The sequence below is a fragment of the Brassica napus genome, chromosome C6, assembly GCF_020379485.1.
Source record: "Brassica napus cultivar Da-Ae chromosome C6, Da-Ae, whole genome shotgun sequence".
Classification (NCBI taxonomy): domain Eukaryota; kingdom Viridiplantae; phylum Streptophyta; class Magnoliopsida; order Brassicales; family Brassicaceae; genus Brassica; species Brassica napus.
The window spans coordinates 45,512,058-45,639,189 of NC_063449.1; the positions used below are offsets into that span (position 1 = coordinate 45,512,058).

Below are 127,132 nucleotides of genomic sequence, written 5' to 3' on the forward strand. Positions count from 1 at the left end.
TATTGGCTATATACGTATGTTGACCTTTGAGAATCTACCATTTATGATCATAGCCATAGTATCCTCTTTTCCAATAAAATTGCCAAATGGAAAGTCAAAAGCTTCTACGATTACTGACATCATTAATTGGTTAAAATAAACAGTAGATAATCAAGCAACATATCTGAAGGTGGTTTGACGGTTCATCGTGTAGAGATCTGTGAACTGAACGTAATTGAGGGCTGCTTGTGTTCGTTGGAGTGGATCCTCATTGCTCCACCGCCTTCTTTCCCATGCATGCAGAACCGATCCTAGGAAATTTTTGACTAGAAGCAAATTTTAAAAAATGGTCGCTCTCTGAGAAGTTGAACCCAGGTTGCGAGGAAGGAAGTTTGCATCCTATTGACCTGACACCACTAGACCAAAGGAAACATCTGAGAATTTGTGGCCGAAAGTATTCTTATAATAAATCGGCTGGAAGCCACTGCTTTCTCGACTTGGCCCAAGGACCGGCTCTGCATACATGCTACACCCTCCTCTTAGATCTACTATTTTTTTTGTTCTTGCTTATTCATCGGAATCTTAGATGTTGCTTTTTCTGGTTACCGGATCCATAGTAACTATTCTGATTTGTCTATTTTTGGAGTTATTAAATGTAATTATTATTTAAATAAATTTTTTTCACACAATCGCACTGTCTTGGGTTACTTAGTTGAGTTCGGTTTAACCAACATGGTTTGATCCAGCTTATACGGAGTTAAAAACAAAATTATGGTAAAAAGAAATAAAAAAATAGACCTTAATTAAAATAATCCAAAATATATAGGAAACAGACAACTTTGTGAAAAAAAACTAAATAAACCTATGTGGTTAAAATAAATAAACATGTTTTAAACGTTAAAGTAAATATGGGCGAAAATAAACAAACAGGTTTAAAATAATGTTAAAGTAAATATGTGGCTAAAAATAAAGTTGTGTAAATTAGTTACTGCTCCTTCCATTTTATAATAAATTTTGTTTAATGTTTTCACACACGATTAAGAGAACTATCAAATTTTCTATTTTATTTCTATTTAATACATTATTTTGTTAATTAATATGCTAAAAACAATGATAATAATGGAAAATGTATTTAGTTTATGTGTTGAAAAAATAAAATACATTTACAATGAAATAAATTTTAAAGATTAGAATGATATTTAATATGATACGTAAATATCGGACAAAAGAGTTAAATATATCACATTTTAATTATTTTGTCAAACTTAAATAAATATCATAAAGAAAAGAAATTTGAAAATGAAAGGATTTAAAACTGGTGACTGTGCCGCTTCAACCCACTTCGGTGTCGTTGTAATAATTAGTTTTTTTTTTTCAAAAAAAAAGCATGATCGGGATATTCAAGCGTTACATTATATAGCAATTTGACTATTTTCTAATTTAAGGACTTAAAAGATGATGTCATCATATTGGCTTCTAATCGGTGCGTGTGACTAAACATCGTCATATACAAAAAAAAACACAATAACTAGCATTCCATTTTGATATTTATTGGCTATGATGTTGACCTTTGAGAATCTACCATCGTTTATCTTTTCCATAACTTTTCCATACGCATGAATGCATGATCATAGCCATAGGATCCTCTTTTCCGAAAAAAACCCAAATGGAAACCAACGGTCTAACCAGAAGTGAAAAGCTTCTACGATTGCCAACATCATTAATTGGTTTAAAAAACAGTAGATAATTTCAAGCAACATATCTTAGTTTCACAAACTAAACACACTCGAAAACAATAACACACAACGTCAACACCGTAAAAACACTGAATGTTCAAAAAAAAAAAAAAAAAACACTAAACACACAAGAAAAAAGCCAAATACAATAATAGCAACGCACTCGCCAATGTTCCACGAACTGCCCCCGAACGCGTTTGCCCTGGTCCGCCGAAATAAAAGTGCTTCCCACAACCTTTAGTTTGCGACCTTTTAACTGAATAATATTTTGGGAATTGAGCTTGTACCCCAAAATCTTGGACTGGAACCAAAGTCTGGTTGTTCTCGGCAACTAGGATATTACATACGTAAGCAACTTTCCCGAAGCCTTTTTCAGCGAATTCTCCCGATCCCATTTGAAGAATGGTGTTTGTGCCAGTACTATTCTGTGACAGAACCTCGCCTCCCCATTCTACCTTATCTGCGTGATCAGCTAGGCCTGTAAAGATTGCAGCTGGCCAGTACCCAACTAGCTCCATGTTGCGGCCCAGTCCCAGCCACCAGTTCCCAGAAGATTGATCCTACATTTTTGTTCATTTATATGTTAGTAAACATATAACATATATAACAGAAAAGGAACCAAACAAAATAATATTCTACCTTCCAGATCTGAATCGTGATGTCGAACTGAGGGCCTCCAAATGCAGAGGTACGTGTGATAGCAGCTTCAAGGGCGATTGTGCTGCTGGTCTGCACAAATCCCCCGCAGTGGGTGCTGTAGCATCCTGTGTTGTTATACGCATCTCTCTGCATAAATTTTAGATGTGTTATGTTATGTTTCGGTACACTATGCATGACAATAACAACATATTTTAAAATATTAAATTGATCGAGAGATAGTTTCATACCGTCCAAAATGTAAAGAATCTCGGTTGGTGGTCGTGATACCTCTCTGGACTGATCTAAATAAGTAAAAACGCATTTGTGTCAGTGTCAAGTTTAGTAATTAAATTATAAAGTACTGATAATTATTATTTTTTAAAACAACTGTTCAAATTTGGAACTCACTTGCCAACCCGCTTCGACGGTGTTGACATCTCCATTGGCGAATGATCCCGATGCCAGCCAGACCTGAGATAAGCTGAAGTCATCTGCTGCTTCTACTAGCGGCTCCCAAACGTTGAGAGATGCTCTTGTTCCATATATCGGCCCTCGGTTTCGAATAAATCCGATCGCGTACTGGTTTTGGCCATTCACAATGAAAATAACGTTGTTAGTAGTGTCGCTTTTAATATTATGACAGGTAACATACCAACATTTCGGAAATGAATCTTGTCTCATTGGCAACAGTGCACAAGGCCTTACCCCTGACATTTAGATTGTGTTTTATAAATTATTTAGATGTTGAAGCCCGACACAAATGCTATATGCGACAAAGCTTTTCAAACTATTTAGATGTTGAAACCCCCAGTTCGAGACGGGTGTAATATGCTATAGACCCTAGGCCCATTATTTAGCTTTATCTTTTATAGATTATATAGGTGTTGAGGCCCAGTGCTGATTACAGACTACAGACTACAATACCTATCAAATTTTGCAGCTCAAACTTTATTTTATTTCGTCTTTTCTATGGATAATATATGTAGCAGCAGCATCATTGACCATCTTTATTTCTTCTAAAATCTAAATTTTGTGTCGTTATTTCTTAAAAATATTTTCATCAAAAATGTTCAAAATAAAAGTAAAATATTAAAACCATAAAAACGATAATCAACATATTATAAATGGATGATGCTATCGTCAAACTTGAAGATCATGTGGTTTGTGTTGCAACCTGCCCTCTAGTGATAAATGGATCATGTTATACCTTTACTTTTTCTACTGATAAATTTGATTTTATAATTTTAAAATTCATCAAAAAAATACCCTATGCCCTCTAGTGGCGTCGGCTAAGGATTTGTAGAAGGGTTTGGGATATTTTGAGTGAGAAATGTCCGTAGTTCGACGAATGGGGATTGTTCGCGGGGGACATTTTTCCCCGGTCGTGTGCCACACCTGCCAGTTTGGTGTCTCAGCTGCTATTTCCAAATTAGGCATCTCCGTAGGAAACTCCTGAAATATTTGTTTCAAAAAAGATTATTAAACTTTTTTTCGTTACAAAACCTACCATTGATATTTTTGTATAACTGTAGATGAACATGATTATGAATTGTTAGGGAAACGAATAAATTAACGGGTAACAATAACAAAAACTACCTGAAGTTCATGGCTTTTCAAAAGTGGATTACTAAACGCCGGTTGATCGTAGATATCTATGCAGTCAATCACGTCGCCATCCGGACTCTGTTAAATTTCAAACACACACAAACAAAAAAATTAGCGGAATATTAACAAAAACTCGATATGTAATTAAACAACAAATTTATTGTTTTATGTACCTTAATGCTCAAGGCTGGGGTAGAGGCTGAAGCTCCGACCGTGATGAGCAGATGTAGTAGTGTCATCATGAGCAGTATCATTTTTTCAGGCTGTGTTTGACTGAAATGATCGTTCAACCTGCCATATATATTCAAAGCTTAGACCAAAAAAAAAATATATGTATATATTTCAAAGTTTTTTTCTTTTTGAGAAAATATATATTTCACAATTGACTGAAACGATACCTAGGGTTGTTTGTGCAGAAGCAGCCAATGCTAATCCTCTTTACTTGCCTTACAAGTCTGTTTGGAAGGACTCCAAGCCACTCCAAGCCCATGACTTCAAGTACCACTTTTGCGTTTGCGATTCAGATTGGTGACCCTGTGTCGATTGATAGAGCTGTGTATGGGATTGTGGAGGAGGCGACGGAGGAAGAGCTGATGGATGCTATGGCTCAAGCGGATTCTACTGGGATGTTTCTTTGTCCACAGACAGGTGTGGCGCTAACTGCTTTGTTTAAGGTGAGATTGCACCGACTGACAGGACTGTGGTTGTGAGTACTGCTCAGTCGAAGGTAGATTGCCACTCGAAAGCGATTCGTGACATGGCTTGCAAGATTAATTCTCTAACCCTCCTGTTGAAGTGAAAGCTGATTTGGAGATGTCATGGATGCTCTCAAGAGTTGCTTAGGAAGTCAGAAGCTTAGGTACTAAGGATCAGACCATTTTGTGTACTCTTTATGTGATATTTATGTGTTTCTAAGTTTTGTAAGAAGTTCTAACGTCAAGTTTGAACCAATAAATAGCTGTTGCAGATTACTTTGTTACAATAATGGACCTTCGGTTTCTTTGCTCAGAAGTACTACTATATGTAAATAGATAAAGATAAATTTTAAATTCGTTTGGAACGTCCCAAAATAGAAGCCTGCGATCCGTATTCATGCCCTTCTTTCTCTTTCACTCTCTAGTGTTTAGAAGCGGAACACCTTTTTTACAAAGAAATATAAGAACAAATCTACAACGATAATTGGTTGTTAGCTTTCTTTATTCAGAAATTTAATCGATGTTTTTTATGGACTAAGTTAAAGTATATGGAAACTGACGGTATCTTTATGAAGGGAAAGAAAGAAACATTTTATAAAAATTAAATAGTTTAAAAGGTTAAAATCGAAATACAGCCATATAGAACGACAATTATTCATCCGTGTGATCTTGACGTTGAATTTTATGGAAATAAAGATAAAATTATATAGGTGATACAGTACTTGATAGTTAAAAAGTGCAGTTAAAAAAAATAAAAATAATGAACATCGTTATATATATTTAACCTGTTCCTTTCAACTCAGTATCCACGAAGGAGCGTTAATTAACTGCAAACAAATTATTTAATTAAATTGAAAAGTACTTGCTTCTGATAATAAACTTGAGCTTTCTGACACAACATTTTCTTTAAAAGGGTCATTAGTTGCTTTTGAAGGAGCACAATGCTTTTCCTGTATGTTGTCTTAGTTCACTTGTTCCATTAGATTAATGACTTCTACAATAAAACTACATGACAAAGCATAAAGGACTGAATAACCAGTTTGTCGAATTTTAAACATACTGGCACACTTTTTAGATGTTTTGATCCCAAACATCATCATCTCGGGGGATCTACCAATATATGAAATTCAAGAATTTAAATTTTTTTTTAGAAATTAACTTAGGACAATCTGCTTATGTTTTCATTTAATCAAATTTTCACCGAATCTTGAAATCCTTACTTCTTAAACCGAGAAGTTCACATCTTACTAGAGATCGATCGGATCACATGCACGTTCATGCTACAAAAACTGTTAAATAATTTCAATGTATTTTTTACAAATACCTATACGGTTGTCAGAGTTTGGTGCTAGTTTATCCCTCTTTCTAGTTACAATTAAAGTGTTAGTTATCTAATTGTTCTTTTCAAACCTTGTTGGATTAATTAGCGCAACAACGAAAAGTGCTAATCGAAATAGGAAGAAATAATTGAGTTAATGACATGCATGACTTGAAAGGTCATGGTGGCCATAACTTTTTTAATTTACTTTGTATTGATGAAACTTGGTTAAGAAACATTTCTATATATAAGTAATTTAAACGTATTTTAATGATATTTTAGTAAATCCGCACTAAGAAAATATTAATGATTTAGTGTTCAATTTTATCTTAAGGTATACTACTTTTGAAGAAGCAATATTGTTTTGGGTTATTTTACTATATTCCTAGCAAATAAAAGATGAATTCGATCTGACAATGTCTACATCCTTGATGTCTATTTTGCAATAGATATATCATGGATGTATGTATGCATATAAAACACATGTTGCAGACTGTAAATCAAGGACTGGTTACAGGTTTGTGATCTGGGCCCTTATACGCTGATTTAGAGGTTCATAATATGGGCCCTTATTGGGTCAATATATGATGGGTTTTCTTTTTGTGCACTAAGAGATGATGGTCTTATATTCATATAATCATGTCTTGTTGAAAACACAGCGAAGTAAGCATGTGGTTGGGTGTGAATATGCAATGCATATGGCTGAGAGATTCTCTCAGAGACTACTTTTACTAAGAAAGCAACTGAAAACACTTTAAAGATTATAAAACTTTGAAAAGCCATGGCAGATTATTAGGTTTCATGATGCCAGTGGCCTATCAAAAAGCTTGAAATACATTTTTCTTAATTATAAAAGCACGAAAATAATGACGCTATATTATTCTCGGTAGGCTCCATTCTGTTTTTGCTTTGACTGACATAATTAGATTCTGGATCTTTAATTGCTGACGTGGACACCCTAGCTATTGATCTTATTCCCCATTTACTTATTGTATTTTCTTCCAAAAAGCTTAAAAAGAATTAACCCTATATTTATTGTGCATCTTAGATCTCAATTGCCCAAAAGCTTACCATCATTTAATGTTTGCTCTTCTTTAACATTAATTTATTCATATTTTAACTTATGAGAATTATTAAGTTATAGATGATAATATTACTTGTTTAAATAATTTAATTATATTACAATGAATCATTTTATAAAATTTACGTCGAACCATTTTATTTTATCTATACTAAAAACTAGGTAAGTTTATTCTTCACTAATTTATATAAATAATAATAAATTGACTTTTTATAATTAGAATTCAAACCTATAAATGTAAAAACATGTGTACACTCTTAGTTCCTCATTTGTATGTTATAACATTACATAACTTACATGTTAAATGTGTGGTTAAATCTGTTTTATAAAAAAAATTATTTTGACACTTTTCAAAAAAAAAAAATTAAAAGATTATCATTTATGTTTTCAATAATTATATTTATTCTAATATTTTTTTAAATAAATAATTTTTTATAAGATCAATGCATTTTATCATTAATATTTAGATAAAAATATGTATAGATTACATTATAATTCTAAAGTGGAATCCTTTCAAATGACATGTTTAATTTTTTTATTAAACAAAAAGAGTAACTGATAAGTGTCAATACTAATGAAAACCTAAGATTTACATGAGATTATACAGGTCTGTGAATGTTAATGAGTTTCTATAAATAAACAAGTTGGTAATTAGTAAATATACATGTATCTATATTCTAATCTTGCGCTCGATCTACAAATGGTTATACATACTTAAGAGTTAGGACATCTCCATCCTCACTCCATTTTTTCCTCTAAAATAGAATAAAAGTGAATATTGAATAAAGAATGCTTCAACCCAACTCCATATCTCATTCCATAATGAAATTTACTCCATAAATGGAGTAATCTATTTTTTTTTATCACTCTATTATGAAATAAGAAATAAAGTAGAGTTAGAGCAATTTTATTTTATTTTCATTTTTACTCCGTTTTAGAGGAAAAAATTGAGTTTTACGTTAGAGATGCTCTTAGGAAGGTCAACATGGCATATACACACACTTGCACATGAATGTTGCTACTTTTTTTCTTTTTCTTTTCCTGAGATGTCATTTTCGTCTGGATTCGTATTAGTCCTAATCATAATATAAATCACTAGATAGTATGGAAAAGGCATTATCAACAATTATATATGTCGTTCGTTGGCGCATTATAATAGTAACATTATGTGATCAGTGATCACTAAACAAATGATTTAATGTCACTTGGGGACCACTACCCGATACAAGATGTCTCTTTGATGTTTCTTCAAATAAACAGTATCAACTTTATGTTTGTGCTCTATATTCTCTGAAGGAAACAAGAAACATAAACCTATGTTTATTTTCAGTAGGATTTTCCAATATTTAACTGTTTAAAACACTCAACGCGGTGATAGCTGGAACGATCTTGGAAATGGCAAAGTTTTTTTGGATTTTATTCAGTCTGTGAATAATGTTCATACTATTTTGGATAACATATGAATTTGTCGAGAAATGCATGACTTTCTTGCTCTTGGTGATTGCCAGCAACTATGAAGCTGTGAATCATTACATTTCTACAAAACGTGTGCATACATACGGTCATTCAATTCATATAATATAATACTAAGCTATAGTTGTTATAAATGTATATTTTTGTCGTACTTAACCTGGACCAGTCTGTGTAATCTAAACGTTTTGGACCACATCCCAAAAACCCACCAACCAAGAGGAAGCTTCAAATTCAAATCATGAATTTGAGTTATACTGTATGATAAATATTTGAACCATTGGTTTCACTTCAATTTTAAAATTTGTTGGAGTATATATAAAAATGTGGTGAATTGTTTTTCTTGTTATGAGAATATGTGGGAAATTGGTGTGACAAGAATCCATGTCTTGTATCAAAACCATGTGATCATTCGAGATAAAGACATACACAACGGCTTAATACATACTTTTGTAATGCCACTTGTTTTCTACCCCTTCTTGTTCTTGTTTTTTTGCACGATCAACATTTAATTTTTTTTTATCAGTATGTAAATTAACCAAACTTTATTACAGGATCGTAGTTACCTCATTACATCATCATAATAAAATTAAAAAAAAATAAGATATCATTGTATAAAACTCAAATCCGCCCTGTTATTGTAACATATCAAGTTGTAACACGGAGCATTGCGTTTTAGTAGAGTCGAATTCAGATGAAAATATTGTAGAAATGAATATTTAAGATCATAATTAATGCAAGTCTTCCAAGATGGTCTCTTAGTGAATTTAAGAAACGTCTCTTAGTTTTTAACTAAAAAAAATTAAGAGACGTCTCTTAAATAACGTTTTTTATCTTCGCTAAGAGATCTTCTACATATGTCCTAACTACTTTGTTGAGTTTAACATAAACCATATTATTGTTTAATTATCCCAAGAAAAGACTGAAATATGACAAACGGGCAAGAGCCTAGCAATGCCTAACGGTCGCCACAGTACAGAGAATCATAGCTTTCACTATGCTATGCTACATAATATTCCGAAAATAATCCTTACATCATTTCATTCTTTTTTTTTCAACGTTACATCATTTCATTGTTAATAGAAGTTTTAACGTAGGTTTGACTAGGCCTGAGACGGATCGGATATCCAGACAATTTTAAGGTATCCGGATCCGAATCCTTATCTGGCAGATCCATAATTTTATTATCCTTATCCGGATCCGGAGTTCTCGGATATCCGGGTGTCGGATATCCTTCTAAAAATTGTAATATCCGGCGGATATCCGGATCCGGATTTGGATCCTTAAAATAAATAAAAAATAATATTAATATATTAAAAATATTAAAAATAATTTTAAAATAAAAAAATATATTATATTTTTAATTATTTCTATGTATAATATTACAAAATTTACATAAAATTTATATATACTATTATAAAAATAAAAATATATTAAATAAATTAATTTATATATATAGATTTTACTATTTTTGAAATAATTATTAATAAAACTTACGAATCCGGATATCCGAACTAAAAAATTAAGGTATCCGGATCCGGATCCGGCTTTGACGGATCCAACATTTTACTATCCGGATCCGGATTCGGTCCCTCTGGATATCCGAATTTTCGGATCGGATCTGGATCTCGGATAAAAGTCTCAGGCCTAGGTTTGACTCTACTTTTCTTTAGGTTTGCTAATGTAAAAAGCCATATTGTCTAGCATGTTAAACGCCATATTGTCCAGCATGTTAAACACCACACTGTCATATCTGCTATTTATTTGTATTATTGCAAAGCTAAATTAGATTGGCGTGTGGAATAGTTTTGATTTCACACAATGAATAATACCCAACCCACTAAATAATATGGCATGAAGACAAAAAACAACAACTACAAAATGGCTACCAATCTGCAGTTATTTAAAACGCTAAAGCATCTTAGAGTATTAAATAATATGCTACCAATAACATAATGAAAGTGATTGACCGACACATGTTAACGTTAATTTGCTTTTATAGTACCCAAGTAGCAATTAGAGAAATTTTGGAAAAATATTTTTTTCTTTCCAAAGTTGATGTCTTGATGATACACTTCTTCCTTTATAAATTAAACTTTCTTAATATTAATTGACTAAATAACCCTCTATAAAACTGAAGGGTAATTTTATATAATCTATATTATTAAAAGAGAAGTACCCATTTGAAAATGTTCTCACTTCATTAATTAAACTCCCTTTTTTTTGCTTGTCTTTTTCAGTTGCATTTATGAAATATCCTAAAACGAATAAAACTGCATAATTTATTACTTGTATTTTCAGTTACATTAATGAAATATGCTTAAATGAATTTAAACTTCGTATTTTATTGTTTGTCTTTTTCAGTTACCTTAATGAAATATACCCTCAAATAAATTTGGACATAATATCATTTAATCAACAAAAAAAACTCATGAGTTATCCTTACGTGCATAATTTTAATAATGGAGATTTTTAAAAACGTGCATCATTAAAATGTTACCTAAAACATGCAGCACTAATATATAACATGCATCAATAAAAATAGAATTTGACTAACACAATTGTACGGATATTATTTTCAGTTGATTAAATTTAAAAATAATTATTCAAAAAATATTTAAGAATGACTATGTTTTTAAAAATTATATGGTATTATTTGCTCATAACTCATTTGTCATTTGATAAATTGTTAGAAAGAAAATTTTAGCATAATATAACTCAGTTGTCATTTGCTAAATTTATGGTTTTTAATATTTAATTATAATATTTTCATTTTATATTTGAAAGATAAATGAATTTTCTTTCAAAGAATATTTTTGTAAATGTATTTTTTTAAAAATAATCAATTAAAATTGTTATTATCATTGAATATCATTATTTTTGACATAATTTGAGTTTTCGTTTACATCAAAACTTATCATATTTTAGGATAATTTTAATTTAAAATGTAATTTTCATATTTTTCAAACAAATTCTAAAAATATTTTTTAAATATTTTTTTATAATTGTTAAAAAAAATATTGAGTTGCATTTCAAATAAAAAGGTAAAGATATTAAAAATATTATAATTAAAATATGTAAAATTTAATATAGTTTTAAGGAAGTGGTCAAAATAAAAAAAATTACACATAAATTAATCATGATTTTTGTTAACTGGACGGATCATTATTTATATGATATCGCACACGAAAGAAAAATTTCTGTTTTTAAAATTATCTAATTAACTCTATACTCATTTTTTTATATTTTTTATATGATATCACACATTCGTAAAAAAATAGATAGTTTAAGATGCAAAAAAAAAATATTTACTTAATGAATATAATATGAACGAATATTACAAATACATCATTTAATAAAATAAATAATTAAAAACTAAAAATTCATATTGGTCAGGATCTAGTATATGTTAAAACTAAAATCAAAAGTTTGGATCATTAATATATTTTCTCATATTCTAGAAAATAACCAACGGTCCAGGACCAATATTCTTTTGTCAAGACAATCAAAATCGTTGTTTACTAGTACAAGACAATCAATATTTTGGTGACACTAAACCAACTAATTTATAATTATGTTTAAACCTATAGATTTAGAAATATACAGTGAATTGTAGGCTTTATGATCCTATAATTTTTTATTTAAATCTGGAAAAAATGTCTTATTACATACAGAGATATTTATATATATAAAGAATTAATTTTCAAAACGCAAAAAAATCTAGTTTCAAAATATGAAAACACAAACATAGTATTTTTCAAATAATCCCAAAAAAATAATACGGAACAGATCATACGTCGCGATTATACTTGTCAAGTATTTACGGACAGTCATTATTTCTTCACGCGCTTTGTCCAATTATTAAATAATTTATTTATATTACATTAAAAAATATCTACGCAGAAAAAAAAAAAACACAGCTCATATCTCTCTCTTCTCTACTCTCTCTACCTCTGCAGATTTTTCTACTGCAAGGAGGAGACAAACAAACCCCAAAGAGAGAAGGAAGAAGAAGAAGAAGAAACCCTTAAAACCCTAACGAAGTCCTTTCTATGGAGTACGAGAAGCCTCCCTCTGCTACTACTTTCTCCAGGAAGATGACTAGCCGTAGCCACAGCCTCAGCCTCAGCTTCAGCGCAAACACCGTATACGACGGCGTTTTCTCTTCTCCGGCGAACGCGAAGTCTCCTCTCGTCGATTACGGCGAGATATTCCGCGGCTCGGGTCCTTCTCCGTCCTCGATTCCGTTTCTCGATGTCCCGGAGCTGAACGTTGGTAAGGTTAAAGTCGATGTAAGAAGCTCCAAGCTCGATTACTCTTCTGTGTTCGGAGGGTTCGGAGGTTGCGGTGATTTCGCTGTTACTCCCAACGAAGTGATCGTTAGGCCTGAGAAGAAGGAAAGAAGGTAACTTTTTTTTTTCTCTGCTTAAAGGCGCTGCCTTTATCACAAGTTGATTAGCTTTGGCTCTTTGTAGTTGAATCTGAGTGAAAAGTTAAACACTTTGTTTGTTGTTTCAATGTGTAGGAGTCGTAGGAAAGGTGGAAGCTCTTCTGAGGAGGTCAAGAATCTAACTTCTTCACCTGAGATGGTTAGGATGAAGCATTCTGATATATTACCACACCAGACAAAAGAGAATGTGACAGCTCATCTTACTCAAGTTCAAGCTGTGCCTAGTCCTAGTCCTACTCTGGTGGTTGGTGAGGTTAGTCCGTTGCAGAAGATTGTCCAGGGCAGTGAAAATGGGACTACTTGCTCTAGTCACGTTCCCATTGTAGCTACTCCTACTCAAGTGGTTGATAACATTAGTAGTCCGTTGCCGAAGAAGGGGACTATTCGTTCTGGTCAGGTTCCTGTTGTGGCTGTTCCTACTCAAGTGGTTGATAACACGAGTTTTTTGCAGAAGGTTGAAAGTAAAGCACCTATTCCATCAGTTGAGGAAGTCCAGGCTTCTAGAAAGCAGAGATCTAAAACTGAGGTGGATTACGAGAAGATCTTTGTTCGAGATGAAAGCAGCACGCGTGATAACTACTCCACGTGCAAGGCTGATTCTATTGCTGAGCGTCGGGATGTGAAACCACCTTCCAGCTTGCTGCAGCGTACACTCAATGGAGCTTCTGAGAGATCAATGGGTTTTAGTTCAGGGCTTCCGGAGAGGTTTCATCAAGCTGAAGATGATGATGATGATTCTCCGAGTTCACCTCCGTTCTTTGATGCTGAAACAGATGTTGATTCTTCTGCTGCTGAGTCTTCCGCGGCGTTGAAAAAGGCTTTAGAAGAGGCTCAAGTGAGGATGAATATCGCAAAACAAATGATGGAAAGGAAAAAATCAGGTTTTCGCAGTTCCGCTAAACTTAAGTCTTTTGATGAGTCCCCTAAAGTTGAAGTAAGAACCGAAGCTGTGGTAAGTTCTCAAGTTGAAGACAAAAGGGACGAGAAAGTTGAAGAAAAAACAGAAGAAAGCAGTCCTCAAGTTCTTGGTGAAGTGGTGAACTCTTCTGAACAATCATTCTCAAACGAGGGAGATCAACATGCAAAGAGAGCTCGGAAGCAGTGGGATGTTCCCGAAGGACTTTTAAATTCAACCTCAGACGATAAGCATCAAGAGGTCGAAGAGGTGAAGCTAGAAGAGGAACAAGCCAGAAGAGCTCGTAAACACTGGGACTTACCAGGAGGGGTATTCAAATCAGTTATGAAGAGTAAGCAGCAGGAGCCAGAAAGCCTTGCCCCAGCCAAACCTGAAACTGATACGAAACAAGAGGCGCAACCATTGACTGAAAACCCCTTCTATACATTTGGACAGCTGGGTAGTAAAATAAAAGGTGTTGTAGAGGCCTTCACGGGAAGCAGGGTTTCACAAAAGAATGAGACACATGCAACAGAGGAGGGAAAATCTATCCTCCCTCAAATGGTTCACTGTGAAGAAGGCGACTCACAAGGGATGTTAGCTGGTGTTCCAGTCACGGAAGCGGAGGAGATCCAGCAACAAACTGAGAGTAAAGGCGAAACCAAACAAGAAGAGAAGTCTGAATCCAAAATGTCTACTCTTGCTGAAGAGTGTTCAGAGAAGATGGAGAAAGAAACAGGATGGCAAGTTAAAACTTCTTGCGAGTCCGAAGATGGACCTGAGTGTGGTGTAATAGTTTTCCAAGAAAACCCAACTTACAGTTTTCTAGATCAGGAGGGTGAGAAGGAGATAGTTTCTAGGCCGCAGGAGATGTTAGTTAGTCCTGATGATACCAAACCAGACGTAAGGGAAGTGGAAGAGATTCCAACACCTAATGAGAGTTTGAGTACAACTCAATTAGATGAAAGTGTTGGAGCTATGGTGTCTTTTGCGACAGAAAATACTCCTGAGCCAGGAAACATACACGAGGAGACAGAGCACAAGGCTCCCAGGCGAAGAAGAGTTTGGAAGACCTCGGAAGACGTCTACAATATGATAAGGGCCCCGAAGGGAAACAAAAGGCATTGGCAGCTACCAAGTGTGGAAACAGAAGCTACACAGAGGTCCTTTCAAATCCATGATACTAGTGAGGAAACAGAAAGCACATCTGAGCAAGCCAGTGATTCAGGATTGCAAGAAAATTGGACCGTTCTTAAACAAATGTTTAGGCAGATGTTCCAGACAACAGATACTACTAAGGGAGAGGATGAAACTTATTGCTTGGTGGAATCTGAAAAGGAGCATATTGATATCCATCAAGAAGCTGGAGACGATATTGGAAAAGAAACTTCTTACTGCCAAATTACTGGTATAGATAGATATGAACAGAATGAAGTGGAGACGGAGGATAAAGCCTATGCACATACCGTAGAAGATGAAGAATTAGAGTCGGCACAAGAAACAAACTGTAGAGAAGAGGAAGAAGGTAAAGGAGAAGAGCCGGATGCTACTGGAATGGCTAGTGACCAAGAAGGTGAATATGTACCGGAAGTGTTTGAAGAAGCTGGCTGGGCTCAAGGACTTTCTGAACTCGATGAGAGCAGAGAGCGTCAAGATTCTCGTGCTGAAATGCTTGAATATGATCGTAGTGAGACGGATTCAAACAAATCTTGCGAGAAATTTGACCAAACGCGGGAACTAGCAGAGGAAGCCAAGAACGATTGTAGCGTAGATACTGACACCAGCAGGTCATCTTTTGAAACTAGACAAGGTGATTCACATACTGAGGAGGTTGGCTTCGAGCAAGATCTCAGGGATCAGTTCCATGAGAAAAACAGCGCTGCGAGTAGCACGGAAGAGCACGTTGAAGAAATGGATTCTGATTCAATTCAAAGTGGTTGGAGCGTTGTAGATGATGAAGATAAAATCAAGTCTTATGTGGAGGAAAGTTTGGCTGGTGGAGGGGCAAGTAAGGTTGAAGAAATAGAGGAAACCAAAGAAGAATCTGATGGCATGGAAACAAGTGCAAGTGAAGAGAACAGTGAAGATAAGACGGAACAAGAGCACCGGTTTGAGTGTCAAAAGGAGGAAGTAGATCGAAACAATGTAGAGCCAGCCGAGTCTTCCTGTTGTTTGCCCAAAGGAGACGAAGAAATTGGCGCAGCAGCTGATATAAACATGAAAGAAAATGAGGGAGAGGAGAGTTGTCGATCATCTACTTCTGATGCTTCACAAAAAGAAGCAGAGCGAGTTGAGAAACATCTGAAAAAGAAAGATGAAGCAAAAGAAAAAGAAAGAGCGAAAGAGAAAGAGAGATCAATGGTAGAAAGAGCTATCCGTGAAGCTCGGGAAAGAGCGTTTGCTGATGCTAAGGAAAGAGCAGGAAAAGCAGCAATGGAGAAAGCAAAGGCGAGAGTTCCCCGAAGAGTGGCTTCCGATGGTCCAAGGAGATCAGAGAAGGCATCTGTTGAGGTAAATGATAAGTTGTCATCAGCTGAGAAGGCTTCAATGCAAGCCAAACTCAGAGCCGAGCGTGCTGCTGTAGAGAGAGCACTCTCTGAGGCCAGAGAACGTGCCCTGGAAAAAGCATTGTCCGGTAAGTTTGATGCTTCTCAAACGAGAAGTTATGGTGGCAGCAAGTCGTTTGGCTCTTCTGGTGATAGACGAGGCTCCTCATCTTCTGTGAGTTTCAACCCCTCTTTTCTTATGAATATCCATCATTCAACTTATCTGACAAATCTCTCATGTAATATTGTGAAGCAGGGTACAGAGAACAAAAGTTCGGGTCCTTCTAGTTCTTCAAACCAGACTGGTAGGTCTCCCTAGATGTGTTTAATATATTGTCGTTTCCAATATGTTTAATCTATGCACTGACCTGTTCATTCTATTTGCTTGATAAAGCCAAAGTTGAGCCAATCCAGAGATGCAAAGCTAGATCTGAGAGACACCAGAGAACATCTGAGCGTGCGGTATGTACACCACCTGTTCATCTGTTTACTATAATCCCGTATTCTCTGCTAAAACATGTTTGTGTGTTGCTACCATTCCAGGCAGAAGCTCTTGCAGAGAAGAAACTTCGTGATCTCAAAGTCCAGAAAGAGGAGGCAGAGAGAAATGTAATCCAAATAGACAGTACATATCATCTTTGTAATTTGGTTGCGCTAATCCTTTCTTCTTATCTAATTGGAATTGCAGAGGCTCTCGGAAGCTCTTGATGCTGATGTCAAGCGGTGGTCGAACGGAAAGGAAAACAACCTGCGGGCATTGCTCTCAACACTCCAATATGTAACTGTTTCTGCTCCTTACCTCTGAACTCTTTCATGAAACACAGAGATCAGTCTTTAACGATTATTGTTGTCCTGTGGTGTTTGATGATTTGCAGATACTTGGAGCAGAGAGTGGATGGAAACCAATCCCTCTCACTGATCTTGTTTCAAGTGCTTCTGTGAGAAAAGCTTACCGAAAGGCAACTCTTTACGTTCATCCCGACAAGCTTCAACAACGTGGCGCATCCACACAACAGAAGTACATTTGCGAAAAGGTTTTTGACCTTCTCAAGGTTCGTCTCTCTATCTCCAACTCTTGGGTATATCAATTCCATGTGCAAATAAGTATCTAACCTGCTTCGTTCTGATTCTCTAGGAAGCGTGGAACAAATTTGGTGCAGATGAAAGATAAGTAAGATGGTGTGAACCTTTACCTTATTATCAGCAGTGACCCTAAAAAATCAGAACTAACCAGCTCAAGAACCAAAACAAGTACATGATCAAGCTTATGATATGGGGTGTGACAGATCTAGAGATGTAATAACCAATAATATAAACATTTGTATTCATTAGTCATATATATATATATAAAAGTAGAAGCTCATTCTTTTCCCAGCGAAAGCATCCACACTATTATTCATCAATGTCTCTCAAACTAAGGTTAATACAGTACAATAAATGGCACCCCGGCATAATAGGTACATTCAGTGGACTAATCAACTTCATAATCATCCGTGTAAAGATTCATATACATGACTACATGAGAATGCTGGCCAATGGTATAAAGGGTTTTTCATTAAAGGCTTCAATAGTTTTTTTTTTTTTTTTGTTAACAAAATCATTACACAAACGATCATAAGAAAATTGACAAAAGTCATTTAGAAACACTTCCCTACACGTAATTTCAAAACTTCAATTTCACCTAAAAGAACAAAATGAGCTTCTCTGCTACAGAGAAGCAACAAATGACTCTTTTTCTTTATCGATGAACAAATGCATCAGGCGGCGCTTGCTCTGGAATCTGCAGGCACAAAATCACCAAAACAGTCTTTTAACTATTATTGTTTTGGCAGTAAAATTTATAATTAACTTCAAAAATTTTAGGCAAATTTCACCTCTCCTGGATTCCATTTCTCCTTTAACCAGATGCTGCTATCAACAGGGGCACCTCCTGCTTGCAGCTCGGCTCTGCAAGGTTTCCCGCACATGATTCAAGTGAGAAACTACAGCATAGGTGGAAAATCTGGAAAGAGAATGAGCACTTACCCGGAAGGTGTGTTTGTTGTGTCTACAGCTGGAGAAGTGAAAGATGCAACAGGGGAATTGAAACTAAAACCGGTCTGATTATTCTGGTTAGTGTTAAAAGCCGGCGTTGGAGTTACTGAAGGAAAGATGCTGCTGTTCTGTGGAGGTGTGGAGAGTCCTGGCCCAGGTCCAAACGATGCTGGCTGACTCTGGAAACCAGAGGGAGCAACTGGTCCAGGTCCAAACGATGCTGGCTTGAACGATACTGATGGTTGGAAAGCAGATGGAGCAGCTGGTCCCAGTCCAAACGATGATGGTTGACTCAGGAAACCAGAAGGACCTGTGATCATTTCCAAAAGAGGTTTAAGATGACGGAGTCTAGGCCTCAGAGCAAATCTGAACAAATGAAAAAAACAAGTACCCGAAGGAGCAGGTTGAGGAGTGTTGACGCTGAAAGCATTAGGTTGTTGATTAAACCGCCCAAAAGGATTAGGAGGTCCTCCACCACCAGCATTGGTGTTGGGGAATGCTGGTTGTTGGTTGAAGGCAGAGAATCCTCCTGGAGGGGAGGAGTTGACCTGAGTAGCTGGTGGGAAGATACTAGGAGTTTGATTGGATGTAGCAGCGCCTCTGTATGGACTCCTTAGAAAGTTTTCAAACTCAGCTACTTTAGCATTTTGCAAGTTCCTCTCCCTTTCAGCCTATACAATGGCATCATTGTTAGCAAAAAGAGGAGACATGATTGTGTGTTTAAGAAAGATTAAAAACTCACAATAGACTGTAGAGGTACTCCTCGTTTGGATTCTTCATACGCCATGGCACGTAACTCTTCGTAGCTGATATCACCAGAAACGTCACAAGGAAGGCTACAAGGAGTAAAAGAAAAAAAAAGATTAGAAAACGTTATAAAGAATGGTGGATGTAAAGATAGACATACTGTTTGCAGTGAGCGTAGCAAGTGAGCTTCCACATGGGTCTCTCATTCTTAAGATCCTCTTGAATCACCCTCTTACACGCAGCAGGATCCGTGCATCTTCGCAAAGTAACCAACAACAGGTCAAATGAAAGATACTTAAAAGTAAACTAGGCATATGATAAACACTCACTTATGGTCAGCCTGCTGAGTCTGTTTACCAGACTGCTGCGTAGAAGAAGAAGCACCACCACCACTACCACTAGAAGGATTACGTTGCCATGTATTCTGAAAAGGCTGAAAGCATCATCACCATGTCAGCCAATTTGATTCAAAGATGCTTTCTTTTCTTCAAGAAGAGTTACATTATAATAAAAAAAATCAAAACTTTAAATCAAAAACCAATACTTTAAATCTGAAAAAGGGCATAACCTGAGATTGATTTGGTCTGTTGGAGTTAGAACCGCCTTGTACACCAAATCCAAAAGGGTTGTTCGAAGTCTTGTTCTGTTGTGGATGAAGGTATCTACATCTTTCTCCGTACCTACAACTGCAAGAACATAACAATGAATCAAACAACTTGGTCAAAGAACACACGTGTAGATACCCAAGCAAAGATCAAAGAAGTTTACCTTCCTTGCTGAAAGTTTCTGCACAACTCTTTTCTCATACTCGCTTTGCTTCTCAAACCTTCGACAAAGTGTAAACCTTTCTTTGGGTATTAATCTGTTTTCAAAGAAAGAGTTAGCGTCGAATCGACGACGAAGAAGACTGGTTTCCGGGTTTTCGGGTCGGATTGAGGTTAGTCTTAATTGGATCCGGATCTTCTGAGTAGAGGAGGTTTAGGTTGGTTTACTCCGTTCCGATTCGGTTTCGTTATAAATATTTTCTCCTTTTTTTTTTGACAACAAATATTTTCTACTTATTGAAAACATCCAAAATTTTATGTTATCATTTTAATTCATTTTTTTTAATCTGAAACTCTATAAATTTACTCCAAACAGTACCAAAATCATCAAAAGTAAATTAAAATTATTGAGATCAAATTATTACATTCTAAATTTAATATTTAAAATTTATAGTACTTCAAATATATTACTACAGTGAAATTTACAAATATAAATTCATTTTAACAATCACAAAATATAGAAAAAGAAAACATTTGAACTTGAAATTTACCCCCCCCCCCCCCCAAAAAAAAAAAAAAACTTGAAATATATAGTCTTGAGGTTTTTGAATCAGTGCTTATTGGATATGAATCTATTCAAGTTGACTTTTTTTATCGAATCCTCATTTTTATAGAGAAATATAAACACATATTTTTATTTTTTTGATTAAAAACACATATTTTCTATAAAATTGTAGATTAGTAGTACTTACAATTCAGACGTTCCGGTTCAAATTTCCGGTCCGGTTAAAATGACTAGAACTGGTATAAAAACCTCAGTTTTCAAGGGTTAGAAACGTAATTAAGCCTCATCATCATCTTTCCCTTATCTACGCTTCTTCTTCTACACCAGTGAAAAGGAGATAAAGATTGTGCCCAAAGCGATAAAAAAAAATGGCGGTTTCTCTCCCGAACTCGTTCCTCCAGATCAATCCATGCGCTCCTTCTCTGGCAATCAAAAAGGTAAAACCTTTCTCTTTATACTCTCCTCTCCTTTCCTCAAATCACTAAACTTTTTTTCTGAATAGCCAATTACGGCGGCAGCGATTGGCGTACAAGGAGGAGGAGGAAGTAAACCGTCGGTGGTTCAAATAACGTGCAGGAAGAAGGATTTGCACCCCGAGTTTCACGAGGACGCCAAGGTTTACTGCAACGGGGAGCTCGTGATGACGACGGGAGGGACCAAGAAAGAGTATGTCGTCGATGTTTGGTCCGGTAACCACCCGTTTTACCTCGGGAACAGGTCGGCTCTGATGGTTGATGCTGATCAGGTCGAGAAGTTCCGTAAGAGGTTCGCGGGGCTGTCGGAGATTATGGAGATTCCGGTTCTGAAAGGAGAGATCGTGTTGCCGACCAAGAAGAGCAAAGGTGCTGGCAAAGGGAAGAAGAAGTGATGTGACTTTACAATGTTTTCTGGTAAAAGTTTTAGATTTGTCTCCTTTTTTTTATTCAATTAAAAGTGGACTGCTTTGGCTGTTGAATTTGTATGTTGCTTTTCTTCTGAATGCAAATGATTATGCTTTATTTTGATATTGTGTTTGTTGTTACAATGCATATAGAATGTGTCATTTGCCACAGCTGGTGATAGTCTTATTGCACTTATATCGTATAGGTATGAACTAGATGGTTAGTGCGACTGTGTTTGTTGTCTAGCGTTTGATTTGTTGCTTGAGATCATTGCTCTAGCACTCTTACAGTCAAGAGTTGCAATATTTTGAGCTAGATCATGGTTTATGCAAATGTGTGGGCATGTTATTAGCCAAGAACATGAACTGTGACTCGGTATTTTTATCATACATATATTTACAACAAACACGTCAATGTAGTGACTTGTAAACACACAAAGTTGAACTTTATTAGTGAGCAGTTGAGCACAATCTAGCATTGAGGGTTTGCTTAAGATAACAAATAAGACAGTTATTGAAAGCTGAAGATTCACAGAACTCGAAGGGTTGTTTCTGTTGTCATGCCCCAGTACAATGCCATCCTCATTTGAAGTGTGAAAGGCACACACTAATTAGTGGGCTTTTTATCTGTTGTGGATTATTATTAATGTGACGGGAAGCAATGCCTAGCCAACTGTTTTTGGTAGACGGTCAGGCCCAATCAACCGTTTATTGCATATAGATTGGAGTTGGATCATAATGCTCGAAATTTTCTTTAAACACTCATTCAAAACATGAAAACAATATCGATTTAGATCAAATGTTTTGGTTTCCTGTTCCTTGAACTTAACACAAGAAAGATCAAGAGTTGGGTTAGTTGAACATTATGTCTTAACGAAATCTAATTAGTTTTTTTTATCATGTTGGAATAATTCAGTCTGACGTTCGGTTTATGTCGGATTAAATAAATGTTAAACAGATTGTTTATTAGTCCAAATAATGCAGTCGTTTGTCCCCGCCAGTATCAGACAGTGTTAAGCTCTGTTGCTACACCAAAGCAGTATTTGTCTGCTAAAAGTTTAGCTCCCTCTAGTCTACAAATGTATCATGTATGCATCAAACTATTATCAAGCTTTAAAACAATATTTGTGTACATAAACCAGAAGTTCTCTTCGTGCATGTGAGTCATCTCATTTTCACGTGATTCTCTACCATTTGCGCAACTTTTTGTATTTCAAATCCATGAACCTCGTAAATGTATGTCTGTGGATAAGTACTCTGACGGCGCGTGACTTTCACATGTCTTTTTGAAACTTTACAAGTGGCTTCATGGGCTGCAAGCCTGCAACTGCTTAACTAAGTCCATGTCTAATAAACTTTCACATGTCTGAATATTTTGTTAGAAATGGCACCGTTAATTTATGGTAAGTTGAAATATTTGTTTTTTCAAACACATGGTAAGTTGAATTTTTATTTTTAAACACATGGTAAATTGAAAATATATTCAGTATATATATACGATAGGAAACTGTATTTTCAATCTCATCATCTACATGCAAGTTTCCATAGAGAAAATATTATGTTGAGATAGTATAATAATAACTAATTATGGAAAAATGGCAATTAGTAGACAAACTAATCATTGTTTTCATAGACAAGAGACAAAACATTGCAAGGAAAACAAAAAAGAATTCTCCAAGTTACTACATTTCATATATTTAAAATATCAAGAAAAATGAAAAAAAAATATATGTTGCTACCATTATTGGTTGAATACATAAAACTATATACTAAATTTTTTGTATTATTTAGAAAAAAACCAAAAAATATATATTTTAATTAAACATTTAAATGAAAAGAGGCATGCATGCATTCAGAACGGTCAAATATAAATAGGAACCTGTATCACAGTGTCAGTGATCTTCCCTCCCCAATCGAATATTCTACCGATCGCTTTACTTTCCCGAATTCAAAAATTTCCCGGAAAATTTGTAAAGAATCGTTACTTTCCCGATTCATTTCCTCCAGTGATCTTCATCGTATTCCAACTTCTCCTACATAAAACCAAAGCATTAGCTTTCTCAATTATCACACGGAGACTACAACAAACAAACAAAAAAACATGACGAATAAGCAGCAGCTCGATGACGTGGAGGCGGAGAAAGCGGAAGCGATGAGGAGATACAACAACCAGAAACGGTTCAGGAACATCGTACGAGCAGCCGCCGTAGCTTTCTTCTGCTACTTGTGGTTTCCCACGCTACAAGCTGCCTGCGATTGGTTTAACCGAACCGGAGCGGTTATTAATTTAACCAATCGCGCGTTCGTCTTCTTCTTCGTTAACGTACTCGTCGGTTTGATCTTCCTTCTATCTCGCGATCACGGCGACGAAGATAGTGGGAGTGTTAGGACCAACGAGCCAGACCTATACGATCAGTACACCTCCTTCTCCGCCGTAACCGTAGCCGTAACCGCCTCCGATGATGATGATTCGAAAAAGCAAACCGTTCCGACGTTTATCACGGTGGTCCACGAGGAGGAGGAGGTGGTTGAGGAGAAACAAATCGTTCCGGCGGAGGAGGAGGTGGTTGTGGAGGCGGTTACAACGGAGAATAAGGTTATCCGGCCGGCGACTGATTTTCGGAGGACTGAATCGGCGAACGCGGCGATTGAGAGATTGAACAGCGAGGAGTTTCGTTTGAAGGTGGAGGCGTTTATAATGGAGAAGAAGAGATGTCTTGTTCAGGAGGAAAACGACGTCGTTGGATGGAGAGAAGATGGTTCTTCTGGACTTGAGCTCGTTGGTGCTGACTAAAGCCATGGGTCGTGCTAAATAGATATGACGATAACATCAAATGACTTGAAAAAAATGTTCTCTTTTTATTTTTAGTCACGAAATGGATGTAGTTTTCTCTTATATTAAAAACTAATACTACCTTTCAATGTGGTTGCATTGCATTTTCTATGGTATTTATAATGAACCTAATAACGTAGCTACCAGTCAATGTTATCTTTATATGAAACGGGCAACTTGTAAACTTATCGTAGTCAATTCAATTACATACAGTATTATCCTTGGATTCTTGCCAACTGCTTGATCGTTGCATTTTTATTTTGGTCACATAACTTGTTTATGCTTTGGGCTTTTGCATGTGATTTATAGATTAATAAAACTTTAGGTCAGGTTCATTTATCCACTTGCGAAAATTGGTGGAGGAACTCATTGTGGTCCTACATAAACAAATAGCAGCAATACGAATCACAACTTATAGCATCTCCATTCCATCTCTATAATAGAGATATAGGGGAAAAAATAGCATTTCTATAACAGAGTTAAATATAGCATTCTTCTTCTATTAATCTTCTATAATAGAGGAATACATTGAAGCAAAAACACCATCTCTATTTTAGAGATGGTCTTAGAGACTATTTGTGACACCCGTCACCTCCTATCTGGAGAACAGCGTGCCACCAACAATATCTCATAACACAATAGTCCATATACACGACTCCACTCACTCTATACCCAAATAAAAAATCCGAATAAAAAGCCCAGTAGCACCAAATCCGTTCAAATATCATATACTCATCTGTCTCACCTGCAAGAGGCAAATGAGGGGTGAGTAACGGGGAAGTCACTCAGTGAGGTATGGGATACTAAACCCAAAGTCCATGGACCCGGACAGAGCACTCCGAATAAATATAATTTAATCCTAACACGTTGCAAACACGGTACCTAAAGTACCCAAAGATCACACAACAGTCCTAGCGAGGTGCACACTCGCTGCCCACTAACAGGCCAAAACACTACCGAAAAGGTGCTCGGTTCATACACACACCGAACAAGTGCTCGGTAACACACGCCCGTAGACGATTTATCGACCTCCTGGGTTACGCGTCAACCGGTCGACTATAGCTGACCGTAACCTCCACACAATCCGGCATACAGAAGTCCGTCTCTGTATCCGTCTCAAACAATAACATAACTCCTAATAAAAGAACTATTTTTATTAACCAATTTTAAATGAAACAATCATTGTTGAATCCTCTAACACCCTAGTTCCGGTTTAAGCAAAGAACCTAAAAACTAAACAAGCAATAACAGACTCGATTTCACGTAGACGGAAACACATTAGAAATAAATTATACTTATTCAAGGTCTTAAGCCGTGTAAGAGGAATTCGAGAAAAGACCCTCACCTTAGCCAATATTGGAAATGGATCAGGAAATACCCAAAACTAATATGTCTCTCGGTCTAGGCATTATATTAGCATGAATTATTTATCAATAATTCACACCTAAAGTTCCATGTTTCTTCCTGCGCATGGCATGGCACGATTAAAGTTAATTATATGCCATGAAGGTTGCTTGTAGCTCAAGTAAGAAGGAAGAACACTTAGCTACACGGCTTTTAGATAACAAGTGATGATGGTGGTTGGTGCCAGGTGGTGGTGAGACGATGGATCCAGTTCCATGTGCCTTCTCTCCCTTTCGGCTCGGTCACGTTCTTAATTTATATTACGGAACTGGTACGTACGAGATGACTACACCCGAAAACTGATGGAGACTTAATGAGACTTGCGATGACTCCGGTGACAAGTGCCCCTCCGATGACCCGCGGCCCATGGTGGCACATAACAGTGGTTGACAGTTACGACTGTGGCTCCGGCTAACGACAGCGGCATGGATGGTGTCGTTGGAGTGGTGAACTGGTGATGCGGTATGACGGCGATGGTCCCGGTTCTGTAAAGAACGACGAGTGGTGGTGGTGAAAACAAATCTCCACATCGACATAAGACATGGGGGAGGAGAATGACGATGCATCATGAGCCCTCACACTCTCCACGATGTTTGACGGCCCCCAAGAAAGAAGAGAATACGTGTTGGTCCACTAATTAATTATACCAACGCTGCCGGTTTAGTTAAACCAAATATTTGAAACAAACCAACTCATGACTAATACAGAATTAGGGTCGTTACACTATTCGGCCTAGAAATACGTAGAGCCGCGAAACGAAGAACAGCTAACAAATATTGAGACCTAAGTAGAAACAAGGCCTCATAGAAAATTTTTAACTAAGAAAATTGTAGGGCTTTACCCCGAAGGGAGCCCTTCCAGAAATTCTCGAAGGCCCAAGACAAGCTTAGGCCCAGGAGGGGGTTTGGAAATAGTTTTCAACCAGCAATAGACGCGCCTCGGTTAGTACCTCATTAGCTGCGTCATTGCCCCAAGCGCAAAGATGCTTTTTCAGAAGGCACGCGAGTCTTTACTTATAGCGCATGTTATTGAGTTAAGATAGTCTCACAAGCGATGTGGGATATATTAACGCACCGTCTCAAATACACAAACAGGCTTTATGCGTCTTGGGCCTAGAATTCGTTCAATTAGTTTCTTATAGGCTTTTAAGTGGTAAAACAAATAGGTCTGGGTTCTGTACTTTTTACATTTCTTTGCAATTGATTTCACATGAAATTTTGCATGTTTTCTTTTTTAACCGAATTTTGCATGTATTTAAATTACTAAAAAGCTGTGAACTTGATTGATAACAACAGATATGTAAGTTGTAACACTGAGAATGAGAATCGTAGGGAGTCTAGGGACCGCACGAACGCAGGCCTCCTTTGACACAAATAATGATGTAGGCTCTTCCTCATGGGAAGACCTTAAGCTAAGCACCCCTCTGAAGTGCAATGGAACTCACTAGCCTAGGACACTCGTCTTCTTGATCACGAGTCGACCCCTGTCCAGGTTAGTGCGCTGGTCTTACAGCTGTTGAATAGCAGGGATGTTACTATTAACACGTAATGTGCATTTTACAACTCCTGATATAGAACAGTGTGTCGGTCTTACAACTGTTGAATATCAGAGTTTTTTGTATCATAGACCTGGGCAATAAATTCTAGGCCCGCTCACTTAAAAGTGTTTGGTTTTCCCATTTCTTTCTTTTGTTATGATTTCAGTCATTTTATTCTAATGGATATGGTTTATTTTTGCTTTTTTTTTTAAGATGTCTATCATGGATTTGACAATAAAACATCTTATGTTTTTTGCGAAAATATAATTCACAGCTTAACAAAAAAAAATCATAAATTAATAAGCTATGTACACATCAAGCTACCTATATATTTTATACATTATATACATTGTTTTATTCCGGGACAATGGGTTAAGTGTAGAAGCAGTCTTCCATCTTGAAACTACACTTCTTCCACTATGATCCCTATAAATACTTGTTAATATTTCCTCAGGCTAAGCTCGGCTTGTAACTGTTCAAGGTTAAGACAACAATGTACTAATTAATCTTAGACCAAAATTTATGAAAGCTACATGAAAATACGGATCACTGATTTATATCAAAGAATAAAACTTATTAACTTACAAGCTTCAACTGTTCATCATATCGCTCTTCATTAACACTTAACAGCGCGTATGTTTGTACTCTCGCATCAAGGCAAACCTCTGCCCATTTGGTCAGTTTCCTTTTGTTTGAAGCAAAGCTAAATTGAAACACAAATAAAAGCGTAATTCATGAATCATTTATTAAAAAATAAAATTATATTCAGATGCGCGTATATATGTGAATGTGATAAGGTATTTTCAGATTTTTGCCACTTTTACAGATTCGATGTCGGCTGCTCTATGCCTCCTTCACCCACTCTCAAGACTATCCTCTCCCCAATTTGTCTTTCTTTCTTCATTTGTTTTTATCACTTAAGCGTATTTTCACATTTCATTTTTAGCATACATAGAGCATCTTATGTTTAGGTAACTAGGTTTTATAAAAAACACACAAGAGTATCTTTATAGCCAAATCGTTTCGCAAAAGTCCAAGCTTGGTTAATTATCACACTTGAAATGACGGTACCGTATCGATACATAATTAGGACGGGAGGTGACTTAAACCAATTTCTTATTGCGTAATATATTATTGGACTGGACTAATTACTAACTATCAATACGACAAATATCAGTTTTAAAATTTTTGTGGTCCTTAGCATTTTCACACAACTAGCTAACCTAGCTATGAAACAATTAACAAGTTATCATTATATGCTTAAACAATGAACTTGATATATCCATAAACTACGACAACAGTCTCAGCGACTACAAAATAGTATACCTTAATGTTTTAGAAGAGCATGAACCTCAAATCACGAATCCGTTGTCTTTTTGACTACTATTTAAAACAATTATTAGAAAAATGATTAAGGCTTTATATTTGATACGTCGATGATACTGTCTTACTTTTGTCTTCAACAATTATGAGACACGAATCATGAGACACGAATTCTAGCCACAAAAACGGAGACAACGAATTCAAAAAGGCCATGCGCAAGTTTGCAAGGAACCACACACACGTTATACGTAATACCATTATATGATTTGTATTATGAGTATTAGTGTATACTATATATATATGTGTGTGTGTGATTATAGCTATTATGTGTATATAGCATGTATAAGGGAAAATATTCTGTGTGTATATGTCTAGATCGCAATCGAATCTTATTTTAATATTCAAGATATGTAGGATCATTCATGTCTGATATGCTGGTGTCTGGAACTTGTTCCTCAGAGATTATCTTGGATTGTTAATTTTCCGCTTAGTTATTCTTCGTTGGTTTAAAAAGAAGGTTTCTAGAATTCACATATCCTTTAGTGCATGTCTTTTGACCAAAAGAATATCCCTTCCAATTTTTTTAATTGGTTATTCGTTAATATACCTTAAATTATATGAAAGCACCAATCATTAATTTGATTATGTATTTTTTTTTTCTTTTGATATCAACATTTTATTGTAGGGGTGGCTGCGGTGGATCTTTGATTTTCTCTAGTATGGTATTGTGGCAAATCACATTGGTAAGCTTTTCATCACATGTGCTATCTTCTGTAGAATGGATCAAGCTTAATCGATTTTGGAAAATTATATCCATTAGTGTAATTATGAGATGATAGGACAGTAAAAGTAATTCTTCATATTTTCTGTTATTCTTTTCACGCCAAATGTGATAGTCAGTTGTTTGATATACATATCTTACTATGAATGTTTTGAAATGATAAAATACACGTTATAAAATTTATATGTCCACATTTTTGCCTTACTACCGAAGGAAAAGTTCATGGCCGTACAAAGCTAGGCAAGAAATCTCGAACCCAAAGTTGCACATCAGGTTTGATGTGATTGTAAACAGAAAAAAGGTCACGTAGGTTTTTCTTTATAATGAATGGCAAGGCAGTATGTAAATGATGTCAACTGATATTATAAAGTCGTTGTATATATATTTGAGGCATATTTATGACCTGCAACGTGTGTCCATAAATGTTTGAAATTATCTTAGAATTTATTTTTGGGAAATTGTAGCGATTAGTCTACGATAAATAAATATTTAAGACAAACCCCAACGGAGGGTTTAGGACATGTTCTATTAATTAAAAAAATTAAAAGTATTAGAAAGAGTAGAGTCAGAGAAGTTTGTTAACTCTGCTACTACTACCAACCCCAACAAATTTTTTTTACAAACCCCTTTTACACATGTTTTTTTTTCATTGGTTTACATTTAACTTTTCTGATTTAAAATTTATTTTCTAATTAAACTAAATAAAAGTTATTAATGCTAAGTTGGTTGGAAACCATTGGGAAGATATTTCTCGTTAATGCTGCTCTTATGGTCTATAACTAGGGGAAAAAAAGCTAGGAATTCTTATAAAATCATCCAATTTTACCTGAAATTTAACTTTCGTAATTAAATAAAAAACTATGTTTTTTGGTCCACTCTATAAAAAAAATACTATACTTAGTAAAGAATCATAGTTTGCAACCTAATGATTTATAATAATATCGTAATTATTAAAATTTAATTTCTATAATGTACATGTGTGAGTTGTGAAAAATATAAGAAATTGCAATTTATGATAAACAAAGATAAGAGAATCCTCAACTGATCGTTCTCCTTCATAACTGCAATAAACGATATTCCCTCCGTTTCCGAAAGTAAGATGTTTTAGATTTTTTATTTGTTTCACAAAGATGGTCTTCATAACCTTCAAATTTGTTCGGACTCTATAAAGTCTCATGTGTTCGTTTTGATATTAGGGCATCAGCATCAGTGAACCCCATGGAAGGGGTTCACAGAGTATTTTTTTATTATTTTTTTCTATTTGATTTTTGTTTAAAAAAAAAAATTAATTAATTATTCGGACCAATCGCGGGCCGCCACGGCACTACAGTGATGACCCGGGTTCAGTGCAGTGACCCTGCAAGAGACAGGTTCACTCCTTTTGTTTATTTTAATATATTTTTTTTTTCGAAAACTGTGCGAACTCCCCATGAAGTTCACTGATGCAGATGCTCTAAGCCTTATTATGTCCTTCTCTCCTTTCTCGCTTTGCAAACTGTCTAGCATGATACTTTAGTCAAGGCTGTATTGTATTCTCCAAGTTCTTTGGACGATACAGTTTGAATTTGAAGGAAACCACGCACTGACCCAAAAGCCTATATGGAGAGAGACACATTTTGTTTGGTCATCCATGAAATTAGTCATGATTGATGATATATATATCCAATCAATTACTTCGTTTATTCGGGCAAGTTAGAATAACAAAAGGAAGTAAAAGAGATAAATCATTTTTTAAGCTTGAGATAAATCGTTGTTCGATGGTTTTCTAATTATTCCGTGTATATATATATAGTTTATCTTTGTATTATGTGAATTTTTTGTTTCATGATTGTTGATTCTATTTTTATACATTATTGTTATGCCGACAAAAACCAAAGTAATTAACTACTTAGCTTCAAGGCATAGTAACATAAGAGAAAAGGTGGTCTGGATATAAAACAACTCCACAATGCTCGCAAAGAAGAGAGGACAAACCATAGGGGAATAGATTAATAAGGAAGAAAGATAGGGGGGCATGTGCTTTGAGAATTGAGATATTAGGCAGATTCAGAATCTTCCGGAGACCTTTTTCTTCTTACATCCTTCTCTCTGATCATCTCTCTCTCACAAACATGTTTCTTTTTACTACATTTTGATTCCGCTTTTGGTATAAAACCCTGTTTTTGCCAAAACTCAGCATCTTTAACATAGCTTTCTTTTTAAATACTTTTATCCATATCTGTGTATATGTTTCACTAAGCAACTTGGAACCCTTTTGCGTTGGGTAAAAAGAGACTTCACACCACTGACCTTACACCCACTCACCAAACTTTGCAGTACTAAATATCTCTACTCTGATTGTTTTTGATGAGGTATTATCATTCTTTGAGATCCTAATCGAAACTAAATGGTCTTTCATATAATTTGCAACGTGCATAAAACTTTACACACTTTGAACTAGTAAAATACAGCTTCTAAGTACATACTTTAATCCTAATATTAGAACTAAGTCAAGCTACCAGTGCTTACTTTGTTAAGATCTATATATATATATATGCATAGTTACATTAGTTAGATGAACTAGTTTTATTGATAATTTATCTAACTTGATAAACATTCAAATAAAGCTATATATCTTACCAAACCTGAATGTACAACATCATATTGTGTGTAAATAAAATAGTTTTTTCTTTAATCATTTTCTATGAATGAGATGTGAAATGGCGTAGTAAAAAGCAATAACGAACAACCACCTTTTCTGTTGGATAAACTTATTGAGGCGGCGATTTCATTAGTTTGGTAAGTTTAACCATTTGATTTATATATGGACAATCTATAAAGGGATGTCATTTGCATATCCAATATATGTCGTATTTTTGTTTATTTCTTCAACTGATTTTGGGTTTACGATGATCAGTTCAGTTGGAGACTTTTTGTTACTTAGCTCCACGAAAACCTTGTTATCTAGGTATACTTATCTTCCATATTTTTTTCTTTTCAATTTATGCAATCGGAACAAACTGCCGGTACAATAGTTTCGAAGGTTGGTAGTTGTAAGTATTTAATTAATCCAATAAAACGTGTAACCCATGATCAAAATAACGGCTGCTATGTAAAATCAGTTACATAGGTTTTTTTCTGCAGTTACATATGCTTTTTCTATCGGGAAATCAAACTCATTGACATGTCATACAAAAGTATAACTGAAACTGACTTAAAATTTAAAAGGTATGGCCAAGAACGATGTATCAATTATCGAGAAGACAATTCAATTATCGAGAAGACAATTAGTACAAATTACTTTTGTAACCTGTTCCAGTAAATGTATGAAGAAATTGATTAATAAGAATCTAATTTAAACATCAGGGCTGACTATTTGTTTGAATCAACATCGTTGGTATGAGTTTTTTTTCCTGAATACCAAGTAAAATAGCGACATGTGTCGAGCTGACATCCAATCTATAAGGTTTTTACACGGGATCCACATGCACACTCTTGCACGTGAGCTGTCCGTACGTTGGGTCTCCATCTAACACTAGCAAGATGTATTTTCAATTAAATTGGGTTTATGTTTTAAGAGTGTTTTAAATTTAATTGTATTCGCGGATGATCTGCAATATTTTTTGAAAGTTCTCATGTTCAGTGGCTGGTGTACTCTGGATCAGTTTATAATTCAAATCTCTATTCTAGGAAAGTGTTTTTCCAAGCAGATGTATGGAATGGTTCAAATGATTTGAATGAGTTCTTGTGTTTGACTGCTCATTAAATCGATGAAACATGGAAACTGAGAGAGAGTTCTAAACATCTTGATGGTCGATCCCGTCTCATACGGATGTAGTGCTCGCTGAAGTTAAAAATAACATGTTTAATAGAATGGGATATTGAGCAGAAGTTCTTCTCTATATATGTCCTCGAATCATTCCTCCATTTAGTGAAAATGTAGCTAGCAAATTCAAAGACCGGTGAATCATTACACATGAAAGTGCTTTTCAAACTGAAACTCTATTCTCGGAAAGGATGAGAGACTTAAGCACATAAAGAGTGTCCTTTCCTCGCAGTTGTCTTCAATCGTGATAGCTTAGACTTTGGATACAAGTGAGAAAGAGGTTACCTTTACTGTCTTACATGCATGCTTTGATTCCTATATCCAACAAATAAAAAGAAGTACGAAGAAAACAACCAGAGTTATACTTGTTTTATCTTGTAGAGCTCCAGCAGATACTTTAGTGATAAGAACATCACTGTTGAATGAAGTTGAACTAAAATTCATGCTAGCATTTCAAATACTCTTTAAAATACTGATTGAAGTTTATTGACATGATAGGAGAACGTAAATACCGAAATTACCCATCTATGTTAAGAAATACCACAACTACCCCCTAATATCATCATTTGTCATATACTCCAGATGTCCGTTGCTGAACGGTTAATTCTGGTACTGTAGGTGGGTGATTCTCATGTATTAAAAACAGCCAAAACCAAGAAAAGTTTCAATTGATTTTTTTTCTTTGGTCAAAAGAAAATTTTTAATACAGCCAAAAAAATCTAATTGCATTAATTAATATAGAAAGTGAATATAGCAAAACAAGGGAATAAATCTGAATATTTTAAGAAATTTCAGATTTTCACACAGAGAAAACAAAGCTCACTTTTCCTACATATAAAAATTGTCTAAAAATGGTTATTGGTTTTATACAGAATCATCTAATTTTAAAAATTAATACCATAAATGTACAAAAAACTTCATTAGAAAAACAACTGGAACCTCTCAGCAGTCAAATCCTTTTTTTCTTTTCTTATTTTCCCATAATATTATGAAAATTATTCCTAATTTGTTTTTTTTTATCTTGTAATAGAGTTTTTTCATTATTCACTTCTTTCCTTCTCACACTATAAAACCCCTCCCAAAGTTTTACTTCTTCCTCCTCTCTCTCCAATACATCACTCGCTCTCTTCATCGCATCATCCTCTTTCGACCATCTTTACTCTCTTTTTTTTCCAGTTTTCTCAACAATATTAAAACCTGTTGTATCTTTTTTTTTCAAATACTCATGTTAAGAAAGACAAGATCTTGATGTTCAGACATTAATGTCTCCAGTGATTAGCGAAGCACTTAGATCTGGCTTAACTATAGATTCATCTCTTAGACGCAGGACCCATCTTGTTCAATCTTTCTCCGTCGTTTTTCTTTACTGGTTCTATGTTTTCTCAGAAATCATCTCTCCTTTAGCCATAACATATAGCCTATAAACTATATATTATATCACCTTTCCAGATAGTTTTTGTTTAACCTTAATCTATCAGGGTCCTGCGTCTTTTCAGTTGAACTAGTGTTTTTTTCGTGTCTTTTTTTATTTTATTTTAATTTGGGTTGTTTGATGATGAATAAACCGGAGATGAGATCGTGTATGACCTGTAACTGGTCGCCGGTTTTAACGACCAGTTTACCAAACTCCGGTTCGGAGTCCGATCTCGTGCAACGTGATCTGATCAACGAGCGGAAGAGGAAGAGGCTGGAGTCCAACAGAGAGTCGGCAAGGAGGTCGAGGATGAGGAAGCGGGAGCATCTGGTGGGTCTAACCACTCAGCTCGAGCAGCTGCGCAAGGATAACCGCAAGGCCACCATCGCGATCGATGTCACGACGGAGCACTACGACAAGATGGAGGCGGAGAACTCCGTTATGAGAGCTCAGGTGACCGAGCTAAACCATCGCCTGAATTCCCTCAACCAGATCATCGCTTTTCCAGAGTCTTACTCCTCCGCCGCCGGAGAGTTTGGGATGGTGACGGGCCACTCCGCCGCCGGAGGGTTTGGAATGGAGACGGGTCACTCCGCCGCTGAAGGTTTTGGGATGGAGGCTGCTCCCTCCGCCGCCGGAGGGTTTGGGATGGAGACGGGTCAGTCCGCCACCGGAGGTTTTGGGGTGCCGTCAGCTCCCTCCGCCGCCGGAGGATTTGAGATGGAGACGGGTGATTACGCCGCCGGAGGATTTGGGATGGCGACAGCTCCCTCCGCCGCCGGAGTATTTGGAATGGCGACTGCTCCCTCCGCCGCCGGAGGATTTGAGATGGACACCGCCGCTGGAGGATTTGGGGTGGCGACAGTTCCCTCCGCCGCCGGAGTATTTGGAATGGAGAATGCTCCCTCCGCCGCCGCCGGAGGATTTGAGATGGAGACGGGCTACACCGCCGCCGGAGGATTTGGGGTGGCGACAGTTCCCTCCGCCGCCGGAGTATTTGGAATGGAGAATGCTCCCTCCGCCGCCGCCGGAGGATTTGAGATGGAGACTTGTCAGGGAGGAGGAGTAACCGATTACGTCGATGACTGGAGTAGCGGAGGAGGAGGTGGATTTTACGACGATGGCTGGAGCAGCGGAGGAGGAGGTGGATTTTACGACGGAGGAGAGATGGACCCTTTCGATCTAGGGTTTTATGACGAACCACCAAACATGGCTTCTGCTTCTGCTGGCGTTGGTGATGTTCTCAACTTTTGGTAACTCAATGTCACAATCACCATCATCTAGAGAGAGACGAATATGACTGACATCAGGGGGTAAACTTGTAATAATCTTATTATAGATGATGTGATGCTGGGTGTTTAGATTATAAGATAAAGTTAACTAAGGCTTAATCAGTGTTGTAATGGACATAAATGTGTAGTATGAAGATGGTGATGTGATTGTAATTGGGGGGGGGGGGGGGGGGGGGGGGGGGGATATATTATTTAAGTTTTTTTTAATTAATGATGAATAAATATTATATTTTGACCTTTTTCTTGTATTTTCTGCTTTCCTTATTTGGAAGCATTCGTTGCTCTTATTAGAAAGATGAAACTTTGGCTGGTAGTGAAGAATGATAACAATGTGAGACGGTTCTACGAGGGGTGGGCGTTCGGGTATCCATTCGAGTTCGGTTCGGGTCTATTCGGGTTTCGGGTTTTCGGATCAAAGATTTCAGTCTCATTCGAATATTTCTAAACTTCGGTTCGGGTTCGGTTCGAATCTTTGCGGGTTCGATTCGGGTTCGGATAATCCATTTAAATTATTTTTAAAATTTTAAAATTCATTATATATTTTAAAATACGCAAAATCTATAAACAAAGTAATATATTACATATAAATTTGAATAACACATGTCAAAATACCTAAACTTAACATATAAATTGGTTTGATTTGAATATTTGAATAGAGAATAAATAAATATTTTGAGTATTTTTGGTTTTTTGAGTATACTTTAACTATTTAAGACATTTACTTTTGATTAATTGTTTATATATTCAAGTATTTTGGATAAGTTAAAAGTATCAAATATATTTTAGATATTTTTTAATATACATTAAATATAAAAAATAATTAATATATAGGTTTATAAATCTATTTCGGATACATTCGGGTACCCGAAATATTTCGGTTTGGATCGGGTTCAATTTCGGTTCTTTAAATACCAAAATTTTAGATCCATTTGGATATTTAATCAATTTTGGTTTGAGTTCAGTACTACTTTTTCGGATCGGGTTCGGTTCGGTTTTTCGGATTCGGGTTTTTCGCCCCGCCCTGGTTCTATCCAAGGTGGTTCGATTTAAAAACGTTTTATAGAGATGGAATATTATCATTATTGTGCTCGAGACTATAACTGGACCAAAATGTGATAGATAATGATGCATTTTAGTACTTACAGCAAAATGGATTGTGGATCATGGGCCACTCGAGTTTTCTCTTTTTTTTTTTTTCTTTCTTTTTCAAGAATCTAACGTACGAGGCACATAATCCCAGTTTCTCAATAATTTCGTTATTATATTACGTACATGATTATTCTTTCAAATCCCCATTAACCTAACACGTTTACCATATACTATTTTTTTAGACATAAGAGCAAATCCATTTGTAAGAGACTCTAATGGATTCTTATAAATAAATAAATAGTTAATTTGGTGATTTGAAAAATTAAAAACCTTTGTTAGTGTAATTAATTTTTTTTCTCTTCCAATGGTTGAACTTCGTAAGGATTCTTAAAAACTCACATGAATTGAGAGAAAGAAGTATATATGGTTATGACTATTCACATGATTCCTATGAAACAATAGACCGATTGACACACAAACAAAGAGCATGATTAAGACAGTAAAGACAAACCTACAACTCTGAACTTAAACCATGAAGAACACAAAGGGATTCCGAGAAAAAAGTCTCACGTATTCACTCGGATCACACGGAAAATCAAACAGCACCACATGGTCAACGCCAGAGGAATCTATTCCACAAGAAGCTCTGCCAATGTATTTGCAAAGAGGAAAACAAAACTTTTAATATCTTTTAATGTTCAGGCAGCAACATATTAAACGATTAACGAAGTACCTATCCGTGCAGACCAGAAACAGTGAATGATCTTCGGGATGAGACGACGTGAATTCTTCCATGTTTGTAAGTCGTGTCCCTTGTGCGAGTGCTGCGTAAAACGGTAGGACGTGCAGCTGCCTTTCGTTTCTATCAAGCCGCTTGAATATATTCTCAACTTTCCTACATGTCTCAATCTGGAAAATGCATAGGGTACAACTTTCAAACATGAGAATGAGATTTTCAAAATGGTTTAGTAGGAGCAAAAATAGCAGTGAGGGACAGACCTTATTGCAGAAGATGATAGTCTTGGCAACAAGATTTTCCTCGATAATCTGAAGGAGAGCAACTTTCTTGTTCTGAAAAGCAGTCTCAGGAGTTTTCTCTGCATTATCATCTCCACTGCAGTCAACAAGAACCTGCACAATCAAACTCAATATCGGCCATCCACCAAGTTTCAGAAGAAGACCACCAAGTTTAATAAAACGTTACGCTATATTGTTGTTTCCATTATATATTTCCTCCAATCACTTATGTTACTACCAAACAGATATTGGCACTGCAAGAACTTACACCATGAAGAACCAGAGCCGGTCCTAGAAAATATGTGGCTACAAACAAAAATTAAAAATGTGGCCTATTCTCTTAAGGGGATTCGAACCCGCGAGGCTAAACACTAGTAACCATTACCCAAACAGCTAATGCTAACAAGAACTTTCTGTCCAAATACGGCCGAAAATTTAGATAATCTATGGCGGCCGGAAGCAACAGCTTCCTCAGCTTCTTTCAAGGGCCGGCTCTGTGAAGAACAAACCTACAACTCTGAACTTAGAGACATGAGACATGTCCCCGCTCTCTGAACAAACCTACAACTCCGGCGCGCAATACCCGTGACTTCCCATGACTCTAGTAGAGACATGAGACATGTCACCGCTCGGACCAAACTTAGCAAGCCCAAAGTCAGATAGCTTTGGTTTGTAGCCATGGTCTAGCAATATGTTTACGGTTTTCAAGTCTCTGTAGATCAGAGGAGGTTGTGCTACGTTGTGAAGATACACTAGCCCTTCGGCTGATCCTAAAGCTATATGCATCCTTGTGCTCAAATCTAAAACCTCTTCTTCATATCCGTAACCTGACCATAACAAAAAAACAATATTCAAGATTTATACTTTAATGAATAAGAGTATAGTTCTCGTTACCGTGGATATGATCTTCTACAGATCCAAAAGGCATGTACTCATAGACGAGGAGTCTTTGGTCTCCTTCAGCGCAGTAACCGAACAAAGTTGATTCCTTGCTTTCTCTTGAAGTTGATTCCTCTGAAGAAGTTGCTTCTCTGTTATGATCTTCATCATAGCCTCAGAATATGGAAGAGAAACGACATCGAATCGACAGAGAAAGTGATAGACATCAGAATTGAGAGAGAATCAACAGAGAAGATGGAGAGATAGAAGAATTGACAGAGGAGATGGAGAGATCGAAGAATCACAGAGAATGGCCAGAGAAGATGGAGAGATCGGAGGAGGAAGAGAGAAAAGGGAATTTCGCATCAAACCCCGACGAAGGAGAGAGATACACATATGATCCGTCAAATTAAAAGGTGACACGTAAGGATTCTTAACAAACCTTAAAATTCCAGTTTAAACAGCGGTTCTGTGATTTATTTCCTTTCTTCATTTATTTTTTTCACTTTTTTGTTTAGAACCTCACTTAAGAGGCCCTGGTCTAAGGTTCTCTAGAAGAGTTGTTAAGTAAACAATTCTTTAAAACTATTTTATCCTTGTTAGTGATCTAGATTATCTTCGATTGTTTTCCAAGATGTTTCTAAGGGATTCCCGGAAGGTTGATAAAGTTTTTAAGATAAATTAGTTAATCCTATACTTATATGGACATGCACCACAGTAACCAAAAAGGTCTAGATCTTTGATTTGATGTGATGAAGAAGACATGTGGAGTGATAACATGTCTGCTATGTTGTTCCAGATATTTGTTGTAGATATGCCGTTGATAGATTTGATACCCAAATGTCAATTGCATAAGAGCAAAGTGAAGAGGATATGACATATTGTTTACGGAGACGTAAACACTATTAATATATTAGAACTACTTGACAAAGCTAAAAAAAAAGGCCCTTTCATCTCGGCATGAAGCGTGGAGAGGCTTCTATGACATACTTACATCCTAAAAGTTTCACCCTCATTTGATCCCTAGCTCTATCATAAAACACTGACTAAGCCATAATCGATCTAAGATGCATCGATTTGACAGGTCAGAACTAGATATCCATGGAAAGGGCTGGAATCGACAACTAAAACTATTAGATCTCATGGGTCATCTTCCTCCTATTTGAGGTTTTCGTCTTCAAACTCTCAGTTTCTAGAACAATTAATTGAAATGTATCAATTGGTGAGATATCTTTTCTATTAAGTACTTTATTGTTGTTTGTTTTTAAATGTATCAGATAATCCGTGGAAAATGTCAAATTGTGGTGCCATTTCTTTTTTTTCATCTAAATCAAAAGTTTGTGTGTTTGGGATAAAAATGTATTCGGAAAGAATATGAAAGAGATCGATAATCTGATAGAACTAAAACCTAAAAAAATTATTAGAGATTAAGAAATATAGTTAATATACATTTTTCTAGACTACTACATTTAGGGTTCAGATGATTTTTTTTCCGTTAGAGTTCAGATGATTAATTTCTAGATTTAGATTTCAAATATAAAACATGGCTATTTTATATGACCAAAGTAAATGTCATACTAGTCGATCATCTTACTATAAAGAAATGTTAGCACTAGCACTAATAATTAGTAAGAGTAAAATGAACACCGATATTACCAAGATTATACAGTGACTACCTTACAAAATTTAAAATGCTGTAAGTTTTAATGAAGCCTATAAAAAACAGGGTTAGGGTGTCAGGATTATAGTTATTTTAGATGTTAATTATGAAAATATAATAATTTAAATGAATAATATGACATACAAATTTTTAAAAACATATTATAATTTTTCGGAAACTTGTTAAAAATTTATGCAGTTGGGAGAGACATATATATAGTTGGAAAAATGTTATATTACTTAAAAATATTTACCAAAATAAGTTTTGTTTATGCTTAAAATAAAAACCAAAATATTTGCTATTAAAAACAACATATGAAATCTCTAAACTGTAAATATATAAAACATGATCCAAAATCTAAAATCTAAATATTTTAAATCATAAAACTAAATAATAATTTAAAATTCTCATTGTCACACTCGCACGTCTAGGACATTTCATAAACTTTAATTAACAACCAAACTATATACTCATATCTAAATCTAATTAAATCATGAATTCTAACTATGAACGATAAATCTTAAGAACTTAAACTTATAGCCACATCTAATATGAGATTTGATCCCCCCCCTCCCCCCCACCCCACCCCCCCCCCCCAAAAAAAAAATTCTAATATGAGCACTCTAAACCCTAATAAATTTTTTAAAGTAGGTCTGATCTTAAATACTTGATATTTGTTCCACTTCCTGTATTTGTCTTATAATTATCCACAAAACTAAGCACTTCCCACGATAAAGACACATAATAGGTATCTAAAATTAAAAATTAAAAATTAAAAATACAACTTGTTTTTTGTTCATTCAATTTCTTAAGCCTAATATATTTCATTTATTTAATTTTATCCAACTCTTTGTTGGAAGATACTATTTTCCCTCGGATATTTATTATTAATAAATCACTATTTAACGTTTTTTGTGTGTAAAATCATCATTTGAAAGATCTTTTATCTGTCTCATATATATAGATATTCAATTGACTTCTTACTAATACATTTTTAAATGTCACACATCAAATTCATATGGTATTACAAATTTTTATTAACACTAATTTATTATTATTTTATTTGAAATTATGAAAATATTACATCAGCAATTTTACAACATATAAATCTACCGCTTTACGAGAATCCACACAAATTTATATGCACCATATTTTTTTTTGTAAATTTATCTCCATTAAAATGGATAAAAAATAATCGATCGTATCTTTAATATTTAAATTCTAGACTTCATGTAAAAACATTTATAAATCCTTTTAAAAAGCTTTCACATATGTGTATTTAGTTATAAACTTATAATGATGATATTTGATGAGATAATTTGACAAACAAATCATCCTCAATGATAGCCAGGCATCAAAAACAATACTTTACATTGACTTTTACAAATCTACCATGCAATAGGCTTAAGTGGTCATTGATGAAATGATTAAACCAGAAACAAAAAAAGTTTAATGTTAATCAACTTTGAAAACTCATATATGTTCAATGAATCCACATACCATATATGTTGATTGGTGAGTTTGTCCTTATTTACTTGTTGCACATTATAATATATTATATACTCTGTGAAAAGGAATAAAATTTTGGGGGCAAGTAGATCTTCGTGTGTCTGACTTAGCGTAAGAATAAAACTATATTTCAGGGTAACAATATGTGGAGTATATTTCTCTGTCGCCACCATAGTTGATTGTCTTTGATCTTCAATCGCCTTTTCTCCGAATAAAACACGTACGAAAGATTGATCAGAATCGATTCTTTTGATAGTTGCACCGTCCACTTCATTATTTTTGTTGTTGGCGTAAAATTCATTTATCCACGATTATATTCCCGTTAACACTAGGCACTAGCTACATGTTTGTAAGTTCGCTTGCACAGTTATGAAAGAAACAAAAAGAATGTTATCTTCTTTTTGAGAAAGGGTAAAGAGAATGTTATTCTAGTATGAATGAGACGAGTGTTAAGTGGGACATATAAGCTAAATTTCCTTTCTTGACATCTAAGCTAATCTTTCCGTCAAAAGTTTACATAGGGTTGTCGTGATTCTTGGTCAAGAAGGATATAATCAAATGTATCCTTCTTGGCCACTGGAGATCTCCGACTTTGTACAAGTTTTCAGCAAGTGATTTACTCCGGTTTACCAGAAACACATTAAACCGGGGCCTGTTTACATATGAAATAGACACAATTAAGTTTAGATGGGCTAAACTGCAAAAAGCATCGTGGGAATAATCTCTGTCATTTACGTTTTTGCAAAGGTTGTTGAGCAGTTAAGAGTTCTTCTGGCCCAGGCTTGTTTATAATGAACCCTCTGCTATTTGGGCCCTATAGTAAGTAAAGACACATTCCTTAAAATACTAGTAGTAGATTTGTAATAATCAAATCTACTGTAAGAAAAGTTACAAAATCGCACTAGATGTTGCTTCCGTATGCGGGGTCAGGGCACGGTTTCATACTATAAATTTTATAAATTTCAAATAAGAGATATTAATTCAAAAGAATAATAAGTAGTTTCAGAAAGCAACCTAACAACAATAGAAATTAGTTCGTAAGAAACTTACTTTTAATTAAAAATAAATAGATTCATATTTTAATAAATCAGAGCAAAATATTCGTTTTATATTCTAAAGTTTGTTAACTAATACGTGTATTATTTAGAGAAATATGTATAGTAGTTTTCCATTGTTTTAAACTCTATAAATCTCAGACTTGAAAACATGGTGTGTTCAATTGGTCTAACCTAGTTGCTGACAAGTTTTGGCATATATACATTGATAATGATATTTAATTCCCCATTAATTTTTCTCCAACTGATGAGAGTGGGTGAAAAAATATACTACTGGAGAGATGAGAATAAATAAGTAGTAGCAGAAACAATAAAGGAACTGCCATTAAACATTTTTCTTCGAGTATTTAACAAAGCCTATTTATCTAAAAGGATTAAATAATTTAATTTGGGGACAGAAAAGTTTTGGCTTTTGCGGCTAATGGAGAAACAGTAACACGTAGAGCGCACTCCCCGTGGTCCAGAAGCCACCCACCAATCTCTCCTAATCCATAGTAATATTCTCTTAACATAATTAAATTTTTAGAAAATGGTAACTAAATCTATCATATACTTCAAAAAAGAAAATTACTTTTATTGTTTATTTTTCAAAATGTGTTGTATTTATTTAAACTATACTGATCTCTGTGTGTGTTAATGCTGATTAAAAAAAAAAAATTAGAGAAAACTTTAACATAAAGCAAAAGTAAAAATAAAAAAGAAAAAGCGAAAATAAAATAAATAAATAAAAAGAAAAAGAGAAGAACGTGGCACAATTCCCCGTGCGTGCTTCTTCCTCCTCACCCCCAAGACGCAGACGCAGACGCAGACGCAGACGCACCACCCATAACTCCTCTCTCTCTCTCTCTCTCTCAGATCGATTCTGTTTCGCGCCGATCATCATCGTTAATCTCCGCGTTCATTCACCCCCGAATGATCCATCTCCCCCCCCCCTTCCTTATCCACGCTTTCGTTGCCGTTTGAATCAAATCCCTTTCGCCGAAGAATCATCTCACGTTGACTTTTTCTCCGTTTCTTGGTATTGAATCTCGTTATTCTAATCTCAGATCGAATCTTATTTGATTCAAGGAGAAGAGAAGACTATGGGTTCAGTTTGTTGCGTAGCCGTGAAAGACAGGAGGAAGGTCCCTCCTCCTCCCAGTAGCAGCGGACACCACCACCACGCTGCCGCCGCCGGCGCCTCTCTTCATCGGAACTCGGCGTGCTCGCCTCAGTGGAGCTTTCGAAGGGATGTTAATAGGAGACGTGTTGCTGATGAGATCGAAGGTTCGCCTTATTTTAGTAGAGAAGGGCTTAGTATGGATAAGATGTCTTCGTTGGGATCTGAGAGGGGGACTCGTTCTGAGGGTGGAACTCCTCCTCCTGATGGGACTCCCTTTCTCAAGCCAGGAGCTCCGGAGATGGGATCCAACTCTATGATGGTCCCACCTTCTTCAGGTTGTTGCTTGTGATGTATAAAGTCTTTGTCTTGAGTCTGTTTGAGTTGTTCTTAGGGGTTATGAGTAAAGTTTGCAACTTTAAGTCTAACTCGATGGTTCCACCTTCTTCAGGTGGCTTATGATCTATAAAGTCTTTGTCTTGAGTCTGTTTTAGTTCTTCTTAGGGGTTAGATTCATTGTAAAGTATGAGTAAAGCTTGTATCTTGTCACTGGTCAAGCTTGTGTATTGTATTCTTGCTATGTCTTATGTTTCTCTTTTTCTGTGCTTCAGATTCATCCTTGGCAAGCCATGACCGCATCGAGGTGAGATATTATACTTTACATTATAGTTTGAGCTTGATTTGGAGGTTTACCTTTCTCTTGTGTTCCTCTTAATGTTTCAGGTGAAGAGTTTTGCTGCCTCGCCGAGTATTGTTCCATCAGCTCTTTCCAAGCCTTTGTTCTCCTCGCCATCTCTCTCAACTCCTGTATGCGACCTTTCATCGGCTCATACGCGTTTGCTTCCTCCTAAATCCACACCATCAAGACGGGCTCGGCGTTCACCGGGGCATCAGTTGTTTAGGCAGGTTTCCGACAGTCAAATCTTAGGATTCAAATCCCCGAATAACAACTACTCAGTCTCTGAAGGGAGGTCGTCCTTTAAGCTATCGACCTGTAGCAACGACTTCGCCAATGGTTCCCATTACGCTTCCTCTGAAGGTGGATGGTCCTTGAACACCTTTTCTGAGCTCGTGGCGTATTCTCAGAGGGAGAGATGGTCGTTTGATAGCGAGCACTTGGGTTCTGGTAGAAGGAAACTTAGTGGTGGTGGTAGCAGCAGATTCTCCTTCTCTCCTTCCGTTGTCGTCGATCAGCAGAACTGTGGAGCTTGCTCGAAGCTACTAACCGAGAGGTCTTCTGTGGCGAACTTCGAGCTCCCGATCGCTGCTGTTCTTGCTTGTGGTCATGTGTACCACGCTGAGTGCTTAGAGACCATGACTACCGAGATTGAGAAGTACGATCCCGCTTGTCCCATATGCACGATTGGGGAGAAACGGGTGGCAAAGATAACAAGGAAGGCTCTAAAGGCGGAGGCGGAAGCGAAGGCAAAGCATTACAAAAGGTGTAAAAACCGTGTGCTGGATAGCTACGGCGAGAGTGAGTGCGATGAGTTTATGTTCCAGAAGACAGGGAAAAGAGAAGGAAAAGCTCTGAAGATGGAGCCTAGCTCCAGTAGCAAAGGCCCCTCTAAGTCGTTCTTGAAATGGCATTTCGCTTCTCTCAGCTCCAAGTGGAGTAACAACCGCTCTTCCAAAGACTCTTCTTTGAAGAAAGGGTTTTGGTCTAGACATCGTAACAACCGTTCTTCATCAAGCATAGAGGTAAAAGCTTCATCTTCTCTTTGCTTATTTAAAAATGGTCTGATAGTAACCAATGCTACACATTTCAGGGACTTAACCAGACATCTCAGCTTTAAGGAAACCTCTCAGATCAGTGGAATGTGAGGTTATGTAGGAAAGCTTTGTAAAAAAAAAAAACAGAGTGAGCTTCACAGCTTTAGCCTTTAGAGCTGTGCCTTTAACTTGTTTTGTTTGGGATATTTTGTGTGTTTTCAGTGTAACTTATTGGGATGATTTTTTAGTTTATGAAACAAACTTTAATCATTTTAGAGAGATTTGATAAATTTTTGTCTGCCATTTAAAGTTCTGTAATCTACATGTTAAAATGCTTCAAAAAACAAATACTATAACAGTAGATGAGAATACCAAACTCGCAAATATGTTTATGATTTCACACTTGTAAAAGTATTTAACTATTTATTTATACCACAGTATACATAACATTACAATTATTGCATACCAAAGTGTATGCGTGTCTCAGCGATGGATTTTAATTTGTATCAAGGGTGTTAACGGAGATGGGATAGGACTTTTGAAACATCGCTTATGTAGCTCATTGGGCTTTCTTCATTTTAAAAGAAAAATGTACGACAAAAAATCGTTTGGGACCGGGACGCGCAAATGTGGCGACCAACCAACATAAGATCTAAATGGATAAAATAATATTTTTCTTAGTTTTGACTTTTGAACTCGTATCGCAATGTGCGTAAAATGAATTAAATTAAGGAAGAACTGATTATATAATGTGTTATCGTTTCCATAATTTAATTTTAGTATATATATAAATGTAATTATATGTTCTTTTATTTTTCATTTGATATAATTATTTTAATTTTATTTATTTAAACTTTGATAAAATTAAAATTATATGTATACTATTCCCTAGTTTTATATATTTAAATATATATAAATTTTAATAAGTTTGGATTTTATTTTATTTTAATTAAATTATGTTTAACTGGTAAAAAATAATTTGTTAATTTATTTAATGAACCGATAAATTTAAATAAAATTTCAATCAACTAACTATCAACAAAAAATATATTTGATTAATATTGATTTCACTAATATTTGTAAGGACAAAAACAAATAATTTTGAATATATATATATATATATGCCATATTTCAGAAACATAAATAGATATATATATATATATATATATATAATATTATATCTATACCATATTTTATAAACATAAAAAAAAATTATTAGTCATAATTATTAATTTATTATATTTTAAAAATCTTGACAAAAGTAAATTTCTGTAAAGAAAATTTACTTTAATGATTGATACAGAAGTTATTATTACCATATTAATTTTTTTTACCAAAAATATAACAATTATAAAGAAAATTGTACATGTCATAATAAGTGAAGGCATGTCATAATTTATCAAAGCCATGATATTTTTTTGTGAGAATTAATATAGTGATAACAAATAAACAAATCGTTTCTCAATTAATGTCTAAAGAATTTAGAAGATGGATATATGATAATTGAGTATTTCAAAAGAAAGCTGAGAAAGTACGTTATCTTATTTCATTAATACCACCCCACTTATAATGTTTATATTTTAGAATCATGATAGAAATTAGAATAAATAATTCCAAATATTGTTGAGAGGTTCACTATTCTAATGTTGTAATTGTCATGGAAGATCAAATTTTATTTCTAGATCAGGCCTGAGTTTTTTTGGTGTTGTGTAGAGATTGTTCATACAAGTTTTAAAATTATCTCAGACATGTTTGAACAGTTTAGCAGTAAATTCAAACTAAATATTTTAGATTATAATCATATAGGTATTATTTTGTCAATTGAAATGTCAAAAAAAAAAATGATAAAAAAATATAATACCAGGGCCTCCCCCTCCTAAAGTTAGTGATTTTAGACATGTCCTACAATGATTTCGAACGTGGTGTTCCTCCGGAAATTAGTAATTGCAGTAGTCTTGAGTATTTATTCATCATCAAATATAACTTGATAGGTAACATTCCATCATCCTTGGGTATGTTAAAAAAGGTTAGGCGTATTAACCCCAGCAACAATCTCCTTTATTAATTTTTACTTATATTTTTATTAATGTTTACTTATATTTTTATATGATTTTATTAAAGTTTATATATAAACATAATTTATATTTATTTGATAATAATAATAATAATATTCATAAAAACATTAGTGTTGTTTATATTTAATAAATATGTTACACGGATAATGAAAAACAACTGAACAAATTAAAGAAGTATTGGATTATGAAAAACAACTAAATAAATATGTTATATGAATTTTTTTCAGTGGCTAATTATTCTCAATGAGTAATATTTATCTAAAAAACTTTGCATATTTATAAACACTAATAAAAAAATGGGAAAAAACTAGTTTGACTCTTATTTATCAATTAATTACTAGTTTAACTCTAATTTTATTTTAATTACTAGTTTGTTTTTCATACCTAATTTACCCTTGTTTCCTTTGTTAACAAAAATAATAATTACGAAAATGCCATTACTGAATTTTCAGAATATTTACAATTTTACCATCCACATACTTATTTTGTCCACGTTTTATGTAGTCATAGACTTAAATATATTCTTCTTTAGCCACATATTTATTTAAAAAATCTATAGACTTAATAAAATTTCTACAGACTTGTTACAACAAATATGTCACGTTTGGCCACAGATTTATTAAATATTGACAGATTTAATTTATTTGGCCACAGATTTACTTAATTTAACAGATTTATGTAGGATTTGATAGATTTATTTTTTCTATAGCCACAGATTTACTTGGTTTTGACAGATTTAATTTCGATTTAATTGATTTATTATTCTTTAGCCACAAATTTACTTAATTTTGACAGACTTAATTAGAATTTGGTAGATTTATTTATTCTTTGACCATAAATTTATTAGAATTTGATAGATTTATTTATTATTTGACCACAGATTTGTTACAGTTCGATAGATTTGTTTAAACTTAAACCACATATTTATTTATGATTTGGCCACATATTTTTTTTTAATTTCCCTTAACCGAGTTATTCCAAACCAGATTAAACATTTAGTTCTGAAATCGTTTCATATACCAGTAATTTAACTTGATTTAAACCAAAACGTCTCAAACCAACCATAACTTGAACCAAAAACATGTAAACCAAATTTATTTAATTAAACCAAACCCAACTTAGTAAAACTATGTTTGTTTCAGTTAAAGTGAGGTACATTTTGTTTTTTGTTGAGCTTGATGTGTGCATGTTTTTATGGTTATTAAGAAGTCTCTATTTAAATTTGTAGGTGATGTGTTGTTCTTACCGTTCTTCCTTAGTAGACAAGAGAACAACAAGGATTGATCCAAAGAAGTGTTCAAAGCTTCAGCCTGTTTGAGTTTAGATGTTTTCTTAATAAGGATTGAATGCACGTGATAGATATAATACTTTTTCTCAACTTGTATTAATTATGTTTTGTGCTATTTACAATCTAATCTTGTTATTTTCTTCTACGTCTAATTACGTGGATGTGACTACAAAATAAGACTACAATTTCACTAAGGAAATAAGTGCAGAGAATTAAACAGTCTTCCTGAATTCCAACAGTTTTTGTATCATTAGCCTTCTTTTTTGAACTCTTAATATCAGTCTTGGGAACAGATGTAGGGCGCTTCTTTCTTGTAGTAGTTGGAGGTTCTTCATGACATCCCAAAATCGACGATCTACACAATTGTGACTGATATCATGAACCAAGTTTGTTACATCATCATCATCAACGTCATCATCCCATCCATCAAGTCCCACACCTTCTACCATTTGAAAATTTGACAAATAGCTATAATAGCTCATACTCCTCGGCTGGCTAGGAGCTTTGCCTTTTTTGTAGAGTAGTCGTGGATGGTTGCGCTTACTGCTAGAAGAATCCATAACCTGAAATGGAAAAAAACGTTAGCATGTATATACAACAATGATAAATAAAAAAAGAAACCACTTATATAGTTATATATCTCAGTCAAACAGATTAGTAAAGAAGCAGAGAAGTCAAAGAACCACATAACTTACCCAGAAATTAATTAAAGATGTTAGATACTTTGGAGTTTTGGCAGAGAAGATGACAGAGGATGGTGAAGCAGCGGTGGTCCTCGTCGCCAGAAAATTTCACTGGCGGAGAAAACAAGGCAGCAAAATGACGCTCGTCGGATGAAAGGTTTCAAGGCTCGCCGGGGAAATCTAATATCTTCTCACCGGTGAAATCGATGCTAATTGGGGGAAGAAGGTTTAACCTCTGGTGAAATTGAATCTGACTGTCTACACCGGCACCCTAGATTTTCTTTCTGGAGAATTTTTTGACAAATAATAATACGATGCAATAGGAATTAATTATTTTCTGTTGTAAAATTTATTAAAAATGGCAATATTGTAATAAAGAAGAACAATTAAGGTTATTTGGTCTTTAGCCACCTATACTAACATGTGTCGATCATGTAGAGTTAGATTAGTAATTAACAAAAAAAAATAGAGTTATTCATGAGCCATTCCCTCGTTCTTTGACCGTCTGATAGATCTCCGGTTAGCTGGAAATGCCTTTGGAGGTGAGATTCCTTCGTCCCTTGGCTTTGTTTTTTCTCTGCTGCAAAAGAGGAGGAGTCAAGGTAGAAGATTCTCATGTTCTTGCAGCCACTCGCAATCTAGATGACAAGTACATCATCGGAAGGAGAGCTCATGGAGTTGTTTACAAAGCCTCGTTAGCCCCAGGAGAAGAACACGCCAGTGAAGAATATTTTTCTTCGTTTTGACTTTTGAATTCGTACTGCCATGTGCGTAAATTGAAGTAAACTAAGGACGACATGTTTATCTAATGTGTCATCCTTCACATGGAATGATTGCGTTTGATAGAATTAATGTAAAATAAAATCTAGAAGATGAGAGTAGATCAGTAGAAATTCTATAAACTAATATTCTATAAATTAATAAATTTTTCCTGTCTCAAATTGAATCAATTCAAAATATGACATAAATCGATAAAATAATAAGATAATAATTATTTAGAAATTTATACATAAATATATGATTCCATTAAAATCATAAATTAATAATCTATCTATATATACATTTTATATAAGTACAAACCAAACATTATGTTGTTGATTTTATATTCACAATGAAAATATCTATATTTTTTCTTAACATTTCAATATATTTGATAATATTTAATAAAAAGACATGAAAAACCACATATAAATTCCATGGACCATAAAAATATACACTAAATAATATCATAAAACAATATGAAAGTCAAATTTCTAAAATTTAATTAATACATATACGATAAAATCAAATATTTTTTATTTTATAAATAAAAATATTTTAAAATAAAATACCATAGTCCCAACATTATTAATTTATAGTTTTTTTAGTGTATATGATAATTGAGTATTAATTCCACCAGCTTATTATGCTTATAATATATAATCATGATAGAAATTAGAAAACATAAAATAAGACATGTAAGTGTTTAATAAGACTTCTAAGACTGTTGAGAGGTCCACTATTTTAATGTTGTAATTGCCATGGAAGATCAAAATTTATTTCTAGATCACGCCTGAGTTTTTTTGTTGTTGTTTAGAGATTGTTCATACAAGTTTTAAATTATCTAAAACATGTTGGAACAGTTTAGCAGTAAATTTTTAAAATGTAAATTAATCTTTTAGATGTAGAAGACAGGTACAATATACCTAGATTATAATCATATAGTAACTCTTTGTCAATTGAAAGAATAAACCTAACCAACTAAAGTAACCAAATAGGAAAACAAAAACGTGGGAACTGGGAAATATAAAATAAATTACAAGTTTCCCAAGAAGGAAGAAGGAAGATGACAGTCTCCGGCTCCTGTGGAGATGGGCCCTGACGAAACAGCCTTGAAGTCGCGAATTCTCAAAGCTAAGTTCGCAGTCTCTGAATTTAAGTAAAGAAAGCGCGCTTTCACCAATCTCGTAGTTTCTTAAATAATCCATTTTTGCCATAGATTCCAATCATATGTTTTGTTTTCAAACATCTTCTAATCAAGTTCTCACCTTCTAACAGTGTTGGTGAGGTGTGACTTGTGAGAGTTTCAAGTTTGATACGTATCTTGAGAGATGAGGAATCTTGGGTTTGTTGAAATAACTCTGCTTTGTTCTTTCTTTGTCTCTTTTCGGATAGATTCTGTCTCCTCTCTAAACTCAGATGGTTTGGTTTTACTTTCGCTTCTCAACCACGTTGACAAAATCCCACCTCAAGTCAACTCGACGTGGACATCTGAAACCACTCCGTGTAATAACTGGTTTGGTGTCTTTTGCGATGATTTAGGTAAAGTGGACACTCTTAATTTGAGTAAGGTTGGGTTTTCAGGCCAATTAGGTCCTGAGATTGGGGAGCTTAAGAGCTTGGTGACTCTGGATCTGAGTGCCAACACTTTGTCTGGTCCATTGCCTTCCAGTTTAGGAAACTGTACTTCACTTCTCTATTTAGATTTGTCTGAAAATGGGTTTTCAGGAGAGATTCCAGATATTTTTAGTAGCTTGAAGAACTTAAAGTTTGTGCATCTCACCTCAAACTTCTTCATCGGTGGGTTGCCTCAGACCTTGTTTCAGCTTCCCTTGTTACGAGTGCTGAATCTTGAAAGCAACAATCTTAGCGGTCTGATTCCTGCAAGTGTTGGTGGGTTGAAGGAGCTTGTGGATCTAACTTTGTCTCAGAATGACTTGTCTGGTTCCATCCCTGAGTCGATTGGGAACTGCAGTAAGCTGGAATATCTGGTCTTGAGCGAGAACAAGCTAAATGGTTCGCTGCCTGAAAGTCTCAACCTACTCGAGAATCTCCACGACCTGTTTCTCAGTAGTAACAGACTTGCAGGGAGACTTCGTTTCGGCTCAAGCAACTGTAAGAAGCTGGTGACTTTAGACATGTCCTACAATGATTTCGAAGGTGGTGGTGTTCCTCCTGAAGTTGGCAACTGCAGTAACCTTGAGCTTTTATTCATCAACAAATGTAACTTGATAGGTAACATTCCATCATCCTTGGGTATGTTAAAAAAGGTTAGGCGTATTAGCCTCAGCGACAATCTTCTCTCTGGGAATATCCCTGATGAGCTAGGGAACTGCAGCAGCTTAGAAACCTTGACGTTGGGCCGAAACCAGCTCCAAGGCGAGATACCCTCTACATTGGGTAAGCTAAAGAAGCTAAAATGGCTGGAGCTTTACGATAATAATCTCTCCGGTGAGATTCCTATTGGCGTATGGAAGATTCAGAGCCTGACACAGATTATCGTTTATAGCAATACTCTCACCGGAGAACTACCAGTTGAAGTTACTGAGCTAAAGCATCTTGAGAGGCTTATGATGTTTGACAACAGATTTCATGGAGCGATACCCATGGGTTTAGGCGTGAATAGAAGCATAGTGGATGTGGATCTTGTTGGTAACGGTTTTACAGGGGAGATACCTCCCAATCTTTGCCATGGACACAAGTTGAGGTTTTTCAACTTGGGCTCTAATCAGCTTCACGGTAAGATACCACCCTCTGTTGGTCGCTGTAAGACCGTCAAGAGAATTATCCTAGGAGGAAACAAGCTTTCCGGTGTACTTCCGGAGTTTCTTGAGATGCATAGTCTTGAGTATGTTGACTTCAAAGACAACAACATTGAAGGATCCATCCCTCGCAGCTTGGGAAGCTGCAAGAATCTTATGACAATCAACCTTTCTCAAAACAAACTCACTGGTCTGATACCCCCAGAACTAGGGAATCTGCAAAGCCTGGGGAAGCTGTATCTTTCACATAACCACCTCGAAGGTCCTCTGCCACCTCAGCTATCTGTCTGTGTGAGAATTCTGGAGTTTGATGTCGGTTCCAACTCATTGAACGGTTCTGTTCCGCCGAGTTTCGGAAGCTGGAGAAGCTTGACTACTTTGGTTCTCAGCGATAACCGGTTTTCAGGAGCCATTCCCTCGTTCTTGGCAGAGCTAATAGATCTCCGGTTAGCTCGAAATGGTTTTGGAGGTGAGATTCCTTCCTCGCTCGGCTTGTTGAAGAATCTTAATGGCTTAGACCTCAGTGGGAACGAACTCACCGGTGAGATTCCAACCACTCTGAGGGGTCTTGTCAGTCTCGTACGGCTCAACATATCCAACAATAAGTTGACAGGGCCTTTATCAGTTCTTCAAAACCTTAGTTTGTTACAGCTTGATGTCTCGAATAATCAGCTCACGGGTCCAATACCTGAAAAACTGATAAAGAACTCAACAACATTTTTGGGAAACGCAGACCTCTGCATCATTCAACCTAATGTTTACTCAGTGATGACCCGTAACGAGTTTAAAACTTGCAAAGGACGTCAAGCCAAACTCAGCACTTGGAAGATTGCACTTATAGCGGTTGGGTCTTTTCTATCTGCATTTGCTTTGGTTTTTTTTGCTCTAGCTTTGGTTTTCCTCTGCTGCAAAAGAGGAGCCAACAAGACAGAAGATGCTCATGTCCTCGACGACGAGGAAGAAGAAGGCCTTTCCTTGTTGCTTAACAAAGTTCTCGCAGCCACTGACAATCTAGACGACAAGTACATCATCGGAAGAGGAGCTCATGGAGTTGTTTACAAAGCCTCGTTAGGGCCAGGCGATGAATACGCCGTGAAGAAACTCATCTTTGCTGCAGAACATGTACATACAAACCAAAATATGAAGAGGGAGATCGAGACAATCGGACTAGTTAGGCATAGAAATCTCGTTCGGTTGGAAAGGTTTTGGATTACGAAAGAAAATGGCCTGTTGTTGTACAAGTACATGCGCAATGGTAGCCTACATGACGTTCTGCACAGAGGAGGAGGAACCCGTCTTGACTGGTCTGCACGGTTCAACGTAGCCCTTGGGATCGCACACGGTCTAGCGTATCTACACCATGACTGTTATCCACCAATCATCCACCGTGACATCAAACCAGAGAACATACTCATGGACTCAGAGATGGAGCCTCACATTGGAGATTTCGGATTGGCTAGGATTCTAGATGACTCAGCTATTTCAACATCCACCATCACAGGCACCACTGGTTACATAGCACCAGGTACATTTACTTAATTCATATTCCTTCAGTTCAGTTGAGATTAGATGTTTTAGAAAAAAGATTTGTTTCAGAAAAATAGTTTTTTTTTTGTGTGTGTTTTCTATAAAATTAATTGACTTTATTGAATTAATATTGGTTAAAAGTTATTGGAAATTGAATATTACAGAAAACCACACATTTATTTTGTTTAGTTCATTGTCTGAACTTTTTTGCTTTTCAAACCAGAAAATGCATACAGAACAGTGAGAGGAAAGGAATCAGATGTTTATAGCTACGGGGTTGTTTTGCTCGAGCTGGTCACAGGAAAGAGAGCAGTCGACAGATCTTTACCTGAGGAGACCGATCTCGTGAGCTGGGTCAGATCTGTATTAAGCAGCTACGAGGATGATACTGTTGGTCCAGTCGTTGATCCAACGCTAGTGGATGAGCTTATGGATGCAAAGCTTAGAGAACAAGCAATTCTACTTACAGACTTGGCGCTTCAGTGTACTGACAAAAGGCCAGGGAACAGACCGTCCATGAGAAATGTTGTGAAAGAGTTGACTGATGTGAAGGATCTTGTAAGAATCACTCCTGGTTCAGTTTAATAGTTTCGGTTCATGCTTATAGTAGCAGTAAGAGTAGAGTATCTTACTACTCTCTCTGTAACCACTTATACTGATATGTAATTAAGTAGCGTCGAGTTACATCAAAGATCTGAGGAAACATATATATGTAAGATATTGGCTTAAATGATCCAGTCTCATTGTAGCATATATGTCTCTTGATAATCTTTAACTTGGAACCTTGTCTTTTAGCTGCAAAACTCTGCTTGACAGTTTGATTTGTTGGTAAACTGGTAGGTCACTCTGCAAACATATTGACAAAAGAACATTCACACTGAATGTTGGACCTGAAAGATTGATAGGACGTCAGTTAGTGGGACAAACTTATTCCGGTGCAAAGTTAATAGCCTTACATAAGTGTTTTTTAAATCCTGATCCAATCTGGATCAGAGGGATGTGATGTTGTTATGTTGGAAAGCTTTGTAGAGAAAAAACAGAGTGAGCTCCACAGCTTTAGCATTTAGAGCTGTGTCTTTTAACTTGTTTTGTGTGTTTTCAGCTGTAACTTATATGGATGATCTTTTAGTTTATGAAAACAAACTTCAATCATTTTAGAGAGAGTTGATAAATTTTTGCCAGCCATTTACAGGGTACTCCTAAGTTCTGTAATCTCCATGTTAAACATGGTCCAGAAAAACAAATACTATAACAGTAGAGGAGAAAACGTACCAAACTCACAAATATGTTAATGTATTCACATTTGAAAACGTATATGTTTATACGTGAAGATTATTAATTCACAAAACATTACAATTATTGCTTACCAAGGTGTATATAAGTCTCAATCTCATATACAAATGTAACGGACTAACACCTACAGTTTTCACACTTGAAAAGTATATGTTTATTATACCTACCACCATGAAGATTATACACAAAACATTACAATAATTGCTTACCAAAGTGTATAGAAGGCTCAATTTCATATACACATGTAAAGGACTAACACCTACAGTTTTCACAAATATATGCCACCATGAATATTACAGATTTATATGGTGTTGTATATATATCTCCTATGTATAAAAATGCAAGAAGCTCTTTTCTTGCGCTTCAAGAATCATATATACTCCATCCAATCCAATCACTGGCATAAACCTTTTTAGACAACAAAGTCGTGTAACTGATGGGGATTAGAGAATCTGCCATCTTGCTGGTTTCCAAGGCCAATGTAGCGATTGTAATCATCGACACCAAAACCTTGATGATAGTTCATCAAGCTGTGATAGTCTCCAGTAGTAGTAACACGGTCTGGTTTTGGATCTGTGAAGACAAGGTTTTCTTCAACAGCAGATGTATATGCAATGTTGTTGTTGTTGTTTCCTTGCAGATGTTGTTGAGAAGAAGAAGAGTCTTCGTGTTTAAGCTGGGATGTTTCCTGCATTTTGTTCTTGTCTCGGTTAGAGTTTGAGAGTAACTCTGATGCATCACCAAACTCTTCTTTATACATCTCTTCGATCATCGGTTTCCATAGCCGAACTCTTGCATTAATAAACCAGTTCGCAACCTAAAGATTTTCAAGAACCACTCAAAATCAAAGCAAGACCAAAGATGGAACCAACAACAAATGTAAAATCTCAGCCTTCTTGTGTTACCTGGTTCTTCGATAGTCCTGTCTGCTTAGCAAGCATGATTTTCTCTGACTCCTTAGGATATCTATGAAAAAAGCTTAAACCGGTTATTAACCAAGCAAAGAGAATCAAGAATGTTGTCTCTTAGTCAAACACTTACGGATGAAGGAAATGCTCAAAGAGCCAAGCGCGGAGTATAGAGACAGAGTTTTCAGGTAAGCCTCTTTGTGGTCTCCAAGATGGTCTAACCATTCCAAGCTGTTGATGCAAAGCTCTCTGTTGTCTCAACCTCTGATCTAAATACCTGAGACGTGGTATCCTCTCTCCTTGTTCTTCAGAAGTTTCTTTCTCCCCAAGCTTCCCTCTTAACACCTGTATCTGCTCCTTTATGGCGTCCCGCAAGCAGCGAAAATGGCGAGAGATTCTGTTCAGAGCCACTGATGTGTAAGGCTTAGCTGCTCCAAGACCAGCTACCATTTCGAAAGAAGAAGCTACAGCCTCCATTTGATGGTAGTATTGGTTGTACCTCTTATCTACCTGCAAAGTTCTCAAAAACAATCATACAACATCAATGTAAGGCCGGTTAACACATAGTGGAACGAAACATTCGCTTTGACCTCCAAGTTCTTAATATGTATAAATTATCTAATTTTCAAATAGGTTAAAAATACATATGTATTTGATTATTTAGTCTACCTTTTATCTTTTTATCTACCTGCAAATATTTTTTAACAAACAATCAACACCAACAATATCATTGTTGAGATCTCATATAAAAAATTTAAAGAACCGAACACTAATATATAAAGGAGATCGGTAATTCACTTATCACCAATTAATTTTTGTGGTGCAAGTTCATGATACTTAACAATTATGTTTATAAATTGTGGCTTTTGATTAAATTAATGTACCTCGTCAGCCATTGTTAAGAGCTTGTTCTTCTTGCTCTGAAGTTCTTGACGTTCTTGAGGAGATAACTCCTCATGCAATTTCTTGTTTTCTGTGTTGTTATCACTTGACCCATTAGTAAAGTCTTGACCCTTGTCATTGTTGTTGTTCTTGGTCTTCTTGTTACTCTCACCCTGTTTCATATCTTTCCTGACACTAACAACTTCATCTAGCAACTGTTGTGTTGGTTTAAGGTAACGAGACCTTAGAACGCTATTCACAAACCCTGATGTCTCGTAACGGTAGTTGTTGTAGTATCCAACTCCATTGCTGTAACCAGTGGAAGGAACCTGCTCAGCTTGATGTTGATGATGGTGATGGCTCAGGCTCTTCCCATTCTCATCGTTACTGTAGTTCAATTGGTTCGACAGATTCTGGTAATGGTATTGGATCTGGTTACCGAGGCTCAGTGAAAGTCCTCCTCCTTGAAGGCTTAGATCGTTGCTTGAACTTTCATTGAGTCCTGCGACTACGACGTCGTTTGTTGGTGGGATAAATACCATCTCGTTTCGTACACCACCATCGGAGTTAGGGATATCGAGTCCGCCTCCTCCGCCGGAGAAAGATGCGGCGGAGGATGAAGAAGCTTGTTGTTGTTCGTTGAGGTAGATGGATTCTTGGTACAGAGGTTGCATGCCGACACTAGTTGGGTAATAAACCGCCATGTATTTTATTACAAAATGTATTTTATTACAGCGAGTCTTATCTCATCCAACTGATCTCTTGTCTGAAAATGAGATTCCCTGTAAGAGAAAGAGAGAGAGAGAGACGTGTAAGTTAGAAACAAGATTCTTTGTTAAAACATCGTATTCTCACGCCGTAATTACAGATGGAAAAGTTCAAGAAAATAAAAAAAATAAATGAAACCCAGAAATCTCTAAATTAGGAAAGAATTAAAACCCTAATCCTTATATAGGAGAGGATGATGAAATCATGAAAGATCCATATATAACAAAGTGTTTATTTTCTTCTGATGATGATTTCATATTTTCATGTACGATGATGATAACATAGAGAAGACGACGATCATTTCTTTCCAAAAGAGGAAAGCTTTTTTTTAAAAGAGAGAAACACAGTACAGATCAATCAAGAACCTGAGAGAGATTGTGGATGTGGCTCTGAATCAGGGAACACAAGAAAAGAGAAGAACTTCGTAATAGTCGAAGACAAAAAGAGATGAAGACACCCAATCCCAAGAGACGATCAATTATTGCAATTATAATAAACAAAATTATTCTCTACTTTTTTGTGTGTGTATCACTCACAAAGAACAAGAACCAACCCATCTTATCATTGGAACCCCGGCAACAAACACCAGTTTTTAAAATTAATTAAAAATAATCTTTAACGAATATCAACCATATCATAATAATCTGTGGAGAAAATTTGACAATCTCTACCAGTAAGTAATATTTAATTTTATTCGAACCGAAGAAGCTTCTATATCACATTTATTAATATTATTTTCTTTTTTTTCTGTGCCAACCATTTAGTGAGTAGCACGCGTGAAGCAGAAAATTCATTTTATTTATTTTGTGTTTAGTTATTGTAGATAATAGAGAATATTTTTGCAAAATCCGACTTATATACATTTTTATTTCAAAATACCGATAAACAAACTAAAATTATTGAAACGGCACGAATATCATTGACTTGACTTGGTGCGTATATAATTCAAGCAAATAGTGGATTTTTTTAAGAAAATGAAGAAAAGAGTTGAATTTCGTATTGTATTTTTTATTTAGAAGTTTAATAGCTTGGACACAAATTCAAGCAACCTTCGAATTGTTTTACTATTAAATTTGTCCACCAAAGTTTGATTGAGTTGTTAACTAGAGCAACTCAAATTAGTCGTAGTTGTGCTGGTAAAATCATAAGTAAGTGTGAACCAACACCATATATATTTATTTCGTATATAACTGCAAGTCCCTGTTTATAAGCGAGCATGAAACTTGTGTTACGTGCATACATGGAGTAATTGTTAAAGTGATCATAATGGTGTCTAGAAATTTGTAATTTAAATCGAATAAGCATTTTTAGGCGTATCATACTGTTTATACAAGTCATACGTGTTATGTTTGCGTCATACATCGGGCACGCATTTCTTATTAAGTGACGTGCAAAGGAGGAAATTAAACAACTCCATTTTCATATTTTCTGATTTTTTACATAATACTTAGTAAATACAGACGGAGAAAATGTCAAAAAATCAGTTTATTAAATATTGATGTTAACTTGCAAAACCACCCTTGGAGCTAGAGAAATTTTCTTTGTGGGAGGTAACCAAAAGAATTTGATTTGCCAGAAGTGTTCTTTGAGGAAGAAGTGTGTCTGCTCAATTGCTTAATTGAGGGATTAAAGGGCCTTAACAACCAGTTGGTGACTATCCATTCCTTCCTTGTAAAGAAAAAAATCAACTATTGACTAACAGAAAACATATTTTCTTAAATGGGATTATCTACTAATATGTATATGACATGAGGATGATGCATTATTCATAAACAATTAGATATGTATGACACTATAGGATATGTATTTATTCAAAAACAATAAATTGCAAGTGTTTTGAGCTTTCTGATAGGTCGATTCCTTGTCCCAAGGGATCTATGGAGGTTGTGTAATAAATAATAAAAAGATTTGAAATAGAAATGATGAAAAAATGAAATAATTAAGGTAGATGTGTTGGACGCGAGGTTGGTGAAAGTTGCCAAAACAAAAGGCTTGGACGCGAAATTGCCTTGTGGACGCTAACGGAAGGAAGCTTACGGCTTTGTGTCAATACTAATAAATGTTTATTTTAATTTTCCTTCTGTATATATTGTTTTATTTTTTATCAATTTTTTGAGCCAATTTGTCATGAATTGGAACAGCCGACACAAACCTTTCGAGGAGAATCAATGTATTAACAAAATTAGATTATGTATATTTATAATCATGAGTGGATTGTTTCTTTTATTTGGATAAACATAATTTTAATGTAGAGTTAATATGTGGCAGGTGGAATATGGGGAAATGAACACACTACAATATCAAATAGTTAAACTTTCTAATATAGGTTAAATGAATGTGGTTTTCTAAAGCAAATCATGATGACTTTTGCAATGATAATAATAATAATAATAATAATAATAATAATAATAATAATGATAAATATATAATTTAAGACGATGATGAATATGTTCTGTTTGATGATGATAGTGCACAACGTAAGACGGTGATGAATCGATTTTATGTTACCAAGAGCAATCGCTATTAACAACCATTCACCTTTTTGATGGTTAGAGACCTTAAGAGTTTGTATAACAGCTTTTTCCCTTTTTGTTTTTTTTCCTTGCTTACTTATTGTTGTGATTTATAGTCTCTCCTAACGGATTAGGTGTACTTTATAGAGACCCCATTGTGTAATGCCGATTCTAGAATGAGAATCCTTAAGGAGATATCAACCAGAACTAAAACTAAGTGAAGCGAAGAAACTCGGTCCAGTTTACATAACAATGCTGGTGTTTGGAAAGAGTTAAGATAGACATAAAGAAGGTGTAAAATTGACTAACAAACTCATCAAAAGATCAAGTTAGATGGCGCAAGACTCTGTTCTTTAATAAGTCAGTTTGAATCATCATTGCCTTCTCTTTGCATGGATTCATCTGAGGAGTCTCCAAACTCTTCCCTGTACATCTCTTCTATCATTGGTTTCCAGAGTCGAACTCGAGCATTTATGAACCAGTTTGATACCTTACACCACCAACAAACACACACAAAATGATCTAAATCAGATTCTTAATGATGACAAAAAATTTAGAGACAATGCATGACTAAGACTCAGATGAAGGTACTTGGTTCTTTGAAAGCCCTGTTTGAGACGCCAACATCAGCTTCTCTGCATCACTCGGATAACTGTTTTCATTACAAAAAAAAAATCAAAATGTTATTTCTCTCATCTCCACTGTTAACCGAACTTAAGCAGCAAGAAAACACTTAACGGATGCAGGAAATGATGAAAGAGCCAAGCTCTGAGGATCGCAACAGAAGTTTCAGGCAAGCCTCTGATGGGTTTCCAAGCATGTCTCTGAGGTCCCTGAACCCAACCGAGACGTTGAAGCGATGATGGAGTGTTCCCATCGAACAAGCTGAGCTGTGACAAACCAGAGGTCACGATCTTGGGAACAAAATCTTGAGAGATTATGAATCTCCTACGAAGAGAGTTGAGCTGAGAGAGGATAGCTTCTTGGAGAGAACCAAAATGTCGAGTCATGGCTTGAAGTGCTAAACCGGTGTATAATTTGGAGGCTCCTTCTCCTGCTACTTCCTCAAATGATGATATCACTTGCTCCAGTTGATTGCAGTATATGTCAAACCTCTCATCTACCTGTTGATAACCGGGAAAACAAACCGGATTTAACCAGAGAAGAAAAACTTTGGGATAATTTGGAAAATAGATCTTACTAAATATAGATAAAAAAAACTACAACATGATATTTAGAAAATGTAGTTAAGATTTTCAAAATTTAGGCATCAGAATCTGTTTTTAGTATTTACTATTTAGAAATTAGAGTTTATAGCTTAAATTTGTATTGTTTTGTTTGATTCTTTAAAAAAAATATAAGATTTGTCATTAAATTTTATATTAATTCCACCAAACAGGAAAAAGAAAAGATTACTTCCATGATAATTATCCTACCTGTTGGTAGCCGGGAGAAATAAACCGGATTTAGCCAGGAAAGAAAATGAACTTTGGGATAATTTGGAAAAGGAATCTAACTATAAGAAAATCTAGATTAAAAAAAACTACAGCATGTTGTTTATTATTACTTTATAGTTAATATTTTAAAAAAAATTGTTTTAGTATTTTATATTTTAAAATTAGAGTCTACAGCTTAAATTTAGACTGTTTTGTTGATTTTTAAATAGATTATGTCATTAGGTTTATATAAATGCAACCAAAGTGGAAAAATATTGCTTCCATAATAATTATCCTCAAGATTATAGTGACTGACCTGTTGCAACAAACTGAGAAGCTTGGTGATTTTGATATGAAGCTCATGATTCTCAGGCAAAGACATGAAACCTGAGTTACAAAGTTCAGATTTGATCTCAGAGGACAAGCCAAAACCGGGTCTTCTTCTTCCTGGAAACAGTTGTTGGATAAGAACGTCGTTGCAAAGATCAATCTCTCTACCACCCATGTCGATAACTTCTTCTAAAAGGCACCGCGCTGCCTTGACGTATCTTGAATCCAACGAAACACTAGTGGTAGATGAAAACTCGTGTCTTACCCTAAACTCCTCCATCGTCTTCCTACCCGGAGAGAAAACAAGTCAAGAAAAAGAGTGAAAACAAAAGCTTTATGGGCACTGTTATCTTTACTTTTTTCCCTCCACATACATAAATATTAACAAATAAGCAAAGCATTTTCTATATATAAATGTATATTTGATTTTAAAGAACTGTTAAGCTGACTTGTAGGCCTGTAGCGGAGATAGCTGTTGAAACCTAGTTGCTAGTTACCATTATTACCTCAGAATTTCTAGCGAAATTGAAGTTTTTCACTGATTTTGTGTTGTTTACTTAGCCGAGAAGACCATGTATTGTGTCACATACGTTGAAAAACACTAGTCGAGGTAATCAGTGGTCAAAGCTGGTTTTATATTCACAATTATTGTCGTAAGAAAAGCACTGAAGATTTTGAAATCACGAACCACCTAGAGAGTGAGAGCCAATGCTGAAGCCTGCAGGAAAAGCACTTTGTATTGCTTACCTATACATCCCCCTACTAATACTAGTACTTAATAAGTAATTAAATAGTTAAATAAAACAGTAAATTAACACCAGCCCAAAAAAATATTTTTTGGTAATATCTTTGTCAAAAGAAAGTAGAAAGGGATTTCAAATATATATGGTCCCTCTCCTCTGAGCACGAAGCAACAGGCTTTTTGCATAAATGCTTCCTCTTACCTTGCATTGCATCAGTAGCCACAGTTCCCTTTCTGAGCTTGGAACTTTGTTGGGAACTTCAAAAAAAAAAGAGAGAAAAAGACACACACATGCAAACAACAAATGTTAATTTCTATATGCTATACTATTTTTAATATCTAAAAATATTTTTTGAATAATGTATAATATCACTAATTTCTTCCCTGATAAGTAGCCATTTAGTTAAGTCTTTAAGATTGTTACAACTCTATAAATTAAGAACTGTTAATGTTACCAGTGACGATTGTCATTTACAAATTAGAGCTTAAATGAATAGGCCCGTTTAAAATTGAAAAAGCGTTCGCCCTAGGAAGACTCTCCCAGGCCCGCTTCCCAAGACGGCCGCTTGAATGGATTCTCAACGTTTCAGCTCTGCCGTCCGTTCTTACTCCCTTTGAAGAATCTCCTCTGCTCGTCCATGGTTTCGATGGTAACTGCTCCTTCTCCGTCCCGATCCAGGCCTCCTCCAGATCCACCGCCGTCCTTTGCCGTGTTTGTTGTCATCTTCGGAGCTTCTCCGCTGGAGCCTCCAAAGCCACCAGATGACTCACCTCTTGCCATAGTGCAACCCTCTACTGCAGTATGCAGATTTTTTACCTTTACTGCAGTAAGCAGTTCCGCTTTTGGTGTATTCAGGTTATATTCTCTTCCTTTGTGGCAGTTTGAAGGTTTCATGTTTGATATTACCATTTTCCCCGAGTATCAGGTGTTCTTAGACAATAGTTGTCTGGCTTCCCTCCTTATGGAGCTTGTTCTCCCAAATTTCTACTTGTTTTGAGAAGTTATGTTGCAGGAAGTTTAGTGTTGAGGATTATAGATACCTCAATCTATGTTCTAATCAAAGGCTCAGCAAATTGGTGTTTAATCACCTCTGCATTTGTAGCCGATTATGTGATTGTTAAATGTGCATTCGTTGCTGTTTCAGTCTCAAGCTTTAGATCACTCTATGTGTTCTATATTTCACAGGGATACATCTCCATTTTCAGCTCAATTGGCGTAGAGTTCAGAGGACTTCTCTACCATATTAGTTGCTTATGTGTTATGTATGCCTACATCTATCTCTGTTTTTCTATGTGCTCAGCTTTTGTTATAACTGTTTCTTTTGCCAGTATGGTTTTATTGTCAAGTATTGTGAACATTTCCTTTTCTAATGGAGAATAAAAATCTATAAAATGTTGTTTCATCAAAAAAAATAAAATTAAAGCTTAAATCATTAGGGCCTAGGGAATTAATAATCTGTATAAACTCCACTATTCTTCAAACTTAAAGTTTGGAGATTAAAATGTTCTAAAATCCAAAAAAGTTTCGACCTCATTCAACGTCCATATACAAAACTCGGTTAAAAAAGGAAAAAAATCTGGTTCAATCAGAGTCTTTTATTAAATTCATGATTTCTATTATTTATTGGAAATTTCAAAGACTTTGTCTGCGTCTGAGACATAAAGGCAAAGGAACATGGAAACTTTAAGAATAGTGTGTGTATATTCGTTGATAGTAGCTGCTAACTAGGACAACTCGTAGATGTTGAGAAGGCACTGCAAAGATTTTTAAGACATTGCTTTGGCTTCTCACTATTCCTACATCAACTTGCAACACATCCAATAGGCCTTCGAGTCTTCAACTTATTCCTAGCTTCTATTAATTTATTAGTCTTATAATACCATTCCATAATTTTATATATAAACACTGTCTAAAACACCTCTAACCCATTTTTTTAATTGGAGTTTTGAAGTATTTTTTTCTTCATCCACATTCGATTAATAGAGCAAAAAAGATAATAATACAAACATTTTATTAGCCCATTTTGTTAGTTCTAGTTTAATAAGCTACTATAGTTTCACTATTTAAGCGTTACTTATTTTGACCAAACAAGAAATTTTAAAAATTAAAGTGAAGAAATTATTATTCTTCAGTTTCATCGTTGGCATTCAGTTTATGATTTTTTGGGTGGAATATGTTTAGTTAGAAGAGAAAGGATGTTTTAAACTTTTTTTGATGTTTTCATTCAATAATCTTTGAAATGGATTGTGTGGACTTACTCAAAGTAATCGAAGAATCCAAAGATTACCTTAATTTTAAGTGGTTTTGAAGGAATTCTCCCAATTTTAATAATGTTATTTCACATTTTCAGTTAATGTATATCTTTCGTTGTCTAAATATTTGTGTTGATTGACATACAAAAATAACGATATTTTTTTTATCATTCTATATAAATTATAACCGGGAAAACATGCTATTTCCCCACGATAAGTATCGTATCCTTCCATATGTCTCCCAAACTATAACCTCATTCCAGATGTCTCTGAAATAAAAGTTCGAAATCTATTTATCCATGAAAGTATATCATAATTCTTATATATCTCCGAAATAAAAATTCGAAAGCCATAACCCCATAAAAGTAAATTATTCGGTTTAAACCAATAAACTAAAACCATTTTGGTTAATTAAACCAGTTTTAGATCAATAAAGACCTTGTTAAGATCAGATTACACAATATATTCTTACATATATATATTTAAAATTACCATATGTACATATATGAAATTTGTTAATAAAATAGTATTTTGAAAATATTATGGATGACACAGATCATATTTTAAGAGAATATGTATATATATATATATATATATATAAAGAAAGGACCAATAAATTTGGAAAAAAATGTTTAAGACCCCAAATAATCCATGATTTATATTCAAAGATACTTCATTCTACTTATTATCATGGTATAGAACAAACATTGAATATGCTAAACATTATATATACTTGAAAATTTTCTTAATGGTATGACAAAGATTTCTAATATAAAAATAGCAAACTATAAATAGTGAAAGTTAAAATTATTTTCAAATGTTGACAAAAAAAAATATTTTCAAATGAGAATAAATTAAACACTTTTTCAAATGCTCATTTATGTTACTCATTAACTTTCTAACCCACCCGTACTACAAGTTAAACAACATAAATTCTTGGGTTCACCCCCTAGGCTGAACCTCTAGATTCACCAACCGATAGTGTTTGAGTATTTGATATTTGATATCTTTTAAAAAATGAAACAAAATTGAATTTCCAAATAAGATTATATTTTTAAAATAAAACAATAAAAATACATAAAAATAGTTACTAAAATAAATAAATAAATATTGTTAAACTGTTAGCAAAATACTAAATCCTATACCCTAAATCTTAAACTCCAAACCCTAAATTATAAACCTTAAATCTTGGATAAACCGTAAACCATTGGAAAATTTTAAACACTAAATCATACATTAAAAACTAAATCTTAATAACACTAAACCCTAAACCCTAATCACTAAACCCTAAACCCTTGGATAAACCCTGAACCCTTGGATAAATCATAAACTCTAAATCAAAAATATTTAAAATTAAACCCTAGAGTTTATGATTTATCCAAGGATTCAGAGTTTACCCAAGGGTTTAGGGTTTAGTGATTAGGATTTAGGGTTTAGTGTTATTAAAATTTAGTTTTTAATGTATGATTTAGGGTTTAAGATTTTCTAACGGTTTAGAGTTTATCCAAAGTTTAAGGTTTAACGTTTAGGGTTTAGGGTTTAGTATTTAGGATATAGGGTTTAGTATTTTGCTGAAGACTTAACAATATTAATTAATTTATTTCTTATAACTATTTTTATGTATTTTTATTATTTTATTTTAAAAATATAATCTAATTTGGATATTTAATTTTATTTCCTTTTTTAAAAGATATCAAATATCAAATATTCAAACACTATTGGATGGTGAACCTAGAGGTTCACCCCAGGGGGTGAACCCAAAAATTTCTCGTTAAACAAAATGGCAACAAACAAAATCGAACACATTACAATATTATCACATCCGTACCAAGATTACACCGATTACATTACTGTATTTTAAGTACTGTGTAAAAGACAATGGCCAGACACATACGATGAGGAATTGTTTTCAAATAAAAAAACAATATAAAAATGGATGATAATATTAAAAATAATAAAATTTCATAAAACATTTATAATAGCAAATAAAAACAAAAAAAAACATCAAAATATATGAAAAATTAACTAAACAAATATAATCTTTCAACATATATTTATCTTCATATTAACATTGTATTAACAAGAATATCAGCAAGAACTCGCTTATTGGACTCATGATCCTTTTAAAAACAAAGTATTTAATCAATACGGCCTCAGTGAAACCCTCAACAAAGTGCCACATTTTTGACATAGACAAAGTATGCAAAGATTGTTAATACTTTAAGAGGATAAAACAATTTATTATCTTCCTTCAAACAAGATAATCACAAAAACTAACATAAGCATTAACATTTTTCCTTCTCCAACATCAACCTTGCTTTATATTTATATTTAAATTTAAATTGAATTTACTTTGTTAGGACTATCAGTTTTTTATTCTATTTTTATTAAATTGATCAGTCACAACCACTTATGATATTTCACTTTGACCTAAACTACTTCAAAACAAAGTAATACACTACAGTCGTTAACCACTATCAAATGAATCAGAAAAATATCATTCACTTTCAACATATATTCATCTTCATATTTTTGGACATATTTTCTTCACTAAGACAATAAAATAAATTGTAAATTCATTTAAGAATAAAATGTACGAAACCTCCGGAACCACTGGTATCTAATAAACTACTGTTATTACCTTGCACCGTTTCACCGGCAGCAAAATTCAGCAACTCTGACTGCATCGCTGACACTTACAATTACAAACATAAATCTAAAAAAGCCTAGGATAGTACACGTGGCACCATCGTGACCATCCTCCTGACGGTCTGAAATAATCTGAGAGAGATCTCTTCAATCAGAGAAGAGGACCCCACAAATCCTCCGATTCTTCCTCGGGCCTTCCTTTCTTCTTCTTCTTCTTCTTCTTCTTCTTCTTCTTCTCCTAAGGGGGGAGAATCATCTCTGTCTCAATCCATCTCTACATAGCCATGTCAAGTTCTGGTGCTCCTTCTCACAAGGTTTCCTTCTCTTTACCTCTCTCTCACTCCCTCTGTTTTTATCTCTTTGTGTGTCACTGACTTAGGGTTTTGACTTTTTGTTTAAACTTGGCGTAAGGCTCTGAGCAAGATCGCGTGTAAAAGGCTTCAGAAAGAGCTTGTGGAATGGCAAATGAATCCACCTACGGGGTTCAAACACAAGGTCACTGATAATCTCCAAAGGTACAAAAAGCACCGTTTATTTCTGACTTTTGAATTATTGAATTAGGGAACTGTAATGTAAAATTCGATTGGTTACAGATGGATAATCGAAGTTATTGGAGCTCCAGGAACTTTGTACGCGAACGAAACCTATCAGCTTCAAGTTGATTTTCCCGAGCACTATCCTATGGAGTCGCCGCAAGTGAGTGTTTGATGACTTTGCTGGTTAGATTATACATAATAATACACTATATATACAGTCTATACTTAAATGGGATTTGCAGATAATGCTTTGATGATGAAATGGATACTGGACTCGAGTTTGACTTGAGCATAAGTTTTTTTTTCCACGTATCTGAAACTACATCGATGCAAATATATTCGTTTAGTCTAAGAATTTATAAGTAAACCAAGCGTTCTTGACCTCGTTAGGCATATAAAACCATAGGCATATATTTATAAGAAAACCTTGAAAACCATAATCCTAAAATTAAAATAGAAAAACTAAAATAAAGAAAATACAAATTAATGGTAATTATTCTTATTCTTAGATGTCACCTTGTTATGTTTTGTTTACTTACTGTACAGGTGATTTTTCTCCTTCCGGCTCCTTTGCATCCCCACATTTACAGCAATGGGCATATTTGCTTAGGTACGTGAGATTGTCCTCTGTTTCTTCTGTTACATTCTCTCTCTTTGGGTTTACAGTCTACTACTTTGGTTTACTTTTCCTTTAACGTGATGAGGCATCTCAACGCACTTTTGTGGTAGAAACAAGATATATCTGATTATCTGATGTTTTTGACACGTTAGTAAAAGGTTGAGACTGAAAATACAGATCAAAACTATGTAAGAGCTTATATTTCAACTATCATATTCTCTAGAGTGTTTATATTTCATAATCTGTAATATAACCTCTTACTAGTACATTTAATGTTAATGCACCAAATGTTAAGCAAAAAACTATGTAAGAGCTGTATAAACCATGTAAGAAGGTGCCATGAATTTGCATTTCCAAACTAATCTGAAGTCTTGCCCGTTAATTTGAATGGCACCCTCTTCAATTGCTTTATATATATACCTTAAGATTTTGCCTTATAATCCAATGCTATATATATATCGGTTTAAGATCATATGATCAGTGTTGGCAAGATATACAGAATGACTAAAACGTTTGGATATTCGGCTTTTCATGCACTTTATTGTTCAATAATATATTTTATAACATCTGTGGCCTATCCTTTGTAGATATTCTGTATGATTCGTGGTCTCCAGCCATGACGGTGAGTTCTATCTGCATCAGCATCCTCTCCATGCTCTCTAGCTCGACTGAAAAGGTACATGCCCTCTTGAACTTGCCATTTTTTATAAAATATGTGCTCAATTTGTTGTTCCACAAAAGCTGAACCTTCCCCTTTCGCTTGGTTGCAGCAACGACCGACCGATAATGACAGATATGTGCAGAATTGTAAGAACGGAAGATCTCCAAAGGAGACGAGATGGTGGTTCCACGATGATAAAGTATAAACCATCCATCCATCAAAACCATAAATGTATAATAATCCAAAACAGTCATGAGGTTTGTTTGTTGTCTAATTTTAATTTAATAATCGGGTTTAAAGCTTCGCTAGACCCATATCAAAATCCGTGATGATGTAGAAAATTTAAACAGTAACATATTACTAACTTGAATCTTCCTAACTCTAATTTTTAAACGATACGAACAAAATACGCCAACCTAATCTCTCTCTGATGCTTCTCTATTAGGACATATATATACATCAGGAAGAATATAATCTCAACTACTACTTTCCCCCTCTGATTCTGTCCTGTCACCATGAAGCTGACGATGAAGACGGCGATGGAGGAAACAAAGCCAGAGATGGGTTTTGAAAGATTTTCTGACCGGTAGCGAGTATATGCCGTGGATCGAACTCAGCCTTCATGCTTCTAAACTGATCCCATCTGTCTCCATAATGATCCACCCACTCCTCTTGCGTTGCATGGTGAGGAAGGTACTGCTTCACATTGATCTTGGCTTGTTCACAGAACTCCAAGATCCGACGGTTCTGATCTTTCAAATACTCTAGCTTCTGCGTTTCCTCACCATCCGATAAAGCTGATCTCAATAGAGCCACCAGGTAGAAAACTTCCTCGTCCGGTGTAACGGCCGAGCTTCTTTCGTCCCATCTGGCATTACAAAAAATCCGACACGTCAGCACGACATAATCTTATAGTTAATAAATGATGTGTGGGAGGGTCGTTGAGATCGGTTTGGTTTCGTAGAATCCGATTGGGACCCACCACCATTAGTTATAGGAACTAAAAAACAATAGACCCAATCTGGACCGTCCAGATTGGACAATGAACCAAAAGAGAAAGATGAGCCGACGATGATGCGTTATTATCAATCTTAGCTGGTTCGATTCGATGCACATGTGAACAAAGTTTTTCGGACAATCCCATGTACCACGTGTCAGTAGTTCTTTACAGTTTCGACAAAACATTTATTTTTTTGGACCACTAATTTAATCCCCACAAGTGTAACTTTGCATGCATGCAAAACTCGTTTTATTCTTTTGTTTCTGAAAAGAAATTTCTAAGTAAACGGTGGTAATATCGATCGGAACTTACTTGTCTTTGTTCATTGGGTAGATAAGGATAGGGCCACTAGTTTTATTCCCCAAAATGCCCTTGAAAACGCCTTTGTCAAAATCAGAGATTCTTGATTTTGGTACGAATAGGTTGAGCCATGGGTGTGGAACCTCCCATAAATTCTTCGACCGGAGCTTCAGCTCCGCCTTGTGAACCCGGTCCAGGAAATCCACATATTGCAAATCTGTCGTGAATACCGATGTCGGTATAAAATTTAATTCCTTCATCAAAATCTCTACTTCCTGGAGCAAACAAAACCCACTTTTAATTTATTTAAACCAGAATAGGAAAATTAAAGTTAAAGGAGAAAATTAAAAAACTGTTTTGCTATTAAAGCCTACCAAAACCAAGGATAAGTTAAGATTCCAGTAGAGTTGGCTTTATTAAAACTTAATTAGAGTAAAGGGGAATCATTATTTGGTGAGTGGTCCATGACCCCGTCCACTACTTAATTAGTAACCATGATTAATTCGCTAGTGATAAACTAAACATAATAGTTCAGGTGGAAAAGCTAGATCTCTGTAGATCCTCTCTGGCTTCTTTTTCATGTCTTCTTCCTAATTTAAATTACAATAAACTATTTTAATTATATTATAAAGCCGACACAACAAAAATACTATGGATACCACTTTCAATCATATAAACTAAAAGAAAACCAAATTTTTTAATCATGATTTCCTCAATAATCGCATAGCGTTAAATCGTTCCAGATTTTCATCATTATAAAAAGAATAATATCTCTTTATCTAATTGAGAAGAAAAAAAATTGAGAACTTCTTAATTAAATTTTACCAGATCGACGGTGTCGGACTCGGACTCGTGGTAGTTCTTGGTGATCTCAAGGCAATACAGAACGGAGCCGTTAGAGCTAACGGAAGAAATTTTAACGGGGTTACGAGGAGAGAAGAAAGAGGATCTCCAGTTGTTGACGAGACCTTCGTCCACGATCACAAACCCTTCCACGTAATCAAACTTTGATTGACCATGCATAGATATTAAGTATTCTTGGTCCTCTGTAAACACTTCGAAGCTCGAATACAACACTCTTATCCATCTTACCTGTCACAAGATTATCATTTAGGGTTTCATTAACTAAATTTAATAAATTTATAAAACAAAATATGTCACCACAATAGTGAAAAGGTTAATGTAACTCATGGACCCGCCTAGCAGTTTTATTTCGTGACAACATAGAATCAAAATTTAAAAACATTTACCCTTTGAGGAGCAGGTTCGAGAGAGATTCGTGCTCGTGTAATGATCCCAAATTGACCTAACCCACCAAGAACTCCATGGAAAAGCCTTGTGTTCTCTTCTTCTGAACATCTCATCACCTCTCCTCTCCCTGTTTTTGATTCAATATGTTTGTTATTAATATGAAAATCAATTCAAGAACCAAATATATGAACTTGAACGTTTTATACTAACCAGTTACAACGTCTAGCTCAAGGACGTTACTAATTTGAGGACCATGGTGAAAAGCTTGACCACTAATTCCTGCATTGGAGAGTGTACCACCAACGGAAAGATACAGGTAATCAGTCCATGACTTTGGTGCTAAGCCATGCTCCAACGTTTTTTTCAACACATCAACCCATAACTCTCCACCCCAAACGTCCACATACATTTCCTCCGGTTCAACTAGTGGCTCCGGCGTCCTTATGTTGCGGTGGCTCATCTCCACCACCACACCGTTCCTCCCTGTCGAAGCCTGTCCGTTTATGGAATGGCCGTGGCCACGGGCTGAGACCGGAAAGGCCGTGGCTGAGCCGTAAGCTGTTCTGATGAGCCGTGCCACGTCTTCAGCTGAGGATGGATGAAGTACGGCTAATGGCTCCTCCGGCGACTTTAGCATACCGAAGTCCGACGAGACGGAGGCTAAGTCGGAAGGCTTGAAGGTGAAGTGGCCGTCGACGTCTATGGCTCCGATGCGGAGGAGCTCGCTGGGACCAACGGCTATGATCAGTGTACAAATGGCGAATGTCACGAGAAGAAAGCTTGACGTCATTTCACGAGTCATCAAGAAATCAAGATATGCGTCTCTCAGGACACTAAAGGGGAAAGGAATATATAGAAGAAGAAATGATAATAAAGATGTTTTAGATGATGAGAGATTTTATGGGGAGATGGAAAAACATATATAGGAGATCCTTGGGAGTTCGTGAGCTAACGTAAGCCCAGATTACACTTTGAAGATTTTCTGAGCAACATGCACAGATTCTCTCTCTTTTTCGGTTTGGGTGAAAAACAATATTATTATAAAAATATAACGAGCTTTTAAAATCTATTTATTCGTACAATTGAACGAGTTTATGCGTTTATGTATGTGTCGAGAATATGAGGACAAGAAGCTCTCTATTTATAGGACAGAGAGTTTGTACCGGAGAAGATCACGTCATATTCTTAATAACAAATTCATCTTTAACAGAAGGGCCGTGTGATATCTACGTGTCGATGTGTATCATTAACTATTCTACGTAGTATATACACATAATATGTTTCAGCAAGACATTGTGGACCGAATACTTACGGTTGGACTACTTCAAGATTGGCAGTATCAAATTTCTCAAAACAAAACGTGTTATATGAGCTTAAAGCTAGGTGACCATTGACTTGACTACTGAAAAATCAGTTGTCTGGGACATCAGGACCAAACTATAGTATAAAAATCAACGATGTCAATGTATAGGGAAGTGAAATTTGATTAGAGTATAGGATTGGTGTTTGAGTGTTATAAACTATGATGTAACTAGGATGTGGTATAGTCATGGAGGAGAGCATGGGAGGAATGGGAGAGACGCAAAGAAATAGCGCCACGTGGATATTCACGTGGGAGAGGATGAGGTCACACGTGCGTGGTGAAAGAGTGGGGGTCCGCAGTTAGATACGGAGAATCCTAATGGGCCCGGTTCTCTCCTGATATAAGTTCACGTGGTGACTTGCACGGTAAGAACACTAAAAACTGGATTAATATTAGATAACCCAAATAATTAACAAAAGCAAGAAAATAAATTTCATCATAAAAATTAGAAAGAAAAATATTTTGCAATAAAATTTAGTGACAGATTATTTTCTAATAAAATGTTAATTTTTTATCAATGAGAAAATATGCACTAAATAGACATAAAAATGTGTAAAAAAATAAACCAAGATAGATTCTTCTTCTGCAGTACTTTGCAGTCGGTAGATTCTCTCTCTGACTTCATCTAGAAATTAATTTCACAAAAGCAAACAATTTATTTTTGGTAATGGGAGATCTGTATTCTATGCATGATATAGTAGGTGAGGTCAGAAATGGTTTAACAAGAATATTTTGACTTCGTACATTGTTATTACTTTTTTTTTTTGGTGGAACCTTTTATCATCACTACCTTAAACAATCAATACAGAGTTTCTCATTCCTAAGGGAGAGTTTGAAAGCAAAAACAGAGCATCTTTCGCAATGCGATCTGCAAGCTGGTTACAAGCACGCGAAGTGAACTGAAATGAGATAGAGTTTAGGGAGTTGCTCAACACACTGATATCGTGGATGATCCCTTTGAGTGCAAATGTAAGAATATTTTATATTCAATGTGACCTATGTATCTATTGGTTTAATATAAAGTTCAAGTTCATATTAATGTTTTAGATTCTAATATAAAAGGCGATACCGTGATGGATCGGTTTCTATTAAAGAGTTAGAATATGGGTGTATTGATAACCCTCCTACTTTACCTTATATTTAAAAATGTCCTTAATCTCATGATCATATATGTAAAAGGTAATAATAATAGAATATATTACCATAAAGTCAAATATATATATGATGATATATTATAATGTTGTAGTGCGGTTATAAAGAAGAGTTGTGTTACAGACATCTGTTTGATGGATATAAACCAACACGTCTCTTAGATTATTATAAAAGGACTCGTACTCCTTTTATCAAAAAAAATAAAAACGTAAAGTCTCTTTACAACACTACACTAATAGTTTTTTTTCTAAGGAGAGATTAAGGAAGTTTTGGGATTTCTTGTCCATCAAGGAAATCACCAAAGAGAAGGTTAAAGAGGAGAAGATCAATTGGTGGAATTGTATCCAAGCATGGATCAAGGTTAGTGTTTCTATCTTCTTTAGAAATGTGTTAGAATTGAATTAAATCAAATCTAGATTAGGTCTTGGGTGTAGATTTCATAATTAAAATCATAAAATTAATTAACATGTGGTATCAGAGCCATCTTAGATTTGATTAATTCATCCTTGACTGAATCTGTTTGTTAAGTGATGCTTGTGAATCGTTCGCATTGAATTTTTGAACTTAAATGATCAAGTACGACAACAATGAAAATGAAAGTGTATAATGATGCAATACGGTTAATTATAGTTGTCGTAAAAGGTGTTTTGCATGGTTAATTTTTAAAAAGTCACGACTGTTCATGTGTGGGTTAATATGCTTGTTTGAATAAAACTGTTGAATTTTGAAATCTGGGTTTTACTGTTGTTACCGTGAAGTAAATTAGTGAATTTCCTTAAATATTTTGGAATATTGTTAATTCACGAGGTTTACGTTTTCGGTAATAACCGTAAAGGAATTGCACTCATAATATTAACGTTTGGCATCATGCGATAAGAAATATCTGGATTATTAATTAAGTCATTCATGAATGAGAGTAGATTCATAATTAATCAGAGTTCATTTGAAGTTTGAATCGTTACGTAAGACTGCATGCATGAAAGAGTGCGTTCTGTTATTCATTAACATTTGATTGCATACGCATGACTGTTAGCACATGGTAATTCATCTAGTATGCATAAACGGAAATCATTTATCAAAGTAAATGCATATTTGAATTAATAAAGGTGTTATTTTATTAAATTAAAATAAATAGTAAAAAAAAAAAAAAAAAATGCTTCCGCTGCATTTTAGTGATCAAGTAATTGTGTTATGAAATATTAACACAATTTAAGTAGTTTTCCCATAGATATTTTAATGTTTATATGTATATAATATGATAGTCACCAAAGTGACCTTGTTATATGACATATAGATATTAAAAATAATTATAGAGTTTATAATTGATCAAGATCAAGGATGCTAAATGACATAAAAGTTTGATTGATCAATTAAATTATTATTTATATTCTAGGAGATCACCCAAAGGTGGATCATTGAATATAATTAATAATAAGAAAATAATTAATCATTTTTCTACTATAGTGAATAATATGTATATCCAAAGATAACATATTTATTTGACTAGTGTTGATTTAATTAATATTAAAGAATATATAATTAGCATCAATGAAAGTACTTATATTTAAATATTGCCCAAAGGTTATTTAAAATATAAGTGTTAAAAGTTTCTATTAGTCTGAATATATATTAAAGTCTCAAAGCACCAAAGAGAACATGCTTACATATAGGAGATCTGATCAGCTGGAAGTTATTGGATATTCAGATTCAGACTATGCCGGATGCGTTGATAGCAGAAAATCGACGTTTGGCTACTTGTTCCTATTAGCTGGGGGAGCAATATCATGGAAGAGTGGAAAGCAGTCTGTCATTGCTACTTCCACTATGGAGGCTGAATTTGTGGCATGCTTTGAGGCCACAATTCATGCACTATGGCTGCGGAACTTTATCTCAGGGCTTCGGATTGTCGACACTATAGCCAAGCCGCTGAGAATTTACTGCGATAATTCAGCAGCTGTCTTCTTTTCAAAGAACGACAAGTACTCGAAGGGTGCTAAGCACATGGAGTTAAAGTACATGTCTGTTAAAGAAGAAGTTCAGAAACAGAGAGTGTCATTCGAGCACATAAGGACGGACATGATGGTAGCGGATCCGCTAACTAAAGGTTTACCACCCAAGGCGTTCAATGGCCATGTAGAACGTATGGGTATTATAGATAAGGCTTTGCTATTTTAGTTATGGGATGCTCATTATGTATTTGACACCGAGAATTCACATAAAGTTATGTTTCTGATTTATTTATTATGTTATCATTAAAGTATATGTATACACTTATGGTTTGTAGATAACATATGGTTGGTTTGAGAAATAAAAGTTTTTCTCATATAAGGACTGATATAAAATTAGAATTGATTTGTGATACATGGAAGGGACTATGTCGTTTAATGGCATACAACCGCCATGATTCGATCAATCCAAATTTTAATAAAGATCAAGTGAACTTGATATAAAAGTGCACATTAAAGTTATTGAACCCTTAAGTCGATACAAAGGTCAAGTGGGAGAATGTAAGAATATTTTATATTCAATGTGACCTATGTATCTATTGGTTTAATATAAAGTTCAAGTTCATATTAATGTTTTAGATTCTAATATAAAAGGCGATACCGTGATGGATCGGTTTCTATTAAAGAGTTAGAATATGGGTGTATTGATAACCCTCCTACTTTACCTTATATTTAAAAATGTCCTTAATCTCATGATCATATATGTAAAAGGTAATAATAATGGAATATATTACCATAAGGTCAAATATATATATGATGATATATTATAATGTTGTAGTGCGGTTATAAAGAAGAGTTGTGTTACAGACATCTGTTTGATGGATATAAACCAACACGTCTCTTAGATTATTATAAAAGGACTCGTACTCCTTTTATCAAAAAAAATAAAAACGTAAAGTCTCTTTACAACACTACACTAATAGTTTTTTTCTAAGGAGAGATTAAGGAAGTTTTGGGATTTCTTGTCCATCAAGGAAATCACCAAAGAGAAGGTTAAAGAGGAGAAGATCAATTGGTGGAATTGTATCCAAGCATGGATCAAGGTTAGTGTTTCTACCTTCTTTAGAAATGTGTTAGGATTGAATTAAATCAAATCTAGATTAGGTCTTGGGTGTAGATTTCATAATTAAAATCATAAAATTAATTAACAGCAAACACAGGAGAGTCTCCTGTGAACAGGCCAACTAGACACTTAGAGTCCGTGAAACACACTACGTCCTTGAAACCCGATGCTATAGCCATAGATAGGCCTGATTTTAGTGTCATTGCTTCTGCCATCAAAACTGAAGCTACATATTGGCGAGGTGATGATCCCTAAAACTGGATCGTGCCCGTTGAATCTGTTGCTACCCATCCCAGCCCACTGTCTCCGGAGGAGCTGATCCAAGCAGCATCCGAGAAACAGACGAGGGCATTAGGTGGTACCTGTGGGACTTGATGCGTATGAGTCGCTTGTACTGGAGCTATATAGTCTTTAGACGAAGCAAAGTTCTTTCCCGGACAAGGCTGAGCGGCTTGCCACTCTTTAGCTAGCATGACAGCTTTAAGGATTATCTCTGCTTCAGAAAAAGACTTATCTTCAAATAAGAATTGGTTACGACTTGTCCACAACACCCACATAATCCAAGGGTACAGAGGAGATGACAGACCAACACCAACATTGTTATTACTTTTAAATATGAGTTTTCTTTAGCTACTCTTCGTCGAGTGACTCGAGTCATGTATAATTAATTAAAACCGATTAAACTATTATATACAAATTGGTGTGGGAATGTTACTCTAATTCTAAAACAAATAATTTGACGTGAAGACACTTATTATTTTAGCGTGGGAAACTAACGCCTAGCAAGATTTGACGATAATTTGATTAAAAAAAAAAAAAAGAAGCAAGATTTGACGATAATTAGTTTGGTGGATTGATCTGGTACTATATTTAATTTATTTTCTGTAAAAAAAACAATGACGAGCAACTTGGGTACTATCCGATGCCAATCTAAACATTAATACCTTTGCACGATAATAGAGATTGATACGTTTTACCGAATTTTCAAATCTCATAGTTGCCAACTTGTTCTCATGTTATGATTTTCTTCTTCCGGATTTGTGTCTTATTACTAAATAATATCGGTAGGATGCTCAGTATTCACACTATATATTTGCGTTGCTGAGACGTGTAAATATGATTAAATCCAAAAACACATACAGGTGTGTTACACAACCGTACTTCTTCTTTTTACCTTTTATATAAAATTTTTTATACTCCCGTTTCATTTTAGTTGTCGTTTTAGATTTATGCACACATATTAAAAAAACATTTAATTTTGCATATTTCCAAAAGAAAAACATCATTACCTATACTATACACCTAACCATATTTCAACAAATAGAAAAAATAAAATGAAGAATATTGTTATGAAATTTTGCATTGAAAACATAAAACGACACTTAATATGAAACGAAATTTTAACTCTAAAACGACATATAATACGAAACGGATGGAGTATAAAACTTTTGATGTTTTAATTTTTAATTACTTGAATGATTAATGTTTACACTTAAACAAATGCATTTATGTTTTCCAAAATGAGTTAACAAATATTTGAGCAAAAATTATAATATGTGTGGAAATGTGCTAATATAAATATTTGGAAACAAAATGTAAATAAAAAGAAACCAAATAAATAATTAGTAAAATTAAATAATTTATAGTTTTTTTTTTTGAACACAAAAATAATTTATAGTTATTTTACCAAAAGGGATAGTAATGAATTTACTGCGTATATATATATTTACAGATTAGGTTTTACCGGTAAACATCCGGCACTCGAGTCAAATATATGTGAAACGCCGTAAAATACAGTATATATATTTTCTGAAACGATGTACTAGACTTTGCATTGAATTCTACACTTATTTTGTAAACAATATCCATATTGAGAATTGTGACAATGCAATAGCGATAACGGTGTAACCAGAAGAGGCCCCATGTGGGAGCAGCATGTTTCAAAATATTTTGTTTGCTCATTTTTTTTCCGTCAGCTGAATTATATTAAACACCAAATGGAATACAAGATGAAATACATAAAGCTGACGGAACACGTTGAAATGCCCGAAAACAAAGCCTATCGAAAGAAAGCTACAACCCAAATAAGGTGACATACAAGCAGATCGAAACATAACTTGAGACATAAGTCGAAAGTAGATTTCTACAGCTACAATATTTAACCGATCAAAGATAACATAGTCCCGAGTCTAAATCAGCCGGAGGTCTTGCTATGTTATACCACCAGCCAAGAGAGCAAGCATCAAGATGTATAATCCAAAACATAAACTCACCATAATAAGATAAATGTGTTTTCAGCCGTGGCATAATAAGATAAATGTGTTTTCAGCCGTGGCATAACATTCTTTTGTTCGCAATTTGTTTAGTTGTAAATTAATCAGCCGTGGCATAACATTTTTTTAAAACGTCATTAATTTCATCCCTTTGAAAAGGTCCAATCGGAACCATACAAACTAAGAGTGTGTGATGCCTTAGTAGAGTAAATAAGTCTGGGGGTGGGGGGGGGGGGGGTGGGGAGCGTGGATTCTTAGGTTTTTCTTTTTTGTCCGATTTTTTTAAAAAAACAAAAGATTAAAAACTAACCAATCGAAGGCCGTCACGTGTCAGTGGAGTCCGCAAACAGTACAAAAACTCTATGAAACTCGCCTCTTGCAGAAGAGAATGAAGAGTTGAGTTTTAAGAAAAATATGGGGTCCACCTCTTAAGAGCCCACTTAAGAAGTGGGGATAAAGGTACTCTTAGCTACTCTATTTTTTGCCAATCAAGATAAATGTGTTGTCAGCTCATTAAGGAGAAAAGAGGGTAGAAGTAGAGATGTAAGAGCATAATTATCGCTGAAACCGGTGGCACGATTTCTTAGAAAACCTTTTTTGTTTTTTTTTTGTTTTTCTTTTTGTCTGAAAAAAAAATTAAAAAGTGAACTAATCGCGGGCCGCCACTTGTCGGTGGGACCTGCGAACAATGCAAAAACTCCTCCAAGATCGGTTCTTATTTTATGCTTTTTATCACTTATCCTTAACTTTTTGTGGGGTTCAATCAAATATTTAATTATTTTTTGTTAAGGATCAAAAGGCGAAAGTTGGAAAAAAACAGACTGATATTTACTGGTGATTGGACCGGTATGGTTGGTATTAACTGGTGATTGAACCGGTTAATACTAGTTAATACCAGTCAACGCCTAAATTTAACTGGAGAAACAAAATTCTAAGTTACACAAAAACAGCATAAACTATTTAACAAGCAAAAAAGCGATGGTGAAAAAAAAAACAATTGTAAAAAAAAAAACAGAGTAACAGAGCTTCCTTTCCGATTGAACAACAATGGTCTTCAATTGGCATTATTTTTTACTTTACGGCGGTCGGCATATTCAAGACCGGCTAGTTTCTCTATGTCTCGTGTATTCTCAGTGGGCATGTTCAATCTAGATTTTGTTACAGTTTCGGTTAAGTTTTTTTCGATTTTTTGGTATTTCGGTTTATGAAAATTAGCTGCCATATTGGAACGACATCTAATTTGGTTTGGTTCGGTTTATATGACATCGGTTTATTCGGTGTTATACAAAAAAAACATGACTTATTTATCTTTTATAACAAATTTTAGATTATATGAATAGAAATAAGATTTATTAAAACATAACTATATATTCATTAGTCTAACTTTTAAATATAATATTCTATGTTTTATTTAAATATTAAAATAACAGTAAGAAAATAATAATATCAAAATATTATTATATAATTATATTTTAGCACAAGGAGTTATCAAAATAATATGCTTTATTTAATTTGATGAAAATGAGAAAAAATTGTTTTAATAAATAAAAAATTATTAAAATCAATGTTTTGATTATAAATATCGTATTTAATAAATAAATTATGTATATATTATTAATAATATTATAAAATTTACATATAAGTATACTAATTTTTTTAATTAATCGGTTTATTTGGTTTGATCGGTTTATATACCAAACCATATCCATATACTGCGGTTTCTTAAATATAATATTCATTTGGTTTGTTTGGTACTACCAAATCCGAACTACTATCTCTCTTTTAGTTTGGTTTTACCGGATTGAACTCCCTAGTTTTCAGAGATTTTACTATCATTTGAAACGTTTCGCGGCACAAATCTCCAGACTTCCTAAAAAGAACCACCTACTAAAATTTTAACCACCATCTCTCACTTTGAAATTCGCTGTCTCCAGGCTCAAGGAACACATTCATCTCCAAATCTCCTATCAAAATGATTATACACTAGAGGGTTACCAAACTTGGAAAACCACCTCCATGGAGTTGTTAGAACCACTGTCAATGAAACCGTTCTCAACCGCCTACGACAAACTTTAAAGTCTCAATGACTAGGACTTTCAGTTTCACTTTCTGCCATCTTCGAAACAGAGAATACTCACCATGGGTCGACAAGCCACCAATACCCCTAACTTATCTATGCAGCCACCGAGAAATTCCACTTGACAAACATAAATTTCAAAAAATTGTCTCCAATACCTACCACATGTCAACAATTCCGGCATATTTTTTTTCAAAAAAAAAAAACAATTCCGGCATATTCGATTGCCGGAGGAAAAGGAAAGTGGAAGACCTCGAACATCGTTCGTCAAAATTCCTGTCAACCGGATCGAATAAAATTTAAGAAAAGAGAAAAAAAAAACAATGGTGTCTGAGATTCACCTGCCACGCAAAGGCCACTCCCTAAACTTTTAGGCGAATAATAACATGATGATCAGTAAGTATAAGCGTTTCTTATAACATTCCTCTGATGAATCGAAAAAAAAGAAGCAACTAATATTGCTGGAAATAACGATGATTAAGTGTCAGAAAATAATTTGAATAACTAAGCAACTGACTTGAAAAATTATTAAACCATTTGGTTTATTTTCGATTTTTTTTTTCATTCATCATCGGCTCTTGCAAAATAATGTCAAGACGGAGTTGCTTGTGATGCAAGCACCAGGTCCATGAATTTGTATTTGTTTTAAAATATTAATAATGTTAATAATGTTAACTTTTAAACCAATAAATAAATCCCATTCGTGTCAAAGACATCAATAATGAAAATCAGTTTATTAGGATCATGTTTTAGGCGGTGATTCCTAATAATAGTTATTGACTAATGAAAATTACTTTATTATAATACTGTTTTATACTTAAAAAAAAAACAGATACTGTTTTATACTTATGCATGGGGAGATTTATAATAGGGCATACTATTTTATGTTATATCGGCTCGTAGAAAATGCATAACTGTATGACTTAAAAGAAATATTTATCAATCCATTGACTAGAGGCTATGGATTATATCATTATATGTACGTCACACTCCGATATTTTTCTATTTTCTTTTGACGTCTTTCTTCATCATTTAACATACCACCAATAGGCTGGATTGTTACAAATATCATCTATAAAGAGAAAATTCGGATTAATGGTCAAAAAAGAGAAAGTTCAAATTATAACAAAGGAAAATAATTCAGAACGGAGACTTTTATAAACTTAATAATACAAAGTATTAATTATTATATTTGATATGTATTCGAAAATAAATAGAATAGCGAAGGGACAATGGCACAGTGTAACATGTCTGCGTGAAGGAGAACAAAAACTATTCCAGAATTTATAATGTTTCCATCTTGAAATATGGTCCATATTTCATATACTGATTTAATATATATGCTTCGTCCCGATATGCACTTTATTTTCAAGGGAAATTGCTAGACACAAAAAAAAACAAAATTCATTAACTAACTAAAAATATCCCCTCTCTCCTACTTTCTCTTCCTATTTCTCTCTACTCTCTTTCTAAAAATCTAATTTCACTTTTTTTTGGGACTATTTAGCAAATAAATCCTATTCTCAAACTGTGGCCTACAAAGAAAGAAAGAGAACAAAAGTATTTGATTTTGTGAACTTTTTTTGTCAGCAATTGATTTTGTGAATTTAGAGACTAACGTTTTTCATGATTGGACATCTATGTTTAATTGCAAAATAAGTGTTTCTCTGGCTATGGAATATAAAACATGAAATCACATCGCTTGTTTTCTTATTTAACACTCGTGATTTTTAATAAATCAGTTAACATTTATGTTTTTTTTGGGCGTCATTAAACTTTACTAAAACTATTTAAATCTTTGTAAATTTAACCACATATATAAATGTGTGTGTGTGTCTACTATAGTGTTCGAGAAAGATTTGAAAAACAATTTGAAAATCCTTACCTCAAAAGAGGAGACCGCCACACTGTTACGCATTTCCATGTAATGTTTTCTATTGGTTCTTTCGTCAATTATCAATTATAGTCCTATAAATTACTCCCCAAAAAGCATCTCCAACCGACGATGACACCAAATTTGGTGTAGAAATTACATCAAATTTGGTGTTTTGGTGTCAAAATTTTTTGGTCATCTCCAACAATAACACCAAATTTTACACCAAAAATAATATTATATATTATTTTATATTTTCAGTTTTAATTTTTTTATATTTTTATTGTTTGTGATTGATAAATAATTATTTTATCATATTTACATTATTATTTGTAAGTGATAAATAATAATGGTCATTTAATAATTTATTTTGAAAATAAAAGTAAAAATAAAAAAATTAATATTTTAATTATGCTAAAATAAATTTAAAATATAAATTACACAATATATTTATGTTAAATTACAAATTTGATAATAATTGAACTATATTATTAAATGAAACATAATAAAATATGTATTTTAAAGATTTGGTGTGATGAATAGTGTTACACCAAATTTGATGTAACACTATTCACATTACACCAAATTTGGTGAAATAGTGTAAAATTTGGTGTCTTGTTGAAGATGAAATTACACTAAATTTGGTGTTTTGGTGTCTTGTTGGAGATGACCTAATGGGACCAAATCCAACACTCTTTTGTACACAATATTCCCTCCTCAAGCTCATGGATTTTTGCCTATTAAAATATCACCACTACACCTTTGTTTTTGTTTGTTATACACACTAGCCTTGGTTGATTATCATTTGAATACCTTTTTGTTGGGTCAAGGATTATATTAGCATCTTAGTATATATCATCAAAATGCAATTAGTTGTTATTGATTTTCTTTGACCCAGACTCAAATCTGATATTTAGGTTTCTGAAGAGGATTTGGCTGATTGTTTACTTTTTGTTTGAATTTTCAATTGAGTTAATTTACATGTTATATAGTTGTGTTTGTCTTCAAAAACAGAAAATATGACTTCTATGTTTTCAAAACAAAAGATATGACATGTTTTTCAAATATGATTTGGCAATTACAAACTTAAACGTAAAATCAAACAAGTACATGTAAAGATACATATATATATATATATATATATATTAAATTTTGTAACACACTTTTTATCTAGTAAAAAAGTACATGCAAACATACATATAGATTTAAAGGATTAGTTGTTTTGTGCGTGTGTTACGAGTCACTTGTTCGTGTATACACACTGCATAGTTTATATGTATATATGTTGTTACTAGTTTTTTTTTCTGGTATGAATGGTGTTGCTAGTTATTTACATATATTTCTTATTTTCCTTATATGGATACTCGGTAAACCAATTTTTTTTTTTTTTCTATTAATATTTTTTTTAATAAGTTTTTTCTATTAATCAATTTCATGTTCACACATATTTATATTTATATATTGGCTGTTACTAACTCTTATATATATTTCTTTGTATGTATATTCTATTAATCAATTTCGTGTATACACTCACATATTTATGTATATATATTTTGTTATTAATGTTTTATTGATCAGCCTGATTATGAAATAGAGTTGTGCAATGCAGATACGGGAGAGAGCTTAATAAAAGAGAGAGTGAAGGAAATGTCGCAATCAAGCAAGAGAAATGAGGACAAATGGTGGAGATAACCTAAAAAGGAGATCACACGTTAAAAACAATGGACGTCGACCTAACACTCTTCTATATTCACATCATCATAGTTTACTTCCTTTCCTATTTATTATTCTTCCAAATTCGTTTTTTTGTCTTTTTTTTTTCTTCTGGTGAACATGTTAATATAAAGAATATTATGTAATTCTTGGAAGTACAAACTATGCACTAGTACTCTTGTTCTTCGTCTTCTTTTTACTAAAGTTTTCGATTGTTGGTCCCATGATCTTTCTTCACGCCTCTTTTTAATCCATATTATCCTGTTTCATTTTAGACTTTTGCTAAATTTAATTCTATACGTTTCTTTAAAACCTTAAGTAATTAAAGTCAGTTTTACTCTCTTACGTGTGTTAGGCCAAAATGATTTTTTTTTGTTGAAGGACCAAACGAACTATTTTATTGTACGAAAATATAAACCTTTTCTGAAAATGAACGAAGAAGAACTCATTAAACTTTTCTCAAAAAAAAAAAGAACTCATTAAACTTTAACACACTTTTGCTCTAAAGTCATAACACTCTCTGCCTCGTCAAACTTTTATGCAACTTATTTTATTATTCCATTGGTTAAAAGTTAAAACTGAGTATGCGTAACTTTATCGTGGCATCATCGTGGGTTCCTTTTTGAGTTCGGAACCATCTTTTTCTAATCAGTCAGCCATACAATACAAGTGGTCAGTAAATTTCTGTGCATTAAATTTATATTTATTCATTATAATATTAAGTGGACCGTGTGTTGTAATAATGTCGAGTTTTGATTAATCAGTGGACCTTACACACAACTGTCACTTGCGAGATTTTTGGTCATGAACCAAACATTTCCCATGCAAAAAGTGTCCCATACATAATCAAATGTTAACTATATATTAATACATATGATTTTTTTTTTTGTAACTTTAATACATATGATTTGGTCAAGATATTATTCGCCATCAGTGGATAATTTTATCTAGGGTTACAGAGTCGAGTTTGGTTTCCTATAAAGCTAATGGCCTATTAGTGATCGTGAGAAAAAAAGGTGTCAGAGAATTTTTTATTATTTACGCGAACGCTCTCTAACTGATCGTATAATTGGTCCAATAATGAAATGGTTTGTGAAGTATGATGTCTCCTAAATATAATATTACTTTTTATCACCGTGGAAGCGATTAACGAAACCAGTGTCATCTATCGATCTTATTTACGACGTAATGATCAGACTCAGCATTACACTCTCACAAGATCGAATATAAATATCATATTGCATTATATATCATAGATGAAGACATCAAAAGATACGTATACATAAATGATACGCTGATAAAATAAAATTTTAAAAGGTATTTAATTGTGAAAGTAATAACTTGGTGGACAATTAGTGTCACGTGAAAGAGAGAAGTGGAGATGCTTGAGAAGTATGTAAAAGAGATTCGTTAAGACTTTTGAAAAGTGAGAGCGACAGAGCAACTTAGTGAGATGAGTTCCCAACACTTTTTCTTTCCTTCATGCTCATTTACAGCTCAACTTCCTTTTGTTTTGTTTTTCTTTTTAATTTCAGAAAATTTCTGTAATTAATTAATTCGATTCTGTATCATATATAGGTAACACCTATAACATTCGTCGGATCTAATGGTGGTTCAATGTTGACAAATTGCATATTTTGTATAAATATCAAGGTTCAAATCTCGGAATTATGGCACATAATATAAAGAATTTGATCCAAACGAAAGAAATACTTAAACATGACTACATGAGTAAACGATTTTTTTTGGTAAAAAAAGTAAACAATTTTTTGGTGGTAAGACCCTCTTATATATGTTGTTTTTTCATAAGAAATTCTTCTCTTTTTGGCCAAAATCCAAAAAAAATTTCAAGTCCGAATTTTATTTCGTTTAACAATGAATAGAGTTCAAACACTTGTATGGTGGATTAAATATGAACTTACATTTAAGGTCATTACGCCATTGGATCGACTGAATCATATTGTGGATCCAGTGCCGGTCCTAGGGAATCCAAGACCAGAAGCAAGTTACAAAAAAACGGCCGCATGTTTCAGGGTTCGAACCCAAGTTGGACAAAGAGAATCTTTAAGTTTCAAATGTTGCCATTAGACCAAAGGAATTTATTGTTAATTTGTGGCCGAAATTTTATTTATAATAATGCGGCCGGAAGCCACTGTTTCCTTGGCTTGGCCCACGGGCCGGCTCTGTGTGGATCACTAGTTTTTTTTAAAAGTAGACATAAATATGAACTTATATTTAAGGTCATTACGCCATTGGATCGACTGAATCATATTGTGGATCACTAGATTTTTTTTAAAGTAGGAAGCATTTTATTTGAGATAAAAAAAAAAACCCCAAACTATTGAACACGGACACATACTTAGTGTTTATTTTATTATTTTTCACGTCGACCATAATATTATAATTACTACGCATGATCGTTTTCCTTTTTGATCAAACAGCACAAGTTTACATGTCGAAAAATCAAACTTAAGACTAAGTTATCAACGTTCTTATTAGTACGTTAAACATTACCTGTACGTAACTTATACGTCGTAACTATATAATATAATGGTGGATGCGAAAATAATAAATTGAAGAGAAAGATGAAAGATATAAATTTGATTGGGACATCGTCTAAGATACGGGGCCAAAGGGATTTGATTCGAGATCTTCACTATGTCTGCCTAAAAATGGTTACCGTGTGCAGCACCGAGTTTTACGATACTCCCCACAAATTTGGCAAACATTTTTTGACCCTTTGAAATAGTTAAAGAGACGATCAATTATGTAATAACAGTTTTGCAAATTTTATCACACTTTCCAAACATCAGATTTCATAACATTGATTGAAAATATTCCTAATATCCAATAAGTTATTTTAAAATTTTGATTCGTACATATGATTAATCTAATAAACTTGAGTTTCAAATAATTTTTATAAATGCTAAATTCAATAAATTTCAAGAAAAATATCCCAAATTATTTATCCAATATACCCCCTTAATTTGGTATAAATATAGAGCCAGCATTTTAATTTCCCCGTAATAAACAATAACAATAGTATATAACCTATGGATGTGGAAACTATATAAACTCCAATGAAGCTTTGATCGGAATTCCTATCAATCATCGTAAAGGGGACCTCTTGTGTTTTTCTATTTTGTCAAAAATTAACAGTGTTTTGTTTTTCTTATAAAGTTCATTCTTTCTTTTTTTGTATGACAATCAATAATGAGTATATATATATATTTAATAGTGTTTTGTTCTTTTTGGTTTTTCTTTTCCACAGTCGACATAAATTGAGGGTTTCGGAATGTACCCAATTGTTCAAATTTAAAGTTTTGAACAAAAGCTAAAACCCAAAGCCTCCATGAACAACGCACTTTGGCAATCATTCTCCTAAAATCTTGAAAGTCTATATAAGAATATTAAATGTAATGTATTAATAATGAGGGATAATGTGGACTTTTATGATGCTTTTGAGTTGGAATACACATCACATTTTTCTGTCCTCTAAATATTTATATTTTAGATCCCGCCAACATATAAATCTGTTTACATATTAGGTGTTTTTGGAGTGCGTAATGTGTATATCTTGAGTGATCAAAACATAAATAGATGAAAAATAATTGATCACAAATATTTAACTTTATTAGAATTAAAGGGGCTATATCCACAGATAAAAAAAATATAATCAGACACAATTTTTCAGATTACATTGAGATTACAATAGCATAAAATATCTATGACAATTTTATATTTTATAACCTCAGCGATGATACTTGCAGGTTTAATCCAATAAAAGTGGCTCTGTATTATTGTTTGGACTAAGGACATCGAGACTATATATGACCCAAACCAGGATAACATCATCTCTAGATCCCATGACTCGTTAACTGGTTAGCGAGACCCTCGACAAAATAATAATAATGAATCTTATCATTTTAAAGTATATCAACATAGACAGACACATAATCATATACGACCAGTAAAACATTGATATATGTGAAAACAAACCCTAACGGGAAAAAACATAACCCTCACAAAGAAAATAAGACTAGAAGGATAAACACAAAACTCTTAGCAAGATTAAAGACAAACCCTTACAATAACATATTACTAAATCTGAAAATCGAGAGAAACTCTCACAATCATTCGAAAGCACGGGCACAGAGCTAACTGCTCATAAAATTGATAAAACAAATTAAATTTACAAATAATTTATTATATGCTCATAATATTTCCAAATAGTACCAAATTTTAGCAAAAAAAATATATTTCCAAATAGTAATCACCACAAAACACCAAAAGGTCGAATCGTCAAATTAATAAATGTATATCGTACGACATAAAACAACATTGCATATGCTTTGTCCAAAGCTCTCTATATAAAGATTCCTTTATTATTGGCAATACCTTTGGGATGAAAGCAGTGATTCGTTTTTCTACGAAAGCGCTAGTATTGTTTCTGTACATTAACATCGATTGAAATTTGCATAAGAACGGTTTTGTCGCAACATAGACAAACAATTTCAAAGCCCACGTGCTTCGAACTCGTCTTTATCCTACTACACTTTCTATTGGTCTCCTAAATCTCCCATTGATTAGAGGTTCTATTTTCTTTCATCTTCAGTTTAACTTATGTGCCGTCCAAAGAACAAAAAATTAACTTATGAGAAAACTATAGTATTCTTGTTAATGAAACGAACTTCACCGATAATCATGTGGCTGCCTGTATGGGCCCATTCTACACGGAGCATTTATGATAGAAAACCCTATATATCCGTTTTGAAAAACCTATATATCCATTTAGAATGGGCCAATTCTACATGGAGCCAATATATTTTATGGAATTATATGGGCCCTTTTTTATATCAACTCATGATGAAGCTTTTCTTGCAAGTATCAGTGTAAACTTGATCCTAGCTGTTTTGCTCTGAAGATTCGACAAGTCCTTGCAGTGAAGAACTGTAGGTGATAAATTACCCTAAAAGAAACAAAAAAAATATTATGGATATCAAGCCTTCTTCTTTTTGTATTTCTAATCTAAAACTTAGGTTAGTTGAATAAGTCTAACTAACGCGTTCTTAATCGGTTGACGAGGCATGAACTAGCAAAAGTCTACAAAATTCAAATGACCTCATATGTAAAATTAAAAAATGAACGAAAATGATGTTGGATCCTTATAACTCAATACTCCTTGAGCACCCTTCACCGAAGAATAGAAAACGTTAAAGTACTAAAGGTCAAAGGATAGAGATTAGTACGGTTCCCTGGTCGACGATGACTTGAGTTAACCAAATAATAATGACTATGATCTCATCTAAATCTACTAAAGAAAGAAAATCAACTTACTTTTGTAACAGATTCCTTGAAAATCTTTAGCACGACGCGTAGACACGGTTTCTTGCTTCACTGGAAACGTTGGATATCTCAGTCAAAATCAACCTTAATGATATAGAATTAAATATGTTTTTGCTTACAAGGTATAACTAAATCCAACTCAGACTATACACCAAAATACAACGCACTCATCATCACAGAGACACAGTAAACAAAACTCTGTCTGGAAACAAAAGAATTTCGGACATACTTACTAACTCAGTAAACCATGGGACATAATCAGACGCCGATGCAGACCAAACCACGAGGTATGCAGATTCTACTATCAAGATCTTCATGAATAATTTTTTCATATTTAAATGTTCTGAATACGTGATTTTGCTATTTTTTACAATATTCATCAAATTTTAATGTGTTTAAATTTCGAAAAGTAATTCCTAAAACCATTCCGTGTTAAGTTTTATGGGAGATGTTTCGTATAGAGTTTTGGGAGGAATGTTCAGTATATCTTATATATTAAAACGGAAGTCACAACATTGATTTATGTGTGATTTTTTTTAAAAATGGACATAATGGACATATTCCTATAAAGTCATGTTACATTTAATCTCTAATTTTATCATTTATATTTTGGGTCAACCAGAAATTTTTATTGGGCTATCAATAATTGGATTTAAACAATAGATGATACATTGGATTTATAGATAGTATAAATTAAATAGATAGTATAAATTAAATAGATATAATTTAATGTTGTAATACTATACCTCCATATGTTAAATATTTAAATATTTGTCGATGTTAACTTTTAAATTATAAAAAAAATTAAATAACAAAAATCATATTATATAATCTTTACTACTTTAAACCAATGAATACAAATTTTAAACTATATAGTTTATTTTAAAAATTAAACAAAAACTAAATGTTTAATTATTTACTCGATAATATAAATCTATGAAGCGAAAAATTTAATTTTTTAAAAACTTTCTAAATTTGTGAAATGTTACAATATCTTTGAATATGACAATAAAACAATATTTTACTGATCTTTATATATATAGTTACCATTTTAATAATAAAATAATAATCTGAAAATATATATATAGAAGAAGATACAAATACATGTGAAAGTTTGAAACAATCTATTCAATGAAAAAAATATACCGTAAATTTATTATGTTTTAAAAATTGATAGACACATATATATTATAATATATACCAATTTAAAATTAAAAACAAAATATTTATATAAAAATAAATAAAAACAAAAATCCGCGCGGTTGCGCGGATCGAGATCTAGTAGTTGTTAAAAGCTACTTGTTGTGTTTATGATTGTCTTACAGAAAAAAATTATTTAAATATCCATTTTGTAGTCAAGAGAAATTAGTCATGTTTTTTTTTTTCTTCGTTATGGGTTGGTGGGGGCAGAACAATTTGTGCAGATTCCGAACGAAGAACATCGCTCAACCACAGTGATGAACCAAACCGGTACACTAAACCGGACAGACACCATCAAGTGGCCTACCATCATCATCTGCTTCATCTTGGTCATAACAGGTCAATCCATTGCAAAACTCCTCGAGAACTACTACTACCTCCACACAACCAACAAACGTCGAGCCACATGGTTTCAATCTCTCCTTCAAGTCATCGGGTTCCCCTTCCTCCACACTCCTCTCTACTTCCTCCTTTATCCCGACCCTAGGAAACCGAACCAACTTCCTCCTTCTTCCGACCGAACCTCTCTCAGATTCCTCACCCTACTTTACCCTGGTATCGGCGTGAGCATGGTGTTTCACGCAAGACTATACACCAAAGGCAAACTCGAGATACCCTTTAACGTTTTCACACTCATCTACACAGCACAACTCTTATTCACCACGGTCTTATCCTTCATCGTCAAAAAGTTCAAGTTCAATAGATGGATTTTTATCTCACTCTTCTTCGCCATGGCCGCTGGTGCTCTCACTCTCTCTTCTTCGTTCCCCGGAGAACCAGAGAACGATACAGCGAAATACCGTACAGGTGTGTTAGGGCATGATTATAGCACAAACCCATAATGGGTTTCTTATTTTTTTTGTCTGAAAAAAAAAAATTAAAAAGAACCAATCGCGGGCTGCCACGTGTCGGTGGAGCCCGCGAACAGTTGAAAAACCCCTCCAAAGTCGGCTCTTATTTGGCGACATGTGGAACGTTTTTTATCACTTTGTGGGTCTCCCCTAAAGATTCGCGTAGGAAATCGCGATAAAAATGGTCTTATCAGCTATATTTTGTTTCTTATGTATCAATTTATACCGACTGAAATAGCTGAAGTTTGGTATATGCGAAATATCTTATTTATTGTAAAAATAACTAAAAAAAAGTAATGTTTTTCTGGATTCATTGTGATTAAGATTTATCGAAAACAAAGATTGCACACTTTTCTCAGCTTTTTATCAAAAGTTATTTATTCTTGTTAATTAATAATCAATAAATGAATAAAATTCTAGGCCTAAAAAACCATTTTTATGAAACCAAATAAAAATTTGTTACAAAAATGAAAACGAAATAAAACTATAACATTTTTAAAGATAATTCTAATTAATTAAAGGTCAATTTTCTCAAATAGATATTTTTAAGTTTTTGTCACAAAAATAGACATCAAAAACTAAAATGACCAAAATAGTATTTTTTTATTTTGAAAACTTTAATTTTTTTTTTTTAAAAAAAATTGAAATCCTATCCCCAAAACCCCACTACTCAACTCTAAATCCTAAATTCTAAACCTTAAATCCTAAACTCTAAATCCCACCCCTTAAATCATATCAGAGACTCAATCGACTTTTGTGGCAGGAAGGTTGATTTCTGATAATATTCTTATCGCCCAGGAAATGTTTCATGGATTGCGGACTAATAAAGCATGTCAGAGAAAGTATATGGCAATTAAAACATATATAAGCAAAGCATATGATAGAGTGGAATGAGATTTTATTGAGGCTTTATTCCAGAAAATGGGTTTTGATCTTCATTGGATTAAATTGATGATGGAATGCATTTCATCGGTTCAATATCGGGTTCTTATAAATGGTCAACCTTGTGGCCTCATTGTTCCACATAGAGGTCTACGCCAAGGAGATCCTTTATCGCCTTATTTATTTATTCTCTGCACTGAGGCTTTAATTGCAAACATAAAAAAGGCGGAGAGAGAGAAACAAATTACGGGAATGAAGGTAGCTAGAGCTTGCCCATCGATTTCTCATTTGCTTTTTGCGGATGATAGTCTCTTCTGTTGTAAAGCTCAAAAGGAAGAGTGTCAAACCATCCTTAGGATTTTAAAGGATTATGAGACAGTCTCGGGCCAGCGAATAAATTTTGATAAATCTTCCATTCAATTTGGATATAAGATTGAAGAACCTGTCAGACAGGAATTAAGAGATATCCTGGGTATTCAGAATCTTGGAGGAATGGGATCATATCTTGGTCTTCCAGAAAATCTGGGGGATCAAAGATTCAAGTTTTTAGTTTTGTTCAGGATCGTTTAAATAATAGAGTAAATGGGTGGACTTTCAAGTTTTTTACAAAAGGGGGAAAGGAAGTGATTATTAAGTCGGTGATCACGGCATTACCAAATCATTCGATGTCCTGTTATCGATTACCTAAAGCAACGGTGAAAAAACTAACAAGTGCGGTATCACAATTTTGGTGGAGCTCAGGAGGAAGCACAAGAGGGATGCACTGGAAATCATGGGACAAGGTATGTGTAGATAAGGAGGAAGGTGGCTTAGGTTTTAAAGATATCACTGATTTCAACACAGCGATGCTTGGTAAACAGTTATGGCGTCTGATAGAGAAGCCAAATACTTTATTTTCTCGAGTCTTCAAAGGTCGGTATTATAGGAATGCTTCACCTTTAGAACCGATTCGCTCATATTCTCCGTCATATGGCTGGCGGAGTATTGTTTCTGCTAGATCTCTGGTTAGCAAAGGACTAATCAAAAGGGTGGGATCAGGATCTTCTATATCAGTATGGAATGACCCTTGGCTCCCAACCACTCGCCCGAGACCAGCTAATAAAAATCAACACAATCTATACCCTTATCTTACAGTAGAGTCCCTCATTGACTCTACCTCGCGTACTTGGAATTTAGAGGTAATTCCGGCTTTGGTGGATCCTCAAGATGCGAAACTTATAGAAAGTATTCCACTAAGTAGGAATCAGAGGGTGGATAGAGATGGATGGCACTTTACAAAAAATGGAAAATATACGGTCAAATCAGGATATCAGGTAGAACGGATTTATCCAGACAAAGGAAGACCACCATTACTGATTGGTCCCACAGTTGATGTTTTGAAGGCTTACTGCTGGAAAATACGGTGCCCACCAAAGCTAAAACATTTTCTATGGAAAATAGTGACAGGATGCATAGCAGTTCGTAAGAATTTACAGGCAAGGGGGATTCAAGGGGATATTTGTTATACCCGATGTGGAGCTCCTGAAGAATCGATAAATCATGTATTTTTTGAATGTCCTCCAGCTCTCCAGGTTTGGGCTCTTTCGAAGATACCATCAAACCCAATCTATTTTCCAACAAGTTCCCTATTCACAAATATGAATCATCTATTCTGGAGAGTTTTCCCGCAGATGGAGGATCACCAGTTTGCATGGATTCTATGGTATATTTGGAAAGGTAGGAATAATAAAGTTTTCAGCAACTTGGATATAGATCCTATGGATACGATTAAATTGGCGGAACAGAATCAACATTATGGGCTGAGGTACAAGTAGTAAATGACCAGAGGACGCCAACACCAAGAATAGACACGGTATTGCCGTCGATCTCAGGAAGATGGTGTTTTACGGATGGCTCGTGGAAGGAGGGTGCTAGGTTTTCAGGACAAGGTTGGCTTAGTACTTTGGAAGGTTTCGATGGATTACTGGGGGCGAGGAATGTAAGGGCTAGTCTTTCGCCTCTTCATGCGGAGATGGAAGCACTTTTATGGGCAATGGAATGCATGAGGAACTTACGTCAATTTCAGATTACGTTTGCAACAGATTGTTCTCAATTGGTGAAGATGGTTTCGGAACCAGAAGAATGGCCAGCTTTTGCAACATATTTGGAAGATATCAAGACCCTGAAAGAGAGTTTCACCCGATCAGAGATCATCTATGTACCACGGACGCAAAATTCAAAGGCGGATAGTCTAGCACGCAGTGCTAGAAAACAGCCGTCTTTCGTCGTTCACATGGATGCAGATCACCCGGTTTGGTTCACAGAGTCAATATGAGTCTGTATTGTTGATGACAAAAAAAAAAAAAAAAAAAACTCTAAACCTTAATGTCTAGATTAATTAACCCTAAGATTATAAGTGTATATTTATTTCTTTTGATAAAACATTTAAGTCTATTTTAGTCATTTTTATTTTTAAAGTCTCTATTCGTGATAAAAACTTTTTTTATGTGTGTCCTAAAGAATTTCCCTTAATTAAATAACTATTAAAATAAACAATATAATTAAAATATAAATAATTACTGATTATCGTAAAGCTACGCTGCATCAGGTGTGTTATCAGCTATATTCGCTGCCTTCTCTTTCTCCTATATCATCACCGGCTCTCAAAATGTATTCGACAACGTCATCTCAAAACGCGACGTAGCCACCAATAGGAAGCCTAGCTTCGCCTCCGTTTTCGAGTTGATCTTCTTCTCGTCCATCTTTGCTACCATAGTCTTCTTGGCTGGCTTGTTTATTACAGGTGAGCTTCATGTCGTGAAGACGTACAGAAGTACGTGGGTTTTCCCAGGGGAAGAGAGCGTACATTCTAACTATGATGGGTCAAGTCGGTGCGTGGCAGGTCTACTGGGTTGGGTTGGTGGGGCTTGTGTTCGTTGTCTCGAGCATGTTCTCGAATGTGATCAGTGTATGTACGTGGTCCATCGTGTCGCTTCTCGGGGTTCTGTTCTTTGATTCAGGGAATGATGATTTGGATTATTACAGAGGAGCCGCATCAGTGTCTGCCTTCCTCAGCATTGTCTCTTACTTTTATAGGCTTCGCAAAGAGAAGAGGAACAGCTACGAGACCACCAGCTAGTTGACGTTACAATACTTTTTCATCTTGATTTTCTCTTTTATTAGATAAGTTTTTTTGTAAATTGATATTTTTGATTATTTTCTTCTGTCCACAAATCTCTTGCTTAATTGTTTTTTAACGATCTCTTGCTTGATTGTTTTCTGCATATTTGTCGAATTGTGTCTAAGTAATGTGTCTTTTCTGTTTTATATCAAAACTCTTAAATGCGTGCGCTTAGGTTTTAACCAATTTATATGAAGAAATTGAAAAAATAGTGAAAGGTGAAACTGTCTTCTTTATTAAAGAAAAGATAATGAACATCAGATGACGAGGATGGTGTTTAATTTTTTATTCTTTGATTAAGATATGCATTAGCAAATAATTATAGTTTTTTTTTTTAATTTTTTACCTTAATTTGTAAAAATATTTCATTTTTATTTGTCATGGCTAGAGATACATATACAGTGTTCGCACTGACTCTTGGTCTAGATATTATTCCCACTATGATCTTCATCAGCACGTGGTGCCTCAACCATAAGCACCGTCTTTGTAATTGGTTAGTTTATACTGTTGAAGAAAACCTTGTTTTTGTTTTTTCTTTTTAAATCTCTGTTCTGCTTAAAAAGAGAGTTTGTGCAACTTTTTAATGGTTTCATTGTTCTCTGTGAGAATTTGTTTATTCGATGTGTGTGTTTGTGATGTTGCCGTGTGACACAAGATTTTTATAAAGTCTTTAAGCTTGAATCTCGGTTTTGTTAATATCTTTGTCTCTAGCTTGCTTATCTACTCTACTCCAAACATACGTGTATGATGAATTGGCAAAAGCATATTATAACCCGGGCCTTTTCATAGATAAAAGTCTCAAGTCATTCGAACCGTACGTGGTCTCTTAGTTTCTTATGAATGTGTCGGATATGAGATATCAATTTTCTTGTTAACAAAATCCCAATAAAATTTTACATTATTTAGGGTAGAAATAGAATGGCAGAACTTGTGTCCTTTGTTGTTCATGTTGTAAACAAAGGTTCGGACAATGAGTGTAAAAGCTGTCTTGTTTGAGTTGACTACGGGTAATGTAATACATGTGGTCGTTAGAACAGCTATAGTCCACATGCTTAGATCATCGTACTGATTAATACACATGGGATTGGAACCTTTTGCGGCGTCAACGTCAACCCCTCCATATCCATGGGTCTAAAAACAAATTAAACCATTCTAGTTTCTAACTTTCACATTAATCATCCAAAACAAAACACAAACAGCGATCAAGATTATCTCCACGAAAACAACAAATACACAACATAAGAGCATTGCTAGTTTCTATCTACATCACTTCCAAAACAATCAGCCAAGTCAATGCAGACAAATCCACAAGGTATGAAGATTCTTCATCACACATAACTACATAAGTGCTATGCAACTATAGTTTAATCTTTAATATTGTCTCTCTTTATTCTCTATGTAAATGTAGAACAACTAATCAATATGGAGGTTGACACAACCACACAGATCATCAACGAAACCGGATAACCCATAAATTTGGCTACCATCATCACCTGCACCATCTTCGTCATTACCGGTCAATGCATCGCCAGACCCCTCGAGACCTTCCACAACCACCACAACTTTTACCAGAGTCTCCACGACGGTGTCTGGACTCAACCTTTCCTTCAGGTCATCGGCTTCCCTCTCCTCCTCGTCCCTTTCTTCTCCCTCTCTTACAAAAAGCACAACCAACTTCTCATTACTTCCAAACCATCTTCTCTCTCCCTACTCTACATTTGTACCGGCGTTACCATGCTGGTTCAGGTAAGACTATACACCAAAGGTAAACTCGAGTCATGCTGCATCTGCGTGTCTTAAATCTCTGTGCACCAGTAAAAGCCTAGCACTCATGGGCCGGACGAAGATAAACTTGCCATCAAGGTTGACATCTGGGGGTGTGGGGACCGTAGGCCCCGCGGTACGGTATGCCTTTTTTAGGTTTAGGAAATTTAATTTTTCTAGATAAGTATGTATTCCTAAAGAAAAAAAAAAATCGGGTTTTGAGGTTGTTATAAATATGGGTCTAAGGGTTTTGTAAGATGATTTTATTCACACAATAATAAGAAACCCGAAACAGGTATTTACCTCAATAAGTTTTGTTCTCTACTGTTTTCTTGCTTAATTCGTGGCTGTTCACAACGAGTCACCCTTTACGAAACTCCTTCTCCTCGACGGGACACGGATCTACTTCACACCCATCTTCGCAGCCATCATCAAGAGAATCGAATTTAACACATGGATTGTCATCTCTCTCATATACACTATTGCCATCACCACTCTCTCCTCCTATGTAGGAGGTGAACTGTCAGCTTTGTTAGCCGCCTTCACTTTCATCTTTCTCCTAGGAAACATAGAGAAGATATTCGACGTGTACATCTCAAAAGGCAACAAGAAAGTGAATCCCATTTTCGCAGACGTTTTGGAACTGCTGATCTTCTCGTCTCTCTTCGCCACCCTCGCAGCCGTTTTCATCTCCGGGGAGAATCACGATCTGATGAGGGAGATGGAAGGTTTCTCTAAAGGGAAGATTGTGTACGTTATGACTATGGTTGGTCAAGTCGTCTCGTGGCAGATTTATTGGGTGGGGATTGTAGGGCTTGTAGCGTTCTCAGAGTCGATTGTGACCTCGAACTTGGTCAGCTTCTCGCCTTACCCGATCATAATGGTTCTAGAAATATATTTTTTTAATTATGAAGACGATGAGTTCGACGATTACTTGGGAGTCGCTTTAGTGCTTTCTATCTTTATCGTGGTCTCTTCTTTATACAAGACTAGGTGCAAGCATGTAAGAGGTATGAAATTTCGAAGCGTCCTAGACTTTTCTTGGTTTTGGTTTTTGTGTTTGTGTATCACTTATACATCTCTGAGTTGTTCTCTGAGTTGTTAAACTCTGATCCTTACATCTCTCCCCCAACGGTATTTGATTTTTTTGAAGTTTTAAGCTTGGAAAACTGATAAAAGGTTTTAAGCTTGTGATGTCGGTGTGTGTGTGTTTGTGATGTTGCCGTGTGATACAAGATTTGTACTAAAGTCTTGAACTTGGATTTCTAATTTATTGATATTCAATTTTCTTTCCCCTAGCTTTGTGTTTGTATTTTATTGATATTATTTTTTCCCCTAGCTTATCTCCTCAACTCCAAACATCACACAATCTAAATTAGTTTTTTTTTTTTTTTTTTTTTTTGTAACACCACTTATTCAAAGAGCATGAGAGTTTACAACTGAATCAAAAGATCCCGGAAACATACTCGACGGTAGAAAGAAGCTAAAAAACAATACAAAACAACTAAAGATAGAACCATCGAAGGGCGAGTCATGCTCAGCGAAATGAAGAAACCCAAAAGGAAGCTTCACTTTTAATTCCATGGCTATTGTTCGAAAGAACAATTGATAGTCGAAAACGACGTTGATACACCTATAGGAAGAAGTTGGAATGTTGATTGGCAAGAACTTTAGGTGAGAAGCTCTAGAACCGTAGGAACCATTGAAAGTTTGAAGTCCTATCTGACTTGATATGGCGATGGGTCTACGTGCAACAACTCCGGTTTGAAGGTCGCATAGCTGACTCTGTGAAGAACCGTCGATGCTTGAGACGGCGTAATGTGATGGAGGCGCAGCAGTGATGTAGTTAGTAAATCTGGCGAGTCCACACTCTTGCACAATAGTTCCAGCGACGAGGAGATCGGGAAGGCCACAAATCCGACTTTGTGAAGAACCGTCGATGCTTGAGACGGCATAGTGTGATAGAGACGCAACGGTGAGAAAGACGTAAACAAATCTGGCGAAACAACACTCTTGCACAATAGATCCGGCGGTCACTAGGAGACAGAGATTTAACCGAAGTAGCTTAGCTCCATAGAAACCTTGGTGAGATGGGGCTGCCTTGATGTTGGGTGTATAGTAGAGGCGATGCCGAGATGAAATGATGCTCTTGACCATTATCCATAAGGGGACGCAGACTGAGATCCAACTGAGCAAAAAAACTCCAATATTACCGTATCGGAATAGAAAGCTCTCGTTGAAACCTGAGCTAAACCGCAAGTCCATTACAACACAATGAAAGTTCAAATCAAGAGATATGTCGGGTTTACGCACAGAAACGCGGCGAGTAGTGACTAACACGAGAGGGAATGGAGGAGAGGCGGAGGGAATGTCGTTGAGACCTGAGCTAACCTCCCTTTGCGCCTACCTCCCCTACCTCGTCTCTCACAATCTAAATTAGTAAAAGCATATATGGCCTTGTGGAATGAGTCTCTTTCTATGAATATATCAAATATGATGTGTGCCTTGTGGATTGAATTGCCTGCCTTGCTGTGATGTTTGGGTCCAAGGATAAAATCAAATATATGTAGTATGTACCAAGTCTCTGACTCTCACATCTCTGAATATATCAAGCATTAGCTTGGTTATATCACGCAACTAGCAATGGCTTACCTTATTTTCATTTAATAAAAATATAATTGATGAGAAACTTGAAATGCTCAATTGTCTGTAAATAGTAACTAAAATCCATTTGATCAAGTAGGCAAAACCCTTACTACGTCAAAGGTCAAAGTCCAATTCCAAACCCATATAGCTTGGTTATAAATTCAAACACCATTTTCCTATATTTCCCACAAAACATAATCATAGAACACATCTCTCTAAAATAAAAAATCATGGGGCATAATCAGCCAATGCAGTTCAATTCACAAGGTAATCATATCGTTCTGTATCTTTCATGATCATATATGTTGTGCAAAATCATAAATATTGTTTCTACTTCTCAGAACAATTTGTGCAAATATCTCTCGAAATCGAACCTCTCCAAAATAGTGACTCCAACCATAGACGCAACAAGTGGCTTACCATCATCATCTGCATCATCTTGGCCGTAACAGGTCAATCGGCCGTTAGACTCCTGGAGAACTACTACTTCCTCCACAGAAACAGGAACTTCCGTTACGGTGTATGGACTCAATCCCTCCTCCAGGTTGTCGGATTCCCCATACTCTTATTCCCTTTTGTCCTCCTCCATCTTTCTTGTAATAAAAAGAAACAACTTATCATGACCTCCGATGGAATCTGATAATAGGTTTTTCTTCTGCCTATTGCAAATGTTGTAGTGTAGGGGGGTGAATGTCGAACCAGTCCTAGTGATGTGAATCAGTGAGAATACAAGTCATTTCTTAAGCTAAGCAGATTCAATAGTTGTGAGTGTGTGACAAGTAACAATAGCAAACAGAGCAATACAACAAGGTTTTAATCAATTTAGACAAGTGAATCCATGGGTATTGGGAATTGACTTCAAGTAACTAAGATCCAATCTAGGTGACAAGCTTTCAATCAAAGTAATCTCTTAAGTCTAAACACAATTTTAGACAAGTCCTATGTCTAGGTAAATGTCCATTTGCTTAGAAATCATTAAACATCAAATGTCTTTGGCTTAATTCAATCAAGCAATCTTTAAGTTCAAGTTTAATAACTATCTAGCAATTTTAACATCAAGTGTCCTTGGCTAATCTCACTAGAGCTTAGTTGAGTTGATTCAAACACTTCATCTAATCATGTCTGATGAGAAGTGTTTAGAAATCAGGTTTAGAGTGATCAAGACTAAACAAGCATTAAAAATACTCAACAAGCAAGTTCATACAATGATCTAATACAATAACACCATAGATCTTCACTAAGTTACTCTAATCTCCCTAACCCATGAATTCTTAAGGAAACTACTCACTAATCTTCATGAAAACACTTAATCTCATAATAGATTGAAGCATATTCAAGTAGATACAACAGAGAATAAAGATAAACAAGGATTAAATAAGCAAAACGAAATTAAAACTCAAGAACAAATGATGAACAATTGAAGAACAGCTCAAGAACACTAAGAACAATGATATTTCAAAGAGAGAGAGTTTTGACTAGTTAAATTATTACCAAGTTGGATAATGATGTTTCTTGCCCACTCTTATGATAAAAAGAAAGCAGATATTATACATAAAAGTAAGAAAAATCGTGCAAAGGTAAGGTGGGTGGAAGAAAGTGGGAAGTTGGTTAATCCCATCAACTTTCCAGTGGTCCCCGGCAAGGGTTGATACACCTGTAGTAAATCGATTATAACTTATCCAATACAGCTCCAAATGACTTGAAACCACTTCCATTGGAAAGCTAACTCAATTTCCAGTGTCTCCACCAATTTTGAGCTTCAGAAAAGATCTTTAAGGCTTTCATCCGTGTTCATCTTTCACTCTCCGGATTCGGGAGCGACCTCGCTGTGTCGCTGCGAGAGGTCGCTCCGGATTCGTTGTCTCCGGGTGATCAATACGCGAGCGACTCTTCCCTGTCGCTCTAGTGAGGTCGCTCCAGACTGGTGATCAGAGCGACTTGGTGGTGTCGCTCCGGACTGGTCGCTCCAGACTGGTGATCAGAGCGACTTGGTGGTGTCGCTCCGGACTGGTCGCTCCCATCCCTTGCTCGCCCAATGACCACTCTAAACACTCCTTTTTGAGCTCCAAATGCCTCCAAGTACTCCATGTGGTACTCCAATACCTGATAAGGACTCATGTATGCAAAATGCAACCTAAACATGGCTAAATCCTAATCTATATGATCAAAATGCACATGGATGAATGGATAAAACAATAGAAATATGCAAGATATCAACTCCCCCAAACTTGTTCTTTACTTGTCCACAAGTGAACTTTCTAGAACTCATAGGGAGAGAGGTTGAAGGTGGGAGCTCATAACCAAAAGAAACACCACTAGCAAACACAATTAGCACACTCTCTTATTACACTCTAGCTTCTCTAGGCCTATCTCAACTCCTTTTGTCCCTACACTCATCATCAAGCATCCACACATTCAGATCTGCCAACTCTCACATTCATTAAGCATAAGATATCAAGTGAATTCTTGCAAATGGTCAGTTGGTCCAAGTCATTTGGTTGGGTAAGGGAAGGCTTTTATTCAAGTGATTCAAGAGGTTCAAAACATATGATCTTTAAGGTGGTTTACTCTCAAAACAAGTAGCCTTGACATTGCACATAATATATCTAAGAAAGGGACCAACTCATGCATACAATGCTCAATCTCCATTGTTCTACCCTTTTCCCAAACATATAAGTTACACATTCACTCTCAAATGTCAAACCCAACTCACACCTCTCACCAAAAGATTCTAAAAACATCAGCTCTTTTTCTTTGAAATCTATAAGGGATTTTTCACAATCTCAAAATGTCTCTCAGCTCCTAACAACTTTGCTAACCCCCTTTTTTTCTCTCTTTTTTTTTTTTTTTTTTTTTTTTTTTTGGTTGGGGGCCAAGACTTTTCAAAACTAGAGCTGGAGGTTCTCTACTTATCCCAATAAATCAATTCACTTGAGCACAAGAATCTATCTTTTTTATTTCTCCCAAATCATGATTACAACGCTCACCCTCCCACCTATAGCTAGACAATAGAATGTCCAATCCAGCAAAAATGAAGATCAAGCATTGTCGTTCCCGATACTCTCAACATTATGCACATGTAAAACTTTCCGAAGAAGGCCTCACTCATCAAACAATGAAAGCTTAAAAGGAAGGAAAGGTTTTGGGAGTGGTCTACCACTAGAGTTTGTCAAAAAGAATGGCATAAAAGATGTGACAACTCAAGTGTGTATAGCCATGACTCAGTACACAAGAGACCCTAAGCAAGAAGCATTAAGTTCATTCAGTTCAAATAAGGTTGTAGCTGGCTTCAAAGACTGAGTTTCTACAATCAATAAGTTTCGAGAAGAGTTTTCAAGGCTCGAAACATACAAGTCTTTTCGAGAGGTGCATGGATACTCAGGTGCAACGTAGTGTTCTTTACAAGGTATTTAAAATCATTGCTCCCAATGCAAGTGAATGCAACCTATATGCTCTAGACTCTCCTAATGGTGCAAATGATGCAATCTAAATGAAAAATCTTTTTTTTTTTTTTTTTTTTTTTTTTTTTTTTTTTTTTATGCAAATAGGTGTTCAATGCATGACTCAAATGTAACACAATGAAAGCAAACATGATCAAATGCTTGGTACCTCCCCCAAACTTTAGATACACAGTCTCTGTGTTCAAGGAAAGAGAGAGATACCGAGAAGAAAACTAATTTGCAAAAATGAAATGGTATGTACAAGGGAGAGAAAGAAGTACCTCCTATGGATAGTATGTGGGGGCAGATGCCCCAGCATCGTCGTCGTCAGGAGGGAAGGTGGTGTAGTAACCACCGGATGCTGAACCGGAGCCTCCATACCATGGTTGGCTCTCAACCTCGTGAATCTCGTCCTCACTGTCTGAAGAAGCGAGGGATGGGGATTTGTTGCCTGAAGTGGAAGGTTGAGTGGGTGGGTTCCTCCACTTACGCTGAAGCTGCGCAGCAGTGAGGGGGAAACCAAGAGCATCAGGCGGTGGTGGAGGCTGGGGGTTTGAGGTGTTCGCAAAAGCGAAATCGGCTGAGCTACATCCAGCTATTCCTCCCCTAGTTAAGACATCAGCTACTTTCTTCATGAACTTGGCTGAAGTCTTAGCCTGCTTCTTCACAGTCTTGCTTAGCGCCTTGCATTTATCCTTCAGCTTTTCTATCGTTCTGTCCTGAGCTTTGTTCCACCTCTGGAGACGACCAATGTGGTCGTGAGCATCACGGAGAGCTCCAGGTGGAAGGACTCCGTCATGGGGCTTGAAGTAGTAGCGCGGAGGTCCATAGATATGCTCAGATGTGTCTGCAACAGGCGAGTCAGGTTGCGTAGGGACACTCCTTTTCCTTGATGGAGCTGCTTGAATTGGATCGAGAGGCCCGTGTTCTCCGAGAAAGTACTCCTGGGGAATGTTGAAGCTGACAGCTCCAGGTATCTCTAAACTCGTCACGTTCCGGTTTGGAAGAACCACCTCGACTGGCTTGCCCTGCAAGTAGTAGTGGTAGACGTAGTCCTTCCCATACATCCCACTGAAATATGTGGCAATCCTCAAGTAGGTGCCATCAATGAACCTAGGCCCCGCTGCGTCCTTTCCCAAGGGAACATTCAGAAATTGGAGCAGTGGTGTGATCATTCCGCCTATCCCCATCTTTGGGCGCGAATCAGTGGTGTACCACGCCCAATCTCTATAGTGCTCGAGACGGCCCACAAAGAAACTGACCATCCCAAAAGTAGCATAGATGTCAGTGCTGGGAAGGGGTAACACTCCAGGTTGAGCGTAGGGACGGATAGCCGGACAGAGCAGTCTCATGTCTTCCTCAGTAACCGTACCAGCTTGCTTCCGTGGGTAAAAAGCATGGACTAGCAATCTGTGGAGGTAGCGTACAGACGGGTGTCGGATGTGTGAGTTCTTGTCTGCCCCGGTAGAGTGTTTGTTTCCAGTAATCAACTTCCAGAGCTCTGTGGGGAGGTTCTCACACTTGGGAAGTGAGTGGTCTTCTAGGTCTTGGAACCCCATGACCCTCCCAATGTCCTTGAAGTTCATGTTGAATTCTCTTCCATTGACCTTGAACCTGATTTTTCCCCATCCTTGTCTCACGTGCGCCGTGTCATGGTAAGTGACCACAAGAGAGGATAGGAACTGACAAGTGACATCCTTGTAGAAAGGATAAGCCATGGTGAGGAGTTTTGGCATCTTCAAATGTCCCAGCATCGTCTCAATATCAGACTCTAGACCCAACTCCTTCAGCAAACCGAGGTCGGCAAACCTGGTTGGAGCCCAAGTGACTCCATTCTTCAAATGGTCATATAGCTCCTCCACAGATGGAGTTTTCGTTCTGTCTCGATCAACAGCAACCCCTTTGCCCTTTGACATTTTGGCTTTCTTCGTAGGTGCCGGCTCATCTTCACTCTCAGTTTCACCTTCCTCATGGGTGGGAACTGGTACGCTTTTTCCTGCCCTCTTCTCGTGTTCTTTCGATTTCTTTGCAGCCAACGTCTGCTGTCTCACAGTCCTCTGCGTCCCTGAGCCAGTTGGCTCGCTGGTTAAAGCTTTTCCTCTTAGTGCAAACTCTTGACTTTCGGCTTCTTGCCTCTCAGCTTCCAACCTTCCCTTTGTCTTCTTAACCATTTTAACCTGAAAAATTACAAACTTGGAAAGGGATAAGTAGATGGAAGTAAAGAAAAGTAAGAAATTTCAGCATCAAATTTTTGCAAAAGTGAACTTAACAGGTGAATTTTTCAGTTTAGACTCAAGTTCAACACAATGCAACAATGTAACATCTTAACGCATCTAGTCCACCCACAAACATACCCAATTAAGATCAAATTCGAAAAACCCCCAAATCCATGAATCCTAATTTTGCCTAAGTGCGATTTAAACTCAATTTCACCATTAATTCAACAACCCAACTTGATAGATAAACTTTCCCTAGTCTATTTCACCACAATCTAGCAAGAAAAGAACCAAATTTCGACTTTCAAATTCTAGGGTTCATGGACCTACGAATTTGAATTTAAAAACTCAATACCTTGCTCTGGATGAAAGGAAATGGTGAATGGGTAGTGAAGAATAGACTACAGGGGCGAAAGCTTGGATTTAGAAACAAGAACTAGTTGATTTGGGTGAGAATTGAGAAGGTTTTGGGAATTTTGGTGTGGGTGAGTTTGAGAGAGTTTGTGAGTTTTTGAGAGGAAGGGAGAGTGATAGAGATGGAGTCGCGGGGGTTGGGGTAGGTTTAGGGTCGTCCGGTTCAGTCTAGGGTGGTTAGGGTCGGTTTACTTGAGTTAAACCGGGGTTTAGAGTTAGGAAACTTACCTGGACCGGTGCGGGAGCGACGTGAGGGTGTCGCTGGGAGAGGTCGCTCCCGAGTAGTTTCCCTGCGTCGTGCTTCTACTAAACCGCGAGCGACCTTGGAGTATCGCTCTAGAAACCTCGCTCTGAGTTGGAACGACGTCAAGGTGTCGCTCTAGTGTGTCGCTCCGGTTTATCAATACGCGAGCGACTACGAGGTGTCGCTCCCATAACGTCGCTCCCAGATGGAGCGACCTTTCCACCTCGCTCCAAGACCTCGCTCTGGCGTGGTTTTTCTTGATCCGGCAACGAAATCGCGAGCGACCTTGTAGTGTCGCTCTCGAAACCTCGCTCCCAGGTGGAGCGACCTTGAGGTGTCGCTGTGAGACCTCGCTCTCATGCACAACTCCTGCTCAAAACTGAACCGATCAAGCACCTGCACACATCTTCTCTCCCTTTTTTTTTTTTTTTTTTTTTTATTTTTTTTTTTTTTTTTTTTTATGCAATAAGATGAAAAAATGAAAATACCAATGCAATATTTACAAGGATACGCATGGGACTTCCTCCCAAGTGAGCTTGTTTTAAGTCCCGAGCTTGACTTTGCTTCCTTTTAGATTAGGCCGGGGTAGGATCAGACAGTGGAATTGAAGCTCCCAGGTCTTCCGATTTGGTTCCCAAGTAAAGCTTCGCCCTTTGTCCATTGATGGTGAACTCTCTTCCATCAGAAGTCCACAAAACTATTGCTCCATAAGGTTTAACCTCTTTAATCTTGAAAGGACCAGACCACCTTGACTTGAGCTTGCCTGGAAACAGTTTCAGTCTGGAGTTGTATAGAAGAACTTGATCTCCTTCTTTAAAGTCTCTTTTCAGGATATGTTTGTCATGGAGAGCCTTTGTTTTCTCTTTGTAGATCTTTGAACTTTCAAAAGCTTCAAGTCTTATCTCATCAAGTTCATTCAGCTGGATCAATCTCTTCTCCTTGGCGCTCTTGATGTCAAAGTTCAGCAACTTGACTGCCCATAGTGCCTTGTACTCAAGCTCAACTGGTAGATGGCAAGATTTTCCATAGAGAAGGTTGAAAGGTGTAGTCCCCAAAGGTGTCTTGTAAGCTGTCCTATAAGCCCACAATGCATCATCAAGCTTGATGGACCAATCTTTCCGTGTAACCCCCACAATCTTCTCCAGAATGGACTTGATCTCCCTGTTGGAAATCTCAACTTGACCACTTGTTTGGGGGTGGTAAGGAGTTGCAACCTTGTGCTTCACACCATTCTTCTTAAGGAGGTTTGCAAACAGTCTGTTGATGAAGTGAGACCCTCCATCACTGATCACAACTCTTGGAATCCCAAACCTTGGAAAGATTATGCTCTTGAACATTTTTAGAACCACCTTTGCATCATTGGTTGGACTTGCAATTGCTTCCACCCACTTAGAGACATAATCTACAGCCACCAGTATGTACTTGTTGCTATAAGAGGAAGGAAAAGGCCCCATGAAGTCAATACCCCAGACATCAAACACTTCAACTTCTAGGATGGGGTTTTGAGGCATTTCATTCCTCTTGGTGATGTTTCCTCTTCTTTGACAAGAGTCACACCTTGAGACAAAGTCTTGGGTGTCTTTAAACATGTGAGGCCACCAAAATCCAGCTTGTAGGACTTTTGCAACCGTCTTAAAGGTAGCAAAGTGGCCTCCATAGGATGATCCATGACAATGTGTAAGGATCCCATCAATTTCTTCTTCAGCCACTGCCCTTCTATAGAGTTGATCTCTACAAAGTATGTAGAGGTAAGGCTCATCCCAATAATATCTCTTCACATCCTTATAGAACTTCTTCTTGGCATAACCTTCAAGGTTCAATGGTTCTTTTCCAGTAGCTAAGTAGTTGACTATATCAGCATACCAAGGACCCTTCTCATCAGCTGCCTTCACCTCTTCAAGTTTCTTTCCCGTCTCACAAACAGCTACCACTGCATGAATAGCCATCATTTGCTCTTCTGGAAGTCTGTCATCAATAGGGATTCCACACTCCACCTTCAACCTGGACAGGTGATCAGCTACTCCATTCTCAACTCCAGGCCTGTCCTTGATCTCAAGATCAAACTCTTGTAGCAGCAGAATCCATCTCAACAGTCTTGGTTTTGCATCTTTCTTGGCTAAGAGGTGTCTCAATGCAGCATGATCAGTGTAGACAGTCACCTTTGACCCAACCAAGTAGCTTCTGAACTTCTCAAATGCAAAGACAATGGCCAATAGCTCCTTCTCAGTTGTAGAGTATTTAGCTTGAGCTTCATCAAGTGTTCTACTTGCATAGTAGATCACATGTGACTTCTTGTCTCTCTTCTGGCCTAAGACTGCTCCTACAGCAAAGTCACTTGCATCACACATGATCTCAAAGGGGAGATCCCAATCTGGCGGCTGAACTATGGGTGTACTGATGAGTGCATTCTTCAGGTTTTTGAAAGCTTCCATACACTCCTCATCGAAGTGAAATGCAGCTTCTTTGCATAACAGCCTGGTCAATGGTCTAGCTATCTTAGAGAAATCCATGATGAATCTTCTATAGAAACCGGCATGACCCAGAAAGCTTCTTATATCCTTCACTGTTCTTGGTGGAGCTAGACCAACCATGACATCTATCTTGGCTTTGTCCACTTCAATTCCTTTCTCAGAAACTTTGTGTCCAAGAACAATCCCTTCATTGACCATGAAGTGACACTTCTCCCAATTGAGCACCAGGTTAGTGTCCTCACATCTCTGTAATACCCTGCAAAGATTTGACAAACAAGTAGCAAACGAAGAACCATATACAGAAAAATCATCCATAAACACCTCCATTACATCCTCAATAAAATCAGAGAAAATTGACATCATTGCTCTTTGGAATGTTGCTGGTGCATTGCACAGTCCAAATGGCATCCTTCGATATGCAAAGGTACCATAAGGACAAGTGAATGTCGTTTTCTCTTGGTCATTTGGGTGTATAGGGATTTGGAAAAATCCAGAGTATCCATCAAGGAAACAATAATAAGGATGGTTAGCTAGCCTCTCTAACATCTGATCAATGAATGGTAAAGGGAAATGATCCTTTCTAGAGGCTGCATTCAGTTTTCGATAGTCAATGCACATCCTATGTCCAGTTATTGTTCTTGTTGGTATTAACTCATCATTTTCGTTCTTAACAACTGTTATGCCACCTTTTTTAGGAACTACATGCACAGGTGAAACCCAATTGCTATCAGAGATAGGATAGATCACACCAGCATCTAACAATTTGATTATCTCTTTTTTAACAACATCTTTCAAATTAGGATTTAATCTTCTTTGGTGTTCAATTGAAGTTTTAGATTCATCCTCTAGATGTATCCTATGCATGCACAAAGATGGTGAGATTCCTTTAATGTCATCAAGTGAGTATCCTAGTGCTTTTCTATACTTTTTAAGTTCATTTAAAAGCATAGACAATTCATTCTCAGTCAGCTCACTACTCACAATGACAGGATATGTCTCATTAGGTCCAAGGAAAGCGTACCTTACACCATGGGGAAGAGGTTTAAGCTCCACTTTTGGTGCCTTGAGCTCACTCCAATCAGCTTGATGGAGGTTCTCTTGAATGTCTGCTGAGGCAGCATGTTGTGTCATTTGTGGCAACTCCATGAACTCATCTTCTCCATCCTCCTGAAGGTGAACATCTAGCCTTCTTACTAGCTCATCACTCTCTTTGTTTTCAATCATTTGGGTCTCTCTTTCAATGGTCAGGGCCTGTTGGAGAGAGTCCTCAATCGCTAACTCTTCAAGGAAATCATCAGCCAAGGCATCCATCTCATCAATGTAGAATATTTCTCCTTGAGTTGTGGGCTTCTTCATCATCTCCTTGATATCAAAATGGAGAATGTGATCTTTTCCAAGGTGGAGATCAATTGTGCCATCTCTCACATTCACCATTGCTCCAGCAGTCGCCAAGAAAGGTCTCCCAAAGATCAAAGGATCTCTAGGCTCTTCATCCATCTCAAGCACTACAAAGTCAGTAGGCACTTCACAATTTCCTATCTTTACAGGAAGATCTTCTAGGATGCCAATGGGGAGCTTGACAGATCGATCAGCAAGCACCAAAGAGATCTTGCACTTTTTATATTGTGTAAACCCAAGCTTCTTGGCAATGGATAGTGGCATGAGGCTGACACTTGCTCCCAAGTCACATAGACATTTCTCAAATGTCAAAGGTCCAATGGCGCATGGCAGGGTGAAACTACCAGGGTCTTCTAGCTTCCTTGGGACAGTCATTCTCTGAATAATGGCACTGCACTCGTGAGTAAGAATCACCATCCCTTCCATCTCTTTCTTCTTTTGTTCTACAGCATCTTTCAAGAACTTGCTGTATTGTGGAACCAGCATAAATGCATCAATTATGGGCATGGTGAGCTGAACTTCACTCATTTGCTTGTCAAACAAGGCTTTGTATTTCTCTAGGAGTTGCTTTTTGAATCTTCCAGGAAAGGGAAGTTTTGGCTCATAGGGAGGAGGAGTGAACAATTTCTCCTTTGTTGATGTAACCTCCTCATTTTTGTTCTCAAATTTCTCCTCTCCAATCTTTCTCTTGCCCTTAGCTTCAACTATCTTCTCCAATATTTCCTCATTAGTTTTCTCATCCACAATCACCACATCATCATCTACATTGATGACCACCTCCCCACCTTGTTTCTCATTATCCTTAATGAGAACTTTAGGAGGCAACTCTCTTCCACTCCTTAGGGTGATTGCCTTCATTGTCTCCTTTGGGTTTTGTTCAGGCTTTCCAGGTAGTGTACCTTGTTGGCGACTTGAGCTGGCTGTCATAGAGACAAACTGGTTCTCCAAGTTTTTGAACTTGTTGTTTAGATCATGGTAATTCCCATCAATCTTGTTGTGTAGATTTTTCAGCTCATACCCTAATTGTTTCTCACTTCTTGCTTGTCCCTCCAATAATTGTTTTAGCATCGCTTCAGTACTACTCTCTTGTGGAGGTTGTGTTGATGATCCAGCTTGTTCTTGTGCTGGTAGATTTGGTTTTGGTGAGAATCCAGGAGGGAAGTTCTGTTTTGGTTGGTAACCACCTTGGTTGTTGTTGTAGAATGGCTTAGGCTGATTGTTGTAGAATGGTTTTGGCTGGTAGTTGTTGAATGGCTTCTGTTGGTTGTTGTAGAAGGGTTTCTGTTGGTAGTTGTTCTGGTTTTGATAGTCATGTTCCTTCTTGTACCATGTACCCTGAGCATTGACATAGTACATATCTTCTTGGCATTCTACTCCATCAGCTTCAGAAACCATATGTAACTCCTCCTTCTTGTTCTTTTCTGATAGTAGCATGTCAATCTTTTCTTGTATTGCTTTCAGTTCTCTTTTTGTGGTCATATCTTCTCCTCCCCCACTTCTGTCTCTTCTGTCATATTCATCATTGTAGACAGAATCACTTTGTGCCATGTTCTCCAAGAGTTCTAATGCATCTTCGACAGTCCTCCCCAAGTAGTTTCCATTGCTTGCAGTGTCAAGCTGGCTTTTGAATTTAGGCAAGACTCCTCTGTAGAATGTGCTTAGCAAGCTCTCATTGTTGAAGCCATGGTGGGGACATTGAGACAAGTAGGTTCTGAATCTCTCCCATGCCTCTGAAAATCCTTCAAGTCCTTTTTGTTGAAAACCAGAGATCTGATTTCTAAGGTTTGCAGTCCTTGTAGCAGAGAAGAACTTGTTGAGGAAGGCCTTCTTGCATTCATCCCAAGTTGTGATAGTATCACTTGAGATGTTTTTCTCCCAAGTGTGAGCCTTGTCTCCCAAAGAGAAGGGAAACAATCTGAGCTTGAAAGCATCCTCTGAAACTCCATTTGTTTTTGACAAGCCACAGTATTTATCAAATCTGTCAAGGTGATCTAGTGGGTCTTCCAAGGCAAGTCCATGGTACTTGTTGTTTTCAATCATGTTGATGAGGCTGGACTTGATCTCGAAATTGTTGTTGGCAACTGGCGGTCCCCTAATGCCCAACCTATTCCCATTTATGTTAGGTTGATCATATGTACCGATGGCCCTAGCTTGGCGTTGTGGTTGTCTAGGTCGAAGGTTGGCAGCTCCTTGACCATTGCCCTCTTGAGCAGCTCCAGGAGGAACTTCTTGGACATTTTGTCTATGATCATCAACTTCATAGACACCTTCCGGTTGATTCGGGTTTCTCTCCATCTCAAGCCCCAATCTATGTAAGTGGGCTTGCTTTTCTCTTTCTCTTCTCTGTCTTCCCAACTCTCTTTCTAAGGCTTTGATGTTGTCCACTCTTGGTGCAAGATTTGTTGATCCTTTGCTTCTCAAGTTCATGCACCTGTCATCCAAATATATATGAAGATAGATAATTAGTAACTTAAAAACAAAGTAAAACTCAGTCTCAAGCAAAGACTCAAACGCAATGTCACAATCAGACTAGGATTGGCAACGGCGCCAAATTGATAATAGGTTTTTCTGCCTATTGCAAATGTTGTAGTGTAGGGGGGTGAATGTCGAACCAGTCCTAGTGATGTGAATCAGTGAGAATACAAGTCATTTCTTAAGCTAAGCAGATTCAATAGTTGTGAGTGTGTGACAAGTAACAATAGCAAACAGAGCAATACAACAAGGTTTTAATCAATTTAGACAAGTGAATCCATGGGTATTGGGAATTGACTTCAAGTAACTAAGATCCAATCTAGGTGACAAGCTTTCAATCAAAGTAATCTCTTAAGTCTAAACACAATTTTAGACAAGTCCTATGTCTAGGTAAATGTCCATTTGCTTAGAAATCATTAAACATCAAATGTCTTTGGCTTAATTCAATCAAGCAATCTTTAAGTTCAAGTTTAATAACTATCTAGCAATTTTAACATCAAGTGTCCTTGGCTAATCTCACTAGAGCTTAGTTGAGTTGATTCAAACACTTCATCTAATCATGTCTGATGAGAAGTGTTTAGAAATCAGGTTTAGAGTGATCAAGACTAAACAAGCATTAAAAATACTCAACAAGCAAGTTCATACAAGGATCTAATACAATAACACCATAGATCTTCACTAAGTTACTCTAATCTCCCTAACCCATGAATTCTTAAGGAAACTACTCACTAATCTTCATGAAAACACTTAATCTCATAATAGATTGAAGCATATTCAAGTAGATACAACAGAGAATAAAGATAAACAAGGATTAAATAAGCAAAACGAAATTAAAACTCAAGAACAGATGATGAACAATTGAAGAACAGCTCAAGAACACTAAGAACAATGATATTTCAAAGAGAGAGAGTTTTGACAAGTTAAATTATTACAAAGTTGGATAATGATGTTTCTTGCCCACTCTTATGATAAAAAGAAAGCAGATATTATACATAAAAGTAAGAAAAATCGTGCAAAGGTAAGGTGGGTGGAAGAAAGTGGGAAGTTGGTTAATCCCATCAACTTTCCAGTGGTCCCCGGCAAGGGTTGATACACCTGTAGTAAATCGATTATAACTTATCCAATACAGCTCCAAATGACTTGAAACCACTTCCATTGGAAAGCTAACTCAATTTCCAGTGTCTCCACCAATTTTGAGCTTCAGAAAAGATCTTTAAGGCTTTCATCCGTGTTCATCTTTCACTCTCCGGATTCGGGAGCGACCTCGCTGTGTCGCTGCGAGAGGTCGCTCCGGATTCGTTGTCTCCGGGTGATCAATACGCGAGCGACTCTTCCCTGTCGCTCTAGTGAGGTCGCTCCAGACTGGTGATCAGAGCGACTTGGTGGTGTCGCTCCGGACTGGTCGCTCCAGACTGGTGATCAGAGCGACTTGGTGGTGTCGCTCCGGACTGGTCGCTCCCATCCCTTGCTCGCCCAATGACCACTCTAAACACTCCTTTTTGAGCTCCAAATGCCTCCAAGTACTCCATGTGGTACTCCAATACCTGATAAGGACTCATGTATGCAAAATGCAACCTAAACATGGCTAAATCCTAATCTATATGATCAAAATGCACATGGATGAATGGATAAAACAATAGAAATATGCAAGATATCAGAATCTCCCGCGTCCAACTTGCGATAGCTTACCTTATTCTCGCCGTCTTCATGTTCTACCAAGCAACGTTCTCCAACATTAGACACGGTATACCCTTTAGAGTTTTCACTCTCATCTACACAACACAACTCTTATTCACTCCGGTTTTCTCCGCCGACTTCGAGAAAATAATATCCAATCGATGGATGATGATCTCCCTCTTTTTTGCCATCATCACCGGCTCTTTCACCCTCTACACTTTTCCGCCGAATCGCCAGACACTTTCTATCGATAGAAGAAACAGACGTACAAAGGTATCTCATTGGCACTAGCCGCCGCTTTTTTCTTCTCCATAATCCTCTGCTATATGAGGAGCATATTCGATTCCATTCGCAACGTCTCCACCAACAAGAAACAACCCATGAGTTTCGACGCCGTCGATGTGTGCGTTGTGGTGTTTACTTGGTGATACAAGATTTGTATAAATTAAAGCCCCTCCAAACATACATTAATTAGCAAAAGCATATAGTCCGGCCTTTTCATTGATAGAGTCAAAATTGAGTGACAAAGTCATTTATTCGTACTTGGTTCTTACTTTCTCTAGATCCTTTGTATTGAAGATTTCACTTTCAAAGATAAGAGAACACACATCATTATGTCCAAGAGAAAAGACTGATAGTCTAAAACAAATCAGATACCTTCAATCATCATTGGTTGTTTTACACTTTGTTTAATAAATTTTATTATTATTAAACAATTTCTTTTCAAATTAAAATATAATTGTAAGTATATAAATATATATATAATGGTTGAATATTTATTGATAAGCAAAAATAAAGCAAAAATAACAAATAAATGTTAATGTTTCTAGTATATGTTAAAAATATTTTAAATACAAAAGAGCATATATATTTATATATTTTTCATCATTCCTTAAAAAAACATAAAAAATGACTGTATTTTTATTTTATTTTATTTTTTCTATAAAAACATAAAAATATAACTGTATCTTTATTTATTGTGATATTTAAACATTATGTTAGGAAGATTTAATATATTTTGAAAATATACAGTTCCGAAAGCGCCAAACTAATATTTCATACCGGCCAAATGTCTCCAATGCTAATTGTTGTGCTGCACTAAAGCTTGCTAATTTAACTGATCGATTAATAAATTAATTACTCCAATACCAAAAAAACAATTAGTTATTATCGTCTCTTTCATGGTGATGTCTAATTCAGTTGGAGATTAATATAATATAACAATGGGTTAGTAAGTTATGATAAACATATGGTAATCCTCATTTTGCCATTCTTCAAGATTCATATTCAAGTAAGAGTCTATTCTAATACTTTCATCTACTGATTCCGTAAAATGCTTCTTATGTTTTCTTGACATTGCACACATTTACACTAACCAAATTTAGAAAACACAGAAATGAGGTATCTACTTCAGGGGAAAGTAACTAACCATCTAAGACTTCAACGAAACCACCTTCAGTTAAGTTCTCATAGTTCATAAAGATTACAAATTTTGCTCATTTTATTTCATGATGAATAAGTCAAGCTTATTAGTGTACAGATTTTCTAGTCAATATATATATACGATTTATATAAAAACAAATTGAAAAAATCCCTTAGACCTTTAGTTTAGTCCAGAAACTAAACTTGTTTCTAATTCAAGTAAAAGAAGTACTAACATATATAGGCATATCTTGCGCACACTGAATTTGTACGATTGTGATATCACTCTTTAATAAGTGGGTAGCCTAGCGAAATGTTTTATTAAAAAACTAAATTATTCCTTATGTTTTATTTAAAATCAATAATGTGTAAAGTATCGATACATACAATATCTATTTCTGTTTAGTTTAGGGAAATTGGAGTGCATATACATAGCAAAACCAAAAATCAAGTTTATAACCACAATAACTGGCTATAATATTCTTTGTGTAATATGTATAAAGACAAAAAGTGTCATTCATTCCACTGTTTCATTCTCACTCTCACTTACATCGTTGATCTCATTTTTTTTTTCTTTTCCAAAATTTATACTGATCTTTGTTTTTTTTCTTTTATCTTATGATCATTTACAAATTTTATCAAATTCTTGGAAAATGATAATTCGCATGACATGTAATCATCTGATCCAACAATTGTGGATGATCACTTTTTTCATATCTTTGTTTGGGTTTACAATTTTACTATTTTTCAATATATGTGAAATGAGAAACAGAAGATGCGTATCGGAGAAGATGAACAATACACATAAAATAGTATAATGCAACATGTATTGTTACTTCATCTTCATGTCTTGTCCTCTTCCTTCTCCTCCTCCTTTTTCTTCTCCTCCTCCTCTTCTTCCATCCCCATCAGTTACTACAAAAGATCCCACATGTGGCATTGCCACGTTCAGTTGTTTCATCACCACCACCATCTTTTCCTTCTCCACCATTGCCACACCCGTAATCTCCTTACCTTTTTCCAACATATCTTTTTCTCCTCTTCCACTTTTCGTGGTAGTTCTTCTCCTCCATCATTCATGGCCAGTGCCGGCCCTGACCTAAAGCTGGTAAAGCTAGGGTTTTAGGCGCCAAATGAGAATAAGAAATTAAGGGCATCCAATTTAGTAAAACTTGTGTGTAGTCTAATGGTTGTGCGCTTACTTCCCTTTGTTCAAAGTGCCAGGTTCGACTCCATGAGGGCGCCAAATTTAATTTTGCGTTAGGAGTCAATATATACTGGGTCGGGCCTGTTCATGGCAACACCTTTCAATTCCTCTGCAAATTGTATTTTTTCATAGTTTCATGATTCTTAACATTCACCTTTCACATTCAAATTTAGTACTTTGTGGTTTATTCTATTTGAAAAATAAAATAGAACTATCATTTTACGATCTCTCTTTCTGAGTTTAAGAAAAATGCTTGAAAACTTTTAATAGATATAGTATAGTTTAATATAACATTCCCAAGCTATCACATTAACTTTGACCCCTCAATTAGTTAGATATTACGGGTATACACATAAATGAAAAACTTATATGTTTGTGTCGAGTATTCTATAATATATCATAATCATATATATTATAGTCACGCAATGGATGAAACTCAACCTCGTAACTAAATTAATCTTTTATATGACTATACTATATGGTATGTAGTACAATATGACAACTTTAGCTTTGGAGTGTCAATATCACGTGCACGCGTTTTAAAAGAGACTTTGATCATATTTGTGCGCAAATTGTCACATCCGCTGCTTTTAACTGTAGTATGAGTATATTCTTAATTGTTTTCTCTCTTATGAATATAGAGCAAAATCACCCTTGTGTTTATCAGCAAAAAGTAATATGGTTACTTTATAAAACCGACAAAATCAAGTTATTTAAAGTACTTGTTTTGCTAATTTCGCTACGTTACTATATCTAAATAACCTTATATTTTTCCACTATATATTTGTAGCTGTTTAATATTGCAAATCCATAATTTTATACTGGATTGGAATGCGTTCACACTGGTCAATTACTTAATAGTGACATTTTTTATATTTCCCAATCACAGATGACCTTACCCACTTATCTATCTCTCTTTTGTTATGAGCAAAATCTCACTTCTCTCTCTCGGTCTGCTGATCTTACCATCCTTTGTGCCAAAAAGAGAAGGGTCTCTCAAGAGACAAGTGTTAGGATTACAAAGACAACACCAGCTTCCCTCTTCTCGACACGACCCTCTGTTACGTCTGCGCCAGCTATGTCCTCTCCTTGCCAGTTGCCACGTTTTAATACTCCCTTCTACTATATATACACACACTTACATTTCCTCATGTCTTGCCTAGTCACTCACCAAAAGTCGTCAAATAACAACTCCTTCGAGCTGTCAACATCAGCATATGTCATCCATAGAATCAAACGTAATGATGGTTGGTGCAAATAAGAAACAACGAACGGTCCAAGCTAGTTCAAGGAAAGGCTGTATGAGAGGAAAAGGTGGACCTGATAACGCGTCTTGCACATACAAAGGCGTTAGACAACGCACTTGGGGCAAATGGGTCGCTGAGATCCGTGAGCCTAACCGAGGAGCTCGTCTTTGGCTCGGCACTTTCGACACCTCCCGAGAGGCTGCCCTGGCTTATGACTCCGCAGCTCGTAAGCTCTATGGGCCTGAGGCTCACCTCAATATCCCTCATGAGCCCGTAAGAAGTTACCCCGAAACGACACAAACGCCAAGCAGCAACTCGGGTGGAAAAAGCGACTGCTGGGTCAACAAGGAGTCGCCTTGTTCATCTAACGAGATGTCATCGTGGGGAACAAGAGAGGAGATATCATGGGAAAATATGAACGCTGATTTGCCGGTAACGGATGATTCTTCTATATGGGAAGAAGCTACAATGTCGTTAGGGTTTCCGTGGGTTCATGAAGGAGATGATAATTTTTCTGCGTTTAATACTTGTATTTCCGGTGGCTATTCTAATTGGGATTCCTTTAATTTCCCCACTTTGAGGTTTCACTAAACTCTCTTAATTATAAAGACCTTATCATATACAATATACAAAATATACGTAAAATAATCTGTGATAGGAATATGTCTTTAATAAGCATACAGCATGTGTAAAATATACATCAGCTCCGTGTTATATATGTACATATACATGTGGTTGTCTGTAGTGTAAAGCAGATTCTTACTACATTAAAAACATAAAACAGTTGTTTGTCTCAAATATAAAAATGTGCCATGGCCCATGGGGAATTCTAGAAGTGCAATGTATCTGTTCAATGAAAACGTGAATTAAGTTGTGTAACGGTCAGTGGAAGACTGCATATTTCTCTATTTCCTGTGGGCTTGCCTATTGTCTTGTTTGTTGTGTTGTATCTTTTTTGGTTGTTGTTATCTATTTCCATCTTTTACCTTGGCTAACTTCACGTGTAACCTCTTGCGTTCCTTACTAGCACTGCATGATAATTAATTGGTAATGCACATGTGGCTCGTTTGTGCGCGGCGCGACAATATATATCTTGGCCCATATCTATGGTATCCACTTAGTCGTCGATGCAAACACCAAATCTTGAGCCATTAAGAGCATGATTAACTCGAAGTTCTTAGAGTGAGATTCTTAACAGAATTTAAGAAACTGTTTCTTATATTTAAGAACCGGTTCTTAGTTTTTTTAGTTAAAAGTTAAGAAACAGTTTCTTAACTTCCGATAAGAACCTCACTTTAAAAACTTCGGGTTAATCATGGTCACTGACATATACTATAATTTTGGCTGGATACCTGATGCACTCTCTGCTCATAGAGAGTGGCATATGAAGAGAAAATATGATTGATATTTTGAAAAGTTTTTTTTTTGGTAAAAATATTTTGATAAGTTGAATTCAGTTTTGACCTTTTTATTAAAATTCAATTTCAAGATTATGGATTCTTAAATATTAAATCAACTTTTAACAAATCATCCTTTTCTTACTTGAATTTAGATAAAGCTATCCAAATTAAATATCCTGACAGTGATGATAATCGAAAGCATAAATGCAAATTATAACATTCTATTGATGATAGAAAAGCCAAGAAAAACCACAAGAAATGTAATAAAAGGCATAAATATTTCAGCCAAATATAATAATATTGAAAAGTCCCAGTCCAAAGTTCCCATAGTCTTCATCATCACTATCATCAACATCATCATCACCACCATCCTCATGAACAATGATGTCTCATCCACCATTTTCCCCCTCAAAAACCTTTCGTAGGTAATCAAATATTAAGAAAAAAAAACTAAAATAAAGAAAAAAGCAGACACAAAAGTCATAAAACACAACGGCACACCATTGTTCCCCCTTTTAATTAGGTAATGGCATTTGTAATTATTGAGGAATACTCCATTAGTCAAACGTTGTTCGTTGACTGATGGAGCAGTGGAGTTGTGATGGAGCCGCGAGAAACGGGGGCACGCTCTATACCATGCTCCGCGGAGGACTGGATCGCCGCCTTCTCAAGAGCGGCAAACTTCCTCTCTTCGCTCTTACCGTACAACACAAAGTAAAGTCCCGCTATAATCAGCACAGCTCCAATAATACTGCCAATAGAAATCAGCCACATGGCGTGACAAGTTTAAATTCTCGTTCCGGTCCTTAGAAATTATATCAAATCACCCGGTTATATTATTTATTAATTTTACGTACCCGCCCAAGTAAAACTCCTCGCCTAAAGCAATCGAAGCCATTATGGCAACAACCAAAGTCTGAACAGGTTGGTAAACAGCAACGAAGACTGGACCCCCTCTGTCAATACACCAAATCTGAACCGCAAACGCGATTCCAGACGCCACTATTCCCTGTAAAATATAAAAACGTTATAGGACTAAGTTGATCAATTTTATATTACAGGATTAGAATCGAAATACTTAATAAGTACACTGTAAAAAAAATACTAACTGCGTAGAGGATGGTGAAAAGCTCCCAACCGGAGTGAAAAACCCAAGCCTGAGAATCTCTTTCGCAGAAAGCAGCGATGATCACGAACTGGATGATTCCGAACAAAAGGGTGTAAGACGTAACCGAGAGCCTCGCCGGATAAGATTTAAGAACCGGAGCTTGAAAAACGAGCCAGCCAGACCACGAAAGACAGTGACCAATCAGGTAGATGCAGCCTAGAGTCCAGTTTTTCGGCGCCGCGTCTCCAAGGGGCGCTAAGACGGCGGAGGCGGCGGAGTTGGTGGTGAGGAGGTGAGCGTGGAGGTTGCTAGTCGGTGTATAGATGGTGGGACCCTTGTAGAGAGTGATGACAGAAGCTCCGGCAACGCAAAGTGCTGTTCCTAAGACTTTGGAGATACCGTCTCTTCTGTTTATTCTAACTTTCTCAATCCTGTGTTTGTTTTCAACATATGTAACATAACAGTGTTGTTACTATTATGGTCGCATAGTAAGTGTCATTATCTTGTAGTTTTATTCGAAGTGGCATTTAATGTTGTCTATGTATAATAGTATCCACTTATGGTATAGGTTTCTGCTACGTTGAAATGTCAAACCAAAATTATTAAAGTAGTTTGTTATGTGTTGTAGACTTGTAGCTGTCCACGAGTTTTAAATTATATATTTATTTCTTCGTAACTGAAAGATGAGAAAAAGAGTGCGATGGATATTGACCTGAGAAGAGCAGCCATGAGAAAGGTGATGGCGGGAACAGAGTTTTGCATGGAAGAAGCAAACGTTGGTGAAGTGTAGTCCAGACCCAACAAGTAAAACCCTTGGTTCGCTGTTATTCTGTGTCGTGTAATAATTCAAGAACATGTTCATTTATAATCCAACTTTGTTTCTGAAAAGATCAAAGTAAGAAATATATATATATACCCGATGAGTGCCAAAAAGAAGAACTGGATGAGAAAGTTGAGAGTAATCGCTGGTCTCTCTTTCCTAAATAACACAAGATTGGTAATTAAATCACTAATTTATTAGTTAATAACAGCAGATATATAGAAATAGGGTTTTTAAAAGGTTACTTTTCGAGGAAGTAAGCGAAGGGAAGGAGAAGAAGCAAGGCGATGATGTTACGGTAAACAGGGAAGACAAGTTTGCTGATTCCCATGTTAAGAGCAGCTCTCGAGACCACGTGGAATCCTGCGTAACCGAATTGTAACGTGAGCATCGCTATGTGGAGCTGAAGCTTCTCCGGAACTCCCCATATTGCTCTCCGGTTATCGGTGTTATCAGCCATTGGAACTGATTTTTGAATCGAACGACGACTGGGATGGAATGAGTGAGTTTGATTGAGGAAAAGGAGTGAAGTTGTGGAGGTATAAATATTGGTAGATAGCTATCTCATTCCTCTTTGGCTGTGGGAACCACCACTTGAGAAATTTTAATATGGTATTTCTATTAAATGTATATTGTTATAAGTTTTTTTTTTGTCGTCATATATTGTTATAAGTTTATATGGTTAGGTTTGTCGACGATAGAGTGGCACTCCTTTTGTAAGCTACAATTTTACAAAGGCTTCATGGCATTCCTAGATAGAGGTTATGGCATATTGAGCTAAAAGTCCTTAAAATGTTATCACAAATTAACAAAACATTATGATAGATTTTAACTACATGAATGAAGTCCTTGTAATGTTATTTCAGATTTAAAGTTTTATATTTTTGTTTGCATTTTGGTTCTTACAATTACACATCATATTTATATTTTTAAACATTTTCTCGTTTATTGTTTTAATCTTTAAAAAAATTTGTCTCATAAATATTTTATTTTTTATAAATTTAAGTTTTACAGTAAATAAAACTTTAAAACAAGATTTAGAATATTTTAAAATTAGATTTAGACACGACAATATACAAAATAAACTCAACAAAAAAAATATTTTAAGAATTACATGAACACATAAATATTACACAAATATAAGTATTACAACAACACTAAAATCATGTTAATTTGATCTGAAACCTCCAAAATCTTCAAAATATTGTCCAAAAAAATTTTGTGTAACCGAAGACGATTGTTGTTATTGTTTTTGAAGTCTTTTAGTACTATTATTTCTTGTTCATATTGAATGTATTTACGAATATCAATATCATCAATAGATGTTAAGTTTTTTAGCAATATTTATTTTCATCTTTCATTTTTTTTCAGATCTAATGTATTTACAAATACTAAAATTATTCAATTTCAACAATTTTCAACTTGTAATCTACAAATTAAAAATAAGAAAATTATTTTTTAACTTCGAAATGCACTAATTAATCATATATGCATTACAAAAATAATTTTAAAATTAAGCTAAAAAGTCCTTATAATGTTATAACAAATAAACAAAACATTATGATAATATTGTGTTCAACTACATGAATGAAGCTAAATCAAATTGATTAAACAGACGAGCCCGCAATGTGTAATATTGTGTTTTCTTTTTAGAAAATAAAGAACTCTTAAAATGTGTAAAGGGGCAAAGGCTTGTCTCCCACATTCTTTATTTTTTCTGCCTGTTCTAGCTGACATGACAACCCTCACGCCACTACTCATTAACACAACCATTATTATTCTTTTTTATTTTTTATTGTATCTAAAATTACTTTAATCTGAAATCAAAAATTTTAAAATAAATAGGAAAAGCACAATTGTTTATTACTGTATACTTGTATAGACATTGTAATGGGGTTTTAGTTTGTCCTTTTCTTTCATATTTATTTGGCGGCATGGCGTTGCTACTAATTATTACTTGTACAGTAATATCAGGAGTAGCAGTCTTCCAGTGCTATTAAATTTCATTTTAACATCTCTTTTCTGTAACTTCGTTTTAAGTTTCCATTTTTTTTTATCTATTTTTATAATTATTATAATAAGTTTTGTAGGGACGATTTCCACGCGCACTCGTGAACCGTGAGTCCCGCAGTACCTCTTACTTCGTTGGCACACTCACACGCTCAATCTTTATGTGGACGCTTACACCAAAATATTATCGGTATTTTTATTAAAAAGGCTTTCAATTAGTTATTATCTCTATTTCTTCTAATTATTTTGGTTGCAGTTTCCTACAATGGTTGCTTGTTGCTTGTTGCTTGTTGCTTGTATGCTTTCATATTTCCTTTTCCTTTGTTTTGTTTGTCTGGAAATATCGACAATATGTACGTATGAGCGACTAATTTGGTAAAAAAATGGTCGAAACATGTGGATATCCACGTGAAATCGAACCAGGTATGTATTTTATTTTCCTTCCACGTATGTTTTTTTTTATCAACGCCTTCCACGTATGACGTATGTATGAACATCATTACGACACAAAGAAATGTTCATGGAAATTTTTGTCACAAAACTGTTTTAGATTAATTAAGTTATGTAATATTCTTTATTCAAAAACTATATGTATTATTCATTTTCTTAAAAGAAAAACTATATGTAATATTCATCATATTTTCCATTTTATCATGAATTTCTTTTTGACGTAAAATATTTTTATTTAAGAACGATGAAAAAGTTATAATGATCTTTCCTATATAAGATTTATGTTGGCAAAGTTTGGTTACTCTCCATTTTTTCACTGAAATTGTTTTAGTTTCTTATATTTGAACTAAGGGGTGTATTGAAATTGTGTTTGTGTCTTGTAAATTTGTTATAATATCAGTATATTTAATTTGCCGGAAAAAGAAACAAACTAGTAAAATATAGGGATGGACGTTCGGGTACTCATTCGGGTTCGGTTCGGATCTAATCGAGTTTCGGGTTTTCAGGTTTAAAGATTTCAGCTTCATTCGGGTATTTTTAAATTTCGGTTCGGGTTCGGTTCGGATCTTTGCGGGTTCGGTTCAGGTTCAGATAACCCATTTAAATTATTTTTAAAATTTTAATATTCATTATATGCTTAAAATTTCTGAAAATCTATAAAACAAAATAATATATTACATATAAATTTGTATAATACATGTCAAAATACCTAAAATTA

The 127,132-nt window shown here is 35.5% G+C and overlaps 17 protein-coding genes, 2 long non-coding RNA genes and 4 other non-coding genes across 27 annotated transcripts; 12 read left to right on the forward strand and 11 right to left on the reverse strand.

Moving 5' to 3' along the window:
• Nucleotides 1-1,801: 1,801 nt before the first annotated feature.
• LOC106403223 lies at nucleotides 1,802-4,912 on the reverse strand. Its single transcript, XM_048761456.1, has 7 exons — nucleotides 4,133-4,912; nucleotides 3,951-4,037; nucleotides 3,621-3,806; nucleotides 2,763-2,933; nucleotides 2,603-2,656; nucleotides 2,355-2,501; nucleotides 1,802-2,275 (listed from the first exon to the last, which is right to left on the reverse strand). The coding sequence occupies exons 1-7, from the start codon at nucleotides 4,211-4,213 to the stop codon at nucleotides 1,835-1,837; spliced, it is 1,167 nt and encodes a 388-aa protein (XP_048617413.1). The 5' UTR covers nucleotides 4,214-4,912; the 3' UTR covers nucleotides 1,802-1,834.
• A 7,507-nt stretch (nucleotides 4,913-12,419) lies between these two features.
• LOC106405768 (auxilin-like protein 1) lies at nucleotides 12,420-17,788 on the forward strand. Of its 2 annotated transcripts, none has more exons than XM_013846308.2 (8): nucleotides 12,420-12,928; nucleotides 13,049-16,589; nucleotides 16,668-16,719; nucleotides 16,809-16,876; nucleotides 16,958-17,023; nucleotides 17,103-17,192; nucleotides 17,290-17,466; nucleotides 17,550-17,788. In XM_013846308.2, the coding sequence occupies exons 1-8, from the start codon at nucleotides 12,576-12,578 to the stop codon at nucleotides 17,583-17,585; spliced, it is 4,383 nt and encodes a 1,460-aa protein (XP_013701762.1). In that variant the 5' UTR covers nucleotides 12,420-12,575; the 3' UTR covers nucleotides 17,586-17,788. The 2 variants fall into 2 exon arrangements, with proteins under 2 accessions (XP_013701762.1, XP_013701763.1); XM_013846309.2 differs by having other exon boundaries at nucleotides 12,421-12,928; nucleotides 16,671-16,719.
• Nucleotides 17,789-17,950: 162 nt separating this feature from the next.
• Nucleotides 17,951-20,183, reverse strand: LOC106405769 (zinc finger CCCH domain-containing protein 16). Its single transcript, XM_013846310.3, has 9 exons — nucleotides 19,964-20,183; nucleotides 19,764-19,881; nucleotides 19,525-19,628; nucleotides 19,356-19,451; nucleotides 19,191-19,284; nucleotides 18,840-19,119; nucleotides 18,440-18,758; nucleotides 18,289-18,361; nucleotides 17,951-18,194 (listed from the first exon to the last, which is right to left on the reverse strand). The coding sequence occupies exons 1-9, from the start codon at nucleotides 19,999-20,001 to the stop codon at nucleotides 18,153-18,155; spliced, it is 1,164 nt and encodes a 387-aa protein (XP_013701764.1). The 5' UTR covers nucleotides 20,002-20,183; the 3' UTR covers nucleotides 17,951-18,152.
• A 545-nt stretch (nucleotides 20,184-20,728) lies between these two features.
• On the forward strand, nucleotides 20,729-21,528 carry LOC106406677 (50S ribosomal protein L31, chloroplastic-like). Its single transcript, XM_013847379.3, has 2 exons — nucleotides 20,729-20,961; nucleotides 21,027-21,528. The coding sequence occupies exons 1-2, from the start codon at nucleotides 20,893-20,895 to the stop codon at nucleotides 21,390-21,392; spliced, it is 435 nt and encodes a 144-aa protein (XP_013702833.1). The 5' UTR covers nucleotides 20,729-20,892; the 3' UTR covers nucleotides 21,393-21,528.
• A 1,210-nt stretch (nucleotides 21,529-22,738) lies between these two features.
• On the forward strand, nucleotides 22,739-24,341 carry LOC106404485. The gene has a single exon (XM_013845205.3). It carries the CDS (start codon nucleotides 23,506-23,508, stop codon nucleotides 24,196-24,198), a length of 693 nt encoding a protein of 230 aa, XP_013700659.1. The 5' UTR covers nucleotides 22,739-23,505; the 3' UTR covers nucleotides 24,199-24,341.
• Nucleotides 24,342-25,740: 1,399 nt separating this feature from the next.
• Nucleotides 25,741-33,847, forward strand: LOC125588560. Its single transcript, XM_048759968.1, has 3 exons — nucleotides 25,741-25,762; nucleotides 25,829-25,912; nucleotides 26,433-33,847. Exons 1-3 carry the CDS (start codon nucleotides 25,741-25,743, stop codon nucleotides 26,570-26,572), a joined length of 246 nt encoding a protein of 81 aa, XP_048615925.1. The 3' UTR covers nucleotides 26,573-33,847.
• On the reverse strand, nucleotides 26,475-26,625 carry LOC125589400. The gene has a single exon (XR_007325593.1). It is a non-coding gene; the product is annotated as a U4 spliceosomal RNA (small nuclear RNA).
• On the reverse strand, nucleotides 26,978-27,140 carry LOC125589344. Its single transcript, XR_007325532.1, has one exon. It is a non-coding gene; the product is annotated as a U1 spliceosomal RNA (small nuclear RNA).
• Nucleotides 33,848-34,186: 339 nt separating the features above from the next.
• Nucleotides 34,187-35,951, forward strand: LOC106405012 (circumsporozoite protein-like). The gene has a single exon (XM_013845640.3). The coding sequence runs from the start codon at nucleotides 34,640-34,642 to the stop codon at nucleotides 35,756-35,758; it is 1,119 nt and encodes a 372-aa protein (XP_013701094.3). The 5' UTR covers nucleotides 34,187-34,639; the 3' UTR covers nucleotides 35,759-35,951.
• Nucleotides 35,952-37,264: 1,313 nt separating this feature from the next.
• On the reverse strand, nucleotides 37,265-39,208 carry LOC106352581. Its single transcript, XR_007325326.1, has 4 exons — nucleotides 38,794-39,208; nucleotides 37,882-38,726; nucleotides 37,616-37,791; nucleotides 37,265-37,528 (listed from the first exon to the last, which is right to left on the reverse strand). It is a non-coding gene; the product is annotated as an uncharacterized LOC106352581 (transcript).
• A 4,542-nt stretch (nucleotides 39,209-43,750) lies between these two features.
• LOC106406409 lies at nucleotides 43,751-46,084 on the forward strand. Of its 2 annotated transcripts, XM_048761457.1 has the most exons (5): nucleotides 43,751-43,928; nucleotides 44,049-44,439; nucleotides 44,713-44,744; nucleotides 44,825-45,802; nucleotides 45,871-46,084. In XM_048761457.1, the coding sequence occupies exons 2-5, from the start codon at nucleotides 44,085-44,087 to the stop codon at nucleotides 45,895-45,897; spliced, it is 1,392 nt and encodes a 463-aa protein (XP_048617414.1). In that variant the 5' UTR covers nucleotides 43,751-43,928; nucleotides 44,049-44,084; the 3' UTR covers nucleotides 45,898-46,084. The 2 variants fall into 2 exon arrangements, with proteins under 2 accessions (XP_048617414.1, XP_013702524.2); XM_013847070.3 differs by having other exon boundaries at nucleotides 43,754-44,439.
• A 3,161-nt stretch (nucleotides 46,085-49,245) lies between these two features.
• LOC125589147 lies at nucleotides 49,246-51,521 on the reverse strand. Its single transcript, XR_007325327.1, has 2 exons — nucleotides 49,873-51,521; nucleotides 49,246-49,740 (listed from the first exon to the last, which is right to left on the reverse strand). It is a non-coding gene; the product is annotated as an uncharacterized LOC125589147 (long non-coding RNA).
• A 177-nt stretch (nucleotides 51,522-51,698) lies between these two features.
• LOC106402785 (leucine-rich repeat receptor-like protein kinase PEPR2) lies at nucleotides 51,699-56,060 on the forward strand. Of its 2 annotated transcripts, XM_048761458.1 has the most exons (3): nucleotides 51,699-54,906; nucleotides 55,132-55,466; nucleotides 55,749-56,060. In XM_048761458.1, exons 1-3 carry the CDS (start codon nucleotides 51,951-51,953, stop codon nucleotides 55,767-55,769), a joined length of 3,312 nt encoding a protein of 1,103 aa, XP_048617415.1. In that variant the 5' UTR covers nucleotides 51,699-51,950; the 3' UTR covers nucleotides 55,770-56,060. The 2 variants fall into 2 exon arrangements, with proteins under 2 accessions (XP_048617415.1, XP_013699029.2); XM_013843575.3 differs by lacking the exon at nucleotides 55,749-56,060 and having other exon boundaries at nucleotides 55,132-55,659.
• Nucleotides 56,061-56,331: 271 nt separating this feature from the next.
• Nucleotides 56,332-59,452, reverse strand: LOC106406065 (BEL1-like homeodomain protein 3). The gene is made up of 5 exons (XM_013846659.3): nucleotides 59,125-59,452; nucleotides 57,994-58,773; nucleotides 57,243-57,619; nucleotides 57,107-57,167; nucleotides 56,332-57,018 (listed from the first exon to the last, which is right to left on the reverse strand). The coding sequence occupies exons 2-5, from the start codon at nucleotides 58,693-58,695 to the stop codon at nucleotides 56,614-56,616; spliced, it is 1,545 nt and encodes a 514-aa protein (XP_013702113.1). The 5' UTR covers nucleotides 58,696-58,773; nucleotides 59,125-59,452; the 3' UTR covers nucleotides 56,332-56,613.
• A 1,989-nt stretch (nucleotides 59,453-61,441) lies between these two features.
• On the reverse strand, nucleotides 61,442-63,690 carry LOC106405138 (BEL1-like homeodomain protein 11). Of its 2 annotated transcripts, XM_013845735.3 has the most exons (5): nucleotides 63,545-63,690; nucleotides 63,025-63,325; nucleotides 62,011-62,396; nucleotides 61,864-61,924; nucleotides 61,442-61,762 (listed from the first exon to the last, which is right to left on the reverse strand). In XM_013845735.3, exons 2-5 carry the CDS (start codon nucleotides 63,316-63,318, stop codon nucleotides 61,634-61,636), a joined length of 870 nt encoding a protein of 289 aa, XP_013701189.1. In that variant the 5' UTR covers nucleotides 63,319-63,325; nucleotides 63,545-63,690; the 3' UTR covers nucleotides 61,442-61,633. The 2 variants fall into 2 exon arrangements, with proteins under 2 accessions (XP_013701189.1, XP_013701190.1); XM_013845736.3 differs by lacking the exon at nucleotides 63,545-63,690 and having other exon boundaries at nucleotides 63,025-63,465.
• A 167-nt stretch (nucleotides 63,691-63,857) lies between these two features.
• LOC125589148 lies at nucleotides 63,858-65,168 on the forward strand. The gene is made up of 2 exons (XR_007325328.1): nucleotides 63,858-64,636; nucleotides 64,967-65,168. It is a non-coding gene; the product is annotated as an uncharacterized LOC125589148 (long non-coding RNA).
• Nucleotides 65,169-68,789: 3,621 nt separating this feature from the next.
• LOC106405958 (probable ubiquitin-conjugating enzyme E2 16) lies at nucleotides 68,790-70,870 on the forward strand. The gene is made up of 6 exons (XM_048761460.1): nucleotides 68,790-68,996; nucleotides 69,094-69,197; nucleotides 69,276-69,378; nucleotides 69,765-69,828; nucleotides 70,425-70,513; nucleotides 70,608-70,870. Exons 1-6 carry the CDS (start codon nucleotides 68,967-68,969, stop codon nucleotides 70,701-70,703), a joined length of 486 nt encoding a protein of 161 aa, XP_048617417.1. The 5' UTR covers nucleotides 68,790-68,966; the 3' UTR covers nucleotides 70,704-70,870.
• Nucleotides 70,813-74,205, reverse strand: LOC106405957 (cytokinin dehydrogenase 5). Its single transcript, XM_048761459.1, has 5 exons — nucleotides 73,260-74,205; nucleotides 73,049-73,176; nucleotides 72,624-72,890; nucleotides 71,811-72,073; nucleotides 70,813-71,366 (listed from the first exon to the last, which is right to left on the reverse strand). Exons 1-5 carry the CDS (start codon nucleotides 73,849-73,851, stop codon nucleotides 71,009-71,011), a joined length of 1,608 nt encoding a protein of 535 aa, XP_048617416.1. The 5' UTR covers nucleotides 73,852-74,205; the 3' UTR covers nucleotides 70,813-71,008.
• A 19,167-nt stretch (nucleotides 74,206-93,372) lies between these two features.
• On the forward strand, nucleotides 93,373-93,957 carry LOC106403219 (purine permease 14-like). Its single transcript, XM_013844068.3, has one exon. The coding sequence runs from the start codon at nucleotides 93,373-93,375 to the stop codon at nucleotides 93,955-93,957; it is 585 nt and encodes a 194-aa protein (XP_013699522.3).
• Nucleotides 93,958-101,188: 7,231 nt separating this feature from the next.
• LOC125588561 lies at nucleotides 101,189-102,139 on the reverse strand. The gene is made up of 2 exons (XM_048759970.1): nucleotides 102,086-102,139; nucleotides 101,189-101,960 (listed from the first exon to the last, which is right to left on the reverse strand). Exon 2 carries the CDS (start codon nucleotides 101,927-101,929, stop codon nucleotides 101,189-101,191), a length of 741 nt encoding a protein of 246 aa, XP_048615927.1. The 5' UTR covers nucleotides 101,930-101,960; nucleotides 102,086-102,139.
• A 12,140-nt stretch (nucleotides 102,140-114,279) lies between these two features.
• On the forward strand, nucleotides 114,280-114,386 carry LOC125589375. The gene has a single exon (XR_007325567.1). It is a non-coding gene; the product is annotated as a small nucleolar RNA R71 (small nucleolar RNA).
• A 3,540-nt stretch (nucleotides 114,387-117,926) lies between these two features.
• On the forward strand, nucleotides 117,927-121,367 carry LOC125589149 (dehydration-responsive element-binding protein 2D-like). Its single transcript, XM_048761461.1, has one exon. It carries the CDS (start codon nucleotides 120,597-120,599, stop codon nucleotides 121,215-121,217), a length of 621 nt encoding a protein of 206 aa, XP_048617418.1. The 5' UTR covers nucleotides 117,927-120,596; the 3' UTR covers nucleotides 121,218-121,367.
• An 860-nt stretch (nucleotides 121,368-122,227) lies between these two features.
• LOC106354494 (protein WALLS ARE THIN 1) lies at nucleotides 122,228-124,475 on the reverse strand. Its single transcript, XM_013794442.3, has 6 exons — nucleotides 124,200-124,475; nucleotides 124,051-124,113; nucleotides 123,847-123,963; nucleotides 123,136-123,565; nucleotides 122,884-123,035; nucleotides 122,228-122,777 (listed from the first exon to the last, which is right to left on the reverse strand). The coding sequence occupies exons 1-6, from the start codon at nucleotides 124,412-124,414 to the stop codon at nucleotides 122,588-122,590; spliced, it is 1,167 nt and encodes a 388-aa protein (XP_013649896.2). The 5' UTR covers nucleotides 124,415-124,475; the 3' UTR covers nucleotides 122,228-122,587.
• Nucleotides 124,476-127,132: the final 2,657 nt, after the last annotated feature.

Excerpts from the sequence above, each read along its gene's own strand:
- LOC106403223 (XM_048761456.1), bottom strand. The coding sequence starts at position 4,213 with ATGATACTGCTCATGATGACACTACTACATCTGCTCATCACGGTCGGA. Across the intron at positions 4,038-4,132 it reads CCCCAGCCTTGAGCATTAAG|AGTCCGGATGGCGACGTGAT; the intron begins GTACATAAAACA and ends GAAATTTAACAG. Across the intron at positions 2,276-2,354 it reads TCACGATTCAGATCTGGAAG|GATCAATCTTCTGGGAACTG; the intron begins GTAGAATATTAT and ends ACAAAAATGTAG.
- LOC106405768 (XM_013846308.2), top strand. The coding sequence starts at position 12,576 with ATGGAGTACGAGAAGCCTCCCTCTGCTACTACTTTCTCCAGGAAGATG. Across the intron at positions 16,590-16,667 it reads GACGAGGCTCCTCATCTTCT|CAGGGTACAGAGAACAAAAG; the intron begins GTGAGTTTCAAC and ends AATATTGTGAAG. Across the intron at positions 16,877-16,957 it reads AGAGAACATCTGAGCGTGCG|GCAGAAGCTCTTGCAGAGAA; the intron begins GTATGTACACCA and ends CTACCATTCCAG.
- LOC106405769 (XM_013846310.3), bottom strand. The coding sequence starts at position 20,001 with ATGAGAAAAGAGTTGTGCAGAAACTTTCAGCAAGGAAG. Across the intron at positions 19,629-19,763 it reads ACAGACCAAATCAATCTCAG|CCTTTTCAGAATACATGGCA; the intron begins GTTATGCCCTTT and ends TGATGCTTTCAG. Across the intron at positions 19,120-19,190 it reads GAGTACCTCTACAGTCTATT|GCTGAAAGGGAGAGGAACTT; the intron begins GTGAGTTTTTAA and ends GCCATTGTATAG.
- LOC106406677 (XM_013847379.3), top strand. The coding sequence starts at position 20,893 with ATGGCGGTTTCTCTCCCGAACTCGTTCCTCCAGATCAATCCATGCGCT. Across the intron at positions 20,962-21,026 it reads CTTCTCTGGCAATCAAAAAG|CCAATTACGGCGGCAGCGAT; the intron begins GTAAAACCTTTC and ends TTTTCTGAATAG.
- LOC106404485 (XM_013845205.3), top strand. The coding sequence starts at position 23,506 with ATGACGAATAAGCAGCAGCTCGATGACGTGGAGGCGGAGAAAGCGGAA.
- LOC125588560 (XM_048759968.1), top strand. The coding sequence starts at position 25,741 with ATGAAGGTTGCTTGTAGCTCAA. Across the intron at positions 25,763-25,828 it reads GAAGGTTGCTTGTAGCTCAA|GTGGTGGTGAGACGATGGAT; the intron begins GTAAGAAGGAAG and ends GGTTGGTGCCAG. Across the intron at positions 25,913-26,432 it reads TAATTTATATTACGGAACTG|AAACAAGGCCTCATAGAAAA; the intron begins GTACGTACGAGA and ends AGACCTAAGTAG.
- LOC106405012 (XM_013845640.3), top strand. The coding sequence starts at position 34,640 with ATGATGAATAAACCGGAGATGAGATCGTGTATGACCTGTAACTGGTCG.
- LOC106406409 (XM_048761457.1), top strand. The coding sequence starts at position 44,085 with ATGGGTTCAGTTTGTTGCGTAGCCGTGAAAGACAGGAGGAAGGTCCCT. Across the intron at positions 44,440-44,712 it reads GATGGTCCCACCTTCTTCAG|ATTCATCCTTGGCAAGCCAT; the intron begins GTTGTTGCTTGT and ends TCTGTGCTTCAG. Across the intron at positions 44,745-44,824 it reads CAAGCCATGACCGCATCGAG|GTGAAGAGTTTTGCTGCCTC; the intron begins GTGAGATATTAT and ends TTAATGTTTCAG.
- LOC106402785 (XM_013843575.3), top strand. The coding sequence starts at position 51,951 with ATGAGGAATCTTGGGTTTGTTGAAATAACTCTGCTTTGTTCTTTCTTT. Across the intron at positions 54,907-55,131 it reads CACTGGTTACATAGCACCAG|AAAATGCATACAGAACAGTG; the intron begins GTACATTTACTT and ends TTTTCAAACCAG.
- LOC106406065 (XM_013846659.3), bottom strand. The coding sequence starts at position 58,695 with ATGGCGGTTTATTACCCAACTAGTGTCGGCATGCAACCTCTGTACCAA. Across the intron at positions 57,620-57,993 it reads TCTTAACAATGGCTGACGAG|GTAGATAAGAGGTACAACCA; the intron begins GTACATTAATTT and ends AGAACTTTGCAG. Across the intron at positions 57,168-57,242 it reads TTTGAGCATTTCCTTCATCC|ATATCCTAAGGAGTCAGAGA; the intron begins GTAAGTGTTTGA and ends CTTTTTTCATAG.
- LOC106405138 (XM_013845735.3), bottom strand. The coding sequence starts at position 63,318 with ATGGAGGAGTTTAGGGTAAGACACGAGTTTTCATCTACCACTAGTGTT. Across the intron at positions 61,925-62,010 it reads TTTCATCATTTCCTGCATCC|TTATCCGAGTGATGCAGAGA; the intron begins GTTAAGTGTTTT and ends TAATGAAAACAG. Across the intron at positions 61,763-61,863 it reads CAGGGCTTTCAAAGAACCAA|GTATCAAACTGGTTCATAAA; the intron begins GTACCTTCATCT and ends TGGTGGTGTAAG.
- LOC106405958 (XM_048761460.1), top strand. The coding sequence starts at position 68,967 with ATGTCAAGTTCTGGTGCTCCTTCTCACAAG. Across the intron at positions 68,997-69,093 it reads CTGGTGCTCCTTCTCACAAG|GCTCTGAGCAAGATCGCGTG; the intron begins GTTTCCTTCTCT and ends ACTTGGCGTAAG. Across the intron at positions 69,379-69,764 it reads ATCCTATGGAGTCGCCGCAA|GTGATTTTTCTCCTTCCGGC; the intron begins GTGAGTGTTTGA and ends CTTACTGTACAG.
- LOC106405957 (XM_048761459.1), bottom strand. The coding sequence starts at position 73,851 with ATGACTCGTGAAATGACGTCAAGCTTTCTTCTCGTGACATTCGCCATT. Across the intron at positions 73,177-73,259 it reads TGAGCTAGACGTTGTAACTG|GGAGAGGAGAGGTGATGAGA; the intron begins GTTAGTATAAAA and ends AATCAAAAACAG. Across the intron at positions 71,367-71,810 it reads TACCCAATGAACAAAGACAA|ATGGGACGAAAGAAGCTCGG; the intron begins GTAAGTTCCGAT and ends TTGTAATGCCAG.
- LOC106403219 (XM_013844068.3), top strand. The coding sequence starts at position 93,373 with ATGAACCAAACCGGTACACTAAACCGGACAGACACCATCAAGTGGCCT.
- LOC125588561 (XM_048759970.1), bottom strand. The coding sequence starts at position 101,929 with ATGGTCAAGAGCATCATTTCATCTCGGCATCGCCTCTACTATACACCC.
- LOC125589149 (XM_048761461.1), top strand. The coding sequence starts at position 120,597 with ATGTCATCCATAGAATCAAACGTAATGATGGTTGGTGCAAATAAGAAA.
- LOC106354494 (XM_013794442.3), bottom strand. The coding sequence starts at position 124,414 with ATGGCTGATAACACCGATAACCGGAGAGCAATATGGGGAGTTCCGGAG. Across the intron at positions 123,566-123,846 it reads CTCATGGCTGCTCTTCTCAG|GATTGAGAAAGTTAGAATAA; the intron begins GTCAATATCCAT and ends AAACAAACACAG. Across the intron at positions 123,036-123,135 it reads TTTTCACCATCCTCTACGCA|GGAATAGTGGCGTCTGGAAT; the intron begins GTTAGTATTTTT and ends TATATTTTACAG.